Here is a 144,179-nt window from a genome sequence, read left to right as displayed (position 1 = left end):
AAAAGAGCATGAGAACTTAGACCGAGGGCTCGCAGTACACAAACGGCTTGAACAGCTAAGAATGAATGCCAGAGTAGAAATTAAATTTCCAAAAACCTTGTGAACGTACTACCACAACAGAGGACCATAATAAAGTGTTGCCAGTATTTTCACTGATACTAACTTTGCATCTCTGTGTATTAAAAGGATAGGAGAAATAGCACTTCCAGATAAATAAGTCAGTAATAGGGTATGCAAGAAAACCACTGAAAATCTGTTAATGAACTGTTTATTCCTTGCAGTGTTAGAGAATCTTTTCTCTCTCTCAAAAGACCAAAAGAATAAAAGTGAAATTAAAGGTTCATTAACATGACTAATTAATTTTATCTTTTATTCTTCATTTCACAATTTTAACCTATCAACATTCATAATTAGGTTGAGGGTGCTTCACTTTTTAATGGAATGGAAAAATATGAGGAAGAACTCATTCTGATCAGACATAACCATTATTTCTACTATGCAATATATCAACTTTTCAGCTAATTATACTATGGGAATTATCCTGCTTCTTGCTATTGAAATTAAGAAATCATTTGATAACTCATCTTTTCATAGGTTATTGAGGTTTCAGGACATTTGTTTCTCTTAATTAGGCTATTTAAGTACTGGATAAGATTTGCTAGCTGAATACAAAAATCCTTTTGGCTCTAAAAGAATTAATTGTACTTTAATTATTATTTTAGCTTTTCAACAGTCTTAGGGTCTAAAGACACATATACCAATTATATGCCAATTATTCCCTTCATGTGATGTGCCTTAAGGATACTTTATTTTAACCATTATCTCTTCTCAAATCTTATTACCATAGCTAAAATTCTGCTCTAGTTAATAGTGGGGTTTAAGTAGTTCTTTTCTTAATCTATGAACTTTGATTGTATGGTTACATTCTCCATTTCTAAATTATTCTGTGAATAAAGCCAAGGATTGTGACATCAGAACCAGATGAGGTCAGAACAAGTTTCTGTAGTTCCAGCATGAAGCATGAACTGAAATTTCTAATCAGAATCCATCTTTGACAGGAGAGCTTTCTAAGCCCCGCTATATAATTGTGTCTGCCACTTTTGAGAGCAAGCGCACTGACAGCTGAATTCTTCCATGGCAAGACAGAAGCTTTTGTTATCAGTAGTGAACAGTCATTGTAAAGGTAAATTACCTGGGACTTGTGAAGTATAATCCTTAGAGCTGATATAAACTAAATTAGACAAAGGAGGAGTCAGATCCTTCTGAGTGCTAAATTGCATCCCAGCTTGTAAGACTCTCTTGCCACTATTGAGTAAGGATTTGCATAGGCAGAGCACAACTAAATTAGTAAATATTTCTTGAATGAAATCAATATACAATGCTGTTATATGGCATAATCATTCTCACAACCTTTTTCAAACTACACTGTTATACTGACAATGGTTAAAAAAAAAGTGATCATTAATCAAATCCTTGTTTTCAGTTCCATATCTTTATCTGAGATGAAGGAGATGAAGGGCTTTGCTAAAAATATGTAGTAAAATTAATTTATGTCTGAATATTGGTGGCATAACAATAAAATTTTCAGATGCCTTTTTGATCCAGCATAACCTTCAGAAATTTACCACTCAGGATTACAATGGCCTATCATTACCCTTTCTCAACTATTTTTCTTGAAGTTATTTCCATCTCTGCACTTGGAAGTGACCAGAAATTAGTGCTTCCCAATTTCCACTTTCATTTATCATCTTTTTTATCCAAGGTATATGTATTCTTTTCAAAATTCTACATGATTCCGGATGACTGAATTAATCTAAATTTTTCTGTAAATTTGGATCACAGAGAAATGTTCCCCTGCATCCCATTTTTATTAATAAAACAAATATACTTGCATTTCATCTGTTCAAGACCATGTTTCTAACTCATTTTTTTACTGAGTGCACTATTCAGTGCCTTGCCACAGTGACCACAGGAAAAAAGCATAGTAACATCACTGTATCCAAAATTAAGGAAAAGGAATCTACCTGTGAAAATGGCAGGGGCAGGAAGGGTTCTAGGGTACTTGTAAGGGAGGTACAAAGGGGCAAAAGGAGTCTTCAGTATTTTCTCAAATGGGTAGATTTAACTTCTGAACATATGCACTCTTGCTATGCTACATTACACAGGAAGAAACAATGGAAAAACACAAGAGCTCGAAATGATCTGCAGAGCTGGCATCTTCATGAAAAACTCTGCAGGAGTTTTATGACCTCAGAGATAGATATAACTACAGATAGATAAAGATACAGACAATACAAATAGATATATATGAGGGTGAATTATTACTCCCCGTTTAGCAAACAAGTTCAGCACTTCAGGAAAAGAATTCACAGCTACAGAGTGGATAGCCTACATTCACGGAGATGTATATCGGTACATACAGTTGCTACTGTATGATAACAGAGGAGCCACACCAGTTCCAAAAGAATGTTTCCAGTTCGAGAAACCTTCCTGATGTAAGACTGTTTAAGTCAAGCTTAGCACATGTTCCTGTCAGTACTTCCCTAATGTTTGCCATAAGGGGGTTCTTTATATGATGCCAGAGTTTCCACTTTCCAGAATAAGAAAGGTTTAATTTTAAGACTTGTGCGATGAAGCCTTGAACCTCAAATCTCCAGGACTGCCCCTAAATAACCTGGTTTATTTAGATCTGCAAAATGCGTGTTCGTTGCCGTCTGCAAATAAATCAAGAGGGTAAAAGCAAACAGGAAGAGAAAACTGCTATTTATGTTAAAGGACAATGAATATGCCCACAGTCACAACGCACAGCTCCTGAGCTCCCTTGCTATTTTCAAATATGTTAAACCATGACTGACCATGTAGTTATTGCACAGTAAGTCTTTGCAATGATTTTTTCCAATGATTTTTTCCAATGAGTTTTAAATGGGTTTTCTCATGCTAACAATAATTGATACATGCAATCCCATGTTCCAGAATTAGCCCCACTTATCAGTGCTATCTATGCTGAGACAGGAAAAAAGTATCAATTGTAGTTAAAACTTGTCAGTTTTCCTAACCACTTCTGGCACTCAATATCAAAGACCTTTGGAGTGAATTTACATCAGATGTATTCTCATGTCCTACCGTTGCTCACATGGATTGGATTTTTGTAATTGAAATTTTGGAGATCATTGATATCATAAAGGTGTTTACATCTACTCCAGGAAATCTATGAGGGCAAGAAGCTCCCTATGACACTTCCTTTCCCAAGCACCACTTATTGTGCAGTCTTATTCTGTGTCAATTCAATCTCCATTGTACACCTTGAATACTTAAACATAAATGTAGCATAGCTGTAGCTAGCCAGGAGGATATTTCTTTGGTGGAGGGAAATCAGTATACAGTTCATAAAGCCAAATTGTTTTGAAAGCATTCCCAGCATTAGTGTAGGAGGACATGTTGAAATGGTGTATAGAAGAAATGAAGTTCTTTGACAGCAACCCACACTGCAGTAGATTTTAAAAGCATATCACAGACTACTATAAAAATTAAAGTATTCTAAATTATTTCAAAGTCAGGATAGTTTAAGAACTGGCTTCCATCCTATACAACTTCTTTGTTGATGCAAGACACCTCAATTCAGTTTTCTTAAAACGTGGTTGTGTTACAGTTGGATAAGTCTGTAATAAAGTTGTAAACTTCAATAAATACTAAAAGAGGTGTAAGTAATTTCTCAGTAATTTTTCAGATCTTATCTATTATAATACTTTTAGGTTCCTAGAATACAATTGAATTTAGATTCACCAAAATACAATTATAACATTAGAATTTCTTTAGATATGGACTTAAGTCAGAATCTACTATTCCAAGTCATCTATTTGAGACTTTGAGTTAAATGTTCAGCAAAGAATTTGAAAACACTCTTTCTGCCATGATCCTGAATTAGTCTATTGCAAAGGAATTTTATTTTTTATTTTCTCATTTCATATTTGATATGCAGCTTATTATGCAATGAGATACAACAAAATTAAGATTCTCAGAATGCAAAGGACAAACCTCAGATCCATACAAAACCAATTTTAGATGAGGTTCCCATTCTTGTTTGACATAAATGCCTTTCTAAAGAAATCTATTCTGTTTCACAGAAGTCATTAAAGAAATATTAGACATTAGTGGTTTAATTTGCGTAGTCCAATTGGATGTCATCCTTCTATTAAAAAAATAAGAATGAATCAGTATGAGCAAAGAGAAAAACATATTTGGCAGGCAAAAGTACTTTATTCCTTTGCTCCTCTAAAATACTTTGATTAAAATTAAAACTTTCTTTTAATATCAGCAAAAACAACAGTAAGGCTTCTAATTAAAATGATCTTTTAGTCACAGTCAGTCACTGTGCTCTTTATGCTCTTTTGAGACACAAGCCTTGTGAGATGTATAGTTAAACCAGGGCTATATTTTAAGTTTAAATAAAGTATAAGGCCATAGAGTCACATACCAGAAAATATTTTAGCATACCAAAATAAAATTATGTGTTACAAGTTGGGATGAACATCTAACCAACATATGTACAATATGCAGCTCTCTGTTTACCCCAGTGTTGATTAATATTTTTATACTGTTGGTACATTTTCGTACATTTTCATACATTTTCAGGGCTTGATTCTCATGTGACATTAGTTGATGTAGTTCCATTGCTTTCACTGAAGTCACACCAAGTTACACCAGAAGAGTTACAATAGTAGTCTAACCAAATTTATCAGGAATGATGAAATACTCAGCTACCTTCTTCATCATACAACTTCCTGTACTTCAGTCAGGAGATAAATCGATTCAAAAACTTTTGACACTCCAGAGGCCACATTTCTTATTAAAAACAATAATATGTGGATACACAATGTTGAAGGTCAAGAAGAAATCTCAACAAATGCTTCAACAGGTGCTTGGAAAGTTTTGCCATTATATTTATATCTTATGGACTTAGTGACTTCAAAATTAAAAGGTAAAAATTCAAATTATTCAGCTAAGTCCTTAATGAAACACTAAGCATAGGAGAGACAAAGCAGATTAGAGAGTAGGAAGTATGTTCTAGGGGAGAAAATGGAGCAGAGAAAAAAGGTGTTTTTTTCCATCAAATCAGAAAACAATTAAATCCCCAAACAAATTTAAAAGCTATACTTGTTACAGACATGTATTTCAGCATTGCTTCTTATTAAACATAACAAAATTGTCCTGACCACAATTCTATTTTCTGTTGTTCATAACAAAATAACAGTTCTGTCACAAAGTAAAATTTTACATGCAGGGTCATTTCCTTAGGCTCAGTTTATTTAAAAAATCAGTCAAAACTTGTTTGTTATGAAAAGTACAATAAAATGTACTGTTATGCCCATGTGAAAAACTTGCGGCAACCTTTTCTCTGAAGCAGTATAACACTTCAATTTTTTTAATAGAGGAAAGAAAGGATGGGGTGCATGAAGTGCCATGCGCAAGTGTTTCAGCTGAACACAAGTGATAAACAGAATGGCAGTAGTGCCAGACTGATTTACAAGGGGAAAAAGCACGGTGAGCAAATGATCCATTGAGGACTCAAGATCTGATCACACCTTATGTTCACTCACCCCAATGTGGCATGCCAATGCCTCGTTCTTGAACACCAGCTCAACTTTCTCAGAGGACCAAGCACTAGACTCAAATTTCACAAGGGGCAAAGATTTTTTATATAGTTTGGGGCATGATAGACCTAACCTTTCTCTGATTGTTCCCAGCTGCTTGAGAGCAGAGTATGGAAAGATACTGGAAGATATGGGAAATGGAAATTCTTGTATGTGCTCACTGGCACCTGGTGGCCTCCAAGATTTTTAAGAGGAAGCTGTTTGATTTGAACATTAAGAAGAGAAAACTTGGACATAGGCAGGAAAGATCCAGAGTTTAACAAAAACAACAAGTACTCTGGAGCAGAGAAGCAAGAGCAATATAAGGAAATAGTGAATGGACTGGAAAACTGAGAGACAGAGCTTGGTGCTGCAAGAATGAAAGAGGGAAAGGGAGCCAGGATTTTTAGAAAAGCAAGTCTTGGTGGGCGTGCTTGGAAATGAAGCAGGAGAGCATAAGGAAGGACAGTTATGGCTGTATGTCATTTAAAGGGAAGAAGCAATCTGTTGCCAGCATTTCATTTACTGCAGTTGTGCTATGAATAGAATGCTTGCAGAACTCCAGGGGCAAGATTCAGTTGCATGATTTTTGTAAAACTTTTCTAAACTTAGTTATCTTTTAATGCTGTTGTAGATGGTTTTGTTGTAGATGATTTTGTTTGCGCATGTAATTCATGATCCAAGTTCAATTGAATGGATGGTCCAAAGTACCAAGGAATTTTTTTAAATAGGACACTCAGAAGGATTTCTGTATTTGCTTGTTCACAACACAACCAGTTTTATTGACTTTTGTGCAAATAGAAACATTGAAAACCCTGACTCAGAAGACAGCAGCATGCAAACTGCTTGGTGCTTCAGAAAGAGAAATCTCCATGCCTTCCCCTGCAGGGGCACCAGTTAAAACCATAGCACAGTCAGTTTTACTCTGTCTTGAACTTCACCATAACTAAGGGTCTTTTCAGAGGACTTGAAGGAAGAAAAGCAGGAGTAGGAAAGCATAATGGTGTAGAAGTCCCAGAAGCAGCAACAAAGCATTTCAATAGAAGAGGACAGAAGCTGAGAAAGCAGATTTGGCAGAGACAAGAAAGGACAAAACAGAAAGTTACACAAAGTTACAAAACAAAGAAGAAAAGAGTACTACTGTGAAGGAAGAAATGTTTTGAAAGGAGAAACGAACAACAGCTGTGCCTGACTCCCTCCCAGGTGAGGCCTGTTAGCAATTACTAGATCAGCTATTTTTCAGCCAGGCCCTGTTGCTCACCTGCAGAGAATGAGATGATAGAGGTTGAAAAGGAAATAGACACTAAGGTACTTCTGAGTAAGTATAGTGTCTAATTTTAAACCTATACTGAATTTCTATTTTAAGTTCCTATGGGGCTGGGCAGTACAGGGGGGTAGGCAAGCTGTGTTGTCAGCAAAACTAAGGTGTAAGTCCTGATGTAGGCAGGACACTAGTCATCTTGATCTTGCCTCAGTCAATGCCACTTCCTAATCAGGCAATGTGTTCCTACCATCTCAAATATGAAAATTTAGGTCTTGTACTTCATTTTCCTCTCCTTTTAAAAATGCAAGACAAAGTGATTTCCTTCCTTTCTCACATTTTTCTTGTATAATCTATAGTCCATAGTTTTAGTTTTATTTCTTTTTGGTCTTTTGCTATCTCCCACTTTCTTTTTTTACAGCTAGCTTACTCTTTTTGTGTTATACATTTCCAATTGTCAGCATAGCTACAGACCTCAGTAGCTCTCAGCTACAACTATATATGCACCACATAAAATGAGGGGGTGTTTTCTCTATTCCACTCAACACTAAAATTTGACCTAATAGCAGTAAAAAAGAGCACAGTTGGATAAATAGTTTTATGTATAAAACCAGGTTTATCTGTGGTCTCAACTGGCTTAACAGTTCAAAGCTGTACCTCATACATCACTGTAAGCATGTGCTTGTCATGAAAACCTCATAATTCTTAGCTGTTAAATAAATCTGCTAGTGCTGAGAGGCTGAGGTGAAATTTGAAGAGCTTTTAAGGGATGATTATTCAAGATATGTGTTTTATATGTATCCTACATTGCCTTACAGCTGAAGCCAGTCTGAAATAATTGCACTTATTATAAATTACAAAAATGGTACAGTATGTTCTTTCTTTATGGACTTGTCATCCTAGCGCTACTTCTCCCTCCCGTATGTTCTTTGACACTTGTGTGAGCAGCAACATATGCTGGTGCTGGATAAGCCAACTTCTGTGGTAACTTGCCAGTGCCAAGCATAGCCAGGATTTACTGACATGAGACTATAAGGTTATTTTAAGCACTAAGGTTAGTTTCCAGTTCTCCATCTCCCCACAATGATTCCTCCTCAAAAGCACTCTTCTGTAGAGAGAGAACCTTTTCTGTGGGGTAGACTAACATTTGTCACATACAAATTTATTTGCTGTGTCCATAAAAAAAGGAAATCTCCTTGCTTCCTTCTTAAATTACTGAGGAAGACAAGAGACTCTATATCCATATGGTTTTCTTTTCTTTTCTTTTTTTATTTCAGCAATGAGTCTAATAAAAGATACTAGCTCTACCTACAAAACTTGATTTTTCTTAAGCAACCAAAGTAATATTAAGCTACCAAAACAGTTGAAATAGATTATACATAAGGTGAGCCGCTAATTTCATCTTTAAAATTCTAGTAATTTTCTTATACTGGGTGGATTTTCAGCTCCTGAACTCTGGGGCTGACTTGCAGGCGCTGCAGCTGGGCTAGCGCAGTGTGACGCGCTCTTGCGTGGTTTCTTGTTGAGCAGCGTCGCCCTGTGGCTCGTTCCCATATGACTCTCACTAGGAACAAACACCGGATGCGACCGGCTTTGTACTGGAGCAGGTTCCAGAGTAAACATATTCTGAGTTCAAAACAGTTATCAAACTGGGAATTTGTTAACAGTTTTGTAAACTTACCTAGCCCAAACTAAATAAGTTGCAGTGAATCGACAATTAATCCTAAAAAGAACATATTAACTTGGTCTCCAGTGTCAACATTTAATAAATAAGATTCATTAAAAAATTCATAAGGTACTGAAAAAATAGAGAGAATAAACATTATAAATCAATGGAAATAATGAACTTGCATTCTCTAATTTTAATTAACTATTACTGCACATAAGAACTACAGCTAAGCTGATAGAAATTATAAATTGATAGGATATAAGAATGGATAGAAATTATAGTTGTGCTTTGTGTTTCAGTTTTGCATTTCTAATGACCCACTATAAGAAATTAAGAGAAATTTTACTGGAACAGATCACAATGCTATCCTGTCTGGTATCCCATCTTTGACAAAAATCAACAATAAATGCATCCAAAAGGGTAAAAAACAAGGTAAGCCTAGAGTGAACACACTTCTCTACAACATACTTCTTGAGCAATTAGCAGCTCAGGAACTTTCTGAGCTTGTGTTTAACTAAGCTAGAGTGACTTTTCCATTATGAATTTTTCCAATTACTTTTTTAACCAAAGCAGAATTTTAACATCCACAACGTGTTGCAACAAGGAGTTTCACAGCTTACCTTCATGATATGAAGTAGCCTCTCCTTTCTCTTTTTCTCTGTGCATATGAGTATGTATACATAGAGAATGATATACACATATGTGCTATGTGCATTTATATGTAATCAAATTACTAACTCTGTGCTGAACATAAGGCTTGTCTGCTTTTTTTTTTTTTGCTTTTTTTTTTTGCTTTTTTTTTTTTCTTTTTTTTTACTCTTTTGGGACTTGCCACCTTATCTGACACTTCCTAGTTTTGACTTGTAAGAAACGGTAAATAATGGCTATCTGCCTTTTCTATGCCATTCAGATTACAGGATAGAAAAGGAGGAAGGAACATAAAATAAATCTATCTGTCATTTCTTTTCCAGACTGAGAAGTCTGACCTTACATAGTTCTTGATATAGAAATTATTCCTCACTTTTGGTCAGAGGCACCCTGTTGCCTTTCTCTGCACATTTTTTACTTCTATTACATTTTTTAAAATATAACACAGGAATAAGAATCACACATTGCAGCATTTACGTGTATCCACTTTCTTCCTTATGTCTCTGGTATCTTTTATGATTTTTAAGTCTCTCTATAAAAGTCAGCTATGCTAAGGTTCAACTATCTACTTCGAGATATAACCTGCAGGCCTAGATATCTTTAAGACAAGCAACTCCTCTGCATTTTTCTTTGGCAGGAAAACGACTTTGGTCACATCTTCTTGACATTCTAGAGACTATTGCTACAATGGGTATAATTTCTCTACCATCCTTTGCCTTCTCTTTTCAATGGCTGTACTTTCAAGTTACCTACAACATCTCTACAAAGAACTCCTGGTTTAACTTCCTGAAAGATGTCCAAGTATCAAAAATGTTATAAAATAGGAATGTTATGAATTGTGAAACTGTACTATCATAATGAATGGAACGCCAAAACCAGTTAGTATTTCTAACACAAACAAACAAAGAAGGCTGAAACCTAAATGGTGAGGAGAAAGTCTCACAGAAAATAGGAATATTTGTTCATCTTTAGCACAATAGCTTATAAAATAAATGCAGGATATGTTATTTTGGAATATAGGAAAGAAATACCACATAAGACACACAAGACAAGACCTTATCTTTCAAATAGTTCCTAGTATTTCTAGAGTGAGTTTTTTCAGCAATGATCTTCATTTCCCATTAATTCCAGTACCCTTTAAAAATAGAGCAGTATGTCAGGCCTAAATTCACGATCCAGTTGAGATCAATGTGGCTTTATACTTCTTTTTTCCCCAAGTAAATTATTAATTATTTTTTTTTAGTCAGAAGCTGGTTCTTCTCTCAGACAGAAACCACCTTTGTAAGTGACCTCTGTCTGTGATTTCATCGATGAAAGAGCTGCAAACAAAATTGGATTATTTTTCATTTCTATTTTCAGTTATTTTGTGACACTAGAAAATAATTTCCATCAGAAAGCTCAGTTTTCGGGAAGGCTGTGATTCATAAAGACCAGGGTCCCCAGGAGTTGGTGTAGAGTGTTTTGAGATGCAAACTTCATGAAAACAAAAGGAAAAGAAGTAGAGAGTAGGCCCTCTATCCTCAAGTTGAAATGAAGACAGGCCACCAGGCCTTTTTCCTATTCCTTCTGCTTGAAAACAAAAAGTAAGAAGATCATGAGAAGGGTGTAAGGGAAGCTGTGTGAGAGACAGGAGGACATATAAGTGAGTTTTGCTTTCAGATTCATTTTCAGAGAGATTTTTCCCAATTCATATCTAATCTTTTTAACTTGAAACGTCCATTTCCCCAGGTCGTTGGATGACAATGGGATGATCTGAAGGACAAGACTGGTTTTTTTTGGTTTTTTTTTTTCAGTCATATACATTGATCCTTTTCTGACTAGTTTATAGAACTTCTTATTTTGTAACTGTTAGTGAATGGTTAGGGAGCACACAGTTTTAAGAGCTGAAAGAGTTTGTCTATATCCAAAGTGAGAATTTTGCCACAATGACGTGAATGGAACTAAAGAAATACCTTCATCTATTTCAGTGTCAAACGTATTTTAATATAGAACGCTTTTTGGATTGAGAGTAAGTCAATTATTTTTTGATGATTTCACTTCAATTTTTGTCTACTGAACAGCTACGCTGTGGGTTTTTTTGACAAGTATGAAAAGTAATCATGGCAAAAATAAAATGCAATCAAAGCTGCTGAGACATAAAATTATGATGTAGAAAATACAGAAGATTGTTTGCTTAAGAACTGTAGGTAAATGTTTGGACATCTCTAAAGTGTGAAAACACTTTAAAATCAAGTTGCTGAAAATATACAAGTTCAGCTCAGAATATATACAGTGTTCTTTCAAATAAAAACAAGCTTATTTCTTGCTTTTTTTTTTTTTTTTTTTTTTTTTTTTTTTTTTCATATGGGTATATCTACTTGTCTCTGTTGTATAAGTTTTCCAAGTCGATACAACTTGAATATACATCTTCTGTGTCCTGGTCAATTTTGAGAACTGTGTCTTTTTCCTTTTCCTTTATGCATGTATATGCAATCAAATTACCAACTCCATGTTGAACTTAAGGCTTGTCTACTTTCTCTGTTGTCTTTTTGCTCTGTTTTGGACATGAATACAAAGGATCATGACACAGACCAATAATAAAGAGCTACAAATCTTCTACACAGATGATACCTGCTTTTACATGCTGTAGATTAAGAGTTGACTGCGTAGGAAAACCAGTGTAACCATTTTGGCTGATAAGTCTAGAGTTACCTAACTAAGCAATTTGAACATTTTAATAGAAAAGATCTTTCCCCTGACATTTGAAAAAGAAAGAACTACCAGATGCTCTCGGGGGGGGGGGGGGGGAAATCCTAAGAGATTTGTGTTCTAAAGGAGAAGCGGGGGCAGGAGAAAAAGCAAAGGATCCTAGTGCATATACGAGCTTGAACATTCTAAACCAGAGGAAGAAAAAAAAAAAGGCAGGGGATAATTATACATGCTTAATTTAGGTCTGAACTGCTGCTTACTCACTCTTGAGCTCCTCAATCTTCAGATGTCACCACCTCCAACACTCCTTCTCAGAGATGCTGCATTTCACTTCCTCCAGCATGGGGATGTCAGAGCCAGCTGTAATTAGGGTTGAACAATTTCAACCCTCCTACAGCTGTGTCTTGACAACAATCTGAGAAGCACCAGTCTGAACCATTTTGCCTGTGTGGTAGACTAGACTGTCTACAAGGCTGCAGTTCTAGGAAAGGATGCACTTAAGCAATTGGGATGTTTGCGTGGGATCAGCATTTCACCTGGAGTGCCTCATTCAGCTGAGCCCTGAAATTGCATTTCTGTGAAGCCCTGAAAGCCAGAGTCTGTGCTCATGAAGCAGCTAGAGTGCACTTTCAAGTGAAACTTAGGAACCCAGGAGTCCACTGTGGCAAAGTGACTATCCAGCAGGGGAAGATCTGGAGGAGCTGTGGCATCAGCAACAACCTGGGCAGCATCTGAGGTTTCTGCACTAGATCATAAATTTTTCTTTCTCTGCTTCTTCAAGGTAGAAAAAAGAAATTTAGCAGAAACAAGTCTGTGTCTGTGTTTAGGAGAAGTAATTTATTGTGGGAAGGCTAAATTGGAGAAATGAGCTTTGCAAATAACTTTGGCTGCAGTGAGGTTAGTGATGATTCTAACAATGGCTGCTGTAGCAGACTGCACACCTGCATGTGTTCTGTTTTCTGCCCTCCATTACATACTACAAAACTTGCTCCAGTGGACTACATCTGCCTCAGGACAGCATGAACAGGAAGGAAGTCATGAAATCTTAGGTGTGGAGACAAGTTTAAGACTTCTGACACAGACACTGGATTGCTTTTTCATGAAAAAAACAACCACGTACTGACATGTAGCTTTACTTTTCATTCTGCCCCAGGACCTGTGCTAGATCCCTTCTTTTATATCATGTAACCCCTGCTAATTGCCAAAGCAAGCAGAGCAGTAAAGCACAATACAAATAAATAAAACCATTTGTCTTCTCATCAGAAGCAAAAAAGAGAGGATAGACATCCCTATTTTTCTCAGAATCACTAAGATGTTCACCAGCAAAGTAAGTCTTTTTTCCTTTACTCTTCCCATCAATACTTTAATTCCTAGTAGATTTGATGAAAAAGGAAGAATCTTCTGGTTAAGAAAATAAGTAAAGCCTCATTCTGCAAATGAAACAGTTTGGATAATTTTCATACAAGCCTCAGTAACTGAATGTGAGCCTGTGACAAAACCTTTAGATGTTTTCACAGTTAACTCGTACTTGTCATTCCTGGCCTTTGCTGAATTCAACATGAATAACTGACTCAGACACAAACTGAACCCCTTGTAGAAGTTAACTGTTTCATCTAAAAATAGCATAAGTAATCTGTACTTCAGCAGTATCTTTATTTTAAATCGCCGAAGAAGCATTCTGGGTGCTATTTAAAGCTCTTTTTCTTGCCTCTCATAGATGAGAATTTCCATGGTGCAAGAGAGTTATTCTGGGGTTTATGGCGGTGAGTAATTCATACAAGAAAAGAAAATATAGGACCTTCTTTATTGTTATGTCTTATTTAGATAAATACTTAGCTTCTAATTCAATTCATTGCAAGGAATTTCTCAATTTAGTCTTTTACCATTTTAAAAGCCACCAACTGATAATTCAACAAAAAGAGCAAGGCTCTTTCCTAACTCCCAAAATGGGCTTCAGCTCTTGAAGACATGAGATACAATTCAGAACAGTGAGTGACAGTTGGATGACACTTGACAAGGACAGAAGCCGAATCAGCAGAAGAAAGTTTCTATTCTCTATGGGATTACATGCAAATAATGAGGTTCATTTTTTTTACTCTACAGATATGGAATGGTTTCCCTTGCAAATATATGTAGACATCTCTATACAGAAGCTTTTCATTTTCAAACCATATTTGTTTCTTCATGATGGAATATTTTAAACCCCCTTACTTCCAACTTTTTAAATTTTGAGTCTTTTTTCTTTCTTTTCCTTTATTTAGAAAAAAAAACAGAGAAAAACCAAAGGTAATAGATGGGGAAACAGACTAAGAATTTTAATAGTTTACTTTTTGATGATGCTTATTTATTTGTGGTAATTTAAGTAGGTGTTTAGTTATATTTCTTTGAAGCATCCAAGACATTGTGCAATAAAAAAGCTCCTAGATAGCTGTATCTCCTAGTGCCTTTATTTTTGAGAGTCTTTATAAGTTAAATCTTCCTCTGCTCTCCCTTTCTTTCAGCCTTTCTAGATAAATGAAGACAATATTTTTCTTTGTACCAGTGGGAAAAAATTTGGGTAGTTTAAATGTATCAGATAAAAAAACACATTTAAAGACTTTTAAAGCCCTGAACTATTTAATTTGAAAAATTCAATTGCCTTGCTTTACTGTTATACTAAGTCATGAGTACAGTTTCAGGTTTTATCAGGTTTGCATAGAAACCCAATAAAAAAACTTCCCTATTTCCAAACCAAAAGACATAGCTGAATATAGAGTTGTACTCCTTGAGCTAACTATAGTTATGAGTAAGCTCTCTAACTGAATTCCGTCTCTCAGTTTCTGTTTTTCAGTCAAGTTCAATGTTGGTTAGACAATAAGGTTAGACAATAGTTTCTTTTAAAACTGCATCTCACTTTGACAAACAATATTTTTAAGATCTGACCTTGTACTGAACCACTATCCAGCTGATCAGTATCTTAGTAGACGTAGAGGAAACTTCCCTATCACAGTTCTTCCAAAATATTGCTGTGTATGGCTCAAAAGATGTTATGGATCTTATCCATTTTTAGCAAATAAATAGGGAACTTTTAGACTGACATTCAAACCATAGGACTGTCAGTTTCCATCCAGGTAAAGACTGATTTTTAAAAAACTGAATTGCATGTGTTGTTGTCTTCTGTTGTTTGCCATTTCAGTGTGACTAGCTTTCATTTTTTTCTGCAAGTGCAAACTTTGGAGAAGCTGGTGAAACTATATTCATTGTTAATTAATCTCAGGTTAAAATTATAATTATACTGAAGTCAGTAGGAGTCCCTCTAGAATTGTTTGAAGTGATTTACTCATTACTGAATGTGAATAAAATGCTACTAAATCAAACCCCTATATATGCATTAGAATTGACCCTAAGAAATTACAGCAGAGCTGGTAAGGAATGATACTTTTCAATTTTAGGAAAAAATGACCTCTAATATTTTATTTAAAATTTTTTGGCTTCTTTTAGATGCTCCTATTTTTGAGGATCAGTGTAAAAAGGTATAAATAACTATCATCTTTCCAAAATAAAATTAGATTTTAAGCTCATCAATCACTATTGCTTTCTCTATTTTTCTTTCCGAGGTCTAGAAAACATTTAAAAGAGAAAACAGGAGGCAGTATTATATGCTTGGTCCTTAAATTTTAAACAATCCAAAGTGATTTGCATTTTGGAAAATTATATTTCACAATTGTGAAAGAAAGATGATATACTATCCTGGAGGCCTCTTCCCCCCCCCCCCAATTTTCATCTTTGCCATCTGAGATTCTCCCACTTTGGCTCTGTTTCTCTGGAGTTATGTTCTTGTCCCTGATTTTTTAGATTTGATTTACAAAATATATCAGAGATATTCTTGTAGCTCAGTCTACACATATTCCTGAAAATCCTCTTTTTCTCTATGGAGATAAAATGGGATTTAACTAATCTAATGGCATACTACTGGTCCCATTAGAATATACCTTAAAGATTGGTCAAACTGAGTTAAAGTAAGAGCCAATATTTCTTATAGCCTAACACCAAACAGCTCAGTCATGGGTCTCTTTTGATTACCTGGACAGTGGACATAGTTGCAGCGTTCACTTACAAGATGCTTAAATGCTTCTTACGAGATATTGTGCTACTAAGGGAAATGACACAGATTAAGCAGTGTAGGAGAGTATTTGTAATGGGTTGTTCTTTCTGCTGTTGCAGCTGCTGGTGCTGGCACTCACTCTTCAGTTCAGCTGTTTCCTACTAATTCAACAACATAGTTAACAAAAAAAAAAAAAAAAAAAAAAAAAAAAAAAGAGGGTTGCAATGCATACAAGGACTGATAATTATTCACCCAGACTAAGGGTGAGGAATTTAGTGAGATACTGCTTTTAAGACTTGGGGAGAAATGGACTGTAGAACCAAAATGAGATTGAAAAAGTTTTGGGGGTGAGAGAATTTGGAAAACAATTGGGCCAGAACTACCCTGGTATCTGGCCACAGAAGAATGCCATTCCTCAGTACAGCATATGATATGGCCCTAATTCTGAAGTAAACTTGATAATCCTGAGGGTTCTTTTATTTATAATATTTGGCCCTGTCTCCTTTCTTCCTTGTCAGACTCTTTTCACTCAGCTGAATCAATCAGCTTTGAATATCCTTTCTGATATGAAATTCTGTTTAAGAAAAAGTATTTCAAATCTAGATTTCTGAATAGAGTAGGATATTTTCAGCACTAGTTAACCATCCAATAACCAACCAACTGGTTATACCAGTTGCAATGTTGTTCTTTAGAAACAATTACAAATGTAGCTACAAGGTCAGCCACAACTAGAGCAAGAACTGACACCCAGATTGATGAGATTCAGTAAACCTCAGCTTGTACCTACTGCTCTACTTGTACAAAATAATGGAAAACTACAAATAGAAATAAATTTCCCTGAATCTCCATCTCTTACTGGGTAATTTCACAGCAACTATGAAGTCAGCAACTGCCACATTTATTCAGAGTTCACTATTTGTCAGATGGTGGGATAAAGGGATTTGCTTAAAATTATTTCTAGGTAAAATGCTACTGAAACTGTCAGTTGTTTATCTCCATTTTCTTCCTTCAGAGGAATTTATGTGATGTTTCTCAAAGAACATGAATTCCAACCTGGGTTTGAAGGCACTTTTTTTTTTGGTTTCTAGATCACTGTATTACACATGCATAAGCATCCCCACAAAGGCGTTTGCTGGCCCTGAAATCCAGTAGCATAGCACAGTTCATATCCGTATGGCTGAGCTTTCTTCTCCCCCCTTCCAAAAGGTGGCCACATTCATACCGCCTATAGGGAACAGTACCAGGTCTGTACTTGTCCCAGAACGGTCCCAGGCATTATCCAGGGGAATGCTAGTTGGTGTGGTCCAGAATTCTGTCACAGAGTGAATTAATAGTATATCCATGTTCATCTGTTACCCTGTACCTGGGTTTGTTTACCCATAGAGATTTAGCCACAGAAAATGCAACCCTGCGCACTAGAGTGCAGAGAACACAGCTGCCAGGAAAAATCTCAGTGGTCATTTGAAGATCCCTCCCCCATCTAAAGTAGCTGCAAGAAGATGAAGCCATCCCTGAGGAAGTGACTCAGGAAAGCCAGTGACTTTATCTAGAGGAAGAAACAGGGGGCTCTCAGTCTAAGTCTCTATCAGGGAGCAGCAAGGGTCAGCTGCTTCCAAAGGGGATATCTAACTCTAAGTTATCTAACGCTGTCATTCAATTTTATCAGGATGGTGAGTGTATCATTGTGTAGCCTTGCAGCGCATTAATTCCTAGTTCTCTTTTGTATGTGTTAGCCAGTAAATAATTGCCTTATACTTTCAAACTGCACATATATCTTGCTTGCAAAATCTCTTTGCATACAGCTAAAGGTATTTGAACAAAATAACCCAAGGAGGAAGCATTAAATATAGTATTAGGTTTTTGAACACGTAATACAAATCTCCAGAAGAAATGAACTCAAACCTTTAAGGTTGCAAGAAAGATGATATTTCAATGAGTCAAAAGATTCGGACAAGATAAATCAACAGATGTGGATAACAGAGAAATGTTAGATGTTTATCATCTAGTTTGTCAGGAATCATAAGACAGGAACAGTAAGCATACAAATAGTAAAAACATCATCTCTCGGGATAGGTCCGGTAACTGGATAAGCAGGGAGAAGTGTATTTCCAAGTAGTTTGCAGAGCCTTAAATACTAGGATTTGCATCCCTTCCCTTTTCTTCAGCTAAAAGAGATATTACCAGACAGGCTTCCTTTCCTTTCTAAGTTTCATCCATTAGCCTTAGTTATACATCTGTACAGAAGACCAGATCCTTAATTGCAACCCAGTCCATGTCAACTGTTTCTACCTTTCATCTGATAACTGTCATTATGTTTCTCAGCAGTCTGCCAACTTTGCTAAGCTTAACTCTTACTCTTTCCTCTTAAGTCTGCCTTTACATTTTTATTGTTTATTTCTAATAATGTAATCAGCACTGAGCAGAAGGTTCCAAACATGATCAAGAAGCAGGCTCTTAAAAAAAATTGGGGAGGGGGGATTTTTTTCCAAATATTAATCTTTTAACCACAGAACTCATCACCACTGGATGTTTTGAATGCCAGTAGTATTAAATGGTTGAAACAGTTATTAGACAAATTAATGGAAGAAAGGTTCAGGAAAATTATCAACCCAGATGATGTGCATGTAACCCCATCACCCCTAGTGCCCAACTTCTGGAAGTCTCTAAACAGCAAATTGACAAATGCTGGAAGGCTACACAACAGAAGAGATGAAACATACCCCTCTGTGTTTTGTTTTGTACTTGTCTTTCCTAAGTATTGCTAGATGAACTGTTTGTCTCACTTGGTACAAACATTCTTATGGTCTTGTATAGTAAGTTATCAATTTGTTTTACTTTGTGGATACAATGACCACAGAATTGTACTGACTGTTCTTACTGATACAACTATTTTGCCAAGCCTTAAGGCAAACCAGTAACTTGTATGCATGTGACTTCATTAACAATGAATTGTGCCTCTGTTCCACAGTAGTTCTGCCAGTATTACAGCAATGCTGAACCTCATATTTTGAAGCCTCACTCTCCAAAGCCTGAGATGCCAAGTGATTGTGGTTACAAGTATTAGGAAATTTTTGGAAATAGAGGAAAAAAATTCTGAAAATTCATGTCTCTGCCTATTAATTGAAGTTATGTTTCTCAGCTTCACTTCTTCCTAGCTTCTTCTTTCTCGCATGATGTTTCAAGGCTCTTCTTAAAAATGTAGTATTTTTCATTTGTTCAAGTTAAAACCACTGGTATTTCTTCTGAGGTTTCCATTCCTTGCAGGTTCCTTTGTGGTATATCTCTTTTTTTAACAGCTCACAACTCCTTTTGGCTTAGCATAATCTGCGCGTTTCCTTAATGTGTTGCTTGTTCCCTTTTCCAGAACACTAATGGAGTCATTAAATAAGGTCATACTTTTTGCCAGTGTCTGATCTTGTACAGTTTGACTGCAGAAGTTAGTGTGCTGTAAGCTAAGATGTGAATTAACATCATGATAGTTATTTTGCAACCTTTCCTAGATGGGTGCTCTTAATGCACAATAAGTATACATCTTGCTGATTTCTAAGTCACGGCTTGGGTGTTATTCTGAACCAACCTCAACTATCCTTTCTAGCTACACCATAGCTTGTAGCTCACCACAATTTCTGCAACTTGTTTTTTCCAAGATATTTTCAAATGTAACTCAGGATCTCTGATAGAGGCTTTCCAGTAACTTGTCAGTCTCTTTGCCCTTGCAAATACTTAGAAGGAGCAAAAGTGGATTGCAAAAGGGCCAGAAGAAACAACAGAGAATTACAGAATTACTTCTGGACAAAACCTTAAGTTTGAGGCCTACAGCTACCAGTATGTCTGAAACATAATGGAGAGAAGAGGGGGTTAAAGGTTAAGACCTCAGAGGTGGTGGAGTTAACCTCAAGCCTGAAGTTTTGTGGCATTTATGGATCCGGTTGAAGTGCTAGAGGGAGTCAACATTTCAGGTGGGATTTACTGTAGATATTATTAATGGATTTCAAGCCTAATTGCTTAGAAAAAAAGGGAGACTAAATATGAGACAGTTCATTCTACTTTCAAACTGATACCGGTCTCTGCAAAAATAATGAAACCAAACTGGGAGGTGATTAAGATGGGTGGAGGCAAGAGAACAGAAGACAAATTAGTGAAAATGGAAAGAAAAAAAAAACAATAGGGAAGATTGTGATGTGGGGGATTTGTGAGAACTGAGGGATGTGTAAGATTTGAGAGACTGATCAGATTTCCCTTCTGCTAGCCAATGTTAAGGTTTCACCTTGTTTTAGTTGCTTTTATCCTAACAGCTAATTCAGAAAATAGCATGAGAAGACACAGGAGCTGGGAACATCAGAAGGAAGGAAAATTTAGTCCCAAGACTATGAATGAAGGAAAGCATCTAAAACTGAATTGTGCAAAACCATTCTCCTACTACTGATGAAAGTTTCAGTGAGCAGCTTCACTATTTTCTGCTAAAATGCAGCTAAATGAGCAAGATAGGAGTCACACAGTGAAAGAAAACTGCTGAATTAAACAGATCTGACAGTTGCTAAAATATATGCACCAACTGGTCTTGCAGACTACTCAGGGGAAATAGAGGAATATTCCCCTCTTTTATGGGTAACTGAACCAGATGATTGTGCATAAAAAGACTGGTTAATCATTTGTTACCTGTATCAAGAGCAGATTATAAAACTGAAATTGTGTTTTTTTCTTTTCCACTTTCCACTGAATTGCATCACAATCATGCAAAGTCTTTTTTTCATGTTCACACTAAGACAAGCTCCAGCAAATCAGATGTGGTATAATAAATATAATGAATCAACATGGTGCTCACCACTCTTTTAACCATCAAATTCCTAGCAATATTTTTGAGCCATGGAATGAGCTGCTGTGTCAGAGAAATCCAGAGCTGAGTAAAACAGGATCCTGGGCTTTAGATGTCTTTTTAAATAATGTCTTTAAGGATTAATCCTTGCTTCCCATGTAGTTCAGTTCCATCGATTTAACTGTAAATTTTGGCATTCTTAAACAGGTTATGTAGAATGTTTTTTAGTTGCTCACTTGCATATTATCTCAAGGGACAATAATAAATAAATAAATAAATACAGGCTTTATTGCATAACTTAATGAAATGAATACAGATACCTAAGAAAGGTTACTCTGCATTTGTCTTGCATTAAAATATTTTAACATACAGTGCAACAGGATCTACTTTATTTTTCTCCCTGAAATTTGCAATTAACTGACATATAGAACGGCTCTAATCAAAATAGTTTTGGCAGTAATGGTTTTAAAAGCTTTACCTATCTTTCAACTATTAAATCATTAGATTTCGCAAAAATAAATTTTGCAAAAGACAGTTGAAGTTACATTTGTTCCTTTTTTTCTTAGAGTATGCTATCTTCAGCAAGTGAACACATTATCTTTTCAATGGAGTTCTATAAAATATTTCTGAATAGCTTTGTTGAAATATTAAGGCAGCTTCAGCTGCTATGGAAGGGCTGAGTGGAACTTTAGACATGCTCAGACTTTATCATAAAAATAATACTTCAGTAATTATATAGCAAAAGGGAAAATTTTAAAAAAATGACACAACTTTTTGTCAGCTCCAGCTTGACTAAATATTCACACATCTTGAGCTAGAACAAGTTTGTTTCCGTAAAGGGCTTCTTTAGCATAAATTAAGTGAACTTTGAGTCAAAAGGCAAAAGAGAATTCTATTTTGTCTTGAGGAATTTCATTTTAGGATGGGCAGCAAGTTTTCTGGCAAACTGACATAGGCTATGTCTACATTAGAAAGGAGAATGGCCCAGTAGGAGAAGAACTATTAAGCAGAAACACCCCCTCCTGCATCTTCTCCAAACATACATAGCAATTCTTTCTTTCTTTCCAAACAGCACATGCTAGAACCACACCTTATCCAGGTTTGTAAATACTATCCCTGGATTTAGCACCCTTATCTTTGTTCATAGTACAATCAGTCCACATAGTACATTCAGTAATTATAATATTCCTATAAATGTTATTATTTTGTCTCCAACAAAAAGATTTGAAAGCATATTTGCATGGCAGGCATTATAATTCAGAAAGGGACCATTACATTGTCCTCCTGAACACTGTTGGAAATTAATCTGGAAAGTTTAACTCAGAGTGTGTCAGTGTCAGCTTTAACTTTCATCCAGACAAATGTGTAGTCTTCTGGACAAATCCGTGAGGCTAATCTGAGCCCTCAAAAACCCCAGTCCTAACACTAACCTCAGTGTCACTAACACAGCCAGTTCAATATCTCCATTTTTTATATTCTGATAGACCAAATCTACTGGGTAAGCTACATTTACAACATTTTACTTCTCCCACATCAGTGACAATGGAGCAAGACACATTTCTGTACTACCACTATCCTACTTTACTGCCTGATTTATTTAAAATGCCAAAAATGGGCTTGTATCAACAGATTGGACTAAACGGAAGTACAGATACATGTTTCATTGTGCCTCTTCTGCTATGAAAGAAATACTATTCAGCAGAGGAGTGGAGTAGACAGTCGGACATATTAAAAACCTAACTTCTGCTAGATAAGACGGTCCTTGAGAAAAGGCTGAGGTTGGATTTAGATCTGGAATTTAAGTAGTCTTAATCACAAATAATAAAAGAGTAAATCCATTTATTTGATGTTTTCACTAGACAGAGATATATCAGTCTACTCTATGGGCCCACAGTCAAAATGGAAAAACTACAATTACTAGTGTTTACTAATCAGAATTAAAGTTGAGTTCCCAAGGATCAATCGGTTGGGATTAGTGTTGTCTCTAGATAGGATTGATAAACTAGAATTAGGACTGGCAGTGCCCAAATGCAGCTGGCAAGGTTTGTGTCAAAACTGGCAGGTACTACTGGCCTTAAATTGAGAACTAGGTGGCAAGGTAGCAAGTTTTGATAAGTAAGCAGCTGACTGGGGGCTAGTAGAAATTACCAGAATAATTTTAAGGCCACAGTTGGTATTGGGGTCTTCTGGTAGGTGTCAATAAGTTAGGAACAGCTTTGTTTCAGAAGAAGATGTTTTAGGGTATGTTTAAGATTGGTATTGGTAGGGATCACATAGCACAGATGCAAGTATCTTAGAAACATACTCCAAACCACAAGCTGCCAAACAGCTACCACATTTTATTTACCACATCTCTAAAACTTAAGACTTCAAATTAGACAAATTCACACATTTTCCCTGATATGACTAATGATAACAGTGCTAACAGCTAACCAAGGTATATGACAGGCTCTAGAGTTCAATGAATGGAAAGAAATTGGCTTTAAACATTTATAAAGAAGTTGAAGAAATTCATTATTTAAATTCTGAATTGAAGCCTCTCCAACACTGTCTGAATATATTTTATACTTAAACTGAAGTAAAAAGTAAAAATGTGTCTTAGTAATAAAAGTTTTCCAGAGTGCACTATTGAAGAAATAATGTCCTCCATAATCCATAACAAGGGAAGATAAGCAACATTATGAATTAATTCTATTGTCCTTTGCATCGGTCACATTTATTTAGTTGTATACCACAGTTTAGTATCCAGTGCCATAATAACCTACATTTATTCCATAATTTCCAGAGACAGTGCTAAGATGCTTAACTAAAAAAAAGGCAATCCATCTTCTCCTTTTATCTGTATTTCTTCAAGCAAGTGTTTCTAAGCTTTCAGTGCTGCAGAGTTATTAGAACTGACATGCAATTTCATTCATTCTTGTGTTCTATCATAAAGTGCAAGCATTTGGATAGCCTGAGAGGGGATGCAAGTGTCAAATCACAACAGATTCCTGAAACATACTTTGCATAATCTGACTACTTACCTTGCCGTCTAGATAAATTACATAGTAAATTCGGACTCCTTGCCAAGGTGAACGTGCTTTGCTAAGAAGTTAGAAACATTGCATCATCAGGACTGACTTCCGAACTGCTGTGCGTGGCTCCAATCCTGATTCAAGTAACGTTTGTTGACAATGGCAGAAGTGCTGCTTAACTTCAGCAGTGGAGGACCAGGCTATTGGGTCTCTTGAGATCAGACCCTTCTATGGAGAATGTTTACATCAGTGGTGATTATGGCTCACAGAATTCTTTGTTGTCTAACACTGGCCTCAGCATTGGTCTTTGTACAGTTTGGCTGCTTTCAGAAGAGATTTTTTTTGAAATCTCACATATTGTAACTGCCTTTCCATGTGGTTCTGGGCCAGTCCTTCTGGGCCACGGCTGGGAGAAAGACAGGTTGGGAGACGGCATGGTGTCCTGTCAGGCCCAAGCACAGAGCTTCTTCTAACTTTAGCTACAGTTTAGCTACAGATGCTAAATTTAGGAAACTTGGTCTATACAACTCTGTGCCTAAATTAGTTTGCATAGCTTTTCTGTTCTACTTGTGAAATCCTTTCTCTTGTGCTATTTTGCACAGAGCATTCTGCATAGAAATAGTAATAAAATATTGAGAAAGCATGAGCTTTTTTTCTCAAATAGTTTACTAATAATTTGAGAGGTATTTTTAATAAAAATATTCCTTTTTGTTAAAATCTTGTTCCCTGAAAGTATACAAAACAATACCAAAATTAACATACATGCTCCTAAATTTTTTAAATTTCATTTTTGTGGCTTAGCATCAGAATGAATAACTTGATACATAAAAAGGAAGCTTGTGTTTCATATTTACACAATTTTTTTCCAGGTGTGACACTGTACATAATAAATAGAATTCCCACCATATGTGAGATTTACTTAAAACCAGGGAGGAAGACTGAAAAATAAAAACAATAAAGATTACAATTTTTTGACTTCAGTAATTGAATTTGTTAAATGGAGCACATTCAAATCAACAGAGTAAATTTGATAAAGTTTGGTTTCTCTTTTTTTTGTTTCAGTACAGTCTGGCATGCAATGGTAAAAGCAGAGATAGCTGAAATTAAATGATTTCCAGAAGCTGAAGGAAACTCAATTTAAAAATTAATTTAAGATACTAATGTTCATGTGCAGACATTATAAGGAGGTTAATTTCCTGAAGACCATGGCTCTGTGACAGTGAGACTGTGAGACTGTGACTCTGGTTCTAGTGAGGTAGTTCCTGCATGGGTGAAGTTACGGCAACCTGGATTTGGGACTCACAAAATTAGAGGACATGTAATTTTTGACAGAGTAAATACTTAATGTAGCAATCTTTCTCTGATAAATTTTGAATAATAAAAAAATTAAAAGGTGGTGTTAACAAAATAAATATATGCTGCCTTTATACACAGTTGCACACCAGACTGGTGAATGAAAATAAAAACAAAATATACAGAAAGACTACATGGGCACTAACTACAATTTATGTAGTAGTGCCTACTACACCATATTAGAACAAATCAATCAAGCAGGAAAATAACCAAATATTAGAGAAACTTTTAAACAGAAAACATTTTTTAGGTGAGTGAATCAGGACACTGCTATTCACTGCACAGTGTATTCAGAGAACTGAGGGCACTGAATGTATTGCCTATTTTCACCAGTAGGACAAAGACCAAGAAGTGAAGCAGAGGCAGGACTCTATTTCCAGCAAGAAGGAAATTTTTTGTGTTGTTGCAAAGGAATGCAAAACATAAGGGAATTGTCAAGCAATGCGTAGCAAAAGGGAATGCCTACACACATAGCAGAGAAAGTAACTGTGATTGATAGTTTTTTCATTAACCTAAGGACAGAGATTGGGAAGTTGAGTCTTAATAAGACTCTGAACACAAGCTCTGATGTAGTTACCCTCCATATACCATGTAGACCTACCATCAACCCAACCAGTCCTGCATGCACAACTGCCAGTATCAGACCCACAGAGCTAGGTAAAATGCTTCAAAATTTGAAATATACACCATGAAAATTTGCTCACATTTTGAAAAGTTTCATTGACAATTTGAAAGTTAGTGAAGAAAAAAAGTAAAACATTGCAATAAAATCTTTATGATTTCTCCTGATTAGCTTTAGAGATGGGGTCATATAAAAAAGTAAAACCAGATGGAATCAGACCTCTGGAATAAGCCTGAGCTTGTGGGAGAAGGATGCTGTAAGACCCTTCCAAGCTGACTGTATCTTACTTGTTCTGTAAGCAGAGAGTTCCTAGCCTAAGATATACACAAGGCATTTTTTAGATTTTCCTATTAGTAAAAGTATCTTTAAATAAATTGGTTATTAATATACTAGCTATTGATAAGTATTTGTCTATTTTCATGTGATTCCAGCTCAGAGACATTGTTTTCAGCAAGTGTGGGATTATGATTGGGTCTTCAAAAAAAGAATTGTCTCATCATACAGGAAAGCAATGCGTCTAGCCTAGACAAGTGACACTCATTGATTTCAACACCTCTTTAAGTCTCAAGGTTGTTCCTTCTAGTTGTGACTAAAATTAAATCACTCTGTGGTTTGAGGTTTAGGGGAATTCTGAACAAAGGAAATGTACACTGTGACCAAAGCTACTGAGGAAATTTGATCCAAATTTATGAATAGTTTCCATCAGCCTGAACCTACAAACTATGCAGAGTACAGAAAGAGTAGTAGTGAGGGATCAAGATTTACCAACACGGTTCTCTTGTCAAGCAACAACCCTTCTGAATTAAGAAGATAAGCATCCCATGCTGTTACATGCTGATACTGTTTTCCCAATGTATTAGTAAGAACTGAGGTTGGAGAGTAGGTTTGTCTCTCAAGTTAAATTAAATGTTCAGTAATGAAAGCCTTGGAGATTATACACCAGGAAAGGTCATGACACAATACAATGCACACTTCCACAATGCAGTAGCATAGAACCTTTCACCTAGAAATACACTTCAACAGGAAACACAGAGGATTTTTTACTAATTTTTGTATAGCAATATCACATCAGCAACTTGGAGTATATCAAAGAATTGCCTAAATCACTTCCTTTTTCTGATAACAGAAACGCTATCAAACCTAATGCATAATTTGGATACTAGCAACAACTCTAATTTTTTGCCACTTTTAGGATTTTTTTTCCACTTGAAAAGAAAAGGTAAAATATTAGCAGTAGATGCTTAAGAAACCACAGCAAGCTTGTAAAAAACTATTCTTAAAACCAAATATAAAGTCTTCCGTGGGGGTGGTTCACCACTTCCTCTGGCTGCCCATGCAGGAACTTATTTAGCAGAGAAGATAAAAACAAGAGCTGTGTGCAGAGTAATTAGACACTAGAGATGACTCTGGGTCAGGATTTCTTAACATTGTGTATTGGAGATTGACATTGTCAGTTGTTTGTGATGCATATATAAATGCCCCACATTTGTCCTTAGTCACGGATTATTACCTTTTCTTTTGTATAATTTTGTTTTTATGATGTGTAGTGACATTAATTTAGTTTAATGTGAGACTTGTACAGATTTCAGCAGAAAGATAATATTTTAATAGAAGATCACTCAAAAAGGAATTAGAGAAAAAAGAATGCTCCCATGAATCTTTGTCTCATCTGCAGGAAACACATCAACAATGATTATTTACAACAATGCCCTTTGTAAATATTTGTCCCACACTCAAACAAAATATTAGAACTTAGAATTCTAAAATACTAATGTTTTTAGTACCTTTTCAGTTCTTTTCATATCACCGCATTTCCTCTTCATGCTGGAACTACAATTGAGGACAACAGCTGAAAAGGCATTCAAATGGTGTTGCTTTTCAGGCAAAAGCCGAAACATAATGTTTATCTTGAAGGCAGCCTATGCTTGCGGAGCTTTCATTCCAGACACTCAACCAAAATGAGAATCAGTTCTCCAGTTCCTCTTAAAAACAATATACTCAACTCCTACCAAAGACTATAAAAAAACCCCTGAATAAACAGCATTTAGAAAAAATAGTCTAAACCTTGAGATATGAAAGACTGAAGAAAGCCTTGTGTAAATATAAGGGTCTGAATCCTTTTATAAGGTCAAACCAAAGGCTCCAGTTCAGCAAAGAGCTTATACTCCAAGCCCTGAACACTGTTTCACTGACTTCATTGGAGATAAGGTAGAGCTCAGTGTTTAATGGTAAAGATGGGATTAAGTTTATATGGATCTGGAAGACCAAGTCCTCTGCAGTCAGGGAAAGTGAATTACTGGCTGTTTCTGTTAGGTCATATTTCTGCTGTAAAATTAGGATATTACAGAGTTTGAGCTAGTCATTAACCTGCTCCAATCCAGACTGATCTGTATGCTCTGCAGAAAGATATGACAATAGTGAGTACTGTCCTTGCTAAATTTGGATGACTGGTAAAGGAGCTGGGGCGAATTAATGACTGTACACTATTTGTCAAGTAGAAGCTCACACAGCGAAAGACATTCATCATTTCATAATCATACTGTACAGATGGCCCAGCCTATGGCATTAAATGCAATCCCTTCACAGGGAAGCGATGGAAAAGAAATGAGAAGCTTTTTGAAAGTGGATTTTACTGAAGATGTATTGAACAGATCTATTACCACAAAAAAAAAAAAAAAATCCAAGTCTTGCTGTTACTATTTTGGAACAATTCATCACTTATATGTAAATGAAAAGAAGAAAAAACATCCAAGAAAACATAGCTGCTCACACTATAACATTCATTTTGCTTGGCACTAGCTAGTAATCAGAGTGGCTCACTGCATGTCCAAATTTATTTTAGTAGAAAATGGAAATGTACATATTAGGACATTCAATTTATACTACCAATGGAAGTCAGTATCAGATATCTCACAGGCATAGCAGGAATTTCAAAGGGAGATCCTATGAGATCCCACTCTGAACCCTATGATTTCTAACTACCTTTCAGCAACCATCATTGTAATCATGAGACTGCAAGATAATTATGGTAATTAGTTAATCTAGTCATTCAGTTAATTTTTTGCATTTTGGTTCAATCTCTATCCTGTCTCCAAACACAAATTTAATCTCGGTAGTGATTTCTACCTTGCAGCTACTGCAAATTTGTCAAGATTCTCACAGATTTATCTTCTCAGCATAACTCAGCACTGCCCCCAGCTTCCCCTTGCATGGGTTCTGGAAATAAAATATATGCTAAGAGAGCAGAATGTGCTTTGGTAAAAGTGGATCGGAGAGATGATGAGAGATATTTGGGAAGCACAACAAAAAAGAATTGACTCCATATTCCAAATCATCAGTAACATGATTTTTACAGAAAAGGTTTAGATTTTTAAATAGAAAAAGATTACATTTCTGGAAGTAAGGTCTTTAAAAACCCTCAAAATGGATCATCACCAGCTTGCACTATGCACAGATTTGTCATAATTTCTACTCTACAAGGTCTGAGCTGTTGTAAAAGGTGAGTGAGCATACTTAGTGGGAAAAGGAGCATATTCTCCTTGGATCCTCTAGATTTTTCCAAATAAAATCTAGACTTAGATTAAAAGCTCTGATCTATCAAGGCAGGACTCAAAAGATTTCTACACAAATCAAAGTCAAGACCATAAAAAATGGATTTAAAGTACTCACAAAATAAAAGATAGACACATTTTAAGCGCACACAGAAACCACAGGACCGCCTTTGAAATTACTGAGAAGATGAGGGAAAGTACCTCCTGCCTCTTTTCCCCTCAGCTAATATATGTGCCCCCAGCAGCATCTCTGGCACATAACAGCCAAATAATGCAATGGTGGTTCTCCTCTTTTTCCCTCTGGTTGCAAAGCCAGGTTGCCAGACGTACCTAGAGGCTCCAGTCCACCAACCAGATGTGGTTTGACTTACCAGGCAGAAGGCACAAGAAAATTACAAAAAATAGCCAGTAGAGTGCCCTCTTAAGCATATATATTGTGCCCTTACAAACTCCAGTAAAGTAGAAGGCCACATTTTCCCTATCACAGAGACAGTGTATGCTTCCAGGATGTAACTTCAGGATTTGCACTAGTGTTAGGGTTCTTTAGCATGTGTCACATGGAAGGAAATGAAACAAGTCATTTAGAATAGTGATCCTAATCTGTAATCTTTATCATATCTATACATAATGTATGTGTGTATGTCTGTCCCTGACTCATACAGGAGCAAAGAGGATCACAGGTCTTCATCCATGACCATAGCTTTCTCCAACAGTGAGAATAACTCATCTGCCTATAATATGGACAATATCTGCAGTGGGATGCAGATATCCCATTCCATGTTTTCCTATGTGAATGCGAACTGACACAAAAGCTCAAAAACAATGTTTTCAACTAACTAGAATAAGCAAAATGGTCAGCAGTAATGGCAAATGCCTTGGAGCTGAAGCCTAGGAAAGAAAGGGCAACCCGTTATCATTACCACTACAAAAGTATCCAGGGTAAAGGGGTTTCTCAAAGGATATTAGTGAGTGTGAAGCTGAGAGAACTTTTGCTTCTGTGAGGTAAAATCAACTTTAGTTTAGGGCAGAAACTAAGTGAGAGCATTACTTTGTGTAATCCCCAAGTTTACACTTTGAGAAGACACTTTCAATTGCTTGAAAACACTTTTCCATTCAAGAATTTCCTAAATAGCTTTTTTTTCTGAAATAAGTTATATAACCTGAAAGATGGATATGGAGTTTTGGTTGGTAATGTATAGTCTCTAACCCCTCAATCCCACACAACACTGATGTAAAATTGCTGGCCATTCAAACTTACAAACTATTTTTAATTTAAAGATTATAATTTACCATTCTGTGACCTTCTGTTGCCTTCGTACATGCCTTAAAGCTATCTGGACACCCATTCTTTGGAAAAAAGTTATTATTTCAGGCATGTTTCCAATTACCACAGTCTGCCGATAAACATTGAAGTGCACCCCAAGCCTCCACCACAATCGTCCTAACAAATGAAATGCCCACAGCAAAATGGCTAGCTATGAACCAGAACCAGACTACATTTGACAGTTTCCAAATCTTATTCACTATTCTGATGCAAGAGCAGCCATGCTAATTCCGTATGTAAGTCCAAGATCATCTGCCTCCTCAAATGAAAGTCTGGGAATTACTACTGCCATCTGATGCCTATACACTAGGTGTTCTTCTCCTGGAATACCATTTGTGCAGTAGGAGCAAGACAGTAGGTGGTAGAATGCGTCATGACAGACGCACCAGCTATGTATTGTTCCAAATCCGAACACTGTGAACACAGAAATTCCCAAAGCAACCTCCAACAATCTGTTCTGAAGCATGAGCAACCGAGCCATAAACATGGCAATATGCCTGTCCAGTTTATGCAACACTTAATAGAGCTAAACTTTAGTTTAGTCAGCAACTTTGACTTTTACCCTCAAGACCACATAGGAGGCTGCTCTGTAATCATTTCCAACCTTAGGGTCACTAGAAAGCTGGAAGATGGCTACAGGCTAGTATTAAAATTGCTCCATTCAACATGGTACAAAAAATACACCATAGCTAGCTTGTATGTTCCAAGAAACACAGTATAAGCAAGCTTAGTATATGTTACCAAGGTGGATGGAGGGAGGACAGATCTGGCAACAAAAAATATCATCGCTGGAAGCAAACCTGAGCATTAAGATGTCTGTCATCATAGACATCTCATGAACTGAAGTATAAATCTTTGAAAATTAAGCATAAATAAATTGCCATTTTTCTTTGCTTTTAAAATCACCAAGACAAGCTGTACTCATGTATATACAACTTTCAAGTTTTTGCTTTTCCCCTAAAAATGTGCTTCCAGAATCACTACCACATGGCTCTAAGGATTCTGTTCGATGTATAAATGTTCACAAGCCAGGAATCTTCAGTGCAAATTTCTTGATCAGTAACTTTTAATGATGTAAGCACATGTTACAGACTGATAGAGGTTTCAAAAACAGCAAAAGGGAGAAGGAAGGAATGCATTTCAAAGCTGTGTACAGAAGATAAAACGTTCACATCCCAGTTTTAAAAAATTAGCAGATATGTGCATACATCTTGCAGATTGCTTTGATAAATCAGTACATAGGAGTACTTTTCATCATGTGTGGATTCGTAACCTCGGTTAGTGTTACTGTGTTCACATAACTGAAAATAAGTCCTACTTCACAGCTGAATTATAACACTCAATCTAACAGCATAAACCACATTGTTTCCACCTCTTCCATAAAGAGCTAGACAGAATATACTAATTTTTTTGCATTCTGCAAGGGAATCTGAATTCAAATGTTTCCAGAAAGACTCAGAGTTATCTATATTGACTTTAGATTTCAATTGTTAATCTGTCCTAAAGAGAGCTTTGTAAATTGGATAAAGTCAGCTCTTTCTGCCCACATATTTAAAAATCAACACTTCCATCCCCACCAAAAAAAATGCTTTCTCAATGACTGCAATTTGTTGTAGCAGCACGAAGTGAGGTTATGAATATTTACATATATATGGGAATTTATATAACTTGAAAATTCCATTTTACTTGCAATTTCCTTGCATAGTACGCAGCTATGCTATTAGGGGTATAAACACAGATGTACAAAGATGCAATAATCTTTGTTAGATGATAACTTGGCCAGTCCTCAGAGTAAATAAACAGCAGCTATAACCTCCTTTCTCTGAAAGGCCTTATTGATGAAGTGACTTCATCTCAGTATCAGCAAAATGCAGAGTGACAAAAAGGGGAGGACAGAAAAATCTTTTTTTTTTTTTTTTTCCTGAGACCTTCAAAAAGGTTCCAGGTAGAAATCTCCACAGAGATAATAAAAATCTAGAACATACAACTTCTTCAGACAACAGAATTCATAGCTTCAGATCTGAAAATTGACAGTTTGAATTATGCAGCAATTTGTGCCCACTGTTAACTACGCGTACTCCCCAAGTGACACAAGAAGGTTATATTAACTACTCAGTCTGTGCTAATCCACTGCTTTCTTATGACCTTCATAAAGATTTAGCATCTTGTATCAAGAACTGAACTCAAGTTTAAAAAAAAACTTTTCCTTTCTTTAAAACTAAATAGTATTCACTAAAAAAAGCACTTGATGTGCCCAGGTCATAAGGCAGAAGAAGAATTTTTCATAAGAGTTTTCTAGATGATTTCACAGACTTAGAAGGACTCTCCTAGCCACTTTTCCATGTTTTACCAAACTGAATTAACCATTTGACTATAACAACAACAACAATAATAATAATAATTTTAAAAATAGAAAAATTTGGCCTTTCGTGGGTGTTAGACATGTGTGAGCCTTTGAAAATCTGATCTGGAATGGGTAATTTGCAGCAAATCATTTGCTCCATTAGTATGTCCATTTTTCATTTCTTTGTGTTTGTAGATAATGATTGCCTAAAATGTATTATAAATTAAATGTAGTCGGTGAAAAACTATCTAAGCCAATATCTGCAGTTTAAGCTGCGTTGCACTGTGGTAATTTAGTCAGATCATCCTACATCAGTATTTCCTTTCCCTGACTTGAAAATATGTTCAAAATGAACTCTCATATATACATGGATTTTTCCCATTAATATTCCACACGCTTATTTTTCCTCAAACATTTGTACCAATCGGCAAAGCAAATTAAATTTAGAAACAGATTCTTTCAGAATGTTCTTATGGGATCCAGCTAACTATATTAAATTTGTGCCGGCATATGAAATACCACATAGTGCATAAGGGGTTTGAATTGAGTTTCAGATCATAACCCTACTTTTTATTAATTTTTTTTGCTTTTCTCCCCTTCTCCTTTACTTTCCATCTCCTTCAACCCAATTCTTCATACCTTTCAGTCTCAGCACTCTAATGTGTTTACTTTCTGTGGATTATCCATGTGTCACCCCTGATCATTCACATCAGCTTCTTACAGGCCTCCTATTTAGTATCACAGCTGTTATTTTTGTGTCCACTACATAAAGACTGATGTCTTCATTCCAAACCACCCTTGTAGTCAGCTCCCAGACAGAGTAGATCTTGCACAAGCTGTTTGATAAGCTTGAGCTTCTGTACTTGAACTTCCTGCTGATCTTTCACCATCAGTCTCTACAACTACTAGCTGGAATAAACTTAAACATATATAATACTAATAAATCCAAAGCACATGTGTTTCAACAAAAGCAGACAGTGCTTAATATTTGCAATTACAAATTGTCCCTAGGTCAGCAACCAGGATGTCATTGTTATAATTTCCTCCAACTCTGTTTTCTGCCACATGCTGACCTTGTACAAGATATAAATTTGATTATAGTATAAAATTCTGAGTTAATCTTATATTGAATTAATTAGACCTTAAACTAAACTTTCTCCCTCTTTGCTCTCAATTTCCATAGTGCTTGGGATGTATTTCTATTTAAAGCTGTAAAAGAATACATTGTTTCAAAGTCACCATAAATTTATCTAGTACCAAGAGGATATCTCTTGCAAAATTAAGGAACTTGCTTTGCAATTTCTTTGACTTATCTATCCACTCAAGCAATATTAAGAAAATGACTTCATGTTGGAAGAAGTAGAGATTTGCTAAGAACAACATCTTCCACAAAGAATGATTGGTGGCAGTTCCCCCATACAAATAGGTACTTGCTTGATTGAAATGTTTTGGTTATTACCTGAAACAATGAAATTTTGAAAGTTCACAGGAGGGTATAGGCATGTCCATAAAAATGACATATGGCTCTACATATATTCCCTTAGTAATGCATATTTTTCTCCCCTCATCACAAGTGATTTTTAAATTATTACTGATTTAACACACAAGTGGCTTTAGCCCTCGACATGAACTATTTTCACTAAAAGTAATGGCATATTTCATTTGTGATACTGTAAGGACATGTAGTAGGCCTTGAACGCAGCAACAGATATTCGCATTTTTACTTCAATTCTAAGCAAGACATATTAAAACGTGGGGGTGGGAGGGACTATTCCAATGAAATGCTTCAAACCATTACACTTTGCAACAAGAGATTCCTCCTATGGTGCCTTTGGGTACTTTTCACTAAGCAGTAACAATATGCCTGCTACTATGCAATAAATTATACTGACATATAGCTTAAATAAAGGACTGTGTTGGTTTTCACAATTTTTTTCACTTTCAGATCAAAATTCTGTCTCTTTTTACCAGAAAAGCTGCTGTAAAATGAAGGTCAATAGGTTTTATTTAGGAAAGAATTCTTACTTTGTAAGGTGGCTGTATCTTTAAAAAGACTAATCGCTGCTCACAATGATCAGTTGGTCCTATTGAATCCCTTAAGCAAGTATTTTCTAAAAGAGAAGACTTGGATTTTCACAGTGGAATTACACGCTTTTTAGGCAGAAGACACTACTTACTACTAAAATGTTACAGGAATGCATCAGTAACGTTATCACTTTGATCACAGCATAATGATCTCTAGAAGGTCTAAAGGCTACATCTGCATTTCCCAAGTACATGAGCCACATAGCATGAGTAGCTTGGGTGGCTGCAGAGCATGGCTGTACTTGTTTGTACCTCCCTGTGGAACACCTTAAACTGTAAACATTTACAAACATTGCAATTCTGGAGGACTATATCATGGATCTGGAAAAAAGCTTAAGGGTTAAAATTATTTCAGAAGATTGGAAATCATTGGAAATCACATTATTAGTCAAAATGTTTTCCATTTTAATGTTTTCTCACAATCAGCTTTTACTCTGTGAACTTACCATGAGAGAAAGAGAAGAAAATAACATTCAGAAGGGGAACTAAATGACTGATGGCCATTTTTTTGACTAGGTTACTGAATTTAAGCTCCAAAATCAGACATTGACAAATAAGTAAATTGTTTGATTTCCTGAAATTAGTCATCTCTAACTCTCTTTTCAATAGACAGTTGGATCCACCAATTTATTATTTCACTGTTTTTTTCTTAATATCCTCATGATTATTTTAAGGAACAAATACAAAATGAAGAAAGCTAAAGAAGGAGAGGGCTGTTACTCTGAAAACTGTTAAGGCGTGTGGGTGCACACCCATCCCTCAGCATTATACCTTGTCTGTTGAGAAGAATATCCTCATGTTAGCTGCAAGAACTCATTTTTATCTCATGGCTGTTTGATAGCCTAAGGAATGTTTTCAGTAGCATCCCTAGAGAAGAAGTGTCATATAAGTGAAATCACTATCACAGTCAGATATTATCTGCAGTTAATAAATAAACATTTGAAGCCAAAGCCTCAGAGAAAATGATAGCTGAAGTATCAAGGAAACCAAAGAGCACCTAAAGAAAGAGCACTTAATCTGATAAATACCTGCTAAATAAAATATAATCTCAACAGTGAAGAAGATGCCCAAAAGGTGAGCCACAATCTGATGAATCTGTGGAATTTTTTTCCTACCTGATTATGGCAGATACTTCCAACAGTACTTGTCTTTGAGACAGAAAATACGATATGATAAATCTGTGTCTTGTTTTGGGATAGCTGCACTCAAGCAGAGAATCTAAATGCCAAAATGCTCCTAATTGCCAGTCCTTGAAAACCAGTGGTACTGTAAATCAGTGTCAGGGTATTGCATCTATTCACTCTCTTTTCCATGGAGCTGTCTGCTTTGCTGAACACCATGGAAAAATGAAGACTTACTGTTGAGCTGATAGGAACTAAAGAACATACAGCAATATGGATGTGCATTACATTCCAACTCAAGCCTTCATATATTTGCTTAGAAGACAAAACCTGAATAAATCAAATGTGAGGACCAATGAGAGTTGTGGCTTTCAGTAAAATCCAGAAGCACTGCTATAATGAGCCCAATGGACAATGTCCACCATAGAAACAGGTAATAAAAACTGCTATAAAAACACAGGTTATAACCTAAACCAACTATCAACTACCTCATAGTCCTTATCCAAGCAAATCTCTTACTAAATTCAGAGTTTGTTTGACAAGTGGGTGGTAAATGACTACAAAACTGATTTCACAAGGAAAATAATACCCTGAAGAGAGGAGGAATAAAAGTGTTTTATATTACCAGTCTTCTAATAGAGCTAGTCTAGAAAATATTCCTGGTCCTTCTGCAGAAAAAAAAGGGTTTACAGGACTGGCAACTGGCAGAGTATTATGAGGCAGAAGAGTTATAAACAACACATTCATTAGGCTACTTTCTCTTTCACCCAGACTGAGGGAACAAAAAGGTAAAAGAGTTGAAGGCAATATGTATATATGTTACTACATGCAAGGAACCAAACTCACACACCTAATAAGTATAGAATAAAAAGAAGAGATCACAAATCTGCATTGTAGAAGACACTGAATATGAGAGATGAAAACTAATATTATCAAAAAGCTACCTAAGACTGCATGTCATTCTTCGAACAAATAGAAAGACAAACATTTTTATTTTATTTTTAGAAGACGAAACAAATCTGAAAAAAATGCACTGCACTCCTACGGGGATGCTGACTCCCACTCCTTGTTTTTTGTTTATTTTTAAAATAGAACTATTTCTGCTATCTTTACTGAAACAGATGGGGGAAGGATGACCTGTTTTGCATTTATTACTAGTTTCTTTTCTAAATGTAAAGAGCTGACTGCATTGCACCCAGACAGCTTCTTGGTGACTAACAAAGGCAGATACATGAGTTGATTCACCCTCACCCACAGGAATATTTTCTTATTTGCTGGAATGTGACATTCTAATGTTCAAGCAAGCTCACAATCCCCAAAACACAGTCTCAAAGACAAATGTTCTTATGAAATGAGGCTTTCAGCAACCATGTGTAGAGAGTGCTAGTACCTGACACTGGCAATCAATCTATCTAAGTGTTATGCTCTTTCTCACTAACATCTGAAAGCTTGATCCAAAACCCACTGAAGTCGATGAAAAGCTTTTCAGTAATTTCAACAAGGTCTGCATCAGGTTCTGAATGGCTACAGCTGTATGTGGAGATAACCTATATTGTTTCAACAAACATTTTATTTACACGCTGTGTCAAAAACAGATTTAAATTCAACTACTCAGCATGGATTATCACAGAAAACACGTACCTTGAAGCAATACCTGAAACCCAGTTCATTAAAGGGAAGAAGAATTTAATACTGATGCCACTTTCAGTGTACCAGTTTGCTCCTTAAGTTTCACTTAGACTTGTATCATACTGTTCAGTGCTCTGCATTTTGTTGCAGCTATACAATTCTAATACAAACTTTGTTAAAAAAAAGTTGCTTTCTCTCGTTTTTTTTTTCTTTCATCAAAACATCATGCCAACAGACAGAGCAGTGCCTCTGAAAGAAAAGAAATAAAGTTCATGTCAGATCAAGGGACAGATTTTATTTTAAACATCACTTCCACATGGTCCTTGAGGAATAAAATAGAACACATTTGTCACTATATCAGTGAAAGGCCAGTTCCAATATGTAGCCCTATGTAGCTGAAAATCTGATTTCTAACGGCATGGTGAGTTTGAATGTGTCACAAAATAGCTATGAACTCTTACAAGATCCTGTAAAGCTGCTGCAAATGACATGTCAACTCTAATGTTTCACCATTAGGTACAGGCCCAAAACATTACCAATACAATGAATCAGTCTGAGAAAAAAATAAGTATTTCTTTAAGTTACTGAGAAGTAGCTTGCTTCTCTTGAAAAAAAAAAATCTGTACAAACAACAGAAACCCACTCTCAAGTTCTAAATTCATTTTAACATTAACAGTCATTTTAAGAGGATTTTATTCCTTTGACAAGAACTCTCTTTCCTTTGGTATACCCAGGAGGAGGATTCAGGTTTGGCAATCACTGTGGCCATATCCAGATTTCAGGCAACTTCCTCTTCCTTTTATTACAGAAGCAGGCTACCCCAACCCTCACATGAGGGCGGGCAAATACACAGACATGCTTCCTCCTACTTTCAGCAAAAGCCAAGCACACCTTCCTGTATTTGCCACAGAGTGCTGGGTTGTTACCACATATGTGTGGGTGGCAAGTAAGCTTACTAGCTGTCACCCTCATGACCCACATAGCCAGACTTTATTGCTAACAGCAGCGGAGTAGCAGGTGTTTCTGAGAGAGGCCATCCCCAAGCTTCAACAGCAAGACTGGCTTATCACGATGGATAAATAATCCAAGTAGGACCTCCCAGGATGTTGCTATAAAATGAAAAATATGTTGTGATTCCTGAATGTTTAAACAAGAGAATACAAACTAGGAAGGTTATGGTGACATTAGATTTGTTGCTGGTGGTCCTGGCATCCTGTGTGGTATGAAGGAAAGAAGAGAATATATAGAATCACGTGAATAATTAAAGGCCTGCACTCCATTTAGCTTATCCAAGTGAGACTTTCATCACAGCCTGTAGGTCTGAATCAAAATATAGTAGAAGACAGCTTTTCCACATAGCAAGCAACGGTACAAGATTCAGAGGCTGGAAGCTGAACCAGCGGTTCAACAGATTAACAAACAGTTAAAGACAGAAACAAACAAAAAGCATTATTTTTTGACAGTAAGGACAGCCTATCTAGAATTGCGGGGGACAGTCGGTGGGATACACTTTATCTCATTTCAGCTGGCTAAAAGTTGAATGTTTGCTCCAAATTAGTGTGGGTGCCCTGTATTGCCAATAGATATCCTCCAAAGGGTGATTCGCCCCTTTTTAACATCTGTCTTGTGATGCAATGAACTGCTTGTTGGAGCTGTGTATGTGTCTCCATTGATTGTAAACAGAGTTCACACAACTGTGGTAGACTGGATACCTGTGATAAACAACTAGATAAGATGAATCCTATATATATAGTTGTGTGTGTATATATATATATATATATATATATATGTGTATATATATATATATATATATATATAGAGAGAGAGAGAGAGAGAGAGAGAGAGAGAGAGAGAAATATAAGGCTATATATACACACACATACACCTAAAAATGTATTTATATGTAACTGAGCTCAACCGCATCTGATAGGCCTGAAGGTAGAATTTATTCAGGGAAGTTATTTGGTTTGAAACTCGGGAATCTAAGTTTTAGCAGTTTTCAGCAATGCAGTTCTCCCTATGATAGAGCTTGTGTTTCAGTTTCTTGTAGATATATGGTACCTTCAGCTTAGTAACTCATTTAACTTCTAATTTTCCATATGATTGTACATCACTGAGTTTAGATACTCCAAACAGAAGAATAATCTTTGTCCTCGCCTGTCTTCGAAGGCTTCACTGGGAGACCAGATACGACAACAGACTCTGTAGATTAATGGCATATTTACTGAAAATGCTGTATTCATTTCTTTCTATTGTTTCTTCCCATTCATTATGCCATTAGCACTCATGGAGATTTTCTGTGAATAAGAACAACTAATTGTAATCATGACCATTTAGTCTTCTTAAATGAGCTCACTACAATCTAACTATCTATTTCTTACAAATTAAAACTGATAAACAATTTTTGCATAAACCAGATTGTCTTAGATCAAACTTTTTTTGGAAGAAAATATCTGAAGTCTGAAGCAATATGTGCATGACGTCATACCCCTATTTATGAGCATGAGGTAATTCTTCTAGACCATTCATGATTTCTTCTCTTTAGAACAGAGATCATCCTTTTATAATTCCCAAGTGAGCCAACTTTAGTGGAAAGGTGTCATGTGCAACAGTGCTATGTGACTCCTGCTTTTAAGCCACTATTTAATTCATGACTTTGCTGTTACTCTTGTCTACTTGCATTTCTTCAAAGCAATCCATTTCATTAATAATTAATAGAAAAATCTTTGGCCTTAATATACTTTATTTTTATGCAGCAAAGTTCTCATGGTTGATGTTTCTCTCATGTCCCTTATGCAGCTGTTTCTATTTACATATTTTAAGTCACTGAAGTCCAAGCATACAGTGTATACTGAAAGATTCAAAAGAATATCATCAATTTAGACTGATACTGCAAGAAGACATGAAAAATTATTTGCTCAAGAGTGGCTGGAGTAAGCTTCTTAAGCTACTTGTGGTCAGTGCCCAGGTTTTGTTCATCCCATATGCTGCATCAGAATACCCACCCTTCTCATATGCCTTACTTAAGTAATTTTTTTGACTGCATGCTCTCTGAAGCAAAGATCAAATATTATCATCATGTATATCTAGAAAATGTAGGAATACAGAAAGTAAAATAGCCGGATGAGAGATAAGAAAAGACTGTTACAAAGTGTAAAAGGAGCAGCAGCTGCATAAACAGAGCTCGATGGTACTGTGGTTGCCGTATCTATGCCAGACAGCAGAAGATGCTTGCATAGCAAGTAATTGTCCAAAAGGGTGTTGAATCACCTTCAAATGACTGAGAAAGTGTTATTATTTTTAACTTGCATTGTGAGAGAACTGAGGTCAGTCTGCATTGTATGAGGTATTGTACAAGCACAGCAGGGGGGCAATCCCACCCAGAAGAATCTCAGTCCAAATAATCAATAGATGGAAGGAGAATCAGAAGCTTGAAGAATTCAAAGAGTCCCAATAAGATGAAGCAACTGAGTGAAGGCCACAAAGCAGATAAGCAAGAACACACTTAGGTCTCCTGTCTACAGAGTTAATGACCTTTTGTTAACCACGTGACTTCATTTGACTTCAAGTAACAGTGCTTCATTATACTCCTTTTACAACGACTGCTGTGTATAGAAGACAAGACAAAAAGGAAGGCAATGAAGAAGTACACTTTTAGACACAATGCACTGCAGATGCTGTAACATGAAAAGTTGTGAAAAAGCAAGCAGGCAAACAATATACAGAATATCAGCTCCAATAATACAGGCAAAAATCTTCTTGGTCCTTTTCCTAGTGCAATCTCTTCAAAGCAAACGGTATCTTCAAGGATAGGACTGTCCTAATCTTTACCCTCCTCCAGCCAATATTCTTAGTTATAAGCATCGATTTCTCTCGGATCTACTGTGATCCTTACATAGCATATAAACACTGGGCATTTTTAAGCCATGGATCTAATGGTCTGTGATAAGGCTAATTTATTACCTTAAATTTTAGGCATATATAAGAATGCACACATTTTCTCCACATAGGTGCACTTACTTTTTTTCCTGTATCTTCTCATCCTGAGTGGCTTTCTGAAAAACTAAAAATGAAAATAGAACAAGCAATATTAGTGAGAACAGGGGCCTAGGTCTTTGATGTATTCTAAATAATAACATAATATATCAGCCTTTCTCTCTTATATAAGATCCCTTTAACTCTCAGAAGAGCACTATGTAAATTTGAATACTGTACACTACTGATGCAAAATACCATGTTTCCAAAAGGGAGAATAATAAAAGCACCTGCTATTGTCCTTTTCACACACAGCCTGGGGATATATCTAATTGCTTTATTGTTTTCACCTGTTCTTTGGTTGGAGGAAAGAAATCTTATTTGCTGTGTTAATACCACTTTGTCGACTTTAGACACATGAGCTATTGTGCAGGAGATGCTACTGATTACTTATGTCATGCAATATAAAAGCTTGAAGGTATGAGCTGGTAAAATATGTCAAATCCGAACTAAAGTTCCAAGTGATCTGATATTAGTTGGTAAATAGCTGGAAGGAATCACATGCAATTTCAGATGGCTGTCCAAATCTGACTGGATAGGTGATATAATTTTACTACACACAGTGAGGCATAAACATTTCTCAGGCAGAATATTCATGAACTATAGTCTGTTCTTTGACAGTCCTTAATTTCTCAGGGTTTTGAATGAATGCAGCAAAACTTCTCTCTGTCTGGGACAAAGAGAGAGACACCATCACTGAAGTACTAAAGAATTAAGGGGGTTTCATGCTAAGTTAAGTGATGCTACAGAAAGATCAGCTTCATATCCCTACTCACAACTCTGCCCAACTGTATTTGACTACACGCAAGACATTCTCTCAGTAATAGTCAGATACTCCACAAGTCCATGTTTTTCTATAAAATCCAACATATCTGCTTAAGTGTCCTTTCATTTGGTAAAATATAAAACTAGGCCTTAACTACTTAGTGAGATTAAACACAGTTGTCTATCATTGCAATGAATGGATCTGCATGTCTAGTTATGATCAACAGAAAGATCTAGAAAACAGAAGATATAGTTGAAGGAAAATATTAATTCAGTCAGGCACAGAGCCCTTAAATAACTAAATACAAATATAGTGAAATTTCTGGATTATTTAATACAAAAGAAAAGAGTAAACAATAGCTCTGAACACAAGTGGCAGGAAAAGCTTTATTTTCTTTGTTCTTCCTTTTTCTTTCCTCAGTTCCAAAAAAGCTAATTTAATTGAGATATAGTCCTTCAAGCCTTAAGCTATACCTTGCTAGTTGTAACAAAAACATCTCAGATCAATAACTAATTCAAAAAAAGAAAAATCAAAACAAAAAAAAATATACCCTGGTACATGTTAATTATGTTATAAATCTTGACCTGACAATTGCAAGAAAAGGAACAATTAATCAAGCTTAAGGAAAAACGTCTACCCAGGAATTATTTTGTTTAGGCAGATCAGGTATATTTGGTCTCACTAATGAAGTAGCTTTATAAGGAGGGCTAAATATGGATGTTTTAGTTTATATTGATATAAAATCTCAGATGTCATATTGCACTAATCACATTTTTGCATTTAATAAAATGTAAAAACAATGTTCCTTTGGATCAAAAAAAAAAAAAAAAGTACTCCATTAGTTTCAGGGAGTTATTCCAGTGCTGAATTTTACCCAGTATAATTAAATTCTATGCAAGCTATTGTTTATCTTCTTTCTGAATGCCATGCAGAGAGATTCAAATATGCTTTCATTGTGCAGCAGCTGTATCAGTTCTTTGTCCAAGCTTTTATGGCTTCTTCTGGTCTACTGTTTCTCTGTTTCAGACTTGTAAGTAGAAGCATAAATGAAGAAGAAAACTGAGTTCAATGTTCATAAATGAGTCTCACTCACAAAGAAGCTGCTTTATTTAACTCTGTGGACTGTTCCTCTAATCAGCCCGAGTGGACACAAACATCTCTGAAAATTGCTTCCAATCTTTCAGTAGAGGTATCATCTCATTGTTAAGTAGCTTAATGATCCCTTAAGTGATCCAAGCAGTTTCCGGTTGCAAGAAAATAGCAGCAAGATTAACAGTTGAATAAATTGTACAGTTTAAAAAAAAAGAAGTAGGAAATATTCAGTCTGCATTACTTGTTTGTTTAATTATATTGGGCCTCTATAAAAAGAGACAGCTAAAACACTAAAAACACTAAAAGAGAAGGGAGCGAAGGGACATGGGAAGAAGTGAAAAGAACTGTCCTTCCTGTTATCGCCAGTTCCTATTAGTATTTCTGCTACCATAGTGCTAGCTAAATATATTTTTGTCAGTAATTACTCTATTTGATTTACTTAACAGGTTTCTTGGTTTTCTTATTTAATTTTACTTTATTATTGGTATAGACAACAGATTCCCCCCTGTCAAGTCATCGGATAGAAAGTGCCAATTTCATCTCCTGTAAGTCAGATAATAAAACTGAATGAAATGAACAAAAATCTATAACAGCTCATGAAATATGACACTTTGCTTCAAAATTTTATCTTTTTTTCCTCTAGAGATGGCAAGGACATGAATGTGAAACAGGCAGAGAAAGAGACTAATGTAGATAACTCACATGGTAAGCAAACCACAGAAACAGTAACATGATGGAAATCACATTCTGAGACAGACCCTTAATGACTCAGATATTCTGAATTACTTTTCAAAAGGAAGTGGTTATTTCTGTATGGCGGAAAGGCTATCAACTGCCACATGATGCCTCTTGACTATATTTACACACAGGGCCTTACTGAAGTCACTTAGTATTGTCAAAAATGCATGAAGTAGATTTCTCAAAATTGCCATCATAGGTGTGGGAGAAGAACAGAACCGTACACTCATGTCAGACTGGCAGAATCTGTTTTTCACTTATTCATTTCAGCAGTGGGACTTGCTACAGCACTTAAGGATCAGAATGGAAGTGACATGTACAGTGCCAACAGACATGAAATGTCGTATTCAACCTAGAGTTAAGACACACTGATAACTAGTTTGGTTGTCCAGTATTTAGTGTCTTTGATGCAACTGCTGAGAATTAACAAACAGGAATCAGACATAACTGAGGATGTGAACTTTTCCCTCATCCATGCGTTCATCTTGCTGCTTCCTTCCCAAATCCTCCTAACTCTACCCCTTAACCCTAATCTTAGTCCTCCAGGAAATAGGTACATATTCCCTTTCTTACCTGGCATTAGCACTTAAAGTAAAGATGACAAAGCTCCAACTTCAGAGGAAGTGCTAGGCTCTGATGATGACAAACAATGCCTACTCCAAACAAATATGGATTTATTTCAATAGAAGCAGGATCAATTGAAATGGATCACAGTTTACTTTCTTTGGTGGGGCATCCAAAATCTTGTGGTTTTCAGGGTTACAAAGGTCCTAGAGTTCACATTGCATAGCTTACATATGGACCAGAGACTTGTCTTTCTTGTACAGAGTTTTGGAGAATGAAAGTCATGCATTCATTCCCCATAATTTAGAGACGAACTGGACTCTGAAGGAAGACCATAATACACTAATGTATTATTACATGACTTTGTAAGATAGAAAAGCCTTGCTTTAACCTCAAAGTCAAATATCAAAGCAGCTATTTGTTACTAGGCCTGTGAGAATGCATTTTTCTGTACTGACTTCTCTCAAGAACAGGGTTAATTCAGCGCTTGTACACTCTCAAGTCACATGAATGCATGTGATAAAGGAGTCTAACACTGGATATGCTAATATTGCACATTTTGTACACTGCTGTAGATAAAAAAATTGATGCACTGCCATTCATCTCTTCATATTGCACATGAAAAATACAGCAAGAGGACAATAAGGTCGTTAAACTAAGTGCTCAAGAATCAGAAAACATAAGAATTAAGGTTCCTGCTCCAAATATATTTTTTAATGCATATGTATTATGAGGCAATCTTTAACATAAATGACATCATACTGACCTCCTCTCCCACCCAGCTCTTGACTTCTTTCCATGAATAGGATGGACCGTGCTGACTATAAGCAGCTGTTGATAATATTTCCCCCACATACTATTTTCTACGTTGCTTACTATATTACTTACCATTTACACCCTGCTGTAAAGGCTGTTCTGATATCTCTGGGAGGTTTTCAATGCTACTAGCACTGTAAGAACTGAGTACTTCCCACACATTAACTAACTGTTTCTTACAATTATGCCACGAGACAAGGAAATGGTATTATTTCCATTTTACTTATGGGGAGCTGAGGTATTCAGATGGAGGTCACAACTGTCCATGCATACCACATCTTCAGTTTGAAATGCCTACACATGGCTTTCCAAAGTACTCAGCAACATATATACAGATTTTTACAGGTGAAACTGTACTGCTGTCTTCAATTGCACTTGCAAGCGTTCACCACATCTGCAATTCAAGCCTAGGTCCTATTTTGTATATCACAAGCCATGATACATGTATTTGAGATGTAGATGTCTGAAGTCCAATGCTACAGTCTTTATGACAAAGACAGAAACCTTTTTTAGGAAAGCTTTCAGCTGTCTTCACTATGAAATTCTCCTTTCTGTTCTTCCTGTCTCTTGCATCATTCACTACATCTTTCTCAGCATTGCAAAGTATAAACCAGGATCTTACACATACCAAATGATGTCACTACAGTTTGGTTCACTCCCAGAGTACTGTCTACCCTGCATACCACCAGATAGGTAAGCAATTTTTTTCATTCCTAATAACACACTTTCTATTGGAATCCCTTTCTCATTATGCCTGACCTTTCTTATCCACCTTCTTTACAGCTCAAGAAAAACAGAAACTTGCCTAATCATAATTAATGCCATGGCATACTGAGAGATCAGGCAGATTTATACTTATTGATAACAAATCAGATAGCATCATGTACTGATTTCACCGCAGACTGCATTTTATATTGTGACTAATCTAGATGAGTATCACTTAGATGATTATCTATCAGAATCTTTTTTCTTCCCTTAATTGTTCTTGTGCTTTACTATTTTTAATTTATTTTACAGAGAGGGAAATATTCTGACAGGCCAGCTGCCAGCACAGTGATCTTTTGAGAGCATAAAGTATTTTGCATCACTTGACATATGGATCTCATGGTCATATAGTTCACGGAAATGCAGTTATGGGATGCTCACTAAATCTCTCTACTGTAAAACAGACGAGAAACATCAAAAAAAAATCTTTTCATCCTCAAGAATTTAGATAAATAAATTGTAGTATGCAATGAAAACAACACTTTTCCTAGTGCTGATATGTGTTTCTTTAAAGTTTATTTTTGGTAAATATGCATATGTAAAAATACACGCATACCTGGCTTAAATTGTAATCACATAGTCATAACTATGAAATAGAGTGTACCCAAGAACAATTTAATACAGGATTTTAAAGGGCTTAAGGATCTTAGCAGTTGTTAGAAAAATTAAAAACTGTTTGGCACACTATTTGAGTCCTCAGTGAGTTGTCAAATATGCTAGTTTGCTAACAGATGAATGCATGCTACTGGGATATGAGGAAGTTGAAATTAGCACTAGCACCTCTTTCCCCCTGTAAGTACTCTAATCAATGAGATAATAAGAAAGAACAGAAATTATTCAGTTTGACTTATTGTCACAAAAAATCTTGCATATAACTTCATATTCCTGACTTGTCAGCAACTGATACCATGGCACACAGCTAACAGAATTCACAGAATAAGTATTTGTTAATTATTTTCTTTCACACAGGACTGCTGTATTGCTTATACTTACTTATCTATGTATAAAGTTCTAAATACTTTATCTTGATGCCTAAGTCTATTTGCAACTATTTGCAACTACTTATTTGCAATGCACACAAAAACCCAAATGAAATGGGAAATTGAAGTTCAAACAATTATGACATCCTGATGTCTGCAAGTATAGGAACCCCTGTTTGATTAGCTCACAGGTCCTCCCACACACAACGTGGAACATACAGAGAAGGAAAGAATTATTTGAAAGAGACCCAAGATTTCTCAGTTTTCTCTTATCTCACAGGACTATGGCTCTCACAGAGGCTACATGATAATCTACACATGCATCAATACTTAGAAGCTATCACTCACCTTACCACCCAGGACATTTCTTTTGCCATATCTTGCAATACCATGAAGAGAGTGTGAGTGTGTATTATATATTAGAAAATAAACAAAATATATATCATAGATAACAGATTAACAAAGAAAGCACACTGATTAAAATTACATTGGAGTATTTTGCTCCATCTTGTGAAATCTGCTAGTAAAATTTGGAACAAAGAAACATTTTCAGTGAACAATTATGCATATACAGTGAAGAGCAAAAGAACTTGTAGGCCTGGTCTTGTAAACAGAAAAAACGTAACCTTTTGAAATGCTGTTACAGTGGTTTGTTTTTCCATCACCTTGTCAGTCTTCCCTTTGGGCTTCACCTCCCAAAATGGCTAGAGAAGAAGGAGGTTCTCTTCATTTTCCACTAGAAGTACTAGGTCTTGTCTTGCTGTGGTTAAAAGCTAGGCACATTTTATTCTCTCAATGGCTAGATTTCCTCTCTTGTGAAGGAACTAATATTTCAATTTGATATTGTAAAGTAAAACCCAAAGTTAAAACACATGCTTAGGAAAAAAAAAAAAAAAAAAGTTTTCCACATCATAAAGAGCTGAAAGAGGGAAGAGGGGAAACTTTTCCCCCTCCCTTTTCTTTCAAGGGCAACAAGATAGCCCAACCCAAACCCATTAAACACAAAGAGTGGAAAGAAAAATCATCATCTTGTTTGATTAGCAATCAAACTGTTACTTTAAGAAGGATGTGTATGAATGAACGTTTCCCTTTTTTATAGTACACACTTTTATAGGACACTATCAAAAATAATCACAATGATCCAGTCTTATAGTAACAAAAAACATGTGAAGTATAGACAAATGAAAGTGTACGAGCTACAGTCAATAGAAAACACCTTTAAAATTGCGTGAATAACACATTTGGACATACAGGACAGGGAGAAAAAAAACTTTTAGCATGGCATGAATACAAAGAACACAATCTCATCAGCTAGGGCACAGTGGCATTCTGAAGAAAGATAAACATAAAGATAAAAAAATTAGTGAGGTTTTCAATGAAAAATAATGCTTTGTTCAATGGTATAATAGTTGATAAATGAAGGCCACATATAACATTACCAAGACACTGAGTTTTTACCGAAAATTATCAGGTTGATTTAAGAGGATTCCCAAATAAATGGATGAGCTAATATACTAACTTCAAGGACAGCTTCCTCTAAAACTACAGATGGATCTTGTGGGATAATGTTCTGTCAGACAAGTATCAAAATGCCAACAGAAAAAAAAAATCTCAAAACAAATACCATTATACAGGCCTCTAACATTTTTCAGTATCAGTCAACTTATCATGTTTTGTGTGCCTCACCTGTTCTATACCTATATACATACTTGGACATAGGAAGGATTCTTCTGGATTGGAATGTTGAGCAGCATCATAAAGAACTCCTTTTTTAATAAATAATGTATTCTACTTCAAAATATTGTAATTATCTGTGGCAAGTGCACTTGCTTTATTTATTTATATCTTAGAGTCTGATTCTCCAAGATTATGGGTGTTGCTTTCCCCAGCAACAAGAGACTTCGAGACATAGCATTATGCACAAGTACTCCCCCAATTAAAGTTACATACACATTAAAGTCCTTTTCTAAATCAGAGTTCACAGAAATCCCCGTTGTTATTGACAATAAATGTATGGCTACACATGGAAATGCACTCAATGAGGTGAACTTAAATCAAAAGCAATATAGTTATATGAGCATGATGTTCCATCTGAGCTAAGTAGCTACGAAAATTTGAGCTTGCATCTTCACACAGCGATAGCTATACCACACAGACATAAACAGATTGTTCAGAGCTAACTCAGCTGTCTCTATATAGCATTTCTACTTCACATGGGAGCTAGTTTCCTCAGTAAAGTTTTATCTGTACTAAAATTTCAAATACTCTGCAGCCAAGAAAGGGGGCAGCTATATTGACAGCTATCCCTAGTACAGGCAAGATGTAAAGAGAGAAAGGATATAGAAAGTTCCTCCTCATTGCTTTGGTGTAGCCAGATTTCTCTGAGAGAGCATGCTTAAACATACATTTCAGATGTCTGCTTTAATGTATATTAAATAATTTCAGCAACAAGAATAAGTCATTAAAAAGTGTTCCCACTTTCTGTACTAAACTTGAAATATTGTTTTTTTATAAAAACAGTTAATTTTTTAAACGCCAAAACCAGAAAGTTATTTTTAAGTTAATTATGCAAAAAACTATAAAATCGAGTTTGTGCTACTAGAAGTATACAGATTAAAAGTAGTTATGTGGTCTCCTCCTCAGTTTTCTCCTTTTTACGTAGTTTTTCCTCTTCTGTGTTTAAAATGTACTCATTGCTTATTCTGTCCAGTTGTCTCTCAGCTAATTTGGAAACCCAAAATGCTGAATAATTCATTTTTGTAGATTACTTATAGAATTCCTGGCACCATTATATAAAATATCTGATGAATGGGTGCTTAATTCCATTCTTCTGAACTGGACAGCAAGCCTCAAAAGGAGTTGAGTATTCTTCAAAGCAATTTCTGACAAACTACAGGACCCATGGGTTTCCTTCCTTTTCTGATAGTTAAACTCTGCACTTCTTGTTGAATGAATTACTCACCCAGGCCAACAAATTTTAGGTCAAGCCCTTTGGGGCTTTTTGTAGTTCAGATACACCTCTATGCAGTAAATGAAGGACATAGTATCAGGATAGAACAGTTAGTAGTGTCAGGACAAAAAAGAGGAGTGCAAAATGAGGGCAAACATGCATAGGCTTCACTGGCTTTTCTTGCTGCTCCTTTGGAGCAGAGGGCAACATATCCTCTGTGTCTTAATAAGCAGAAGTCTCCTCTGGTGGCGAATGGAAGAACTCCAACAGCAGGGAGAAACACCCAAGCAATACAGGACGTCCCAGCCATCAGAAGTGTTTGATTAAAGCCAGACAGTTCTTCCTTATGTTCCAAGAACATTGTCAGATTAAGTTAATTAGTTCACATAATGTATGCATTATTATCTGACAGTCTGGACACCAAAATTCAGTATATTCCAAGTCATTCCTTCTGAAATGTAACAATCATAATGGACATACGATATGCTAATACCTCAATTATGGTACACTATACACATATAGGTGCCTGCTCGCACAGAAACTAATTTTTAGAAGGAAAGACTGTGATACAGTAGTTCACACTGAGCATTTGTTTGTATTCTTTTTTGTTTAGAAAGTATTCCAGGCTGTTCCTCACAACCTCACTCTTCTCACAACCCTCTCTTCTTTTGTTTCTATAGAAGTTTAACGTAATATGACATGCGTGCAGAAATATTCATGGCATATTACGACACAGTTTGTATTCTTTGAATGAGATGCACTGATCATCCTCTAAAAAAAAAAAAATCTATACAATTATATATGCAGAGGATGTGAACAATTGGGTGACATCCATTCACTGTAACTGAGACAAATTACACGTGGAATTCACTGAAGCTGACAGCAAAACATAGTGGACACTGTATTCAGTTTTATGCAAAAATTTTACCTCATTTGAGTATACATTTTTGTGACCAGTTTACTTAAGGGTGGGACTGTGACACCTATTTCCCAAAATATAGAGAGGTTTTGACATTTTGCTTCACTCTGAATCATAATGAAAACCTGGCTTTCTCTAATTCGCCAAGAAAGAAAATTCAAGAATGAGTTTGGGATTGATCAGAACATTTCATTCCAACACAGTATTTCATTAAGCATTTTAACATACTATATGCTGCTATGCAATACAAAAATCAAAACAAAAGCAATTATTTCAAATGAATATATACATTTCTTTCCAAAAGAATCTGAATTTTCTGCAGTCAAATCCAGTATGAGTCAGTATCTATCCTAGGTTACAGAGTATAAATATGTTAAAGTGCTCCTGAAAGCTTTTTGAGTGGTTCAATATTGACAGTTTTGCTTAATTCTGATGTTCCATTGAAATGACTCTCTTAAATTAAATCGGTATGTACTAGAACACTGAAAGCAGACTTTGTTCCATATCTTTTTGCTTAAATAGGTGTTAAGGATCTACCTTCAGATTTCTAGCCTCTCAAAATCTAAGGTGAGACAGTCATCCTAACCTTCCATTTCTACGAGCACAGTGAAATATACAGTTCTACAAATAGATTCTAAACTAGAAAGATTCTAAAAAGACTGCCTAAAGTAGGTTAAGAAAACTGCATATTGCAAGTGCTTAGACAGTGTAGACACATGTTTAAAAGGAAACTTCTACAGGCAAATTCCATATCAAGGATATGATTTGTATGAGCTGTTTTCCTGTAGCAGATTTGGTATTATCCTATATGAGTCTCTTAGCCATGTGACCATGAGTCTAATCTTTTATTTTTGATACTGAATGGTGTATATGCGAAACATGATGACGTTCCAAACCGACAGAAGTGGATAGGGCGATATTGTATATTTTTCACTGTTTTGTCTCTGTGTAAATAAGCTATTGGTTCTATCAGTGAAAAAAAAAATAAACAGTACTTAAAAAAATAAAACTTGAGAATTCCAAATAACTTTTATAAGTGATTATTATGCTGCTGTTAATTTTGTATTATTTTATGTTTAAATGTGTTAAATTCCAGGTTGCTGTGTATTAACATCTGAGAAATACTATGCATAGGATAAGAATCATCTTATTTTTGATTATTAACTCATTTACACAACAAATTCTAAATTAGAGGGACTAAATGATCCTTCTATAATAAACGTAAGTCTAAGAATGCATTATAGTTCTTTTTCAGCATCTTTAGTCAGTGATTGTTTTTCCTGTCCTTGGAGGAGTTATGTGGAATTACAAGTGGCATGAGAAGAGACTGTCTTCTGTACACATGCTTCTAAGTACCTGGAGATGTTTAAGCTGGTACTGTGTGCATTATTTGAGGCAATTCCATCATACCCAGAAAGAGCTTTACTGAATGCATTTTGTGTAAACCTGAAGCGTTGCATTGATTTTTAAATAACTGGGTGAATTCTGCCTACATATTCAGCACTGTACCAGATACTGTAGGGGGATGAAATCTTAAAACTCTATCCAAGTGTATTACAGGCCAAGTGATATTACTCTAATCATCTATTTTTTAATCTGACAGCGATTACAGATATGCCAGACATGTCATTATAATTTGAACCAAAAATCTTTCTAGGATTTCTGCCCATCGTTTCTTCAACTGATGGTCTATCTATACTTGAGGGAGTATTTAAAAAATGTGATTCTTCTATACAAGCACTTAATCCTAGTCGGTCCAGTCCAAGTAAACAGCTGGTGTTTATAAAGAGTCATAGCTACCACATGGAGGGGATTTCCTCTGAAGTGCACATAAACGTCATGAGTGGGTATCTCATAATGATTGACTCTACAGCATATGGAGGAGTATCTAGCAGAATCTAGCGAATGATTGTTTTGTTCTATAACTTCAAGTCCAATTCCAAAAACATTATAGAAAGTGTTTCTCGCAGACTTGCACAAAATTTAACCCAGATACGATGAGACAACGAGCCAATACAAGTGCCTCATTGATTCAAAACTACTATCACATACTAGCACTTTGTCCTTGATTGCTGCTGCTAAGAGGTGCTAACCAATTTGATATAGACAGATCTACTTCTGGGACTGTTGCAGTAGAGCTGTAGGCAGCTAGTAAAGCTGTTGTAAGGCTTTCAACAACTTCTCAACTTGTCAATAGGAATCTGCAAATATAGAGTCCTCCAACTGCATTTATGCAATTAATAAAACCCACGCTCTCTTTATTTATAACACATACAAGGCCTTGGAGTTCACAGGAACTGAGGTGTATTTCTTCAATGCAGTGTAGAGTCTGTGTTATCACTATAATAAGACTTATTAGCATTATTGCAAGTTTGCCTAAAAACCCCATGATTTGGTAATTTTCATAAATTCTGACCTATTCTTTCCAACGGAAAAATACTGACTTGTTAGAGAAAGTTATGCTTTGGAAATGAACAGCATTAGCATCCCTCTTCTATTCCAGGAGACTTGGCCTTTCCTCTAGCAGTATGGCTGATAAAACTTTTCATCAGACTAGAAAAGAAATAACCATCACAAAAGCTGATGCAGGATGATAGAGTACACTCTTGGGAAACTGAAGGGTAAATGGTGACTATAGTCAGGAGGCTGCCTTGAATTATAAGTGCATGCTGACTCCTGCATGACAGCTGAAAAGCAAAGGAGAAAATTCTGCAGAGCTGAGAAAATGCTTTATTTAGCTCTCTTAGCCTACCAGAAGTACGTCTGAACACCTATTTTGAAAAACGAGCATGATGTTTCATATACGCACAGAGTTACACCACAATAGGCATTTACAACATTTGCTTTCTATGATGTTTTTTGTTACAATTAACATACACATATATATGTAACTGCTCTAGCCTTGAAAAAGCAGTCTACTGTGACTGTAGCAGGATTGCAGCAAGGAAAATGGTGGAAGGTGAACAGATGGACTATATGCTCCAAGAACAGTATTTACCTGCTCAGCATCTCCACTAACTGCCTCCTTGTCTGGTCTTCTTGGCTACCAGGCTCCATTTTGCTGCTTTAAGTCATTTCTCTACCAGCATCGTGGCTACTGCGGTGTTTTCCTTCATGGTCTTTTTGTCCTTTCCTTTCTCCTTTTACTCTCTTCCATCTCTTACTTCAGAAAGACATTGAATTAGTGAGCCACCTTCCTACATTCTTACAGTTTTTCAGTAATTCTATTAGCATTTCCTCTTATGCTGTTGCTTTTTTCAAAACAAAATAAAATATTGAACAATGGTTAACATCACTGCTTTCCAGGATCCAGCCACTAAGGTAGTAATCTACAATACTACACTTCCACAGCAATAAAGACTTAAGAAAATCCTACAATAATTCCCATCTTCTGCAGAACCCCTCCCCCTTTTCTTTTTTTTTTTTCTTTCTTTCTTTTTCTTTTTTTCTTTTTTTTTTTAAGGCTGGACATACAGTGCTTTCTATCTCTCTTCCCATATGCTTTAAAACTGTGCTGTGGAACCTCCCTACCTCAGACAGATTATCATTAGCAGGTGACTGCCTGATTGTTTGCAATACAGGATACAATTGATTACAGATGTGCTGTTCTTCATTTCAAATTAGGAAAATGCAAGGCTGTCATAGGTCATGGGGGCTATATTTGAATTAAAAAATAATTAAGATGTGGCATAGAATTAAAATTAGTTTTCCTTTTGAGGCTGGTTTAATTCACCATTTACAGAATTCTTAATATTGAAGGATTAGCCATGCAGTGAAACAGTAAAAGAAAAAAGTATCTCTCCAGGAAGACTAAGGGAGATATGGCAAGAAATATTAGCAAAGACTGAACAGGGGGATTAGGAGGATTATAGTTCCCTTCACCCTTTTTCTCCCTCTGTTGGCCCTGACCAATGTGCTACTGCATATTATGACACAACTGAGAAAACCCTCCTTCTAGGACTGGGTCTGTGTTTGCCAAGAGCGTGCATTACTATCACGCAACACAATGCTGATGTTCTGGATTGCTGGAAGGCATAGCCACGTGTTTAGGAAAGGGAGATAGAGGTAAGCAGTTCCTACAGCTCTAATAGAATGCTTTTTGCATCTAAAATATATTATTTCATGCACCTTGTGGCAGCCTTTTGGTTTGTAGTACCATTACTGCTGTTTTTCAATGAGTTTTAGCACCTTAGGAACTGATAATATTGGTAACTTGTAAATTTCTCCATGTGATGTGTCACCAATATGAAGTTTTCATGCTGCTGAAATTTTTTTAGTACACTGAAGAAACACAGATGGAGTTCCTGTTGATAAAAATAGCCTTTCTAAATTTTATGTTAATAAAAATGTACCTTGCTAAGATTTAACTGATTCAGAAGAATTTTTTAAATAAGTTAAAGCAATTAACTGAACTAATTTCCAAAATAATTAAAAACAAGCATGCACCAGACATGAACCACAGTATCTATAGCACTTGATAAACACATTGCTATGCTAAGGCAGTCTTTTTTTAGCCCTGCTTGCTAAGAAAATGAGATCCATGCAACCATGCTCTGTGCACGTGCGTGTATGTGTGTAAATGTCTATCCTCCCCAATAACCTTTGAAGCCATTGGCCAAATGTTGACCCAGTTTTTACCAGGGCTCAGAAGTAACTAATTTTCTTTAAGTTTTAGGAAAATTAGGGTAAGGTGTAAAGACTTCCCTAAACAACTTATGCCCCCCAGAGAGAAAGGCCTCAGGGTGAGCTCTTTGGTTTGCCACTAGTCTGCATGTGGCTTTCAACCAAACAGTCCTCACATAGCTCAGAAACAACTGTATCTTTCTCAGGTAGTATTTAGGTAAGAAAAGAGGTTCTGATAATGTGGGAAGATGCAGGAGGTAGGGATGCATAGGAAGGTATGACACAAATTCCAAAGAAACTGCTGCTTATGGAAATGCTTGGTTGCTTTTAAGTTTCTTGCAGGCACCTTACTTTTGCTATGGCACTGCACAGTAACCCAACTGAGACCTTGCTTCTCTGCTGCCAAGGTACTGTTCTCAAATATGCCATATTTTCTTTATCTGATGGCTAGGATTTGTTTCCCCTTCTTCCTGGACTCTGATAAGACCTATGATCTTAGCTCAGGTGAGGAAGTATGGCACAGGTCTAGCTAAAGTAATATGTTTGCTAGCTATGCTGATATCAGAAGCGTCAGATAGAGAAAGGCAAAATGTGGCCAACCCCTAGCATTCGAACAGGAAGCTCATGTCAGGCTTTGGTGATGTCCATGTGCCCTATTCCCTACAGGTCATACCAATAAGTAGATTGGATGCTTAGGACAGTAAAGTGGTTGGAAGGGTGAGAAAGAAAGACAGGAAGGCAAATGCAGAATTGCTAGAAAATTTGGAGCACAGCTGCAACCAAACTTATGTTTTGCAAATTACATGCAATTTACTCTTCATTCCCACAAGAATAAATTCTCCACAGGAATTTCTAGTTATAGCAATGTAAGTTGAACTTCAGTTGTAGAATGGAGCATTATCATGTGCATCTCATATATACAAGCCCGTAACTTTCTAAATTAGCATCTGCTTTAACTTGAGGCATGAAATTGCTATGCAAGCCAATTAAGGGTACAAGGTGATAGTAGGAAGTGATGTGACAGTGCACAATTCCCCTACTCAGAAGCAAAAACTTGGAAGCATGAATGTTAAGAAGCACCCTTTGTTAGGGAAATGGGACAACTCCATTTTCTTGTGCAGATCTGACATGACCTAATCTCTCAATAGTTCTGTGCATTTTGAATGCAGCAGCAATAGTAGGCTCAAAAGCCTAGATAAGTATGCACCAGTGAAGACCCATCCTCACTGCCAGCTCCAATTCCAATAAAAAGTGATGCTTAAGCCTTGTCTGAAACTTGCCAACCTGACTTTATTCACTTTGGAATTGCTGACTATCATACTGCATGAATTTAGCCACAAGCCAGGTCCTTTTGTTCATAAAGAGAAAACAGCTTCTGATTTACTGCAGCTCTGTTTAAAATAAGCTAGAGCTTGTCTCACCAGCCCCAGAGGAAAACCTCCTTCAGTATTAGAGAGAGACTGAATGTCCACTGAGAGCTTCATTGACTCTCCTCTAACCACCAAATGCAGAGTTACCTTTAGCTCATAATACTCTTTCAGATGCAAGCTCCTTTTCTCAGAAAGCAAAGCCTCTCAGAATATCAACTGGACTATATCTAGATCACCTGCTTCCTCTTCTTCTTGTGTTATTATTAAAATGTTTTCTTAGTGTTACATAAAGTAGCACATTTCATCATGTAGCCTCTATACCCTCTTGAATGAGAGACTGTGGATATGCTTATTCCTTGTGCGTATAAAGGAGGAGACTCTAGAAGCCTCCTCCTCCACCATGTGAACCACACCCCAGCAAATTGTCCTAAATTTGCAGAGCCACAAAAGACTACCACAACCATCTAATCTAAGTCATGTGTGACATGAGCCATAAAACTACCCTAACTTAATTTCTAATTGAATGACAGCATGCACTTTAGAAAAAGCAGACTTAAAAAAAAAAAAAGAATGTTAACAGAGAATCCTCTGTCCTCTTCACCCACTGTTATCCACCCAGAAAGATTTGATCCTTGGCGTACAAATTCATTCTAACTTGGTACACTGAAACTTCTCGTTAGCTGGAATAAAAGGGTTTTAGTACTTAACCTCCTCTATTTTCCATTTGCTGTGCTACTGCTGACTAGACCTTGCCCCTGTAACAAATTCTATGCAGGTACCGCTATTCATAGGGAAAAAAATAGAGGCTGTAGCTTTGTGCATTCCTGTTATATACTCTGCGATGAAAATATTTCTCTAAATAGTTGCACATTTCACGATTATATGTATATACACACATATATCAAAATCCATGTGTAATCACTGATTATGAGGAAATTAGTATCACTGCAAATTACACTATGTCAATGAAAGTTGCAAAGACACTTATGGAAGCTGAAAGCAGCAAATAAACCATATACCAGCATATCTTGGCAAAATCTTAGATTAAATATAAATTGTACGTAGAAGTTATAATTTAAATGTCAAGTGTAATTAATTTTATTTATAACTAACTGTTAGCTGCTGCTAAAATAACTGTCTACATTTAGCAGATGCCATACATCAGATGCTATTTGAATATCCTATCTTCCCAACCATGAAGAATGTTGTGTTGAAGCATATATAGCAGACTTCTGTCCCTTTTAAAGTAATTTTCTGTCCCTTTTAAAGTAATTAGGTTCAGCAGTGATTTCACTACTGCCATTAGTTCTTCAGGTATCTCTCATTTAAACTCAAAGAGAACAGTGGAATGACAGCTAGTGATCTCCTGTTTAATACCACTTAGCATTTGATCCAAAATCAGTTAAAATCCAGTAAAGTAACTGCTGGGTCATATTTAATTTACTCTGGAATGAGTTACACCACACAGTAAGTAAGTAAGAGTATGGTCTACTCATGTGTCTAGTCTTTAGTTTATGACTGTGGAACTGATTTCAAAGTCAGTCAAGGAAATGCAACCAGCTTAAAAGAATTTCTTTCATACAAGCAAATACTATCATAAGCAGGAAATAGAATAATAATTGGAACAGTAATAAATAGCAAATTTGAGCAGTACATTCAGAGTAACAGATTATAAAAGGTCATAAAAGGTATGAGTCTGAGCAAATATACAACATAGGCCACAGAATTTCACCTAATAATTTCCACAGTTTGATTAATACATAGTGTCTTAATCCTGTAACAAAAATAGCTAAAAATGGGGTTTAGCACACTGAATTTTAACATTTTGTTTCATCCTTCTAATTTAAAACATTTATTAACTGAAAAACTTATCCTAGGATGGAGGCCACATAGGAATTACCTTGTAGGTAGAAGAACAGGACACCTAAGCTCGCAGTGTAATACTTGAAGGAACTTGTTTCATGGGAGTATATACATACCCATACGGAAATAGGAATCTTCATAAACTGAATGGATACTTTACATGTGTAAATATGACCTTAGACACAGTTACCAATTTGCAAATATATTGTATATGCCTAACATGCAAATACTGGTTTCTTACCTTCAGCAGGTGTATACAGTTTTTATGACACCATATGAGTAGTCATCTTCCAAAACTACTGGAAAGCTCTACACAGATTTGATGTCCATGAGAGTAGGTCTAGCTACACGATGTACATGAAATTAGATCCAGCCACATTATGTCCAAATTCATGACTGTATTTCCTTTCCTGGTTTTTCATCTCCAGTGACACTGTTGATGAAGACTTTCACTGAAAAATGTCAGGTCAAAAGAGTTGATTACAATTTTTTGGTAACTGGAAACTTAAGTGAAATTCCAAAATTAAAAAATAAATAATTTCCATTGTTATTTTATCAGCTCTACTAAACAAGTATTCTTTGAAAAGACCAATATATAGGTTTTTGTTACTTATATTACAGCTATATCTAGAAATAGATACCCTATTTGGATTTTACACTCAGATTGTTCTATGAAGCATGAATATCAATTTCTACAATTAATGCAGAATATGAGCCTGCTAAACAATATTCATATTACAGTTATTTTGTTGATTTTTAGAGGACATGTATATCATTTAATTTACGTGGACACCTGTTAGCTATGACACAAATATCCTTTATTTAAATACAAGATTTACTTGGGAGGGTTATATTAAGTCATTGCAACTAATAACTACCAAGTGAGAAATCAGGTTACTGAAATGAATGTAAGTGATATATACCTATAATCCCAACAGTGTGATCAGCTGTTTGTTTAACAGTGTCAGGGTAGCATGAAAAATTGCTCTAGCCTGAAGTGAAAGACAGTCTTCCAAGCATTCAAGGCTGGGATCATCCCACACAGATTACATAATGGGTCTCAGAGGAAGTTCTGTAGGTAGTATGAGTGTATTCACATTTTCCTGTTTGTTCATTCTTATAAAACTTTTCTCCTTTCTCCAGCTCCCATAAAAGCCTCTCTACAAACATCCAAAGGATACCTAAACAGCTGCAAAACTACAAAGATGTTCATCTCTGTGCAAATTTTTGTCCATCAACAAAGTCAGTTACATGAAGCACAAACCTAAGGGCATTCATTAATGAGAATCTTTTTGGAAGTGGCCTGTAATTAACTAAGCAGAGAAAATTATTATGTGTGAAATACTGTCAAATTCCCAAAGGGAAAATGTTTGTCCTTCCTAAATCATTTTTTGTCTTTTATTATGGAAAATATGTAATAAATCCCAGATCAGCTTCTGAAAAAGAGGATTTTTTAACGTCACTTAAAAAATAATACAATTGCTCAAAAGGTCTATAAATGGAGTCTCTCAATACATATAGGCTCAGGAGAGAATCCACACTGGCTTTATGTGCATATTTCAATAAATAAATTATAAGTATAGACAAGCATAAATAGACAGGTCTCTCTCATATTTAAATATATGCAAAAATATAGAATGGAAATTAAAGAACTGTGAATTAAGACTGACAATCTCTAGACTAGTTCATGAATTTTTAGATTTGCCAGTTAATTAAAACATAATACTGACATCTTCAAGTTAGTACTGACCCAAGCCTGTATACATGCCATACGGCACAGCACAGTGCTTTGAGGAAAAAGCAGCACAGCTTTTGGGCAGTGTAGCTGCATTTGACAGTGCTATGTCTGAACTAATAAGCTTGATCTCACAACTGTATTGCTTTTGTTAATATATTTTTGCCAGATACAAGGTGACAGTTATTAAAGGAGTAACAAATTACAGCACACTTCTTTCCACCTCCCCAGCTCTAAATACCTCCCCAGTTCTAAATACACAAACCAGTGAAGTTTTCATTATCTATGTCTATTTTTAAAACACCTACTGCAGGGGGTTCATGTGAAGTGCTAGAACATCAGTCTAAATCTAGCATGTACAACGGGTCTAAGAGTCTAACCACAGTGGCTGTTAAAAGGCAAAATCCTGCCAAGTGGTAAAAAGCTGTTGCATGGCAGTCAATGAATATGTATTTTCTCAGACACATATAGAAATTATAGCAAAGTATTTGGCCACAGGAAAACTTGATGAAATCTGATACACAATTTCATTGTTTTTATCGTACACAACTTCATTTTTGTACTCTCTTATGCCATGTATACTCTTACTGGTATTAGCCTTTACAGATGCACTTTCTCAGCTCTTAGAATTCAAGGGAAAAAAATATTGTCTGCTTTGTTGCCATAACTGTATTTTTAGAAGGTCTGAAAGAACAAAAAGTCAGATAGAGATTTACCAGGCAAAGAGCAGCAGCAAGCAAAGCTTCTGACTCTGTTAGCAAGGCCCAACGTGCAGCCACGAGACTGTGCAATGCCTCCAAACAGACTGCTACTGAATGTTGTTGTTCTTACTTAAAATAGATGTTTTAGAATAATTCATTTCCTGATATACTATATTTTATATCATCCAAGATGAACATTCATTCAGACGAGTATCATATGTTTCCACAGACATGTCAAAAACAACCATTCTAGACCTCAGGAGATAGAAAATAGTCTAAAACTAGAAATATAACAAATAGCCAGTATTTTAAAAATTCAGTGGTAATGTGGAAATAACTAAGGATAAGAACATACACACTGACACAAGTGTATTACACTCAAATGAAAGAATTGAATTTAAAAAAGAAAACAGTAAAATAATTACTCTTTGTTTAAACCAGTAAGCTCTTTACAACATTTAAATTGTATGCCACAGAAATTTTATGTTTTCCAAAGCCAATTCTCAAGAAAACTGTGGCACAAACAGGTTAGAACAAATCTGCCAAGATGTACAAATAAGAAAGGAAAAAAAAATTCACCAATGTTCAAGACTGGGATAGACTGCATAAAGTATGGCCACACTCAGATCAGTGAGTAACAGGATTTGTTGAGAAGGAAAGATTTTGAGCCTCAATGTTCTAACTAATGTAAGATTTCAGACTCAAAGAAATGTTGTGATGAGGCTGAGCATCAAACTGTAATATCAGTTTGTTCCCAAGACAGAAAAAATTTGCTATGTGCACAAAGGGCTCAAAAAAAAAGAGAGAAGGAAAGTACCACACTTTTAACTTACACCATGCAAAGTCAGAGGAAAAGATTTTTTTTCCAGACGCAGGCTGAAGTCAAGTGAGACAAGGGAAAATCTATGCCTCTGTATAATGGTGCTGTTCTACAATTAAAAAGAGAAAGTGAAAAATGAGAAACAACTATAGAAAACCTTTCTAAGCCATTTTACAAGACAGCCAAAAGAAACTAAAAAGAAAGGTATCACGTCCCAATAATTACGTTAATGACAATCCCTATTAATTAGTTCATTAGTTTGTGTGTATATATAAAAATATATATATGTATTTTTTATATATATATTTTTGCATTTTGGATAAAAGACAAGAATAAAGGTACTGACCAAGTAGTATTTTCTTTATGAATTTGAATGCCTCTAAATACATATATTATGACTAAAGATAGAATACTATTTCTATTACAATGAGGATTACATTTTTTTATTTGGGTTTAATTCACCTGAACTGCAGTTTTTATTTTGTAAACACTTATTTGAGAGGACATCATACCATAGGTGAAAAAATTAGTAGTGACAAAGGGCTATGGCAGAGTTTGGAGTTCGACAGAGATCATTTCTCATGTGACAAAGATGTTCTTGAAAACTAATAATAATCTGCAAGTCATTTAACAAAAATACCACTTGAAAACTGTCGAGCTTGTAAAATGGAGGAATTTAAAAACAGGATCACCACTAATCATCCATTCAGAGATTCAATACAAACAAAACTTTCAATGCAAACAAAAGTTCCTAATCCGTACCATGAAAACGGAAGAATCAACAGCAGAGACCTAAAATTAAATATGCAGGCAGCAATTATGGCTGTTCGGTGATTACCTTATGATAACTGTTCTGGGGATGAAGTCAGATTTATCTGATATGAAAGAAAAGAAAATATAAACATGAGGGATGTAAAGAGTTTAAGTTACAAGAAATAAAAATATCAGTATTGAAGTTCTTGCCCTGATTCTGCCCTCCTTTCCACCTCCCCAGCAACACATTTGGCCTGTGATGGAGTTACAGAAGCTACTTAGATAGGAGGAATTAGCCCTGACTCTGTAACTGTCTATTATATAGCTGTGGGAGTACAATGAGAGGAAGAGCTCAAATAGTTGGAGCATTCTGGGTTCCACGTTATGGTGAGCCTATTTTCTTGTCATTCCATCCTGCAACAGAAAGACTGAAAATCCTCCTGTTGCTATTTATTTCTGAAAGTGGATAACACCTTTGGAAAAGTGGAAATAATCTATGCTCAGGTAGAGGACAGAAGCAGAATGCTTCTGAAATAAGGAGTAAAGGTGAAGTTTACATGGTGTTTATATCCGTGATCCACGTAACATCTTCTTTATAAATAACATGACTGAAATACTGGGTTGTTCACTTCATGTGTTTTTTCATACTAATAAGCATTAATGCTAAACAGTTTCAAAATGCTGTAAAAAACCTAATTAATCCTGTGACACATCTGTGAAATAGCTTGCTCTTACTTTACTGATGGAGAAAAGGTAACCTTGTACAAATGACTTGCCCAAGGCTATGCAAATCAGGGACAAATCCAGCCTGAAAACTCATGAGTTCTTAATCATGTATTCAGTCCCTTGGCATATGTCACCACTCTTGTGGTACATATCATATCAGTCCCAAATGCATATGAGTGACGCATACTGTACAAGTAGCCTGTATAAACCAGGGTCTCTGAATAGGGAACACAGTTCAAAGGAGGTCCTCCGTGCCACTGGAATTCACCCAGCATTACATTGCAGGATATGGCTTTGGATCCCACAGTCTTTGCAGTCAGAACTGCATCTATCAAGGACTTCAAGCACCTGTCACTATAAATAAAGTGGCAGTAAACTATGGCTATATCTACACTACTAAGTGCGCCCACAAACATTCCGGTGCTCCAAAGCCAACTGGCATAGAATGACATGCAGCTCCGCAAGGAAACTCTCTTGGGCTCCAAAATCAAGAAGCTGCATACAAACTACCTACTGGGAACAGTCCCCACTGCTGAACAGCTTCTGAAAATTGTCTGGTTGATTGTTTGTAGGTACAGGAGGAAAGGGTCCTATGGACTGGGCTATACGAGATTTAACTGTGTAGACAGCCATACTCCAGCGCTGGGAACGTTCTGTTTCATTTACTAGTACAGACATAGATTGTTTAAGTCCTCCACAGGCAGTATCATGTGATCAGATTTTTTTCCCCATAAATTAAAACAATAAACGAAGAGAGTTTTAAGAGGACATTAACAAATGTGCAACAACGTATTTTTATTAGATACAGAGTCAGTCTGGACCTTTCTACAGATGGGTCAAAGCAACCAAAATACGTTTAAGTTAGAACAACAGAAAATTTGTAAACTATCTGTGCAGTGATATTTCAATATTAGACCAAGGTTAAGGGATACCAGACCCAATAGGCAGCACAGAAATAATCCCGTACACCTTAATTCACAGACTAGCCATCCTGCAAATTATCTCTAGGGCATACACAAATACATTTTTCAGATAATCTAATTTGACATCATCCACAGCAGCTGTAAGCTGTAATGAATGAGTAACTATCCCAGCATCATTTATAGCAGGGTATTCAAAATAAAGATGCATTTGTAAACACACAAGAAGTATTAAGGAAGTGTAGGTTCACTTGTTCGTTCATCTGAATACATTAATGTAAATTAAGCCCCATGAAAGCTTGTGTAATGGAAACCAACCTGTAGGCCTTAACAGAGGAAAGTCTGTTAAGAGGAAACGCAGGTGTGCTTATGTTACCCGGAACGCCGAGTGATGCTGGGACAGACAGCTTTGCCTGCAAAGTGAAAAGAAACTGTGTCAGGGACAGAGATGCAACAATTTAGCTGATCTTACAAGAAGCTAGTTCTCTGTTGGAATCCTTGTTGAATTTAAAGCTTCTTTTCCTAAAACAAATCTCATGAAGGATGGCTGCAGTTTCATTACCCTCTCTTGCAGGGAATTCTTAGCACAGCTGTCCTTCTAGTCCCCACATACCCACACACATGCTGTTGCCCTTCAAGGCACTTAAAAAAGATGGCCTCATAAAGGGAATCTTATAAATATTTACACTGCATTTCTATATTTAGGAGTATCACTTCTTCAAAAGCAACAAGATTGTGCTAAAATAATTTTATTTGAAAATCTGTGAGGAAAAGTAAACAGCAGTAAATAGAAGCCCACAGAGTCAGCTACAAGATTATCTGAAATTACATATATAATACTGAAACATGGTAATGCGGAAATCAAAGTTGTTTGAGACCGCCACTGAAGCTGCAATTTCTTAAACTGAAAAACAGCAGGGTGTAAATGTGTTATAATCCTGTAAACTAAGGACTAGAGCCAGACTCTGCTTTTCATTGACGCTGGCACAAATCCAGCATAATTCCACTGATATTAGTGGTGTAACTAGAAGCAAATTTTGCCTTCAGAAGGCAAGATACGCAATTTCATTTCAGCAGATAAAAAGATGCCGGCTGGAGAGCTGTGAAAGTGGAAGTATTAGTTTTGTTTTAGTGGCCTCAGGAGAAATTCACTTAATAGTTTTGGGCAATGCAAAGCTTTGAAAACCTGAATGTTTAGATGCCTTCTGAGAACTCTTGAGAGACATGCAAGTGTCAACGTGCTACTATTTGTCAGCTCTTTTAATACTGAAAAAAAATCAAAAGATACCTACATGTTATTTTGCCTGGTAACATGTTTGTCACACAATGGAGGTACTTACACATGTAAGAACTGTGTATGGAGGATCACAGAGGTACTTATATATGATGTGAACCTACTGCATTCAAATAAACCCACTGAAGTTAGTACAATTATTAATGACAAGGATAGGCTTGGGTGTGAGAGTTTGTGGGCTTGGTTAATAATAAGAAAAAAAAAGGAGTAAAATTTCAGGAAAGTGCACACTAAATACATTTCCGTAACTATGGAACTGCAACTCTTACAAGGGTATCTTGTAGACTCTAGTATGCATTTTTTATTCCTACTGCTAGAATACCATGTAGTTGTAAGTGTTTGTAATAATTTCCAAGAAATGATCCTTCTTAAAAAAAAAAAAAAAGAAGAAGAAGAAAAAAAAGAGTGGATTTCTCTAAGAAAACCAAACTCAGGGAGCAGCATCGTCATCCTGTGTGAAGACAGTCAGGCCCAGGGGTGTGAATTAACGCTACATCTGTCCGAACCCTTCCGGCTTTTGCAGCTCACCTCCCAGGCAGTGCTGCCAAGCCGCTGGGCGAGTACGGCGACTTCCAGCGCGCTGAGAAACCCTGCACCGCCGCGCCCGGGCACTGCCAGCAGCCCCCCGACCGATCCCGTCAGGGCAACACCGACGAGTTTCGCCTAGAAAGGGGCCCCGCGGCGCACCGCACAGTGAATAAACACCGCGGTAATGCCGGCGGAGGGGCACCCCGGCGCGGCGCACACGACGGCCGCGCAGCGGCACCGGCACCGGCACCGGCACCCGTTCCCTCGCGCCCCCCTGCCCCACCCGCAACGGCCAGTCGCGCGGCCCCGCCCCCCCCGCCGGAGCGCCCGCCCCGCCCCGCGGCGGCGCCCGCCCCGCCCCGCCGCCCCAGAGCGGGGCTCCCGGCCGCCGCCGAGGGCGGCACCTGTCGCCGCCCCGCTCCCGCGGTGCCTGCCCGGCCCTGTCCTCCCCGCAGGCAGTAGCGCGGCACCGAGCAAATCCCCTTTTCCTTTTTTTGTTCCGTTCTGTTCTGTTCTGCCAGCGCCGGGAAGGCCCGCGCCGCGCCCTGCCGTCCCTACGGGCCCGCGTGCGAGCTCGCTGCTCCACGCCCCGGTGCCGCCAGCGGCCCGCGCGGCTGTTCCCGACCTCGACGCCGTAACTCGGGGGAGGAGGGAGGTCCGGCCCGGCCCGGGGAGACCCACCTTGTCCCGCTTTTGCCGGGGCGCTACGCTGCCCTTTTTCGGGGCCGGTGTGTGTGTGTGTGTCTCGGGGGGGGGGGCACCGCTCCCCGCTGCCCTCCCGGCTCCACCCGCCCCGGTACGGAGGGGACAGAGAAGCCCCAGCCCTCGCTCCCGGCCACCTCGTGCCCTGGGAGCGGGGGCCGGGCGCGCGCACGCGCCGCGCGCGCGGGTAGGGGTGGGCGGCGCGCGCAGGCGCGGTGCAGAGCCGCGGGCCCGCCCGCCCGCTCCTTTCTCTGCGCTCGCCCGCTCGCTCACTCCCTCCCGCCCCCGCCCCGGCCCGTTCCCGGCCCGCAGCCGCGCTCGCTCTCGCTCGCTGGCTGGGCGGGGGGCGGGGTGAGAGCGTGGGGCCGCGTCCCCGCGGGAGCCGCTCCCCTCGCGGCCGCAGCGCGATGAGGCAGCCGCGCCGGGGCCCTGCGGAGCTGCCCTGAGCGCCCAGCCCCCGCCCAGCCGGGTATTGTTCGGCGCCCGTCGCCGCCGGGGAAGTTCTCCGCGCGTCCCGGCTCCGCTCCCGCCGGGGCGGGGCGCGTTGCGGCGCGGCCGGCGGGGGGGGGTCCCGGCCTCTTCGTCGCCTCCTCCCCGACGTGTGGCGGCCGCGGGGGGAGGAGGGGGCGAGGCTCAACATGATGGCGGCCGAGCCTGGGGGTGAGGAGAGCGGCTCGGCCGCCTCCGGCGGGACGGCGGGAGCCGGCGGCGGCAGAGCGGAGCCGGGGCACTACTCCGCCCTGTGCCGCGGCAGGGCGCCGGCGCCGCAGGGCTGCTTCCCGGCGGGCTCCGGCGGCGGCAGCCCGGGCGCCGGCCCCCCGGGCGGCCCGGCTTTGTGCTCGGCGCTGGGGCTCCTGGCGCTCGGCTCGGGCCCTGCCCCGCCGGCGTGCGGCGGCGGCGCCCTGGCCGCAGCCGGCCCGGGCCAGGGGCCGGAGGCGGCCCGGGGGGCGCCGCCGCCAGAGCCCGGCTCCACCGTCTTCCCCCCGCTGCCGCCGCCGCCGCAGCCGCCCCCCGTGGCCGGGGGGCTGGGGACCGTGGACGAAGGCGACTCGCTGGACGGGCCGGAGTACGAGGAGGAGGAGGTGGCCATCCCGCTCAACGCGCCCCCCACGAACCAGTGAGTAGCAGCGCGCCGCCACGCCCGGCCCGGCCCGGCCGCCGGGGCCCGCCGGGAGGAGCGCGGGGTCCGCGCCCCGCTGCCGCCGGGGGCCGGGGCGGCGGTGACAGGAGGCGGGGTGCTTGGAGGGGGGTGCTCTGACCCCAGCGAGGGTCGGCTCCTGGCTTAGGGGGAAAAAAAATTAAAAACGGCCCTGCGATGTAGCTGAGTTAGCTTTTGCAAGTTTCGATGCTAACAACACTGCGAACTGCCAGAAAGAGTGAGGTTTTCCTGACTACGACTGAACTACCTGTTGGGGAGACTCTCTCAGTTTCTAGTAGCACAGTAATCTTTCTCGGAAGAGTAGTAAACATTCATTTTAAAACCTAAACCAAATAAAGGGTTATCCATTGCTTTTTTAAAAAACCCTATACTGAGTAGTTTTTATATTGCTTTTTTATTAAGAAAAACGAACCATGTTTAGCTTTCCCACTTCAGATACAAACATAAGTAATATAACATGCATTTTTTTATTCAAGCAGTCTTGAGACATGAATGTAAAGTGGACATAACTATTTCTATATGTTAAAGTATTAGTGGAGAGGCTTTTCTTCTAAATAATGCCTAACTTTTGCTGCTTTGCTGCTCAATTGGCTTTAAAGAAAGTTATTTTTAATTAGGCTATGTTTGGAGAGAAGAGGTAGTTGGGAAAAAAAAAGAACTGTAAATCTTCAGTAAGATTTTATACTTATCCTTCTATTCGACTAATCGGGATTCCTCCAGTGCTGGTAATACCTCGCACTAGAGGCAGAGCAATTCTGTGTTTATATTTTGTGAAATATAAGATCAGATAATGTTATATGGAGTTCATGTAATTAGTGAGTACTCTAAACACAACCTTTGGATTTAACAATGAACTAACTGTAGGAAGTCTGCAGGTTTACATGAAGCAGTTGCAAGGATTGTATTAGAACAGAAAATAGCCCTCAAGCAGGTACCTTATTCTCCCCAAACTGAAATTGTTTCAAAGACTTAAGTTGCTTATGTTGGTATCTACAAATGTATTATTCCTGAAGTTATAGTAAGCATAGTGGATAACTTAGGGTTTCAAGATTCAGGATTGCAGATGTATCCAAGGCATAAGGTCAGAAAGTTCATCTGAAAACCGCTCTGAATTTGGGTTCATTTTTACGTGTTCTCATACCTGAAATAATGCAAACATTAACTCTGATGTCTGATTTGTTTCCAGTAATTCAGGGGCCACTGCAGTTGTATGGAGTTGTATGTATAAACTGTAATATTCTTTTTTTAATTAATCTCTCTCACCTTGACAGACTTTCTAGAAATCATTTCCTCGTTTAATTTCTTGACTTTTTATGGAAGTTTGTAAAGATTGAGACCTTGTTTTGTGAAGACAGCGTTTGAATAGTCTTGAACTTCTACGTTTCCCTGAGGAGCTAGAAATATAATTAGGCAGTTTAGACAAAGGATGAGGAGGGACATAGAAGCACAGAAAAGTGAAGTTACTTCTTCAATATTGCTTATCAAGTGAGACACAGAATTCTGGTCTTCTGGTTTTCTCTCTGGAAGTTCAGACTGCTCTTTCTGTTAGAACTGGTTATGATGTTTCTCCAAGGGTAAGTAATTTTTTTTTCCTGAAAATATTTTTAGAAAGTGGGGTAGTTATTTGGAGTAATTATTTATGAACAATTACATATTTGATAGCAAATAAGCTTTACCACTTCTACAAATCTAAGCAGATTTTTCTGTCAAAATATTGTAACTCATATCCTAACGTGATTTTTAATTTTCACAAGAGAGGATATAAAAGTTCTGACAAAAAGTACATCATCAGGGGAAGACTTCAAAGGTCCTGATTTCTTTGTATTGGTCAGTAAGGTTACTCACATTATTAAAAGGGATGTTGAAGTCCTTGCAGGACCAGGGCATAACTGTGTAGTTGAGAATCTTGAAGATTCTTTATATAAAAACATCCAAGTAATCAAATTTATTAGAAAAATTGGTTTAGCAACTTATACCTCTGTCTACTTCAAAGTGTTTTCTTCTTTGTAAATTTTTCCTTTTTTCGTGACTGTTCCACAGAAATGGTAGGCTGACCGATTTAAAAATAATCAGAAAGCTTTTTTGTCTTTCATGTGTCTGTTTTATACAAAATCAGTTTTTACCGTTCTTGGTTAAGTGATTTAAATTGGCCATATGTTGATAGTAAATTGTATCCTTTCAGTCCTGCTGTTTTATTTTGGAAGGGTCCTTTCTTTATAGTCATACCATCTGCTCTTGTGGCATTGAACTGTTGATTTATTACCAAAACAAAGAGCAATATTATCTATCATCTTAAAATTATAAGGAAAAGTCCAGTGTGAGTCTCTAAGAACAGTTATTGAATTTGTAATTTAAACCTAGCTTAAATTTCTCTGGTTGAATGTAATTACAAAACTGCTATTCCATTTGTTTAAATATGACTGGCAGCTCCACCCTTTCCCACTTCCTCCTAATTCATTCAGTTTTTATAGGAAGCACACATGGTGTGCTTGATGGATAATTCTACGGTTCTGTCAAATGGTTCTTTCTTTGTCTTACTTGTTTATCATGTACGGCTCTTCGCTCCTGGCTCTGCTTTATGTGATAAAGACATATGGATAAAAATGAAAAGACATTATTTCTTATATAACTACTCACTAGGGCTTTTTTGCCTTCCCTTGGACAAGAATCACATTTCAAGACTTACTGAATTTGTGGTTACTGACTCCAAACAAAACTATCTGATAAAAGATGCTGAACTATCTGATAAAAGATGCTGTTAGTGTTTTCTAGTTCATATTCTTTATCACTTTTCCATTTCCTAACTCACACTTTGCAAATATTAAAAAAAGAGAAAATGAAGTCTAAAACCTGAGTGAATTCCTAGGTTGCAAGCTGTAGGCAATAAATTCTCATAGACCAAGCTTTTTGTATAAATGAGTTTTTAAATACCGTATAGCTGGCATAATAATTTTCCCAGTAACTAACCTGAAGACATGGGAAGTGAAGCAGATGCAAGTTCTGCACTTCCCATCAGGATGCTGTAAATATAGTTTGTTCAGAGTCAGGATGTGTTGGTCTTCGTTAGCAACCACCTAATATACTTAATTTCCTCTTCTCTTTTCCAAGTACCTAAGGAAGAGGAGAATGTATCTTCTCTTAGTATGTTTTCTTTAATTTTCTATGAGTGGGAGGAGATTGTCAGTATTTAACAGATTCCCTTTAGTCAAAAAAATCAAAATCCCGAAGTAGGATTGATTTCTGTCTTCCCTGATTCTGTGTGAAACTGTCTTAAGGCTTGTCTCTTGTGTGTGGTGTTTTTGGTGTTTTTTTTTTTTTTTCCAGGAGTGTATAACTAGCATGTTTATGCTGTAGCTTAATGTTGTGTGGGAGGCATAGGATGTTAGGGGATGGAGTGGGCAATTCTGTGTTTGTTTTGGTCTTTTTTTCCTCTTCTGACCATTCTGCCCCACCTGCAAAGCTCACTGAAAAGGGCTGATGGCAGTCCAAAACGGTATTATGGAAATGTCTTCAACATTAGTGAATGAATGCTACTTAATTTAGTAGTAAACCAATGATGTGTGGAATAGCATAGCTATTTATGTACTTAACTAAAAATCTTAAACTGACAAGGTTATTGCAGATCTTAGTCTTGCAATAAGATGGCAGAAGCTGTTCTGGTACATTACAATGAAATTCACATTTTTCATATAGTGTTCTTTAAGCAGTGATTATCAGTTTGAAATGGTAATCAGTCAAAATTGAAAGCTATCAACCTTACAGAATGAAACAGGTTGTCAAAATACTGTCTTGTTAAAACAAAATCTTACCCAAAGCAGGTGTATTCGTACTGCCACTCATGGTATCTGTTGAGGCAACATACTAGTGAGAAAAAGAGCTGAAGATGGAGAGCAGGGTAGAGAAACATTAAATAAAGGTGGCTTGAGTGAATGTGGAATACTCTTTCTCTCTGAATGCAGTGTGAAGTTCTTGTTTCTTCAGATGCATTTGTCAGAGATAGCAAGTCTGGAGTTCAACAGCAGCTGTTTCTTTCAGAAGCCAGAATGAAAAGGATTTTTTTTTCCTGGAAGTGTGTATTTTTACAGTAATTGTTGAAGCTTGTACTCAGTACTGATGAATAAATGTGTTGCACTGAATATTGAGGATTGCCATGTTTTTCTGGATTCTGTATAAGCAATAATAACAAAATGTGATGTAATATGGTTTTTAGTGTGAAGTTCTCTTCTGTTTGGCAGTTAATGTGGTTAGCAGGTAAACTTTTTAGATAATTTCTTTGCCAGTGGCTTGTTTAAGTGTGGAGGGAAGATGAAGGGAAGCACCTTATTTTTTTGAAGGTGATGGTTGGTGTATTGATTTGTCTGGATTTTATAATTTGTGTACTTACAAAATAGTTGTTTATAAATCTATTCTTGGTTCTTGTGGTTAGGAGCAGCAGAACAAAATTGTATGTGACACTATATAGGAAGTGAAGGAGTAAGTAGACCGAACATGCTAGGTACATGTATTAATGGAACTTTCAGATTAAGAAAAACAAAAGTAGAACAGCATTTGATGCTGGGATAAGTTTGAAGAGGAATTTACAATGTTTTAGTCAGTACTTCTAATTAACAGAGGCTCTTGACCTCTACTTTATCAAGTTTTTATTTCATATTGTATCTTATCTCCCAGAACGTTCATCTGGGGCTTAGGCACTTCATCGATTGGCCCGTTCTATTGAGAAGCATAATATCATGCTGTATTTATTCATGTTTTGTTTGATGGCTGGAGTGTGGGGAGGAACACTAGTTTTCCCATTAGGTGGCATGGGTGTCTTCAGTGTAGGAGCCCATCTGTTCATTCAGCCATGAATTCTTATGATTCCTGCAGTAGTTTTCCAGTTTCCCCTGTTTCTTCGTTTCTTCTTTAAAAAAGATATCTTGATAGCTATCTCACTGGTGGGCACAACAAGAGGAAGGAGAAGGTATCTTGTCTTAACGTTGCCATTGTGTTGTCTGGAAGCATTGCAACAGAACAGAATCCTGTATTTTTCTGTGTTCCTCTAGAATGTGGTCAGCACCAATAAAATGTTACCAGTGCTTGACAGGTTCCCTCTACTGTTCTGTGTATTTGCAGGCAGTCTTAACAAATCTTTCCTATTTTTATGCAAAACATCTGCTCTATCAGTCTGGAACAGAAGAACGTTTCTGTTCTTGCTTGTATCTGTCTATAAATTCTGTTTTGTATATTTATAAATATACTGTTTATAGTTGAGAATCATTATTAGGGAGCCTATTTACTGAAACATATCACTTGAAGTAGTCTGGAGCAGTAGCTAATAGCAAGGGCTTTAAAAGGAAGTGCAAGAAACTCTGGGGTAGGTAAATAGAGTATTTAATTTTTTTCCCTTCCAAATTTTCTGCTATAAAGGCTCAAGAATTTGCCTTTTTTCTTTCTAAGGTAGCTAACAGTGCTACTTAAATATTTCATCATTTTGTAATGTGTACTGTGGGGTTTTTTTTAGCATTATCTTTCTATTAGAATTATTAATGTATACAAACTGATGTTTCTAAATAAGCCTGTAAGCTTCTGGTAGCATCTGAGGGAAGGAGTGTCTAGATTTCCAGGACACTTGGTGTGCTCAGTTCTGATAGGTAAGGAGTTTGTTTTTTGTGGTGATCAGGTTCTAAGAAATTCATTCTCATCTTAATCTTAAATTTTCAATGTTTTCAGCAGCTTCTGGTGAGCTTTCTCACATAGAATCAAATCTTTTGGTTATGGGTTCTTTCTTTCTTTTATCTCAGTATAAAGTTTCCCCATGTTGGAGTGTCTTTATTAATACCGAGATCTTCTAGCTATATGTAATTGTGTTTAAAGAAACTGAGGATGCAACCACATGCATACTTAACGTCTTAGTTCGCTGTTAAGGAATCCTGTCACTGTCTCACCAGGGGTGGGTATATGATTTTCTCTTGTTCGTAGCTGCTTACAGACACTTGGACAAGGGCTTCTTTTATGAACTTGCCATTGCAGAGTACATTGCTTTCTTTTCTGGAGTAGTTTGCAGAAGCCATGAGGTTAATGGTGCATCTAGATTTAGCCAACATTTGGTAATCAGCTCAGGAGTCATATGGTGATTTTGTGTAGATTTGTGTAAGCGTTTTTTCTGAAAAGTTTGGTCTCTAGTTTTGTGGGTGGTTATTTTAAGTCCACCTATTTTCTGTAAATAATGCGTATTTATATAAATGTTCACCCTCTGCATTACACACACAAAAGGATATTCTGTCTGTAGCTTACTCAGGATTTGTAAGGTTGTTTCATAGATGAGTTTTATATATAGAAAAATTTGGTAAAATTTAAGAGGAACAATAAATCAATTCTTTTTCCATCTCTCCATCAGTTAGTAAATAACATTGGAGATTTGCAAGATGCAAGCTTGAATATGGGCATAGTCTACAAGGTTAAGGAATGGATTGTGTTATTTTGTTCAAACCATAGCCAAATTCAAATTTCTACATCTTTTTGTTTGTTTTCTTTCTCTTACAAAGATATATGTATTTTTGGAGCATTTGTGGAAAATTTTTTGTTGTTTTTTCTACTCCTTGGCAATCTCAAGAAATGTCTTTATTATAGAGGTTTTGTTTGATACATTCTGGTTCTGACGGATAATCACCTGCTTCCGTATTCAAGTTTAGAAATAGTTCTTATATATATACAATTAATAGAATTGTTAGGTTGCAAGTGGTTCAAAGCAAGCATTATGAGTTGGATAGGTTACAGGTTTCTTTTACTCAGTGTGTATAATGCATTGTACTCCATGGGTCTCCCCCCTCACCCCCCGCCCCCCATGGATTCTATTGTCTGTGGGAAGCATTGGGCATCTATCAATTTAGGCATTATTGCTGTCTTTGATTTTAGTGTTTAAATCTCAAGCTTCCCAGGTTTTCTCATTAGAGCAGCTCTACTCCACTGTTGAGAAGCACTTCACTAGTGAGGCACTCCGGTGTGAAAGGTGAGGTGAGAGTGGAGCACATGATAAAAACCTGTGCATGATTAGTTTGAGCTCTAATCCAGAGCTGTGCTGCTGATGGGGAGGTAAAAGCAGAGATTGATATGGAGTGAGGTTCAGTCCTGGAGAGGCAGAGACTTCCTATTTCAGATTTCAGTCCCTTGAATGAGCATGTTGGTTCTGATGAGCAAAGCTGACCTAGTGGGTAAAACAGTAAAAGGATAAGGAGAGAGTCCAAGAAGGCTGGAAGTAGGAGAGGATGAGGTACAAAGAGGAAGAAGAAAGTTATGGAGCCACTGGTACTTCTAATGAAATTAATGGCAGACAAGGTGAATAACATTTTAGAAATTCCTTAACTATTGCCAAAGAAAATCTGCTGATTTGCACAACAGTATTAACATTGTTTCCTTAGGAGCATTACTCCTAGTTTAAACAGATAAAGGCATATCTTTGACCTGAGGACACAAGAATGAAACATGTAAGAATGGGATGCTTCTTGATGAAAACTTTAATGAGTTCCAGAATTCATTTCCTAAGCTGAGCTTTCAGTAAGAAAATGTGAGCTGTTTTGAGAGCTATTTTTCAGCCTATTTAGCTCTACTTTGTCTATTTATTGATGTTTTTTAAAAAATGAGGAGATAGCAATCAGTGTTCTTTTTTTTAGCAAATATATATCACATAGGATTGGAAGAAATCTTCTGAGTCACTAAGTTTGGTATTGTCCTGTGGCACACCTCTACATCTGCTTTAATGCTTATTATGCTGTTTGTCCTTAGAACTGTTGAAGCTCTTAGAATCTTGCTTTCTTTAATAAAAATTGTTTAAGTGTATTGCCTTTTGAATGTACACTAATCTCACCTTTCCATCCTTGTTTGGTCCTTTTATTAAGATTTATTTTTTTGGTTGTTCAAGTTCACAGCTGGTGTATGTTCTGCTGGCAATGTTTTAATGGCTTCTTTTGGTAGTGCATGCAGCTCCCACAGTTAATGGCTTGGCATAGCTGGGATACCAAGGAATGCCTATATGAATGACTTTCCATTTTAGTTGGCTCATTCCTAATTTGTTTTTCTTCATACTGTTTCTATTGTATTTAAAACGGGTAACTGAGAAAAGCAGGCTTATTCTTCATTAGGCTTACATTTGCTGTGTATGCTTACTTAGATGCTTAGGGTTCCAAAAAAATTAAGAAAAAAAAATCCCAAGAGAGTATGAAACACTTAATTTCATGCTTACCACACAAAGGATGCTTACTCGGCCTTTTTGGTCCCTTTCCCCCTCTTTAGTTTTGAGTTAGTCTGAACTCTCTTGCTTCATTATCTTATACATGCATCCAGTGTAGAAGTTAGAATGTGTTTGCAGAGCTTTTTCTGGCAGGAGTTTCTTTGTGATGTGGAGAACTGCAAATACCTGGTCAACTGATAACTACTGAATGGTGACTAACAAGATGGAGGAAGGCAATGAATTCAGTTAAGCCCAAGTGAAACTTACTTTAATTTATTTCTTACAAATAATATGCATAAAGGAAGTAGTGCCATCTTACACAGTATCTGCATAAATCTAATAAGATGGGGAACAAGGTGTTAAAAGGCATAATTTGGATAAGACTTGGTAAAAACTAAGAATGTAGTTAACATTTTAGGTTGAGAGAAACTAGAAAGGCTAAAATGAAACTTGAAGAGTGATATGAGCATCAAGTCTTTTGCCGTTTATCAGAAAGTGAAGTCTTGAGAGGAGATTGTGGGTGTTAAGAGTAAAAAGAAATGAAGATACAGGATTTTTTTTCTCCCCTGTCTTCATGAAGCTGTACTTGAGATTTCTGCATGTCATTTGGAATTTAAAGCTTTCCTAGTTTAAGGTAATTATATCTTTGTTCCCTTTTGCTTCTAATGGGAGTAGAGCTCACGTAGCCTCAAGAAATATTAATAATCTGTACTGTGTGAAAGGTGTAAAAGTGGTAATTGAATTGCTAGGTAGGGCGCTCTGACCATGTCTCCTGGAAGCTCTCCATTCTTCTGTTGAGTTTCACTGAAGCAGCCACACATGGCTAAGGAGAAGAGCTTTGAGTGAAATGAATATGGCATTTGATGATGGATTTTTTTTTTTCTGTGCACTATAATTTATTTCTGGGAACGGGGAGGTCTGCAAACTGTTATCAACATTTCTAAGTTGCTGGAAAACATTTTTCTTCCCCTCCTTTGCCTTTTCTTTCATCTTTCCTCCCTGGCCTATCGTATTCCTAAGTTAAAACTGCAGCATACTGTAAAAAGCAAAATCCTTTAGTGGAACAATGAATCTTCCTAGTATTTGCTTTTCCGATGTGTAAAAAGGAAATATGTAAATAAAAATTTGGTTGAACCACTTGATATGACACACAGTCGCTGCTGCCTCCTTCCAGATGGTAAATCCAGTATTTGCTACCTCTTTGGGAACAGCCTGTGCATCTCATGAACCTCCTGGTGCTTCCAGGTTGGGACCAAGTGTCCTGTATTCATACCATGAGCTTGCTTGCAGTGTAATTGCATTCCTGCTCACAGTAGAAAGTGTGCTGACTGGGCCTACTGAGGCTGGCGCAACTGGTTCTCTGGTACCCACCTTCAGTGGAGCAGTGGAAAACTAAGGAGCTCTTGTTTGCAGGCTAGAGATAACAGCTTGAACTGCTGTGCAGCTCCTTTCACAAGGTTTGTGACCTGGCTTATGGCTTTCAGCCACAGAAGTGGCTGAAGTGTCAGGAAGGTTCTCCTGTGCAGCTGTGTGTTGCTGGTGTATATATCGCAATACACAGAGTCAGAATTGTTTATGATGTTGTAGTTGTGTCTGCATTCTGTTTGTTTACTGCAATTAAGGTTGTGATACATAGGGTTGGAGTTTTGAATATACTGCTTTTGATTTAAACCGAGAGATGGAAGTATTTTCTTGCAGAGCATTGGATTGGCTTGTGAAGCATGGAAGTCTATTGTTGATATTCTCTTAGAATTAAAGTGCAATGTCGGTTACTAATTAGTTACAACAATGGTTAAACAGACGGTCATGAAAACAGCTACCTAAATTATGATCTGTAATTATAAGATATTTTATAGGTGGATTGCTTCTGTTGGAAGAGTACCTGCGTTTTCTCTTTCAATGCATCTGATAATGACTTTTAATGTTAGAGTACTAGCTGTGTGATTCACAGTATTATTTAGTTATGCTTGCTCAAAACACTGAAAATAGTGGATTATCATCACTTAAATTTGCAAAGTTAATGTTGGAAATACAAAAGTGTTCCTAACTAGGACTATGCAAGAAAACACAGGTAACTAACTAGAAATGGTAGGGATCTTGTTTCTGGCAATCATGAAGGGTATAAATCCAAGTGGTAGTGTGTTACTCTATTTTGAATGCATACAGTTCATAAGAGTCACAGCAAGAGAGGCAACTTTATATTTAAGAATGGCCAGGCAGGTTTTTTTTATTTGGTATCTTCCTGGGGAAACCTTAATTCTTTTCATAAGACTAGTACTGTAGGTAGGACTGCATTTTACATCTCTTCAGAAACTATTTGATGCAAGTCAAGAGGTCTCATTAAGCATTATTGCTAACTGAATGCATTAAAATTAGAGCTGTTCTGTCTGCCCAAGAGTAAAGTTGTTGATCTATAAAATTCTAAATAAGGTAGAGCCTTCCAAGAGGGGGAGAAATGTGGTTTGCTGTTATGGATTTTTGCAGAAACACCTGAACTTGTTGAACACCTGAACTACTTGGTTGGAAGTTAATCGGAACATCTGGAATTTACACTCTCTCAAAACTTCTGATAGCCTGGCCTTTAGAGTGTTCTTCACTTTTTATTGTCTTGATGTGGAAATTATGGTGAGTAGGGATGGCTCTGGAGACTGCTCTGTAGTTCAGTCATTTCCAGTTTACTTTCTTTGGATAGCATGGAGTATTTGATGGATTTTTCTTCATAACTGATAATACAGGATAGGCGGTCTTAAAATCTTTCAGTTATATGAATTTGCTCACTATATTAGTTGGTATTCAAAGAAAAAATCATTTATGGATGTATTTCAAAGCCAAGGAAAACCCCTTTTGTTAAAGAACTACTACTTAATGGAATTATTTTTAAAAGAGTAGATAATGCCAGTTCTTAATTGATCACTTGATATCCTTAAAGCAGATTGAGAGCTGTAATTTTGTAAAATATTCTTTACTATTTACAATCAAACTACTTGAAGATAATGATGGAAATTAGCTCAGTGCATTGTTATATGATACTGAAAACAGGTAATAGCTGGATGATACAGAAGATGTGCAGTTTTAAAAATAGAATCTTTCAATGCTGTTGTCCTGTATATTGCTTGAATAGAGCAATTCTGTCTAGTGATGAGACTACTCTGTGGAAAAATGCAGTTATTTCCCGAAAAGTATTTTGCTTACTCTAATGATATTTTAAAGGCTTGTACTTCAGTGTGTATCCTGTTTTCTAAAGATGTGTGCTATCTACAGAGGCTTCCTGAGGATATCACTTGAGCTGTTTTCTGTTCTCAATGCTGAATACTGACTCTGCTCCACTGTCATTTTTATCTTAGTTTCCTATCAGTTGGTAGTTAAATTCAATGTTAACACTTATTTTTGTAGCTAGTGGGATAGAGTATCTTATGTATTACAGTAATACATTGTATTTTAGTTTGCTATGTATTTTCTAGCAGTTGTTAGTATTTGAAATACGTGCTCAGTGACATTGAATTTTATTGGTCTTATAAGCTAACTAGATATTTTTATTTCAGAAAACAAACTTTTCCTGAAATAAAGGGACAAATGTATTTTTTAAGCCTACTTTACTGAGCAATAAAAATCTTCTCTTATGCTTGATATAAAGCTATTAAGTGGGAGAAAATAAATACAGCCTGCTCAGCATTAGAGGAAGTAATCTACAATATGTGGGATATCCCTCCCTGCCAGTAACAGGCATACTGGTATTTTTTTTTTTGTTTAGAAGAACTTCTTGTCTTCAAACTTGAGCACCGAAGTGTGCGGTATATTGCTGACCATTGTCCTAAGAAATACTGGTCCCTTACAGAAAAACTGAAGGTTTTATTTGCAAGTAATCCTGCCTTTTTGTTTTCCTAGTATAATTTTTTCAGTTATTTGCATCCTTATTAACATTCCCACCATGCCCATTTTGAAAGCATGCCTTTCAGTTTGGCATTGTAACCTAGTGTGTGTCTCAATAGAGTTAAGATTATTTTTCTCAAGTGGGTGATGATTGGAACAGCTAAAAGCTTGGTGATACTATTGTTTAAAATAGGCTTCGTGTAATGTTGGTGTCAAAGAATTTCTTGATCAAGAAATTCTCAAGTCTAGGGGGATTTGGTTAGTTTGTGAAAGTCAGTCTATCCAGAATAGCAAATAACCCAGTTACGACACTTACTTCAAATGAACAAACCCTGGTTGTAAGCCATACTGTGTCTACACATTCATCCCAGATACTTTAGAACAGATAGGTTCTTGATTTTTGTTGCTTTTTTTGTTTGTTTGTTTCATTTCCCATAGGACTCTCCTGACAAGGGTAGTGTGATCCACTTTTTTGGAGAACATATTTAAACTACAGGTTTCTGTCAGCAAAGCTCTATCCTGGAATGTGATGAGACATTTTTAATATTGCTTTCTCTGCAAGAGCCTCAAGTACTGTATAGTTGTGCAGACAAAACAGCACTTTTACTAATTTAACTTGTTAGATCAGGATGAGGAGGAGAAGCAAAAGAGAGCTACACTAGCAAGAGGTACCACTTTGCTATTGTAAAAAACTTATACGTAGATGCTACTTCTGCTGGTGTATGTGATCTGGTGTATGTGATGTATATCTGTATAATCTCTCTGATTTTCATTCTGATAGAATCGTTCAAAACAAACTTTCACTTCCATTTCATAGAGAAAAGAATGGTTTTTGGCATGATTTTATCAACAGCCCAGCCGTTCAGTTTTTGAACTGCGATCTTTGTAATTTTTTTAGTTTTCTTGGTTAGATTTATCTAAAAGGTCACTTTCTCTTCGAAAATGCATATTTGACTCTTGCAAGACATACATGAACTAGTAGAATAAATTAATTAATAATCTGAAATAGTCAGTGATTTCTGTAGCATGAAACAGTGGCTGTATGAAAGTTGGTATTTTCCAGAGTGTGGAAATAAAAGGTTGAATGTGCATCTAAACATAATAGATGGGTGCAAGGATGATGAATTATTACAGCATGCAGCTCCAGAGTTTGCTGTGGCTTTGTGAAGGGTGTATCTGTTTTCCCCTTTAACAGGTGGTGAGAACAACAGTTGGCTTTGTATTTCTATTGCTCCCTCCACTGCTGTTTTTTCTTTTAAACCTCGTATTTGACAGTTTGGGGTAGAAAGAGATCTGACTAAGGCCTTGTAAATAAAAGAAAACAGATACGGGTGAGGAATGGTTGAATGATGCTCTCATCATTCATTGTTTAAGCTTTCCCTTTCAGACTGAAGCATTCTTTTGTCATATTTTGCAGTCAGTGATTTGCCATGCGTCTGTGCTTGGTTTTAATTGAGAGGCTATGCATTGTGATTGGGAAAGACTGTTTTGGGGCTGGACTGTGGTCTGGGGGCTGCTGTCATCTTGATTAGATGCAGGCTTTCTACTGTGATATCTGTGTTTGTCAGTTGAGAAACAGGTTATTACAATTCACTTCACAATTCATGCTTTAGGAAAATCCAGCCTGAACTGAAGATTGAATAGGCTTAAAACAGTCTTTGAGTTAGATCAGTCACCTCTGGTTGTGTTAAATAAGTGAATTGGGGAGGAGAGAAAAGCTGGTCGTGTAGAGCCTTTCCGCCTTGCGATGGTTCAAAGGGCTTTCGTCTACTGTGAATTATTTGGGGAAGCGGGTTATCTGAAAACCTGTGCACTCCTAAGTGCTGTTCATTGGAAAAAAGTAACTTGAGAGAGGTTGCACATGCAAATATATGAAAATTTTATTTGAAATGTTTTGAATACATCAGTTTTAACTGAAAGCTTTCGTTAGTTTCACAGCTTGTTCACCTATTTTATGTATAAATTTTTATTTTTTCAGGTGGTATCATGGAAAACTTGATAGAACAATTGCAGAAGAACGTCTTCGGCAAGCAGGAAAACCTGGTAGTTACCTTATTCGAGAGAGTGATCGGAGACCAGGTTCATTTGTGCTTTCGTTCCTTAGTAAAGCAAATGTCAATCATTTTAGGTGAGAATTAAATGTTTTCTTTTAAACTATTGTAATCTGTTTATGGTTTTAGAACTCAGTATACCACAGAAAATCATTAAAATTGAGTATTTTTGACCATTTTTTGTTCATGTATGGTGTAGCTCTTGGGTTTAATTGTTTTTAAAGCATGCTACTTAAAAATCACTTTATATGCTAAAGAACAAAAATGTGAGGAAACCAACAACATCAGAATAGAGAAGCTTGTCTTCAGCTGTTGTGAACAGAATTACAGTAACATGTAGGTTTCTTATTAGTCATCTGAGGAGATTGTTTTGAGTCTTTCCCTCAGTCACTGCAGCCCGCAGGACACACTTGAATGGCACAGTTCTAACAAATCTGGGTGCTCTCCTTTACTTCAAGAAAGAAATAACAAGGAGAAACAAAGAGGTTATGTATTTAATAATCCGAGGGTTTGCTGGAAACAGCTTTTGGTATGTGTTAGAATTAGTTGCTCTAAATACAAATAGCCCTTTATCCAAAATTGTAACTAGGATTACTTTACCATTAGCAACTTAAATATATTGATAAATTTATTTATTGCCTTTAGCATAAGTAGGATGTATTCTGGAAAGAGCTTGAATGTTAGTCAGCAAGTAATGTGCTACAGTGTAATGCTGATCTTCACAAAATAGGAAGACCAGTGCCTCTTCAGCTGTAGAAAAAAAACCTTTGTCAGGTATCTAGATAGCAAGAAACTAATGCAAATTTGTCACCTTCTGAAAGTGTAATTAACCAGGATACCAGTGTCTGTACCAGATGTGCACTGAAATGGTTTCGTTTGCATTATAAATGTTGTAGGGAGTTCTTGAATGCCTATGCCATTTAATGCATTGTGGTTCAGAGATCCTGATTTTGCATTGACATGAGCTTGTAGTTCTCAGTGCAGACAAAGTGGTACAGAAAAAGTATACTCATGCTTGCAGCATACTGTGTTTGAGCTAATAATCCTAGCTTCTCAGCCCTGCTGATTCTTGTTTGGGATCTGGTTACTGCGTAGCAAGCAGCTTTTAACTGTTTTTTACAGTCTGATTATGAATTCTGCTGATTGTGACCAACAGCACGAGCTTGAATATTGGTTCATGCCCACCATAGTATAGTTTTTATCTCAGATAGGATGTAGTCTAATAATTTCCTGTTCCTCAAGGAAAGGAGTCCATACTAGATTTTTGAATCTTAAAGAATCTTTCATTCTTAGATCCATAAAGTACATGCAGCGGTAACTGTATCCAAAGGAAATTAACTTATTGGTTGATACTGTTCTTCAGAGATGAGACATGCCTGTGATTTCATTTATTGACTGCAGAGCCCAAGGGTTTTTTCTTTGTTATTAGAAAGGTAAGTGCTACATTCAAGAACACTGTCAACCTCAAGAGTGGCAATTTTAAAATTATTTCAAGCAAATACAGGGATGGACAACTGTATCCTACAGAGTGGAAGTGCCACTTCCACCAAAACTTGATCTTTGACAATTGCAGCCTTCCAGAAATGGGTGAAACTTCCTTTGCTAAACAATCTCCCTGATACTTTGTTTCCTAAAAGTGATATTTCTCAGATCAAACTTCCTTTACTGTATTTCTGTGCAGCTAAAATCCCAGCATTTGAGGTGAAAGTCTATAATTTTGTTAAATGTAGATGTTCTGCTTTAAAAACTCAACGTTATCCTAACTTTCTTTAAAAAAGAAAAAAGAAAAAAATCATAGCAAAACCTTTTCCTCTGTCAATTTTTTTTCTTAATCAGGATTATTGCCATGTGTGGAGACTATTACATTGGTGGACGTCGCTTTGCTTCGCTCTCAGACCTAATTGGTTATTACAGTCATGTGTCTTGTTTGCTGAAGGGGGAAAAATTACTCTTTCCAGTAGCTCCTCCAGAGGCAAGTACTAAATTTTTAAGTGTTGTCTACTTAAATGTCATTAATCTTGTGTGCAATATTCAGTTTTCTATGGAGAAAACATTGTAGAAAGTTTATTCTAGTTTTAGAGCTGTCCCAGTATAAGGAATACATAAGTGCATTCTTACTGATACAAAGTAATTATTAAAAATGCTTTTTAATGAAAGTATATAATTAGAAAATTAGATATCAGGTATTGCAGTTATCTCCAAATGTATGGTTTTACACTTGACTTAGTATTTTAAAACAATAAAATATTTTTGTTTTCTGATATTCTATATATCTAGCAGAGATTTTAAAACATGCATTCTGGAAATAACCGAAGTTTTTGGAAACTGGGCTGCTTTCAAGTGTCCATCCTTAAGACAATGTCAGTAATTAAAACACAAAAACAAAAACCCTACGAGTCATGCCCTGCTTCTGCCTGAACAAAACCCGAAGTTTGAATAAAGATGTGAATCTTAAACTGAATATTAAGTGTTAAACTTGTGTAAACTTGTGTAAGTGTTAAGCTTGTGTAAACGTCTACTTTAAAAGAAAGAAAGTTTAAAAGTAATCTTTCACTGGAATTACTTAATTTGTAATTTTTTTCAAAGATGATAACATACATTATCTGGCATGCTACAAGGCTAGAAACAAAACAAGAGCTTTCTTAGCTAACTGCATGGATTATGCATTTCTGGCTCTTACTAATTTTAAACTTTGAAAATTCAAAACAAGCAAGGGGATATGAATGACTATTACCAGTCCTTTTATCCAGAACAGCATAATCTTGGGAGGAAGAATTCTACTGTAGAAAGGGGAAAGTAACATCTTTGTTTTCTTACCTTTAATTGTAGCCTGTGGAGGACAGAAGGAGAGTTCGAGCAATTCTACCTTACACCAAAGTGCCAGAAACTGATGAAATAAGGTATATTTATTTTTAATAATGAGTAGAAGCAGTTATGAAATTATCAAAGTATTTAGAAATAGTAATGATTTCAGTATGTATTCACTATGCAGATATTTTCCAATTGCATCTTAGATGTAACACTTGTGAGGTTAAAACATGTTTTTTTGGGGTTTTTTTGGGTTTTTTTTGGTGGTAGGTATAGCAACAATGCTTTTATTCTAGGTAAGCTGCTTGTATTTTAAGGAATGTTTTATTAATAACTTCTGAAGTAAATTTTATAAAGGCTTATGTTTTTTCTCAAAGAAGGTGAGTTTGCATGCAAAGGTACTCCATGCAAAAAGGTTTCAAGTAAGTGTGTTTGGAATAAAGGCTCTAATTCAGGCTTTTTCCCTGAATTTGTCTGCAGAAGTAACTTAATGGATAAATAGTTCATGTCAAACCATTCCTGACCACTAGAAAGAGAATATGAGCATTGACTATGTGATAAATGTAAGAATAGTATTTTTAGTGCCTTCTGTGAAATAAGAAAAAAGATGCATCAAAAAACTTCATTTAACGTTCTAGCACTCATTTTGTTGCCTGTGTTTAAGAATCTGGTGACTTTTTTTCAAAGTTCTCTTTACTTCTCTATCCTTAGAACAGAGCAAGAATTATTCTCCCTTCCCCTCTTTTCAGAAGAGTCTGTGTTGAATGAATGATACTTTAAAATGTGTAATCTGCAGTAGTCTGTCTGTCTTCAATCATGTAAAAGGTGATTGAATTGCCAGCCTGTGTGTCTCATACTTTTTTTGTGAACTGTTTCTCATTTCCTTTCAAACATTGATCTCAAATTCTCAGGGATTGTCTGTGTTCCTCACTCTTGCATTTTCATGATATGCTATGTGGAAAGAACACAAGACCAACAGTCCAATATCCAATAGAAGAGCATATGCTAATTACCCAGAATTGATACCGCTTTCCTGCTGTGTCAGGAATTTGTTTTCCAACTGAAAAAAATAGGAGAATTTGGAAGAGGTGTGTAGTGATCTGTCATCAGTCTGACGAGACCATCTTGGTTTCACAAGTTATTTTAACATGACAGCTGAATCGGGAATTGGGTTGGTTTTAGGAATAGTTGGCCCAAAGTATAGGGGAAAGGTATATGAGAGTTACAGCTTTATATCCTTACTGGTTTGGAAGTTTACCCCAAGGCTGGCTGTCCAATCCAATCTGACTCCTTTAAGGAACACTGAGGGTACTCCTCTTTGAGAAGACCTTTTTCTAAGCAAATAAGAAGAACGGGTAAGACAGGAGGGAACTCTCTAATTGTATATTGGAAGTAGGGCTTTCTATGATGTACAAAAATAGAAAGATCTATGAAGTCCAGTAAATGCCTTACTGTCCCTACCAATTTAAGGAGAAAAAGCATTTCATTACTCTGCTGTGGTCATAAGAATTATAAAAAATTGTACCTTTTCTCTCTCTTAGGATATTGCTAATACAAAGTTTTTACTTTACTTTAACATGTGAAGTTCTGTGTGTCTGGCTAGGCTTTTGAGATCTGCATGGTAAAATAATTCTCTTCGCAGCATAGCTGGGACCAAGTTCTTGGTTTGTTCCAGGTCAAATTAAGGTACTCCTGAAGATACTATGTATTTCAGTGAATCTTGACTTTCAATTTAAAGTAGAATTAATTAGGACTAATATTTAGAATAGGGTAAATTCCAGGGTAAATTTCTGATAGTTTTCCATGCAGTAACTTATTGTGTCATTCTTTGTAATAGAACTGATGTAGAGCGATCTTTGTCTGATGCCCATTCTTAGGATTTAGATTCATTAGTAGCTGAATCAATCAAAACAAAATATAAAATTCCCTCTAGTGGTTTTCGTTAGACTCTTTTTATTTTTGCTGTTTGTTTTGTGCTCAAGTTAATGCTTTTTCTGTTAGCCTATCATAAATGAAAGAAGTTACGTAGATAATTTCTATCCAGTTTTGAGTTGGATTACTATTTGTTGAGCTTCAGTACCTCACAGCTATTGCCAGTACCGCTGATGCATCATCTCACTTGATTCAGAATTTTTGCTGTGCTCTAGTGAAATGTTTTCATATCACCTGATTTTGGGATGACACTGAAGGAATAACTTAGACTAACCTTTCAGTAATGAAGCTCCCTTGGACATGTTAATGCTTCTTATTTGTACTTTTCTTGTAACTAATTGCATGACTTCTCTAGTAACTATTCTGTACCCTCTTTTTAGCACTCTTCATATGCAAGGGCCTAAATGTTAGATACTTTTGCAGACTTCTATTATACAAAGTTAAATTTTGATAAAAGAAGCATTATTTTATTATAGACTATTATGGAAATCTTGAATTTGTTTTTACTTTTGTTTAGTATTTGATCCTGCTTGATAGGAGAACAATATTACTGTCCTTTAATATGGTTGTGATGTTATTTTTCTTTCATGCATCCTTAACACATTTTAAAAGTGACTGAATTCAAGTATGTATTAGATTCTAAATATAAATCAAAGTAGTATAAATATTCATATGTGATAGCTACTTAAACTGTGAGGAAAAATACACGTGATGTGCTTGGGACACTAATTAGTGTGTCTTCCATGATCAGATTTCCTCAAATGTTTTGCTGAAATTATGCTCAAGAATTCATTGTTCTCATCAAACTTTACATGTTGATTGTACTTAAATCTCACTGTAACCCTCTTCAGTTTCCTTAAAGGAGACATGTTTATTGTCCACAATGAGTTGGAAGATGGCTGGATGTGGGTTACAAACCTACGGACAGATGAACAAGGTCTTATTGTAGAAGATCTGGTAGAAGAAGTGGTAAGTAATTCTATATTCAAACCAGTTACAAAACTGAGGTTTTGGATGAGCGTAGGGATGTGTTAAAAATAACATTGAAATAAAACCAGCAACATTTAGTTGCCTGACTTCCACTTCCAGTTATATGCTTTTCTGGATTTTTTTTTTTTTTTTTTTTTTTTTTTTTAAGTTGGAGCTACCAGTTTTAAAGTAGTATAACAAACCTTCAAGCCTAATTAAGTGTTGGAAAGAAGCAGTGTTAAGCACTTACTCACATGTTGTCCAAACAAATTCATGTGCAGGTGAATGATATTGTGACTTTACTAGGCAGTTACCTAAACTCAGCTGCTAGTCATTTAATTACAATCTTTTTCCTTTTTTAATCCATAATATTTGCCATGAACAGGGGCGGGGGGGGGGGGGGACCAAGGTCTGGGTTAAAAAGTATATTGATGAGTTAAATATACTGGCTTATATATATTGCTTATGCTAAGTCAGGAAGCTAACCAGGTGACCTGAAGATAGTTGAATTATTGCAGGGGAAGAGATGGTTTAATGGACGGGGTGCAGGAATTGAAGCTCAACCGTTGCTTTGGAGTCCCAATAAAGTTTTCCTGCGCAGCATATATATTTTGCCAATAAGTTAACCTGCTTCAGAGATCTGTATCAGGATGTGAATGGCTAAATTGAAATGTATTTCAGTACAAGAGAATCTACTGTAGACTTCTACATCAGCGGTTGAACTCAGCCTTAGAAAAATTGAAATTAAAAAGTTGTTGCTTGTGAAGAAGGATTTAAAGCATGACAGGAACAAAAATCCTCTGAAATAATGTTTTGGTTGAATTTCCACTTAGTGAATAAAATGAAAAACCTCTTTGAGTTCAAAAATGATTCAGACTTATTAGTGTTGTTTATTTCTATAGAAGGTTTTAACCTGTGAAATTTATTTTCTAAACTCAGGTGTACTGTTGTGATGTACTTAATATGTTAATTTTCTCATTAGGGAAGAGAAGAAGATCCACATGAAGGCAAAATGTAAGGACTTGTTTTGTTACTAGAAGCAAATTGTAAGATAACTGTTTGTAAACTTCAGCTATGAAGTTGCCTGACTTTTGGGAAGGTGAACCAATTCTTTTTTTCATCTTAAGACCTTTCTATATTCGCTGCTGAAGATACATGGATAACTAATACAAGATTCTTATGTCATTTATGCCTAAAGTTAATGTGTTTTGCAGTGGTGAAATCTTAGATGAGTACCTTAATGATCACTTCCTCAAAATATGCACAGTGGAATTTTTCTTTTAATATGGGACTTGTCTTAGAGGTGACTTTTTTCAGATCTGCCTAACCCTAAGTGCTGAAGACAGAACAAGATACAATTAGATGAATGAAAAAGTGTAACAGTAACTCCTTCTCTAGCTTCATTAATAACACTTAAACTTTTTAAAGAGAAAATCGGAGGCGTATAAAATAATTGATTCTGGTTGCTGTGAATTCCAGCTTGTTAAATAACTGTGTTTTTTAAGAATTAATACAATTTAAAATTAATGATGCATTGATATTATGGCAAACTGTTTATTGTTATATTATTTTCAGTAGTAAAGATGAGTGGCAAATGAAAGTTACAGAAAAATTCTAGTAGCCTGATCATTTCATCTCCTGCTGTTCATCTTGTATGATTGCCGTAATTACAGCTGCTGATTTCTACGTCTGTATTGCCCAGTTTGCAGTCTCCAAAGAACTGATAACTGAAGAAGGCATTTTGTTTTATCTTAATGGGGAAATAAAATAATTGTCTTCAGCCTACTGCTCGCTAATGTTCTGCTAGCCAGTTTGGCAGAGCGGCACAACAATCATAGGGATGCCTTCAAGTACAGGAACTGTTCTTTTTACAAAGTAGTCTGTAGCAGGTGCTTGGAGCTTTGGCACTGTTGGTCCACAGATCTTCCTGTTGCCCAGAAGATTGTAGGGGGAACAGGAATTCCTTCAAATATTCCAGGAGCCAGAGGTTGTCCTCTAAAGGTAGTATAGCAAGAAAGTTAAAACTAGAGCAATTTTTTGATGTAGGATGTAGCGTGTGATGTGCCAGAAGTAAGCTGAATAGCCATGCAATGTCAAGCTACTCTGTATAGTCATAAGCGTCAGGCTGAGACTGGACAGAGACTGCTGAAATTTTATTTGGACAGTGCCCTTGACACAGGCTCTCTGCAGAAGATACAGGGTGTGAGATTAAAACAGTGTTCATTCGTCTAACAGAGCTAGGGTCGTCTACTTCAGCTTCTAGCAAAATTCAGTTTCTTGGTTATTCTGTACAGTGTTTAACCTTTATACTCATCTCGTTAGGGCTTTGCATTTCATGATTCAAATTGCCATATGAGATTGACCTCAAATAATGCCTATCAAATTATCTATTATTTAAACAATAAACACACTTAGATTTGAACGTCATCAAAATTAATTTATTTATATAGCTGTTAATGTTTGTTTTCATTTCGTTGGTGGTAAAACAGAATCACTGAGTAACACAGTGGTTGATTATTCAATCTATGCATGTTAGGTCTTTTTTAATAAAGATTAATTCATAGGTGCCAGAGCCTTGGGGGTCACCACAACCAAATAAGAGAGCTGATAGTCTTGCTTTCTAATTTTTCCTCTTCATCTTTGTTAAGATGGTTCCATGGGAAGATCTCCAAACAAGAGGCTTACAATTTGCTGATGACAGGTACTTGTATTTCAGATGGAAATACTATGGTAATGGAATGGCACAAAGTAATCCTATGAATATCAAACTGTGGAAAAAACTGGTTTTGTGAATAAACATATGAGCATCTAATTCTGAACTGACGTGTGGTTGCTACCACAGTAAAATGCTACCCTGAAAAAATCTTTTAGGGCTATCAGTATTGAGTTTTTTTATTCTCTCAAATACAGTTAGTTTCATCATTTTAATTAAAATAGTTGAATTTTTTTGACTTTATATATAATAATTTCATGTTTGATAATAATTTCATGTTTGTCTTCATCAAAATGCTGAGTAGCAAGTACCAAAAATACAGTTTCCTCCTTACAGCAGGAGAATGTATTTAAATGCCTGGTCCCCCTCCGCCTGACATAGAAGAAATATTTCTTTAAATGGAAACATCAAGATTGCTAACCCATACCTTAAATACAAGGACAAAAGTCTTTGATTTTTTGAAGATACTTTGTCAGACACTTTTCTTCTCAACTTTTGTAAAGAGATGGCAGAATTGTAGGCAGGCTATCAGCTACAGCTAAACCATTTTGCGTCAACTTTGGCAGTTTTGTACTACTTCATCTCATTTGGGTAAAGAGGAGGGGGATCACTGTTGGAACTTACGTCACAGACTTTATATTTGTCCTTTAAGTGTGCAATTCATGCTAATTTATATGGAAAGAGATTTGATAAGAGCTTATAAGGGACACTGTAAGATAAGCAATGGTGAGTAACAGTGTATTATGATGTCTTTTCAGTTGGTCAAGTGTGCAGTTTTCTTGTGAGGCCTTCAGATAATACACCTGGTGATTATTCACTTTATTTTCGGACTAGTGAAAATATTCAGCGTTTTAAAATATGTCCAACATCAAACAATCAGTTTATGATGGGAGGCAGATATTATAATAGGTAAGTTTTAATGGTTAAGGGAATTATGTGTATGTTGTACCTGTGTAAAGAATTTGTATAACTTGTCCCTGATGATTATATGTTGGTGTGATTATAAGATTTTAGTATTTTTTCAATAGTATACTAAGAGTTTTACCTAACTTGCTTAGTAGTTGCTTGTAACTAAGCAAGTTCTAAAAGCCTTCAGAAGCCTAAGTGTAATTTGTTTCTTCTGAAGTATTTTTCTTCAGCCAAACTTTCTCTTTCAAGCAGTTTATTTACACTGTAAATTGTGGATCATGACATGTAATCAAGAGAATGCTGTGTTGTCTTGGAAGCTACTATTTATAATGAGGTTTCTTGTGTATATGAAAAGGGAAAATAAAACTAACTTTTTTATCTGAGACATTCGATAGGGATGCCAAAGTATAAATAATAGAAATAGGTATTTACAAGAAAGGGAAAATGATCTTCGTTACTGAAAAAAGTCAATAAACTACATTAAAACACGTGAATGATGCTTTAGTCAGAAGTGCAGATCATTTAGAGTGAGGAAACTTGGGATGGGTTTGTTTTGCCATTGATATAAAAAAAATGTGGTAATTGGTACAAAAAGAAAAGGGAATCACAAGACGTGCATCTCCCTTTTCATGGGAGAAGCTATTGGTACAGTTCCATCCTTAATGATCCTATTTTTAGTGTGTCATAGATTTGAGACTTCTCTATAGTGAAAACTCGTCTTTTAGTGGAGGCTGTTGCCTGTCACAGAAAATCAGAACTTTCCAGATTTTTTCATCTAGAACCAGGGTGTTCTTCATGGCAGTAGAGAGTTTGTCTAACTTTCAGCTTGACTTCTGAGTAGGTAGAGATCCAGAAGCTGGTGTGTCTGAGAAAATATCAAGGTGTCCTAGCTAAGAAGTTCAGTGGATGGTCATACGTCTTCAAGTGGACCATGGTGTGAGCCTAAATAACTGGCACCTCATGAACTTATGCCTGCCCCACACATAGGCCACTTGAATACCTTCCGCATTAATCAGTCTGGCCTCCAGCCATCCTCCTTGAAAATCAAGCTAGCTGCAGTGTCAACCTTTCATGAAAGTAAATGCTTATTTGCCCGTTCTCTAGTTACTTAGGAGGATGGTAGGCTAAAAGCACCCCCTCAGATGATGTCAAACTAATTAGCAGATCTAGTGGAAGTCTTAGTCCCCAATGGTTTTGCAACATTAGATAGCATACCTTCAGAAAGTTACTGCATTGAGTTAGCTACTGCTTTCAGAAACTAATTCTTTTCAGTGCTGGATACCCTTGAAGTGTGTATATAAAGTACATTTATCTGAAGATGCTTTCTTTGAAGTTGAATGGAAAACAAGATTATAAAGTTAAGCAACACTGAGTTATGATGAAATGCTTACAGTGGTTTTTTTTGAATATTTTGGTACCTAAGTTGCAAAGATTTGGTAAGAGCTTATAAATGACATTGTAAGATAAGCAGTGGTGAATAACACAGTATTGTGATATCTTTTCAGTTGGTCAGGTGTGCAGTTTTCTTGTGAGGCTTGGTTTATTTTTTGTATGTCCGTATATTAAAAAATATATATATTTATATTAAAAAATACACCTGGTTTATTCTCTTTCACCTCAGCAAAGGAGAATCTACTTAGTTTTGAAAGATTTCTAGTTTTATTCATATGTTTCAGGAAATTACTGGTATACTCCTAGGCTTAAATTCTGTCTAAGTTAGTATTTTCTGGAAGTTGATAAAGCTTTTAGAAGTTTAAAGAGTATACAATGCAAGATAATAAGGATGCAAAATGAAGGTAGTAACTGCCCCAGATTCCTAAATGTAAAATCTGCTGCAGAGGGCAATAAATAAGGAGCATCAAAGAAGGAATAACTTTCTGTGGGCCTTTTAATTCTTGTACCAATTCATTTCTTGTGGACATTGGAAGAAGGAAGTCTTCAAATATGATGACTAATGTGGATTATCGTATGGAACATTTGGAAGTGGCTGAAAAAGATCAAATGGGGCATTGCATCCAGAACAGAGACATAGGAAGTATGAATTTATGCAAGATAATAAAATGATTTATGAGTATTTATTAAGGCAGAGAGAATGTCTGTGTTTCTTTATGGCTTATCTAAAAAGGTAGAATTTATCTTCCTGGTGAAAAACTTCAGAATGAAGAAGTGCTGCTGCTTGTTTAAATGCGTCTGTTTGACAGTGTCCATTAACAGAACTCTGAACTTTTTTTATGATAAGCTGCTTCAATAAACGCTCTGAAGGTATCCCCTTTAATACCTGTTACTAATATTAGAATAGATCTTCAAAAAACATCCTTCTCTGAAGGTATCCCCTTTAATACCTGTTACTAATATTAGAATAGATCTTCAAAAAACATCCTTGGTAGTGCTGTGTTTTTCTTCTCTTGCAGTTTTGGTATCGTAATTGGTGTAAAAATAGTTTAAAAAGCCAGTCTGTTCTTTGATTGCAAAGTATGGATTATGGTTATAGTTGCAATAAATTATAGACCAAGATTTTCCATACAAAAGTAAGAAGCTGAAGAATAGTAAGGAAACCTAAAATGAAATATGCTGGTTTCATTTCTCAGGAATTTGAATATCAGGTGACTTGAAAGTTTCATAACCTATATAAGTAGTAGTATGTTTCTGCCTATCTTCCAAAAGCAAGCCAAAGTTATACTGGCTGATTGTGAGGAAAAAATTCCTGGTTCCTGTGTACATCTTAAGAATCTGGTGATGCATGGGAATTCCATGAAGCATAGGAAGACTACTTTCTCCACTAATCTTTTCCCTTTGCATGTCCTCTCACCACCCTCTATACAAATTGCACAAAACTTTGTTGATCAATATAGCGAACAGACTGCACTTAAATTCCCTCATACAAGGTCTACTTTCATTATTTCATACTCTTATATCAGCTCTGCAAAATAGCCCACCTGTAGTCTTCTAGCTGTCCACTCAAAGGTCTCAATGTACAGCATACATATTGGGGGAATTATTTTGATCCTACAGTGAAATAATATTTTCCCATGAACTTCACTAAAGCATGTAGCTTATGTGAGCTTTTTGTGTATTCCATAGATAACATAGAAATGTGACTACTGAAGTAATTTCTACATTTTAATGGGGAAAAATGGCAAGTCAGTTCTTGGTGGTGATTTTACCAATTGCGTATCATGAAAACTCAAACAGAAAATCTACAATTACCTATTGCAGTTACCCCTGGCTACACCATTCTGAACATGCCTGATCTCATCTAATCTTAGAAGCTTAGAAGAATCAGGGTTGGTCCCAGTTAGTGCTTGGATGGGAGACAGCTTGGGTATACTTGGTCTGGGAGCTGTAGGCTTACAGCAAAGGGCTGTGAAGATAATTAAGGGACTGGAGCATTTCTCATATGAGGAGAGGCTGAGAGAGCTGGGACTCTTCAGCCTGGAGAAGAGAAGGAGCAGAGGGGATCTTACCAGTGTGTGTGCATATCTGAAGGGAGGAAGCAAAGAAGATGCTTAGTGGTGCCTAGTGACAGGACAAGAGTTGATGGGCACAGATTGAAATACAGGAAATTTGATTTGAAAATAAGAAAAAAAACTTCTACTGATGGAACACTGGAACAGGTTGCCCAGAGGGGCTGTGGAGTCTCCATCCTTGGAGACATTCAAAACTTGACTGGACACGGTCCTGGGCAACCTGCTGTAGCTGACCCTGCTTGGAGCAGGGGAATTGGACTAGATGATATCCAGAGGTCCCTTCCAACCTCAGCTGTTCCCTGATTCCATGAATAACTTCCATATTTATTGTGCACTTTTTTTTTTTTAGTGTAATATAACATTAATAAATGTTTCAATTCTGTTTTTAAAAAGTGTAGTCAGAAAAGCATACCAGGCTGTTTCTTCAGCCCCTTTCTCCTCTCCATCTTTTCTTTCCAAAATCCAGTCTACATAAGTTTTCCAAATTCCTGTAAAATTCAGTTGATAGGAGTTTTCTTGTTTGGTTGTGTTTTTTTGTCATTGTTTTCAATCCGATGATTCCAGGTGAAAGGAGAGGATGAGAATGTCAAAAAAAGAGAAATGTTGACCCAACAGTTCATACAGTGAACAAGCTTTCAAGTTATCTTTAATTTGGCAGACAAGACAATTTGAGACTTGAGTAGATAACTGGCATTGATGGAATTCATTTTTTCAACTGATTGATCTATGTTTTGATAGGCTGAACCTTATGGGTCTTAACATGTTAATTCTTTTCTTTATAATTTAACAACATATAAAATGTTGTTGTTTAGTTCTGTGTTTTGGATTCTTCACTGTTTGAAATGTCAGCTTTTGAAATAACCTCCTAATTCACCCACTAAGTTTTAAAGGGCTAATACAGCTCATGATGGTGAGATAATTTTAAAAGTATATCTGGGTAGCCAAGACTTGGGGAGCCCAATAAGCCCTGTGCTAAACATCTTACAATTACTGAAGTAACTGTAATATAGTATTGAGATTCATCTTTATTTCTGTAAATCAAACTAAGCTTAACTTTTTTCTTTTTTTTTTTTTTAATTTATACTTGTATATACCTTCCTGGATGCATTTGGTGTAAGTTGAATTTTTTTGTTGTTGTTGCTGTCAGACACTAAAAACAGTAATGATCCTTCTTTCCTGTCCCTTTAGATTCTTTCTGTGGTCATTCTAATTTCATGTTTTACATTTTATATGTTAGGCAACTTTTATTACTTGTAAATTCATGTTCTCCAGTGTATTTTTCTGAAAATATCTTGTATCTTTGTGCTTGCAATGTCTGGTTTGTTGAGCCATTTGGGCTGCTTCAGTGGCAAGGCAAATATACCATGACCCTCTGAGTTGAGTTCACTTTGGGGAGAAGAGGGCTAAAGAACCAAGCCATAGAACTATAACTCGGTTTATTCTTTAGCTCATTTTATGAAATTGGAAGAAATTAGGCAATTGTCTCTTATGTTGGGGAACCCCTCCTGGTATTTATGTTTAACCAAGAAAGGAGAGGAGACACTGACATTCAAGGTATTCTTGATTTGATGAACTTGAAAAATCATATAAATCATATAAGTTGTTGGCAATAGCTGTTAAACACAAAATACAATGACTGAGTCGTCATCTTATGCAGTGTGATAAGGTGTAAATTCTCATGCAAAAAGTCTTGCACATATTGTATCTCAATAAAACTGAAATAAATGATTTGATTTTAGTAATAGTGAAGGAGAAGTTCAAGTCATTTTTAAGAACTTGAAATTTTTTTTGTGGGAAAATCCACTGATTTACCAAGCATACACTAGTTCATAGCTTTAGAAGAATAAGATTGAGAAAAGCTAACAAAGATGGCTTCTATTGCTTTACTTGTCTTCATTATCATTCTACAGTATTTGTGTGTATTTCCTGTGTTGGACACAGTTGTGTTGAATTGCAACAGGCCAAAGATCTCATTGCCTGTCTTGTTGATTACATTTACACATACAGCTAACAGTATATTTGCAATGGGAAAACACATTGAGTATATTTTTGTTTTCTACTTAATTATTTGGTTCTTTATTTTCAGGTTGATATTTTGTACATAAATGATTCATCTAAATTGATGTTGATGTTGCTCTTCTTTATTACATGTAGCTTTCAATAACTGCAAAAATAAGTTAGAGCAACTCAAAGATATGTTGAATTTTAGTTTTCATCTATCACTGCTTCTCTCCTGATCCCTCAAAATGCAATTTCTATCTGATTCTCGTAATTAGAATGCAGGCTTCCTTGCTTCCAGGAGTTGTATTGATAGAGAATTTAATTCCAAATCACTGGGCTATCATGTTAATGTGCATAATCTGTGTTACATACTTTTCTATTTCCCACTTCTGTACTCCTAGAAAAATATTGCTGTGCACAGTGAAGTGTCTCACATTCCCCTTCCCTAGTTTCTCTAGGACTTGGAAAATGATTGCCGCTAAAATAGCAATTTTCAGCCTGGTTGGAGAGCTGGGAATGCATGTGTGCTACTTGAACAAGGAAAATGGAGTGTCCTTATCTGGCATTTTAAGCAACTAGTTAAAATATTCTGCAGAGTTCAGAATAAATGTGTTATGAGTACAGTTCTGTAAACGTTCTTGACGTCAGTGTATTAGTAAGATCTCATTGCTACAAATAAATTTATGAAATTTGATATTTGTTAGGAACATGTGAGGAAACTGTTTGCATGGAAAAGCAAATTCCTCAGTTGAGGCAAAATTAGCCAATTTAAATTTAAAATGTTTTTTTTTCTTACTTAAACAGTATTGCTGACATCATTGAACACTATAGAAAAGAACAGATTGTTGAAGGATATTACCTTAAAGATCCTGTTCCAATGCAGGTAAGACTATTTTTGAAGACATTGACCTAACTGTCATCAGATGTATTTATAATTTAAAAATTGAATTGCAGCAGAGATATCAATTACAGTTAAACAGCATTCATCCCATCTCCAATTTTTTTCAGTTCATGTGTTTCTCTCGTTTTATCCCCATGTGCATTCACTTATCAAAGGTTGGCTTGTAGTCAATAGAAAATGTGGTAAGCTCTGTCTGTGCTTTGACGTATAGAGGCTGTGCCCTGTGCCACCGGGTATGGTCCATGATTGCACCATGCTGTGCTCTTAATTCCATGCTGTGTTAGGGCAGCCTTGTTTTTCCCCTTCGTTCTCCTGTGTTTGTGGGCGGTGTTGCCCTTGCCAAAGGAAACCTGTGTGCACAGGAAAGCTGCTGGGGTGATTGGGGGGGCTGGAGTTGCAGGGCATGTTCTGGAATACTGTTGCACCAATAGCATAGGTTGATCTTAAGAGACCCCCAATAATAAGCTAGCCACATCATCTAGCTTTTCATAAACTTTCAGCTTGTTCTAAAATATCTGTGTACTTTCTTCCCTCTCTATTCCCAAGCACTCCTATTTGATGGTTAGAACCTTGGTTTTGGTTTCCAACCTGAATAATTGTTGTCAACTCATACTCTTTTTTACGGTTGGAAAGATACCTTTTGGCTTTCTCTTCTGCTGTACTAATACAAAGGCACTTGTATTCTCCCTTAGTCAGCTCAGTAAGCTGAGCATACCAAGCTGTTTTTTTCTGTTCATAATGTTCTTGTATCTGTGCTCCTACCACTAATTCCAGTACAAGTTCATGTTTCTTGAATGCGATGGATCAGAACAGCTGGTGTACCATGTCACTAGTAATTCCCTTTTTCTGTGGGAAATACTTGCTAGATATATTCTGGAAAATCATCTGTGTCATTACCATAGCCACATTATATTCATAACTCAGTCATCCTGTGAATGACCTAGCCATTCACATTTCTCATCCTCTGTTTTGTACTGGTAAGTATCAGCAGGTGTAACTTCTGCGTTGCTAGACTTGTGCCTGATTTTTCAGTTCTTTCCTGTATTGCCGATTGTCCTGTGTGTTATCAGTGCTTCCCAGTTGCCTGCTTCTCTTAACTTACCCTCTGTGGTTGAGAGAAAAGGCAAATATGAATCCCAAGACTAATAGCTGAAAAGCTTCACTAGTAACCTTCCTCATGATCCATAATTCCTCTTGCATCATGACAATCATAATATTCATTTTGGCTTTTTGCATATCCACTTACGGTTCCTGTATTAATAATTTTCTCTTTGATGAATTTTCTGTGTGTGACTGTGTCTGCATCAAATTCTTTTAAGTTACTCACTTATGTTCTTGACGTTTTCATTTGTTTAAGAAGTTAGTGGTGTAGTTTGGTTGCATTTTTATCTCCCTCCTACATGCTGCCATGGTCTGTGTTTTTGGAGAAAAAAATAATTAAGAAGTCTTGTGTACTATTAGGGTCAGTCTAATGGCTTTACTGCTCCCCATTTAACTTTAATGTCAGTGCACATGTTGCCATTACTCCATACGTTACTGTATCTAATTTGAAATTTATTTTAAAAACTGTTGTCACTAGATCTGTTGTGTTGTATGCTGTTTCTCTCAAAGTTAGGTTATGAAGATCATCTCTAGTTCATTTAAAAAAAAAAAAAAAAGTGTGTGTGTATATATATTGCTTCCGGTGTGGGTGCTGTAATTCTTGTTACCAAAGTGTTTTTCATCTTGTCTTTGTCATTATGTGGGGAGGGAATGAGGGGAGGGAAGAAAAATAAAATATTTAGTAGGAGCCTGTGCATATATCACTTTTCATCTCAATACTGTTCTCACTGCTTGACAGTCCTGCTTTTTCATGTTTTCTTATGGCTAAAGAACTTTTGCTGATCAGCGTACTCTATAAGGTCAAACTTGGCTTGACTTTTGGTCGTTCTCAGTTAATATTTACATTTCCAAATCTTAGTTTTCTGTGTGAGTTTATCCACCTTTTCCTGTTTCTGTGTTTTCCTGTTATCTGTTGTTAGAATGCTACTCATTTAGGACAAACGAGTGCTAATGCGATTAGTGAGGGCCTTTGCAGCTTTGTGTGTGAATTGATCAGTTTTAACTGTGACATGCACCATTCTTGTTACTTCAGAGTTTATCTCTAATTAGTCAGTCCCAAAAGCTTTGGAACTGTTAGGAACTAGAGAACCTTCAAAGACTTGTGTAAATTTTACTAAAAAAACTGAAACATTCTTTCTATTTATTGTATTAAAAAAAAAAAAAGACACAGATGCTACTTTGTAAAGGTTGGTCTGTATTTAAAACTTATTTTTCTTCCCAAATTGTAATTCTGATCTAATCATTCCACAAGAAATTGTTACATTTCTAGCAAAGGTGTTGTATTAAAAATTATATTATTTTATTAAAACACATGAGAGAACAGTAGTGGAGAGTTGGTAGTATTCAATAAGATCATTTTGGTTGCAGCTTTGTAGTGTGCAAATGTTTCACAGCAATTTCTGAGCTTAAAAGATGTTGATTTCTTCCTTGTTTACCAGCATCAAGAACAAGTGCTTAATGATACAGTGGATGGAAAAGAAATCTACAATACAATTCGTCGCAAAACAAAGGACGCTTTTTATAAAAATATTGTCAAAAAAGGTTATCTTCTAAAGAAAAGTGAGTTCTATTTAGTACTATGAAATGTTTCTCCAAAAATATGCAGTGGGCTTAATATAGTACTGGCATGAGAAAGGACGAAATTGTAGTTAAAATTGAAAAGATTATAGAAAGCTTGTAAAAAGGGTGTGAAATGTTCTTCTTCCTTAAGTACATTAGTAGAAAGACATAATACATAAAATTATACGCAATGTTAAAATTGTTGATTGGCAGTTCTTGTGGAAAAAATCAGAGCAGCCCAAAAAGTAGGCACCTTTGTTAGAGGTGATATTCAGACTCATTAAGTGGAGGGTGTTTTCGTGAAACATTCATATTTAATATGGAGCTCATTAAATTTTAGCTGATAGAGAATGTGTTAGAGAGCTAGAATAATGTAAATTAGTACATTCATTGGAGATCAAAGCTTATTTAATTTTGTTATTCCAAGTTAGCCAATGTGTTTAATTTTAAATGTATATTATGGTCTACAAGATTCATAGACAAAACCTTAAAAAATTCACTAGCACTGTCACAGTCAACGTAACATACAATAAATGGATTAAAAACTGACTGCTTAACACATCTCAATGTATCCCTTGAGAATTATTATTGAGCAAGTCTTTGAATTACTGAGGAAGCTAGCTCATGTATCACTTGTTTTTGCTTGGTTCGTTTTTAATCAACTTTAATGGAAACAGGAAAAACTAATGAAGTTTTTGCTGATGACAACTACCATAACCGAGAGGACAGGTTACAGATAGTGATCTGGATAGCGAGTAAAAGTGAGGAGGAAGGGTTAGCATTTAAATATAGCCAAATATAAAAGGCACATTGAAAGGAAATAAAAACTGTAGAATCTCTGAATAGCGCAAGGAAAGCATCTCTTCCATTGGGAGTGCTAATTCTAGGAGAAAATGTGGAGGGATATGGTAGATTAAGGAATCAGCTGAGAACTTCAAGCCTTCAGCTGGAATGGATAATGACGTACTTTAAACGTACAAACAGGAGCACTGAGTAGGTGTAGAGGGGCATGTGTTACCTGCATACAGAACAGAAATTTAATAAAATCACTCTTCCATTTAGTAGATTGAGTATGTTAACAGCATGTTAAAGCTTTCTTTTCAAAACAGTGAGTAATAGTGCATGTGTATTGAGGGCTGTGGTAGATTTGTGATTGCCAAAGTTTAAAATTAAGGCTGAATGTTTTTCTAAAAGGTAGTGTGGTTTAAGTACGAATTAGTTACAGAAAGTTCCATATCTGTTTAATTCAGAGGACCTTAAACGATGAGTGATTTATTTTTGGTTTAGTCGATAGCTAAATCCACATTTTACATATAATGTGTCTTCCAGCAAAGCTTGAAGTTAAATCCCCAGTAATTAAAGTGCCACTTTTCACGTTTTTGTCTGAAGCATGTGGAATTAGCCGCATTCTTAGATATAGGTGAATTTGGGGCATGGTGTTCTGATCCAAGATTGCATATAATGTGTTCCCATTTCTGTTCTTCAGTTGTATTGTTTTAAGATATTGTGATGCAGTCTGTTATGTGCTGGTCAGCTGATAAGAGTTTAGGAATATTTTCACATGTCAGGAGTCTAATTCTTAACTAAAATGGGTGCCATAAGTTGGATCGCTTAGTACCAATTTGCAAACTGTATAGGCACTTTTCCCATGGATGTGAACTGACCTGTCCAGGCAGCCAATATGCATTTGCTTAATCCTGTTGGAATTAGTGAAAATGTTTATAGAACTGTCTGCAACTGTACCTGAATCTGTGAAGAGGGTCTAGTTTTAGCTACTTGTGTAAAATTGAGTACATATACTAATGTTATAACTTGAGTGTAATTAACTGTACATTGTTCTTCTGTTTGTAATTTGACAAAAGCCTTACTGCCTTCTTTCGTTTTCTTCATTTACACAATGTGCAATTTTTTAAAAACAGTATCGTAACCTTTTACTTACTTTTTCTACAGGTAAAGGAAAGAGATGGAAAAATTTGTACTTTATATTAGAGGGAAATGATGCCCAGCTTATTTATTTTGAAAGTGAAAAACGAGCCACAAAACCCAAAGGATTAATAGACCTTAGTGTGTGTTCTGTGTATGGAGTACATGACAGCTTGTTTGGCAGGTAGGACAGTGACTTTTAATTTTCATGCATGCAGCAGGACAGTTAACTGCTATTTTGAGGTGTTTACAAGATTTGGACAACATAACTAGTGAACAAGTTGCCCTAGCTTGACAAGTCTGCTTGTTGACACCTGAGCAGTGGTAGCTGTCCACATTTGGTTTTTAGTGTCTGATAGTTGTAAATGGAAGCATTGTGACTCTCGGTTCATATTCTGTTTTATTCTGCAGTTGGGGTAGATTGCAAGGGCATATGTAAACAGATATAGCTGATTCATAGTAACTTGTTAAGCCATGGCAACTTCCTTGCTAGTGACTGTTCATAAACAACTTCTAGTCAGAAATTTTAGAACTTGTATTAAGATTTTTTTTGTGTGTAATAAAATGCAATATTTTGGGTGCTTTTGCACTGTCATTTTTCAACACCGAGTATATTGTTCCATGTTTTGCTTTGTGGACATTAAGGAGATCATGAACTACCTCTGAGGGTTTTAATCCTGTTAAACCAATATAACAGTAAGATAAGATAACAACTTTGTCAATTCCAAAACATCTGCATTCATTTTGATAGGTTTTTGAAAGCTAAATTGGTTAGATAACTTATAAGTGCTTTTCTATTTATCAGAAACCTTATCAGATTAGACCGACCTTAAAGGTGTAAGTAAGCTAGGTCATATAAGCAAACAGTTTTACAAATTATTTTTGCAAAATTAGATTCAGCGATCATTTTCACATCAAGTCTCATTTACTGTGTTACTTTTGATATTCAAAATATGCCAACTGCAAGTGATGTGATTATCAGCAAAGAAGTTGGAATCAGGAGACTTTTGGATATCACTGGTAAATAACAAAGAGGTGACATCATCTGTTCGTTGGTAATTAAAAAAATTCAGCTTCCTTTATTGTAATGGGATATAGAAGAAATAGACACATTTACTCCTATGAATGTTACTCTTTTCCCTACAAGTGTGTCCCTTTTCTCATAATATAGATAGAAAAGCATATTAAATAGAAATTGTGGTCATTTCATGTATCTTAACTAAATATCATTTTAAAATATTAACTTCACATTATCTCTGTGAAATGAGTTGAAAATGCTTAAAGTTAGTGGCATTTCTTAAGCTGCAAAATTCTGGTTCCGCTCCATCTGTTTTTTTCTACTCTTCAGCATTAAAAAAAAAAAAAAAACCTATAAAACTATTGGAAGAGGAGTATATAAATAGAGAAGAGTACCAGAATAACTAAAAAAAAAAAAAAAATACTGCAATGTTCCTCATGTAAGGTGTTGATTACACAGGAAGCCTTGGTGCCAATGGTAAACAAGGAACATTTTGGTTAATGGTGACTGTCCCTTAAGCAGTTTCTGAAAAGCACTCTGCTGCGAGTTAAAATTTAGTTGACAAGTGGTACTGAGAGTGTGGGTAGGAGATGGTGCATGTTTGCACAGCTTTGGGAAGTTGTTGATGAACTGCAGTTGAGACAAAATTCCTCCTATAAAAACTGCCTTTTCACTTTTCCTGGAAGTACAGTGGAGGCTGTAGCTTTGCATGTGTTTGGCAGTGATTTAAGTAGCCTCGAATCTGGCTACTTCCTGCTTTCCTCCCATGCTCCTCTGGCATGGCTACAAAATGCCATGCCAGCGTCTCCCTCAGCAGTGAAATGCATGGGGGGAGATGAAGACTGAAACATCTCTTCCAGAAGAAGTAAGATCCTTCATGTAAACCTGTATATGGGAGATCTGAATTTTTTTTGAATGTAATGTGGAAGGCCATGAATCAAGTATGTGCTTTAAATATTTTGTATTGTTAAGTTACAAGCTCTTTTCAGTAGACTTTTTAACAAATGACTGCAGGTACACAAAATGGCAAAATACACTCTAATTGCATATGAGGCTCTAGAAGTTTGTATCACATACATTTGATGATTAGTATGTGATCTGGTACACATTAGTGGTGAGAGCTGTGAAATAGATCTAGATAAGATTTCTTATGTTAATACAGTTTCATTAACTCCTAAAAGAACAAGTTCAGGATGTATGATTAATTGGTTGTGAACTAATGCTGAACCTGTGTGCCTTTAAAATGTGTATAGGAATAGTCCTTGTTAACAGCTCTTTCTTATGAGACGATTTTTTTTGCCTTGATTCTGTCAGTGATACGTGCGTATTCAGTACAGACTGTTTGAGAAGTTTAAGGATTCTGAAACATAGTTATACTGAAGTGCAGCATATTTTTTATTTTATTTTTATTTTTTGAAATTACATAATTTATTCAAACCAAAATGCACTTCTGAAACACCTAGCAATTTTTCCTGTTTCCCTGTATGATGATGTTACACTTGGGGAGTGGGGGAAGTTACGCTTTGTTCAGTGTTTCTTACAGTCAAACAGCAGGAGTGTACTAGTTCAGCTTGAACTTTGTTTTGGCAGAGATCAACAAGTGAAGATGTTTGTCAATATTATGAGGAGTACTAAAACTTATGTTTTTTGTCCTATTTATTTTCAAGGCCAAACTGTTTTCAGATAGTAGTTCAGCACTTTAGTGAAGAGCATTACATCTTCTACTTTGCAGGAGAAACTCCAGAACAAGCACAGGTGAGAGCTTTTGTTGGTATACAACTTCAAAAGTAACTTTTTTCTCTTGTAGCATTTAATGCTATTACCTTCTGCAACAGGAAGCAAGTGTACCACAAATAAATAGTGGCTGTGTCTACATTAGCAAATATTACCATGCAATAGTAACAGATTTGTAAAGAAAACAAGGTGGCGCTGAGAAACCAACACTTACGCTCCCCGCACCTTAGGGGTATACTTTAGACAAGTTCTAGTCTGGTCCCATGCACCGAAGTTCTGTTAGGTTCCCTAGATGTCTCTCCAAAAGACAGCATCTTTTGGAGTAGTTTAATCCAAAAAAATTATTTGTTCTCCAAGACTTTTCCATGATATAAACCAGAGCATGGTAAGTGTGAGTGATTGGGAGTTTTGCCTCAAGAGCACATTCCTGGTATGAACTAAAATGTTAATACAGGTATGTCCAGTGATCAAAGCATACTGAGCAACTGGCTTTTACAATTATTTGTCCTGTCCATAAAGCATTATTCTTTATAGTCTTTGGCCCTGATCTTGCACAAAAAGTAGGGTTTTCTGTTTTTAAATTGGTATCATTTAGTTGTTAGCTGTCTAGCAGTTATGTTTGACTAAAAATATAGCATTGGAGCTTAATTCTCCAGAAGTCTCTTGTCAGCAGGAGAGTGTATGCTGGATATGACAGTGTTGCTAGTCATCAAATTGTTTTGGCGGTCCACAGTCTGAAACGCACCCATTGCATCAGAAACTAAACTTTGCATTTGATTTTCTTTAAATGTAATTAAAGCTGTCAAGAGCACTCATACACTGCTATTCAAATGAACATGTATAAATTTAATGTCCTCCTGTTAAATCGATACAAATTTACAAAAGTCACTGAAATAACATCAGAACAATGCAGTGGCGTTTGTCACACAACTCAGCGTACTGTCTTTGAGAAGCAACATGCAGTATAGTAATCAATAATAATATATATTAATATCCACAACCATGAACGTAGGCTTCATGTGCAATGTCATGTGTTCTGAAATTGAGAAAACCTTAAAAAATAATTTAATGTCTAATAGGTAGAATATCCTGTCTTGTTTCCTGAACATTTGGCATAATCTACTTTTGTTTTAGATCTGCATAATATTTAAGCTGTTCAATGCATTTTTACAGAATAGTGGGATATTTTTTATAAAATGGTTTTGGCCCGGGCAAATCAGATGCTTTACAGATATTTCTGTTTTGAGAAGTTTCAGCTTTCTATACCTTGTCTTTATTTCTTGGAAGAATAGTTTTATTTGTATATTAAGAAAATTTGATGGATTTCATATAACATGGTATAACCAAAGCAGCTGTCCAATTGATTGCATGTTGTCTTTGAGGTTTGTACAAAGCATTACTGAACATAATAATGTCAAGTGTAGCCTTATGCTAGTATTACTGTGCTTACCATAGTACACTGTTCATTAAAACTTCGTGTTGCATAGTCTAAAGTTCTTCCTTTTATGGAAGGTTTTGAAAGCTAAAAGCTTCCACAAAGTGGATTACTTGAGACTGTGTGCATTTTAGGATGTGCCTGTGCTAATGCAGATGGTAGTGTAAAGGGTGTAAGATTGAAACTTTTTTTTTTTAATGACATTGTTCAATTGTTCTTTGGCAGTAGGTAGCAGAACTTTGATATACAGCCTCATGAAGACTGACTGTCTACATGTGAGCGATACTAAACTTGAGGGTGGGCCAAAAACATGAGAATGAGGCTACAATGTATCTTGCACCTTCCAAAGTTAGGGGCTCATACAAAGTTCTTCTGTCCACAGCATTTTCAGGCTGCAGTGACTTTTCAGAGGTGGTCATGCCAGCTGGCAATGCCTCTTAGCAGCCTATCTGAAGAAAAAACATGGACAAAGACTTACACTCAGCTTGGTGTTAGACCTGTTTATTTTCCTGTTCAAAATGAAATTCATCCACTTCGCTTTATGTATTTGTAAGCAGACAGAATAGGGGGTCAGGATACACTTTTCAATGTTTATCTGTTAAAGCTGTGTGGGTTTTTTGTTTGTTTGAAGAATATGCAGTAAAATTTGGCTGTAATACAGAAATGCTGGAGAGAATGAGCAGAACAGTTTGGCTTATTAACTGTTATTTTCTCAGCAGCGACCAAGTTTTGCTTCATTTTATCTACCATATGTAATTTAATGCAATGTTAGTAGACTGGAAAATTGGTAAAGGTCACACTGTATATCCATTATTAATGCTTGATATTTCTAAAAGAAAATCCTTCATATTTGCAAATCCTTTATTTGGTTTTACTGAAGGAAGATATGAATTTTGCTTTAATACTCAAATCTGCATACTTTTGAATTACATAAAACTTAGTGGTATTTTTCCCCTCAAACTGAAGGAGCAACTTCAGATACTTTAATGTATTTTTTCTTTTTTTTTAGGCATGTCTGTTCCACTGCAGGAAGCTGTGTTGGACTTTATTTTGATACTATTTCGTGTGCTTCTCTCTTAGGACTGGATGAAAGCTCTGCAGATGTTTTGCAGTTTAAGAAAAACCAGTCCAGGGACTTCAAATAAGCGTCTACGTCAGGTGAAGCTGTATAGATATTGTGGATTTGGGGCAGAGGGGAAGACTGTTTTGTCTCCTTGTTGCAAAATGATACTGATAAATCTCAGAGCTTTCTGTTCAACACTAGTAAATCCTGCATGTACTACTTTTTTTTTTTTTTTTTTTTTTTTTTTTTTTTTTTTTTGGAATGATGAGGTACCCTTGTTAAACCAACTGGAATAACTTCCAGTTTGTTGTCATATCCATGTGTACACAAAGAACAAAATGTTCTTTGCAATCTGCAGGTGCTTTTCTAGGTATTTTTGACAACACTTCAGTAAAAATGTCAAGAAGTTAGTATTTTTATCGTCTTATCTTTTACAATTCACCACATATGGGAAACTTAAAACGTTTGACAGACTTATGTTACGTGCAACCAAGACACTATTATAACTGTTTATTTTCAGTGACAAGTGTGTGTTGAACCATGCTTGTGGCTTAATTTATTTTGGGCTCCTGAGAGTGCTGTTGTGGCCAGAAGAGTTTGTCGGAGATGCAGACAGATAGTCATAAACGGCAAAGTCTGTGATGATTGGAGAATAACAGGAAAATACTTCAGGAATCCCTGGTATCTTTGAATGCTAGGAACATTGAAAGTAGCTTTTTTAATTAGACAGAATAAACAATAGCATGTAACTTTTTTCAGGAAATGTAGAATTATTCTGTGGTCAGAATATATTAAAGATTTAAAATATTGAAGATGTTTGAATACTTCTGAAGAACCAAACTAAGGTGAATAGACAGATGAACTAGCAGATGAAACTGCAGACTGGCAATCTAAACTAATTCTGTACTTTAAAAAGGAAAGAAAATGTGAGCCTACATGAAGGAATAGAATGGAAGATATGATACTATTTTATATCTTTGGTATTCTCATTCAAAATACAGTGGTTAGTTTTAATCACCTTATCAATATATATAAAGGAAATATGAGAAAAGGGTTTTCATTGTAGGTTATAATGAGTGAAAGAATTTCTGAAGTAAATAAGCGTGGAAAGTATGGAAATGTTTAGTGAGGTGAAAAGCAGAAAAAAGTGTGAATGATTAAAAAATAGGTAGAAGTGTGTAAAGATCAAAAATCAAACACTTCCATTTCTATCTTGCACAGTTTTTTTCAGGGAGACTTGGCTTACATTTAAGAGCAGAAAAAGTAGTAGATGCTACTATCAGTTAGTTTGTGTTTGCATGTTCTGCACATTACAGTGGAAGAAAAAAAACTAATCAGTGTTTTCTGAACAGTGCCTTTATGGCATAAGCTGTCTTCTAGGGGAATTTAAAGAAACTTTACTATGAATTTTTATGTAAAGATATGTTTCGGGGCTTCTGGAACTGTCCTTTGTAACTTATGGCCCTGAATCTTTGAATTTAAATGGAATATTGACTTGACCAAGTATATTTCCTGTACTTATTGTCTAACTTGATTTTAGTTGGTATCAGTAGATGTTGGATTGAGCTATGAATTACATGCGATTTAGAAATTTGTACAGTAGTAGATTTTTTAAAACATTCATTCTTACTGTAAAAGATTTCACAGAGTTCACTTTTCATTTTCTGGAAATTTTGGATTGCCAAGTGCTATAATTTTGAGAATCTGTAGTATAGAATGTTTTCCTTATAGTGGGAAAATGGGTTGTAGTGTGCTGAACAAGGGAATCTCATAAAGTCTGCTAGGGAAGCACCAAATAGTCCATTGTGCTTGGAGTAGTCCATTGCTTTTATTTAAGATGTCTGTGGCTTAATTTAAGTTATATAACTTAAGTTATATAACTATAACTTATTTAAGTTGTCTATGGCACAGACATCTAAGTCTGATGTCTATGACTTCAGTAGAATTTTCTATAAATAGGAAAGTTAATGCTTGCATTTCCTAATGTCTCATAGAGATAGTTTTAAAGGATAAAAATAAGTGTTAAAAACATGGTGCTGGAGACTTGTTTTCAGTAGTTATATTTGAGTTACTTTTAATTTGCCATTGGTGCCTCTTAAAATGTTGTTTGATTACTCTTGTTCCTGTTCCTCGTGTTAGGAAGTTGTAGTTTGTATTTGGTATTTATACATTAACATTAAGCCTCACAAGGGGAAAAAGTCCATTTTGGGGTTTTTTGTTTTGTTTTTCTTCTTTAGCAAAAAGAAATAAATTTTGTGTATTTTCTTTAGGTCAGCAGTCTTATTTTGCATGTAGAAGAAGCTCATACGCTCCCTGTAAAGCATTTTACTAATCCGTATTGTAACATCTACCTGAACAGTGTCCAGGTAGCAAAAACACATATCAGGGAAGGGCAGAACCCTGTATGGTCAGAAGAATTTGTCTTTGAGTAAGTCTTAATCTTCTTGAATTATTGAATTTCACTTGAAAGTTGAATTGCATTTAAAAATCTTAACACTGTGTACTACATTTTGCATATTCTTTTTAAAAATACTGTATATGTGGTTATACAGCTAGCTGCCTTTTGGCCACAAATGCTTGGGCAGAATGTTCTGTAGGCACCTAAGTATCTCTGTTAATCTAAGTGTCTTTGGCTGATGGTGAGAATTCAGGTTTGAAATAACTTTAGAATAACTTTAAATGCCAGTCAAGTATAGTATTAATTGAGGCTTTCTGTCTTTTCTCCTAGTGATCTTTCATCTGATATTAATAGATTTGAGATAAGTCTTAGTAACAAAACAAAGAAAAGTAAAGATCCAGATATATGTAAGTATGTTTCTGTAAAAAAAAATACATATATATTGCAACAATGGATACTTTGTGCAATTGTCATTACTCTTGTCGAACACTGTCACAGGAGAACTAAGAATACTGTGTTTTTATGGCTTCCATACTACTGTGTTAGTATGTTTTGGGTGTCTGTTTCTGACTCTGCATTAATGTTTTTACAATGAGAACTTGCATGATTTGTAGTAATAAAAAGCACCGTAATCCAACCCTTATGGCTTTCTTAGCTCTATTCTGTAATAGCCATTATGTTATACTGTGACCACGCTTGGCAAAAAGCAGGAAGAGAGAGAGGCTGCTCTATAAAATGTGAAGTTTTGCTAAGTTAACTCCTTTCAGTTGCTTTAAGCCTGACTGCGTGGAATTTCTTTTGTCCTTTTCTTTTTTTTGTTGCTTCCCAGTGAGAGAGAGAGAAAGGGAGGAAAGGTAGTGCTTTCACTATTTAAAAAAAAATCACACCAAAAAAGTATGAAAAACCTTGTCAGTTTCGAGAGCAAAATTTTCCCAGTTTTTTTTTTCATGTTTTCTCTCATCTGTGTACCTTCCTTGTACCATTTTTGGACTTACAGCTGATTTTACCTCAATATTACTTTGGAAAAGGATCTTGCTTCCTTCTGCCTTTTATAGAAGTTCCCAGGAATTTACTTTCCTTTTCCCCTCTAGACAGCTTCTTCAATTGCTGGTTTGTTTCTATTCCAGCAAACTAATATCAAGATGGATAGCTAAGAAGATAATAGCAAGGTATAAAGCTGTCAGCTTTCTGGAAGAGAAAGGGCTTGGTTTGAGGAACTTGGATTCTAAGCTTTTAGACATCAGAAGTTTTTTTTTCTGTTTTAGTTCTCTTCCCAAACAATGTGTCTTTAGGCTTTTTCTTTTATTCAAGATATTTTGTTTCCAGTGGTATTTGGTCTGCAGCCCGTTACCTCCTCTTTGCCTGCAGCACAGTCCCTTCTAAGATTTGTTACAAGTATTTTTCTTTTCTATTGTGTTCATACTCATCTGTTCCAAAGTCTGGCACAGTACTTACCTATTGCTATTGTTTTCAGTTTGCGTATATGGTGTTATTAGCCTGTTACGTTTGCCTCAATGTTAACTTCTCAATTTTTTTTCAGAGAAGAGATTTGTAGGGAAACCTTGACCAAAGTAGAAGAATTACTACTCAGATTGAATGCTCTTGCAGAACCTAATTCAGTTTCAAAACTCTTGCCCCTTCTCTAACTACAGAATTTTGTGCATACCAGGAGGAAAAAGATACAGACAAAAAGATACAGACTTCTTGTCTGACGGACTAAAGGACTCTCCAGTTGTAATTGTGACCTTGTTCTTGCACTTGTTCTTGTATTCTTTTGAGCTAGAAAATTCTTTATCTAGGCCAAAGCCCTGGTTAGTAAGAGAACCTTTTAAAGGATAATTCATGAATGAAATACTGAAGTAACTTCTTTCAAAGTGTTCTTGTAGTTTCCTTCTCTGTCCACATTAAGGAGATTGTGTTGGCTTTGGGTGTATCCAACTGGTGGAAGGTGATGGAGCATTTCCCTTATCTAGGTCAGGATGCTTGGCAGTGTTTCTGGATTGCAATTAGGTAGACTCTTAAAGAACAACCCAACAGTCCTTTCCTTTTGGGATAAGGAATAGACTAAATTGACTCAGATTAACGAGCTTCTCTGCCTACATCCCTTGCTGTATTAAAAATTTGAAGTATATGGGAAAAATCTGAGCTAAAGCAGACCTTATCCAACTTGCCTGTGTGTGGTGTTGCCTTAAACAGCCCCTCCAAAAGCAAGAGAATTGGTTTCTAAACATTATCCTTCTCAGCTGCAGTTGTCAAACGTAGATTGCTCTGAAGTGGGTTAAGTAAGCTTTCCTGCTTGCTTTTCCTGCTGTATAAAGCAGATTTGAGAACTCAAAAATCTGGTATTGGTTTTACTGCTTTATTTCTCTCATTATCATGCACAAAAGTAAATACCAAAAGTGATATATGATCATGAGGGCTAACTTTTTGCAAGTCTTCAGCTTTGAAGTTTACCTATTAAGTATTCATTCTGTAATTATTTTAGTATTTTTGCTTTTAAGAGGTCACTTTAGATATTCAGAAATAATGACACTAAACAATATAGCATCAATTTCATTTTTTTTTGTTTTACTAACAGTACTTTTGTATATGAATTTATTCAAATATATATAAATATGGCTTGAAAAAATAAAGTCCTAGAAGATCAAGAATGTATTAGTAGACTTATCTGCTACTATTAGAAACTGTTATGCTCAGGTTTTGTCAGACAGTGGAACCGGTAAACCTCTCAGAGCAGTTCCATGTAGGGTTCAGTTGGGATGGAATTTCTGGTTTGGTTTTGCACCAGGATGGTTGGTTAACTTCAAATTCATTCATGCTGAAGAACAAAACACTTTGTATAGAGGCAGTCACCTCGTGCAGGCAAGTCCATAGAGCAAAATGTTAGCCTTTGTCTTTTAACAAAAAATTGTTACTGTGCTGCGCATTTGTTAAAGGTACTGGAAAATAAGCCTACTGTGGCAGGCTTAAGATTTAGTTTCTTCCCTCCCATGTTCTCTGGCAAATATGCACTAAACACATTTGGGGTAAAGTAGGTAACACTCAGACATGTGTGGACTTTAGACAGTTGGTAACAACTCAGACTGGAGCCTGTGAGGCACTTATTAATGGTAGTAACAACATACGTGTCCACTGCTACAAGAGAACAAAAGCAAGGTGTCCACAGTCCCTCCTTTGAAGAGCAAACTGAGTATAAAAAGGTTACAGCCCTTAACAGCTCCTTGTCAGCTTGTAGAATGGGTTGTGCTAACCTGTCAGTTGTGTGTGGGAAAGCCAGGATTTAGTATGTCCATCTGTTGAACAATTTCTTCTCTTGTCAATGGTTAGATGGGCTTTTTTTCTGAATCAGTAATAGTAAATGTCTTTTGAGGGGTTGGGTGGTTCTGGTTGGGTTCAACAAAGGCTCCACTGTAAATTTGGTTTTGTTTCCAGTTTAAGGAAAACATAACTTTGAACCATTTTTCAGTTTGATTCCCAGGTCAGAATTACTAACCATCAAAATACAAACTTATTTCTAGTTATCCCTACGTATGTGCCTTATATATGCAAGCAAGACAAGAAACGCTTTGAGTTACGGATGCTTGAGAGCTTTGATTCTGGGAAGAAGTATTCTAGGAAAGTTAATTGCTTATCCGTCCTGAAGTGATAGCCCCATCCACACTTGTGATAAATAGCAGATGATGATGATGAATTGGTTTACCTGCTACTTGACTGACCTGTGTGTTACCTTTTATCAAATGATCAACTCCAAAGAATATGAAATATTCACCCAGAAGGTCTTTAAGTGTGCATTATAAATGTGGTAGTGTTTGGTTCCACGGTCTGATTAGGCAAATGATGCCCCGACATATATTCCAAAATTGGGTCAGTAGAGAGTCTACTAAGCAGTTTTTAATTTCTGAAAGGCGATGTTGTCTATAGGCTTTGCAGAAAAGTGGAAAAAAATAGATGAGACTATTTTTTTTTTACTGTGAGTGACTTAGTTGAACATAGATCTTGATGGGATGAACAGAAAAAGGGTGTTTCCTTGGAAGGTCCAGACAGTCTGATATGCTAGATGTGAAACTCAGAGGGGATTGTATATCCCCTCGTAGGAAGTTGTGGATATTTTATAAGTAGAATGTTCTCTGAAAGTGTCTGGGCCCTTTACGTGAGAAACAGCTCTGTTCAGGAGAGGGTGGGCTTGGTTGGGAATGGTCAGTGAGTTGTTTGCTGCAGCTTGCTTGTCAACTGTTAGACCAGACTTTCAGTTGTGGTCAAATGGGCGAGCTTGGAGGTCTTAAGGTGCCAACACCACTAAAAGGTGAATTCATTATTTTGCCACTCTTGAGATGATTTTTTTTTTTTTTAATCATTACCTAGGCAGTAAGCTGTCCAGGAATGCTTTTTTTATATAAAACTTTCAGAAGCTATTACAACCTCAACCTGGGGCATTCCTAAGTATTAAAGAAATACATATGGCAATGTTTGGTAAAGCTGTAGTAAGACTAATAATAAATAACAAAAGTAGTGGTAACAAAATAGTTCAAGAGGTGACAGGATGGAGGTATGAGTGCAAGAGTGAAAAGAGGACAGTATATTCTAATCACTTTATCTGTTCTAATTTTCTGATTGCTACCTAAGTTTGAACAAATCCATTCACAATTTTACTTTTTTTGCTACTTTACTGTGTCCAGTTCTGGGCTCAGCAGTACAAGGGAGATACGGAGCTATTGGAGCAGATCCAGTGAAGGGCTGCTAAGATTATTAAGAGACTTAGAGCATCTCTTGTGAGAAAACGCTGAGTGAGCTGGGACTCTTCAGCCTGGAGAAGAGAAGGCTCAAGGGGGATCTTATCAATGCATATAGATATCTGAAGGGAGGATGTAAAGAGGATCGGGCCACACTCTCTTCAGTGGTACCCAGTGATAGGACAAGAGGCAACAGGCACAAACTGAAACGGAGGAAGCTCCATCTGAACGTAAGGAGAAATGTCTTTACTGTGAGGGTAACAGAGCACTGGAACAAGTTGCCCAGAGAGATTGTAGAGTCTCCATCATTGGAGATATTCAAAAGTCATCTGGACACAATCCTGGGCAATGTGCTCTAGGTGACCCTGCTTGAGCAGGGGCGTTGGGCTAGATGATCTCCAGAGGTTCCTTCCAACTTCAACTGTTCTGTGATTTTGTGATACTTGGGTGTTACAAAGAAAACTATGTTAATATCTGTGTGGTGTTTTCAAATGTGTATGTATACTTTATTTACAAAATGCTTTATACTTCAGATTGAGTTTATGGGAGTCTGTTAAACCATTGAAGCAATTATCTGTTAATATATTGATGGCATAAATCTTGGGGTTTTTGCGTGTTTGTTTTTTTATTAATACTCTTACTGAAACAAGATGACACGCACCAAAAATAAAATGCTTTTATTCAATACTAGCACTGTTTTGCTGGAAATAACTTATGTGAACAATGCTTTTTTCCTTAAGTGTTTATGCGTTGCCAATTAAGCCGATTACAGAAAGGACATGCAACAGATGAGTGGTTTCAGCTCAGTTCCCACGTACCATTAAAGGGTATTGAGCCAGGATCTTTGCGTGTTAGAGCACGATATTCTATGGAGAGGATCATGCCAGAAGAGGAGTACAGTGAGTTTAAAGAGGTATAAAGTTGTTTAACTTTCCTTAGTTTATCTGTCGGAACAATTCATTTTGTCTGTTGTTTGAGACAGACTTCCACAACACTGGTTAACCTCTTTAAGCACTGCTTGTAGTGACATACAGGTGTCACTGTCGTTGTATGTTATCAGTTTTTCCAAAGCTATGATATAGTAGGAGAAATTTCTGAACATCATAAAGTTCTGTTTTTCTTTCAGCTTATACTCCAAAAGGAGCTGCATGTAGTCTATGCCTTATCACATGTTTGTGGACAGGACAGAACACTGTTGGCAGGCATTTTATTGAAGATTTTTCTTCATGAAAAGCTTGAGTCGTTGTTGTTACGAACACTAAATGACAGGGAAATAAGCATGGAAGGTACTGTACTAATTACCCTAACCTTGACTTCTTTTTACTGAAACTGGGGAGGGGGCATGCTCTGGTGTTGTCTTTTTATTCTCTTCTATCCCCTCAATTACATCATATACGAAATTGTAAGCACAGCATTTTTTTACTCTGCTTTTTGTTGTCTTATTTTCCCAACTTTTCACTTTACCCTCTCTTTTCTCAGATGAAGCTACTACCTTGTTTCGTGCCACCACTTTAGCAAGTACGCTTATGGAGCAGTATATGAAAGCCACAGCAACACGTTTTGTTCACCATGCACTGAAAGACTCTATATTAAAGATAATGGAGAGCAAGCAGTCCTGTGAGGTGATACTTTAAACCATGCTTTTAAACACTTTGATTTGTCGAAACAGTTAGTGGTTATGTTTTATGTTTGCGTTAAATACTAGCTTTAGAGGCACTTAATCTTTTAGAACTAAACTTTCTTTATGTGAGAAATACAGGAACTGGACTCATTAGGATATTTTTTTCTAGATGTTGGCTTGAACAATGTAGCACTTTTCATGGTAGCACTTTTAAAAAATTTTTTTAACTTGCACTTCTTTAAATTGTGTGTTTATTTTGTAGCAGTTCTACACTGTTCTTTAGCATGTACTGAATGGCCTAACCTTAACAGCTTCCAGTAAACTCCAGATGTAGTAGAAATCACTGTCTGAACTTAACATCATGGAGCTATAAATTAAAGTTATTAACTGCTTGTTGTTGATCCTATATCCTTTTCTAAACCAACCCTCTTAACTTCTATGTTTCACTCTTACTTAATTGCAGAAAGGATGGGGATTCTCAGAAGATTGGATTAAAAGATATGAAAAGGTTATGTAGATAGATAGTGTTAAATGTCTGTGCTACTAAAAGCTATGCATAGTATACTAAACCTTAAAAACATTGCTTGTTCTTATCAATTTCCTGGCTAGCCATTGAAGCAGATGTTTAAATTCTCTACAAGTCTGAGACTTGTACAGCAGCAGAATACTAATTTAGTTTGAAATAGTATTCAGTGTGTCATATTATCAAGTTCAGATGTAGTTCTATTTAGGAAAAGAAACTTAGTTGTCTACTTTTTCCTTTGGTTTTAGTTAAATCCCTCAAAGTTGGAAAAAAATGAAGATGTAAACACTAATTTGGCACATCTTCTCTGTATACTGTCAGAATTGGTGGAGAAAATATTCATGGCTGCAGAGATACTGCCTCCGTAAGTATGCACTCTTCTGTTCAAACTTGTATCTGAAAATTTCTGTTTGTGTGATTTACATTGCACCTTAATGGTGTTCTTACTGGTTCATCTTTTACTGATTAGTTCTAAGGCTAAGTTTTTCAGGGTTGTTATATGCACAGAGGAAAAAAATATATACATATATTTTCAAGAATTAATTCTGCTTTTTGTACAAAAGCTTCTGGCTAGCACATACCTGTGCTTTTGTTTGACAGAAAAGCTGCTAGATTCAAGGAATAAGGGAAATAAGAAAAAAAAACAATATATTATTTCCACAAAGAGCTAGAAGACAGTACTAGTTAGCAGACAGTTGTAAATATTTTAAGTTGATTACAAATTCTTTCCTGTCCTCCTCCTCTTCCTGGGTAGGAAAAAGGGATGCATTATTAACAATGTATTAAAAATATGAATGTGTGGTAGTAGAATGACAGTGTGTGTGTGTGTTGTTTTTTTTTAATTCTAAAATCTATGCTCATGGTTTGGATTTGAACCATTTAATAAAGTGCATAGTACTAACTGTTTTCTTTCACTGTATCGTTCGCTTTTAATGTAAACAAGATCCTGAATTTTGGAATGGTAGGGTAGCACAGAAATCTCTTTTGTGTTGGTGATGTCAAGGTTAGCAAGAAGTTACCTTTCTTTGTAGTAGATGATGCAGGTCTCAATGTTTTTGGAGATACACCACAGTACTCCCACTTTTTGATGGGATAGTACTATTGTTCTAATTGCTTATCTACTTTTAAACACTACCCCTTATTTATGTAAAGAAAAATCGTTATTCAGTTAAAAAGGGCAAAATTAAAAAATAAGACCAAATCATCCTGTCCTTTCTTAAAATGAAACACTATTTGAGAAATAGGAAACAAATGGTTATAAAACATTTAATGCACATCTGAGTAATCATCAGATCTTCTCTGCACAAATAGAAGTGTGTATTGAGGGAAGACTTTTTTCGACATTTGTAAATGGACTGTCATGGCAGTTCTTTTAAAGTTAATTTAAAATTTACGTCTAAATTATAAACCTAGTGTTGGTAATGCATCCTCATCAAGCAAGAGGTTGGACTAGATCGTTTCTGACTAGCTTTTTTTTAATTCTGTGAAGTTTAATGGAAAGACTAATTAGCTATAATTTTTACAGAACACTGAGGTATATTTATGGATGCTTGCAGAAGTCTGTTCAAAACAAGTGGCCAGCTAACACCACCATGAGAACCAGAGTTGTTAGGTAAGTTACTTGTTTTATTCTATGCTGAAAATAATCTTTTAAAGTCTTATTAAGACATACTTCAACTGTTTTTCTTTCAGTGCTGAAACTCTATAGTACTTGTATAGGTTGCAACAATATTAAAGATCTTTATGATACTGAGGCATGATATCCCAATTAAGGATTGAGAGCTTGCTAGATTCTTAGTCATGCAGGTAGAGCCTTGCCAGAATAAGATGGTATAGTACAGAGGTCAGTATAGCTTTACTTAATCGTTTTAACTTCGAATTTACTTGTATTTTTGTTAAGTTTTACAAACTGATCTACAGTGTTTTCCTTTTTGATGTTTGGAAATAAAAACTTCTCTCAAAGAGAGAGCTCACCTTTCTGATATTTGTAGAGAACAGTGACCTCTGAAGATCATGTTCCTGTCATGCCATCTGGGGGGACCATGCCTTATCCAGGGACTCTTATGTAGTGTGTGTTCATTGCTGGAGAAGTCTTACCAGTGTAAGACATGACAGGATAAGGAAATAAATACCTTCTCAGAAAGATGATTGGACTGTCACTTGATTTCACTGAGGTACTGTCTGCATTAGAATAGTTTTCTGCATCAGTTAAGCCTCTCAGTGCTGATAATGCACTCTATGTTGATTTCTGAAAATAAGTCTGTACTGTCCCACTTTTGTTTCTTTTCTCTGCTCCAGCCCAATCATGCTGAAACACTCCAGAACCCCTGTAAAAATCTTGCAAGCTACTGAACCTGGCTTCTCTGAACTGGCGTTGAGTACAAAAGCTACAGTCCTCATTCATCAAATTGAATACATAGATTTTTCCCTTGACTCCATCTTTTGCCAGCGTAGGTCAAACAAAAATCTTTAACATAAGCTGAGGTCTTGGCACAGTTTTTGGAAATGATACTGGTGGTTTAAGAGTATCACAGCCACATCTTTCCTTCACTTGCTTTACCTTTTTTGCAGGCCTGACTTGTTGGTAGACAAGTGTAGTATCTGGCACTGATATGATTTGCTAAGGTTAATATCCCATTGGAGGGAGTCTTCCAGACAACTTGTCTTTGGCTCTGGTTTATCATTTTGACACTAGAAGTCTTGGCCTATGTCACTTAGCACCTACTGCAGCCTTTTGCCTTCAAATCGAGACTGCTATTACACGAGGTGAGGAGGCTCGCCTGTTGTAGGGGTGTAGAACTTAGAAGCAAGTACAGTATCTCTCCCTCTTCCTCCCCACCTTCAGAGAACCCTGTGGCTTGCCCTAAGTGGATGCATTCAGCACTTTGCTTGGTTTCCAGTATTTACAGCATTTAGAATTTATGCTGGATGGTATAAACATTGGCTCCTTCTCTCATCCTCTTAGTCTCCACAAGCACATATTTGTGACTCCTCCCTGGAGTAGAGTTTTTCAGCCTTCAGTGAAGAATACTATCTTTTATTGCACTGGCTTTGGTCCATGATTGAGTATGATCAAGTATTCAGAGATGAGTGGGCAGTTTTTAAGTGTCTGAGTAGCTACCCTGATAGATCATTTGGAAGGTGCTGCCCTTTCTGTCTGGTTGTACACCCCACACTTAAGTATTGACTCATTCTTAATTTAAGCAGCTTAACCAGTGTAAGAAGCACCAAATCTCCCAGATCTGCAAGGTCCATCCAGTTTCATACCTTAGTTGCCTTCAATTTCAGACTGCCTAAAAGAGAAACTATTTTATGTGCCATGACTTCCAAACTGCTTCCTTATAGCTTTAAGTTGATTGCATAGAAAATATTCTTCACAGTGGGCCAGAACTGTTGCCTCATCAGCCCAGAATTCATGGTTCCTGAAGAAATAAGAAACTTACAACAGCATACTAGAATTCAGATGCTTTGGACATATGGAAGGTGTTAAGCTCACTGCTCCATGTATCATTTCCAAGTAGTAATGGACAATACCGTTGCTGATACTTTTCAACAAGCAAGGTAGCGTAAGGTCCCCTACCCTTCTTTTCTAAGTGGTCAGGCTTTGGTATTGCTGCAGTGAAAAAACGGTCTGCTAGTACTATCCAAGCACTCTGAACAAAATGAGAGATGTTCAGATTGCTTCTGTTAGTTCATATGTCACTTCATCATATGGCAATCTTCCAGAATTATGGTTAACCTGAGGTGGATATATTTTACTTCAGCTATTAACAAAGTTAGATTTTTCACATGCTAACCTGAAGACTATTTTAGGTTTCTATTGGATGAGTTCCTAGTTCTGCAGTCAAACAGAGCCCTTTTCCTCAGCTTTCTAGGTTGTGTAGGTGGCAGCAATTACTTCTGTAAGGAAGGTATCTGATTCAGAATTATTCTTCTAGAATAGCATACTGTCATCAGGATATGGATTTGCTTAAGCTGAATGAAGGCTGTGTTGCTGCCAAAAGAATGGTTGCTGCCATTCTGACTGTGCACTTGTGCTTTCCGTATGTCCACTTTGGAGAGCAGGTGGCTACAGGATGAATTACTTGCTGTAGCAGACATGGGAACACTTACTTGTGGGAGGTGGGAGGCTAGGTGCTCCTCCTTTTTGAAACCAGTGTGGACTTAGATTGGTTTCAGTGTGGCTTTACAGTGCAAGTTTCTTTCCAAGGTGGTTTCAAGGTTCACCTTAATTGGGAAATCATTTTGCCCATTTTTCAATATTTATCCCAGTTGAAAGCACATGAAGACTTTCTCAATTAACAAACCTATTCAGAGTGTAGGCTGGTTGTTTGTTATTTATATCAAAAAGATTTCCATACTGACTTGAATCCTTAACAACTACAGAATTTTACATTCATTCTCTGACTATTACTGAACAAAATACAATTTTCTTCCCATTTCAGTGGCTTTGTTTTTCTTCGACTGATTTGTCCTGCTATCCTGAACCCAAGGATGTTTAATATCATCTCAGGTGACTATATGCTTCAGACTGAATTCATACTTTATACAGTAATAGGCATGAGTTTACTTTAGCATCTAATCTAGCAAAATATGTTGTTTTTTGAAGCGTGTCCAAAATCATGTTGTCCACATCACTTGATTAACTTTCTCCCTACAGCAGCCAAAGGCTACCTCAAAGGTTAGACAGTGTTTATCCCCAGTGTCTTGTTTTAAAGTCCAGAAAACATGCTTTGTGGTATTTAAATGATATGATGTTGAACTCTGAGTTACAGTCTAGCAGTGTAATGTATTCTAGCAGTGTGTAAAAAATTAAGTGTGTGCTGGTTTTCAGATCTTATTTCAAACACAATGCAATGCCAAAGTTTATAGCTGAAATTCAGTTTTATCTTTTAAATGTAAAAGATCTATAGAGTGGAAAATATCTGCAGAGCCTGGAATATGCTTGTGTACCTAGAAAATTATGCTTGAATAATTTTCCTGAAGTTGCTGTTTAGATAACTTCTAGACATCACAGAAGTCTTCACTTTGACTCATTAGTATGGCCAGTCTCAAAAAAGGAATCTTAAAGATGGGAGTGAGAGGGGTAGCATTCAGAAAGGCTGGGATGTGCAGATATGAGATGGTAGTCTTGTTTGACTAAAGGCCATAGAGAATTCCTATTGGCTTGCCAGTGTGTGTTCTTACAGCATAAAGAAAGCATCACCCTATTTTTTGGTGCTTACTATGTAGAGTGTGTATATAGTAATAAATAAAACAGTGACAGGGAACACTGCTGTTTGCTAGAACGAGACTGCAGAACTGCTGTATTGGTTAGTGGCCCTGTTCCAGCTGACACTAGATAGTGTTCTCCCAAACAGTTCTTGGGTATGATTTGGGTGTTGACATGCATCAGGGACCACATCTGACAGTTTGTGTGGGTCTTTCCTGCTGCGAAGCTTTAATGGTGAAGGCATGGGTTATTCCATGGCAGTTGGCTTAAGCACCTAAAAATATTTCTGGGCGTTTTTAAGCTACAGGTGTAGTTGAGGTCTTACACAAGCACCAGCTATTACATTTGTTACTGTTGTTCTAGACATAAGGCTGTGTTGAAAGGATTTGGGGGCGGAAGTTTTGCTATATTCATGTGGGAGGAAAAAAGGAAAGGCATAAACTACTGGTGGGAAAACTGTACTATTAAAATAGTGGGACATCCAAGTTCCTTAGTTTTAAAAAGTTTGCCTATAGCTTTTTTTTCTTTGGCAAAGGTCTTCCCAACCTAGAGGGCACTTTCTCAGTTTTACCAGTAAAATGCTGGTTGAAAAATGGGAAGAACTTAGGGTAATTGTGTCAGAAACCCTTTAGGAAAAAGTGCTGGGGGGGGGGTGGGGGGCAGTTTTCCAGAAAACATGTTTTCTGTGCTCTCTCTTTAAGCTATACCAAATGAGAAGGCTGGTATCAACCCAAAAGTTCCTTTCTCTCACCCTGTGATTTTCATACATGGTTTAGGGAAGGCATTAAAGAGAATATGGCCTTGTACACAGTGTTCAGTCTTCCAGTATTTTATTCAGATAGTTTTCAAGTTAGTTACTTCCTGACTTGGGAACTGCATTGAGTCCACTGTGTCTATAGCTGTAAATAGAGTTATTATACATGAATTTGCATAAATCCCTTTTAAGCTTGTCCATAAATATTTAAGTTCTGTTCAGAAGTCCAGCTAATCTTGATTATTGCCAAATAAATTTAAGAGTCTTTATAAAGCTTCTGGAGCTGTTTAAAAAAGGGTAGGGGTCTTTTACTTTTGGGACAAAGCTTCCAACATGTATTTTTTCTGTAATGGGAGAAAAAAATCTGAAGTCTGCGTGTATAGATACACTTTAATTTTCAGCAGCAATGTGTCTATCCTATTGCCTCAACTGTTCACAAAAATCTGTTTCAAAAGCAAGTCCTGTGTTTCAACCTTCTTAAATGATTTTTTTTAAAAACTTCTTTTAGATCAGTCCTCCTAATCTGAAGTTCCAAATTCTAAGGCTAGTAATGTTTTCCACCAGTGCTTCTTCAAAGGGATGGAGGGTACCAAGCATTAGATACTATGAACTACTGAGATTAGTTGTATGATTAGTGCCTCAGTCTAAGCTCCAGTTATGCATAAAAAGCTAGATATTATTTTTCAATAGATTTCAGTGCTGGAGGGGGAGGGCAGGGAGGAAGACAGGAGATCAAATGATGCACATAGACAATGAACAGTATATAGCATTCTTAGGAAGAACTGAAAAAAATAGAGTTTATATAATGATCATGACAATTTTGACACCTTTAAATGGCCTGTAAGTGGAAAGCTAGGTTTGACCATAACTGTAGAAAATATTTTGCAAAAAACTCCTGGTACTATCACTTGTTGGGGGTGTGGGGGAGAGGCTAACATTTAATGCTTGCATCTGCTTTGTACAGCAAGTAGTTATATCTTCCTGGAAATGCATGCCACAACTGCGTGTAATGTTTAGTCTATCTTCCTGGTGCTAGTAATTTAAAATATAATTTGCATAACATTGTAGAACCCACTTATGTGGGCTTACACATGTAAGGAAAAAGATAAAACTCAATTTTTTTATTCTAACAACAAATAATCCTCCTTTTAGCAGAACTGTTTCATTTTTGTGAAAAGGCTTTTCACTTAATTGACAGAGCTTTTTTAAATGTAGGGTTCTGAGGAACAATATTTTGCATACTTGTGTAAAAAAAAAAAAATCAGTACAGAAAATCAAATGTGCATATTAATTTGCTTTTTGTTTTAGTAACTAAGTCTGCAAAAGTTTTACTTCAAATGATATTTTCCACATGGAGTTATAACATGCAAAGTATTAAATTCAGTGATAAAACGGAATTGGAGAAGAGCTTAAGTTTCACGTGACTGCTAGTAGTTTTAAATTAAATGGCTAGTAACTCTCTACTTTGTATTCCTCTCAGATTCTCCTTCCCCTACTGCTGCAAGAACACTGACGCTGGTCGCCAAGTCTGTGCAGAATTTAGCAAATCTGGTTGAATTTGGAGCCAAGGTGAATATAACTTTATACACTGAGAACAGCATAGAACTATGCTTCCAATACATTTCATTGTTCATCTTGAATACAGGCATAAAATATGGTCCCATTTTCTTGTGCAAAGCCTGGTATGTGGCTTGAGTGTTCTCATCAGCCAGGAGGCTTTTTTTCTGCAGTTTCTTTTATCTTCTCCAGCTGGAGCTAACCAAGGTTTTGATCTGAACTACAGCAGTAGCAAAAAGTGGCTGAACGGGGAAGAGAAGCCATAATCATTTGAGTATGAGTGATCTAGAAACTTGGTACATCCCGTATAGATTTTGAACCTGGTAGCAGGAACAGCAGAAATGGTCTGTTAAAATAATTGATGAACCAGTGACCATACCAGCAGGTATTACAGAGTAATGCAGCCATGCTTTGATGCTATGAGGGCATAGGTAAACTCAGTCATTTGTTCCAAAAGAAGGGGGGGGGGGGGGGGGAGTGGAAGTATGTTGACTTTTTTTTCTGTCTGCGACTGAAAGGGTCATACTCCAGTATTTTCTGCATGGGATTTCAAGAAGTGGGAAAGAAAAGGCAGGCAGGCAGCCAGCCAGCCATCCATGAAGAAAATGAGTATGTATGTGATGGTAAAATGGTTGAATTTTCTTCAGGAATATCCATATCAAAAAGACAGATGAGAACTGCTAGAGCAGGAATCTGTGACTCGAAGGAGTAAGTTCAAGAAGGGAATATTATCTGTCCGAAGTAGATGATGGAAATTTTTTTTCATTTTCATTGATTATTTGAGGCCAGAAAGGGGAAACATCTTTCAGTAATACTAGCATCCCTCTGTATAGAACCTTGAAATACATTCCATGCCTTTTTTTTTATATATACTATATATAACAATTTGCTTGCAAATTCAGACCAGGTAGCAAGTCAAATTGAAACCAGTCATGACTTAACTCCCAGCTGTGTATACAGTATTTAATTCTGAAACAAATGAACAACTGTCAACTTGACTCTTTTTTCCTCTACCTTTCACTCTGCGTTTGCTCAGCTTATTCCTTATAGTGGTGGTTTCTGTTCTACAGCATGTTGAAACACCCTTCTATTTGTATTCATTTTCATAGTTTGACATAACGTTGTAGATCAGCTTTACAAGTTGCACTAGAAAGCCTCGGCTTTTAATAAAGTTTCTATTGTATCACCAAGAGAATGGACCAACAACAACTGGTCTGTTTTGGTTCCCAAGCTGCAATGTGTGCGAACAATAAATCTGTTGACTTAAGCATAATGAAAGCAAATGACCTCAGGCTGCCATTACAAAGCTAGTTGTGTGACACAACTTAATGTAAGCATGAATGAAAGAACAAGGAGGACACTTATGTCCTGATGTTATCTTTGAAAGTATGGCATTTTTTATTGCAGTTATGTACTGGAGGGACATTCATCTTAAATATTTCAGAAATGTAAAATTTTATGTCTGTATGCATATATAAGCAAACAATTTCTGAATTAATCTGGAATACAAAAAGTACAATCTTCTGACTGGTTGCATACCAGTCCGTAAAAATTCACCTGAAAAAGTAAAATCCTTCCAGATGATGCACTTGTTTTGCAATGTCATTTGTCTCTGACTGCAGCATGTTCATTTCAGGTGTGACTATTAAATTGGTATTGCTTTGTCCTAATAAATATTTCTAAAAATTACTAGGAACCGTATATGGAGGGTGTAAATCCATTCATCAAGAGTAACAAACATCGCATGATCATGTTCTTAGATGAGCTTGGGGTAAGTGGTTTTAAAAAAAAAAATTTATTGGAAGCTACATAGCAAGACTGTAAATGAAATTTCTTTACAGTTCTTAACTAGCTCAAAAATGGATCATTTTCACACAATTTTGAATGCTTGTTACTGAATAAATTTCTCTTATGTTTGTATAGAAGCTGCAGATTGCTGGCCTGTGATGCATAGTTAAGCATGAAATGTTCTATTAGACTTCACTTGTATAGCACTGCTGTGGACATGAATAGCTCAAATAGATCTTATCGCCACTGGATTTTTGGCCAAAAATACCAGTCTTTTAAAATATATTTAAAACACAAATTGTGTAATTTGTCCTATGGTCTCAATCAGAGATTGCAAATTTTGATGTTTTAAAAAATACTATGTTAAATTTCTTTTATGCATCACAAAATGTCTCACTGCATGCATTCCAGATGTTGTAGTTTGAAAGAAAGTGGTAAGTGCAGTTATCTTTGAAAATATTTTGTGTCTGATAGCTATATCATTCTCAAAGTATAGTATCTGGGAGTTCAGGTATGTATGCTTTTAAACCAAGAATCTGTTTTAAAACTGAAGATGAAAGAAATGTGGCTAGCTTCCTAAATTGATTCCTTAAGAGACCTAGATCTCAAATATTTTGATAATCTATAAAAATGAGTGTTTTAAGGCAAACATTCAGGTAGGCTGCCATATATCACCTTTTTCTGGTTAAATGGCAAATTCTGCATATTATGATGTATCAATTTTTCTTATTTTAAATGACTGATTATGCATGAAGATTCTGAAAACTGTTGGTTTTAGTCTACTGTCAAATTAATCTACTGGTTTAATTACAACATTTTTTTATGAGTGGTTTTACTGACTTTCTAGATCTTGCTGTATTTTTGCTGCTGCTATTGTCTGATTTACATTGGAAAAAAAAACACTTGATGGATCCTCCCTCGTTTGCAGGGAGGATAGAAGATGAATCTCTGTCCTCAGCCTTCTGGTCAGCTCAGAGGTAGCATAGCAACATCAGACCTTTTAGTAGAATCCTTTTAGTAGGAATAGACACTGTTACATCTTCAGTAATTACTTCATATGAAACATACATGCAACCATAACTAAAATATCTTCATAAAATGGATCTTGTGAAGATGAGGAAATATACAATTTGTATTAGATAACATGGACAGAAGACTTAACTGTGAAGAATGACACTGCAATACTTGCTTGCAGTATCAGAACAAGTGCGTTGGCTGGTCTACAGAGCTGTAATTTAATTTCCTTTATGGCTGGGTACTCACCATTCTAAGTCTGCTCTTATCACTTTTGTTCAAGAATGTTCCTGAGCTTCCAGACACTACAGAGCACTCTAGAACTGACTTATCTCGTGATCTGGCAGCCTTGCATGAGATATGTGTGGCACACTCGGATGAACTTCGAACACTCAGTAATGAGCGAGGTGTAATGCAGGTAAGCTACAACAGTTAACAAAAAAAAAAAAAAAAAATCACAGGTGCAGATAGTATGTCTTGAGTTACTGCATATCATGACTTTTTTTGAAATACTTTTGGGTAGCAGTATGAGTGATAGATATATTATTTACATTTCATGAAGAGGTAGTTGTAGCTCTAAAGGTGACAAACAGTCAATAGCTTTGAGCTTCTTTATACAATGAAACGAAACAGGTTGTAAAGCTGTGGGTGTTTTCAAGTTTCCAGAGGAAGCTTTTAGTTTCCAGAAGCCTAAACCAAAGAAATGACTGTCTCCTGATAGGCTATCTGGGTCACTAGTTTTAGGATCTTGTGTTTTTGTGCCTTTTTTTAATTAAGAACTAAACATACTTGCCTGAGTTTTCTATTGCTACATCGTTTCTGCTTCCTGATTTATTACACTTGTAAACAAACATGCCAAGCTTTTCTAGCAAAAACACTATAAGCATTCTGTTCCAACTATTAAACTGGTACACAACTTTCATGAAAATTTGAATTTTTTTCCTCTTAGAAATGAAGTTACTTCATGCATTGCCTCCAAAATACTACAAAAGTAATACTTGTCTACAGTCTACTAATTATGAACTTCTAGCAGACAAATTTAATATCTGCTTAAACTATCACTACATGTGCAATACAAATCAAAAGGGTCTCTTAGTCTTTCAACACAAAGGATTTCTGGGTTTGTGGGGGGTTTTTTGTTTTTCTGAATGACTCACTTTCAAAGAAGTCAAGTTTGGGGATAGTTCTTAATCTTACTGTCTCCAAACATTATCTTGTAAATCAGATTTCTTCTCCTCATGGTTTAAAGACTGGACTACTTGTATCCTGACTCTTTCAAAGCCTTTGTTTAAACATATGTAGACCATAATCAAAGTGGTTTTTGTTTGTTGGGTTTTTTCTCCTGGCACCAGATGACCCAGTATCATGTCATTTGAGTAATACATATTTCAGCAGTAAACCTTTTTCAAACCAGGAGGGTTACTGGGAACTTCTGTGTGACTTTTGCAAAATGCAAAAATATATTTGTATTTAACCCTATTACTTTGGCAGAAGAAAGCTCAAGGAATTGAAAATGAAATGATGTCCATTATTACAGCAGTTCAAATCTTATCCAGTTCAGTAACTAGAATTGATGTCTTTAGTGGCACATGAGGAAAAAAAATCAATCGTGGTCAAGTTCCTAATTCACTCAAAACTAGTGATCATCTTGAGAAACAAGGCAGAAAAGATGGCTAGACTGGCATAGCAGGATAGTAGATGCTCTCAGCACTAAATATATGTGATGTTGATGGATAAGGGCTATCACTTTTTTCAGAAGGCCTGTCCTTGGATAGTATGTATAAGTAGGATTAAAAAAAAAAAAGGGCAGATCTTGAGAAAAATCTGAAGTATTTCACTGATTTGAGATACAATATTGTTTCCTCAATATGTTTATACCTCTACTTCAGAGGATAAATTTTTCCTCAGGGGTTTCCATAAAGAAAATTCTCTCAAAAGTTGTTTTTCTGTTTTTATTCTGCCAATAATAGCAATGCCTTAATGGTTCAGGATCACCCTGATATAGTTAAACATAGTTCTACTACAATGAAAAAATGAGTGGGCTCCCAAAATTGTGTTACGAGTATACTTTCCCAGCCTACCTATGTTATGTGAATGTCCAGTTGCATCTGGCTGACTTCAATGACTAAGTTTTCAGAAGGAATTAATAAGTATAGTTTTGGATGTATGGAAAAGTGAATTGTATTATCACCTTTTTTTCCTTGTCACAAGGTTTATTTTTTCATTTTCTTGGCCCAGTTATGCTCTAACACATGAAGGAAAATAACTGAGAATAAGAATCTGTTTTTTACAGCTAGGAGAACTTGGTTTCATTTTGAAACTCACAGGTTAAGTTGACAAGATGATGTGTTCGTTCTTTTTAAAAACAGCCAAACAAAAAGATCCATAAATGCAGGGACAGATTTCATCATGATGTTTTACAGTTGCCTTTCAAAATAATATCTTGCAACTAGGGAATCAGAGCTATTTCCTTTTTATATGGATTTATAATATAAAAATATATGAAATATTGTAGAAAATACATATTTTTTAAACTGATAGCAAGTCTGGTAAGCTAATGTTGAAAGTGCTTCTCAAGTGAGAAGAGACTTGTTTTTTCTAATTGCTAATGTATGGCTGTACTGCCTTTTTTTCTACAGCATGTTCTTAAGAAGCTGTTGGCTATTACAGAACTGCTTCAACAAAAACAAAATCAGTATTCAGTGTCTAACAACATTAGGTAGCAGCCCTCTACCTGAATTCTGCATGGATCCAGCATGCCCAACATGGCAACTCACACCAGTATCACTTTCTTCTTGCTCTTGCCAAAAATAGCACACCCTGTCACATTCCCAGTGATGTGTGAACTATGCAAAAAGAAAACAAAGATTCTGTTGGTGAATGATTGTACCAGCAGCTTTTTAAGCTATCTGTGCAGGACACTTGCACTTTTTTCCACTTGGAACAAATTTTCACAACCTCTGAGCCTTGGTGTACAGTTCACCTTCTGCAAAGAAAATGCTGTGACTGTGTCTTGAACTTTGAAAATTATTTTCAGCACCTCCAATTGCCAAAGTTTTGCTGTCTTGTTGGAAAAGAATTATAAACTGACAAGGAAAGAAATGCATTGTTTTGACAGCTGCATATAACTGGATAACACTTTTTACTGTAATTTCTGACTGTTTCCAATTATTATGACTTTGACTGTTTTGACCACTTTAACTTGTATTTACAGTTTCCAGAGTTTGATGTTATGGTAGGAACAATCTTTGCAGTACACTTTTTATACCATGCTGTTTCTCTTGCTGGAATCATGTTGAAAGAGAATATGCAGAATGGGTCTTGACAGCTTTATTTTTTAATGTGCCACTGATTCAGTCTGAATAATTCTTCCATCAAGGACTGTATATCCAGATAAATCACAATGCTTTTGTAAAATGTTTACAACAGTAAATAATTTGAATTCAGTAAATTTATTGATCATTGTATCAGATGTGCATGCATTCATTAAACCATTTTATAAAATATGTATTGGTTGGTCTTTTGTGTAATGTAAGTCTACCATAAATCTTATTTTTATAACTGAAATATCAGTTTTTAAAATAAATCAAGTTGTAGAGAGCCTGTTTATGAAAACCGGTAATTTTGGCTGCTGTGAAAATTTTTTATGGTGTCTACACACATGATCTATTTTGAAATGTTCATATAGTGTCACATGTATGGTTTTTAGTAGGAATCTTCCAAGCACCAGCTTCTTTGTTATACCATATTACAGACCAAAACTAAAAGTTTGAATAAATAACAAGGAGAGGGGAAAAAAACCCTTAATTTGTGCAAATCTCACATGGGGCAAGAGAACAAATCTGTTAAAGCTATAAAAAATTGAAAGAGGATGTTTCAGCATTCCCATTCATGACTCTTCTTTTCTTGGGACTGATATGGTAATGGATAAAAGGATGTTAAGATTCACTGACAAGACTAATGAGAAATTGCATTATAAATAACTTGTAATACATGAACACAACTGTTATAGTTGTCCTAGTGGTCTAACATCTGACTAGGAAGAAAAAATGGATGAGGAAGGGAAGGTGGAGATGTAATTGTTTTGACTATTGTGTTACTACTCTAAGGCTCATGTATCCCACTTGTAGTAGGATAGAATTATTTGCAGGATGGTCAATAGGACAAAAGTTTGAAGATAAGTAATAGTAGAAAAACAGAGAGGTGCTGACCTTAAAGCCAAACTTGGTGGAGTATTAAAATAAATCATACTATGAAAAGGTTTCAAATTTTGAAAATGCTGCTGCTTTCTGTATTTGAAATCTCAATGCCCTCACTCATCCTCATCTTTAGACATCACTTAAATATTACTAAACTTGTACTAATCATTTACCTAACCTCTTCCTAAGCTTGCACAACTGGAACTCCTAAAATTTCTCTAGACAATCCATCTCACACTTTGTTTTTCCCTACTATAAAAACATTCCTCTATTTCATATATCCTGTCTATGAAAAAAAGGACAAACTACTTTTTGCAGTCAGTTTTACACTAATTGGTATAGTCTTTATCTTTGGGTCTTTGCTGTAATGTTAGTGCATGTTTTCTCAGCTTGCAATTGCTCTTGCTGTGCTGCCTTGGACTCTTCAGTTGAGCCATATCATTACTGAAGATGGGTGTCCAATATTGGATCTTCTGCTGTAACCAAGAGCTCCAAGTGTCAATAAGGAGTATGCCATTAAGTATATTTAATAGGTAGACATGACACTATTACTGAGTTCCTCTGTAGATCCTCTCCTATAAAGCTACTGCTTGACCAGTTCCTGTCAAACCTGTATTAAATTACATCTTAGAGGAAAAGGTAATCAACAATTTCATTTTCAGCACTTCTTACAGGTTCTCTCCCCCTACTTTTAATTAGGGAATACATTATGTCACTAATGGAAATATGCAAGGCACAGCCCTCATTCATAACTTGTATGAACTGTTGCTGAATACTCTGCTTATAGCTTCCAACCAGTCTAGAAACTAATATGCTAGTCCTAACAGTTTCAATTAGGTCAAATTTTCTTCATTTGCTTTTTAAGGTGTTACATAAATGTTGTCAGGCCTTCTGAAGTGAAGATGTGATACCTCCTTTTCTTCCCTGACTGCTTGGCCTACTACCTTGATGTAGAATGACTGTTTTGTCAAAAACAAAGTATGGCAGTTTGTAAACAAAGTTGGTTGCATTTTTTTAATGTAATAGATAAATAGCCAATGATGAAAATGAATCTAGATAGGTTTCAAAGTTGCTTTAAGGTGTGCATATTCTAGAGGAACTAACACCACTGCTTATTTTCTAAAACAATGTGTGAAAGTGAAATACTTTGACCTAGATTTGGAGGGTATGTAACTATTTAAAGCTTTTTTTAAACTCTCAGTTGGCCCTGGTATGTTGGTCACAGCAGTTTGAGATCATAGTTATAGGAACAGCAGCTGCAGTAACAAATTAAGTCACAGCATTTACAACATGGAAAGTAATAACCATAGCCTGTATCTGCTGCAGTATATTTGAGAAGAGCTTCAAGAATGTTGAAAGTGTTACAGGCACAGTTGTATTCTTACCTATTTCAAGGACAAATTTGGGAAGAAGGCAGCACAGCTTGTCTAAAGCATTTAAGTATCTACACCAGATGTCTCCTGCTTTTATTTATCTACTTTGCTAAATGCAAAGTGTGATTAAGTCTAGTTACTGCTGTGCTGTACTTCTAAAGTCAAATCACAAACTGTTCCAAAGCCAGAACTCTTCCCTGAGTGACAGATGTCTGTAAATACATATTTCACATTAGTGTTTGACTAAGAAAAGTCATACACTTTATTGTAAAGACATTAAAACTGAGAGAACAAATACCTCCCAAAACTGAGTAAGAAACCTCTGCTAACACCAGCCACTGAATAGCAGGTAGCCCAAGCAGGTCCTGGCACCCAGAACAGTGGTAGAATGCCATCTTCCTTCAGGGTTTATAGTGTATCTGCAAGATCATCATCAGTCCATTCTTCCTAAGGGAAGAAAAGGAAAAAGCCATGCTCTAAGCAGCATATGCAGTCAGTATGTCTTACAGTTAGGTGGGCCAGACAACAAATAGCTACAGGTGCATGCTACTGCTGCACACTATGTCAAGGTAACAACTTCTACACATGCCCATTGAAAAGAATTTAATCAATACAACTCTTTCTTCCTATTGATCTCTTTCAACCATATCTACTATTAATAAACATTAAATAGTAAATTTAAACTGCTTTTAACCATACTGCAAAACTGGTTTGTTATGTCCAGATTACCTGATACTCACATACATCTGCAGGGAGACTTCTGGAGGAAAAAGTAAAGACTAGGGACCATGTTGCATTACACATACCATTCTACTTCTGATAATGAGGAAACAACATTGACAATCTTAACTTACAGCTCATCTTACTGTAAGTGGAAATGAAAACTAGTACATACTCAACTCCTAATGAATGAGATGAAATGCACATTCATTAAGCACATCATGACAATCTGACTTAAGATCCCATGGACAACAGTTGCTTGACAACTTAGAGGACATTCTCTTTACTTCCTTGATCATAAGATCTGTGCTCTGACTTCCTCCCACTTCTAAATGTGAGCACAGCATAAGGATTTTTAGGCTTTCCCTAGCTAGTTGTGGGACTCCAATTAAGTTCTTCTTCCTGGGATCATTAAGGATATATCTTGCCCTCTCAGAAGTATTAGCCATTGTGCTCAATATCCTTTGCAGGGGAGAGAGAGAGAGAGAGAGAGAGAGACAGAGAGACAGAGAGACAGAGAGACAGAGAGACAGAGAGACAGAGAGACAGAGAGACAGAGAGACAGAGAGACAGAGAGACAGAGAGACAGAGAGACAGAGAGACAGAGAGACAGAGAGACAGAGAGACAGAGAGACAGAGAGACAGAGAGACAGAGAGACAGAGAGACAGAGAGACAGAGAGACAGAGAGACAGAGAGACAGAGAGACAGAGAGACAGAGAGACAGAGAGACAGAGAGACAGAGAGACAGAGAGACAGAGAGACAGAGAGACAGAGAGACAGAGAGACAGAGAGACAGAGAGACAGAGAGACAGAGAGACAGAGAGACAGAGAGACAGAGAGACAATTCAGTCAAGTAAATGCATCAGAGGGAAGATTTCATTTTCAGCTAATAGTGGCTAATCCCAGAACACAGGATTGAAAGCCTCCTGGAATGAGTCTAACTTCTTGTTCCTACAAACATGTCCATGGGGTTTTTTTGGTAAGGAAATTAAAAGTCTCAACCTTGTGTTCCTTATGCCCAGGATTTAACACTCCCTAGTTGAAGAAGCAGGCTACAGCCTAAAAAAAGGCATTTAAACTAGTGGTGACTAAGCTCTTTATTACCATTAAATAAAGCAGTTTATCCACATATACTCTAAAAGCCAGTCTCAGTCATTTTAGCAGTCCTTTTGAACACCTGTTTGAGGTTTATCTCATCCTTCTGCATTACTGGGGACCATGCACAGAATTCCAAACAGCTCAGATTGGGGCCTTTTACTAGTATCCTGCCCTTTTTATGGCTTCATTACTTTGGCAGCTGTCATCTATGGCCAGTCAGTACCTTGTAGAGTCCTAGCATTTCAAATTCATGAGCTCTCCACCCCCATTATGCCCTTTGTATTGGTATTAACTTCAGTGATAAACTGGTAGATCCAAAAAGAATTGTTATAAGTAGATTTGAACTGATTGTGCACTTGCATATATTACACCCTAATTACAGCTATAAACACCATCAGTATCAGCTGTCTACAGGATTGGTGAAGCCTCAAAGTGTGAACTATACAGACACTATAAGCTTCCAAAAAAGTTAAGCCTACTTTTTCATGTGTTTATGATTGGCAAGCCCAAATCTGATCCTGCACTGATTATTACTCAGAAATGAAAACACACAAGCATAAACCCACAGCAGTTCAGATACACAGTTATGAAGAAACAGCTCTTGAAATTTAAGAGTTTTTACAATATGAATGTAACAACTGATAATGAAATGCTGTAGATTATATTAGTTCATCTAGTTCCTTTGGACAAAAGAATTGTAAAAAGAAAAAAAAAGTCAGTTTGCAAGAGAACCACAGATCTAAAACTCCTAAATAAGACCTCTTCAAATTAAGCTAGAGGAAAAAATGAGTGTCATCTTAGGCTTAGTTTGGAGTTATTTTCTAAATCATTTTATGAGGAAGTAAAAAAAAGTTGCCAATTTCCATAGTAGTAGAAACTCACATGGCAAGGATTTGAACAGAATGTGTTTTAGTTTTCATTCACTTTTTAGATTGGCATTTAGAGCAAACTTTAGTCAAACTTTTTTACAGTATTAAATATTTTTTATTAGATATGCTTGAGATTCTGCATTTCATTAGAGCGTATCTTCAAGAGTCTTGTAACTGCATAAATTTCAGCTTAGCTCCATAGAAATGATTTTTCAGTTTGGTGCTATAATGTGTAACTAAAATTGACCATGGTAACGATAATTTACACAATTCAAGCAGCCTTGCAAAACAAACAAAAAACAAAAACAAAAAACACACCCCCACACAAAAACACCCCCTATAAAAGCACATACAACACATCCTGCATTTTAAGGTTAAAATTTTAACTGACAACTCTATTCAGCAGTTCACAAGTTTTCATAAGTAAGTGCCATATTTCAGATGTCTTAGACCACAAGGCTGCAGAATGTCTTCTGCTCTTCAGTATCAAGAGATGTCCATTAAAAAAAGGGGTTTTTTTGAAAAAACTATTCCTCCGTTAGAATGTAGTAGTAGTCTGTACAATTTTCAGTCAATTTTTCAAATGAGAAGCGTGGAAGATGTTTCAAATTACACCTGAAGCAGTACCTTAATTATGTTTTAAGGCACCCTCCAAAATCTCTACCTCATTTATATTCAGTCTTCTAATTTGCAGCACAAGCTACCCCTCAGTGTAATTTGTGAAAGCCTTGGTAACACATAGCCTGAGGTAGAAATTTAATCTGGAAGCTGAGTCTCTGCCCTGCACAAGAAGCCAAAGAAAGTAAATGAAAACAGAACAGAAACACTGGCCAGCAGAAAGACCCCCAAATACAACTTCTAAGAAAAAAAGCCTGTCTGATATAGTTTTTCCAAGATATCCTCATTTGTTTCATCCACAACCTGAGAAGTTTTCACTGTCATCACCTAAGTTAGGATTTCTCCTCAAGCATTCAGTTCCTGGCTTCCCAAAAAGTTTTCATCGCAGTCTCCAGAATCTCAGTTTTACAACTGTTACTTCAGTGGCATAGGGGGGTTTCACATGCTGCATTTACAGGTAATTAGCTTTATGCTGCTTTATGGTTGCAGTTATACAAGACTTTTGAATCACAGAAAACAGCAGGAAGGATGCCTTGCCCTGACTCCCCCTCTCCACAAAAGACCAGGGTGTTTAAGAATGCTCCAGGTACAGGCTAGTAAGAGCTCTGGCTTATTTTATAAGAACAGGTTGAAAGATTTCTGAGCAGCATGTAAATTAATATTAACAGAGTTAAAAAAACAGTCTCATTAGTTGTGTCATTTTTGTCTTGGCAGTAATTAAGAGGGTGGAAAAGCAATACTTGTACAGTAGATTTACTGACCTCATCCATTCTAGATTTCTTTGTTATATATTCATCATCTTCATAACCTTTCCTCTTCTTCCTAGACCCCAACCAGAAAAAAGTGAAATGCATATGCATTTTTAGAGCCAGGTAATCTCCTTATTTTGCCACAGCATTTAAAATTAGATTACGTACCTATTTGCCACAGACAAAGTTACCAAGGTCTAAACTAATAGCTTTGCTAGAAGCTTGTAGTTCTGAGTACTAAAGTGAAAAGGGCATAATACTCTCCAGAAAAGAGAAATCAAGAGCTTAAGTTTCACAGTCCACTGTAAGCCTTAAGAAAACATTAACCCTTTACACAATTTTTCCATTAATCAAGTGATTTGAAGCTCTCAGTTCTCATTACACATGATAAAGAGGCCAGGCCTTAAAAGCCATCCTGAGCTCCAGATCCATGTTACAAATAAACAAATATTACTGGTGCTTGCAGTGCAAATCAGCACAAAGAAGGTATTTATGCATTACTGAAAGCACTACTAGAAGCAAAGAATCAAGACTTAAACTAGAAGAAACTCACACAGCAAACAGACATCCTTGTTTAGATGTTTTAGTTTTCATTCACTTACAGAGATCAGAAAAAATTAAAGTTTCTATAACAGTAAAAAAGCCAGAAAGTTCAAACATAAAGGAGGAAGTGTTAAGTATCTACTTACGGGTTTATATTAAGTGAAAGCTCCAAGCTGTGACACTTCTCTAATTTCTGTTTTAGAGCAGCAACCTCTTCAGGCCTTGGTAGTTCATATTTCTTTATAAGATTTTTCATGCCTACAGTGGCAACAACACAGCCTTAAGCAAATTAAATAATTTCTGCTCCACTCCATGAATTACACAAGGTACTATCAATCAGTACTATGGCTACTGTTACCATGCATCTTACACTTAAACTTGGACCACTAGTTAACACTTCCTTCCCTCTTTATAATAATGAGAACAGTATAAATTTTTGAGCAGCTTCTACTAAAAAGATTTCACTAAAATCAGGAAAACATACAGGGAAAAACAATTTAAAAAGTCTTAAGTGAACTCCGCATCTCTTATGTTTTGAAAGCATTGCATCCAGTTTTTAAACAGACTTCAGGAAGCTACAAGGCAACATGCAAAATACTACAAAACAGCTGTAATCAGACAGATAGCTTACCAAATAAAAATCTGGTATTTGTCAAAATATGCATTAGATGTTCAGGAAGTATTGACTACTTTCCTGCCTCAAACTGCTTCATAAGCAAATCTCAGCTCAGAAAATATCCCACTCTATATAATGCTCAAGCTTCAGAGAATCCAAAATTACACATGTAAGACTTAACTGTCATCTTACATTAGAGAATTAATTCTAAACATCAGGATACAGCAAAAGCTCAGTACAGAGAACTACACTAAAACAAGTTGTTAACATCACAATTCTGGATTTCCTCAAGGCAAGTGAGTTGATGCAGAGTTCACATTGCTGTGCTAACAAACATCAGGGTACACAAATACTCTTTGCATTCAGCATTGTACCTCAGTCTTTAAAAAGAGATTGGTTTTAGTCTTGTTAAAAGGACAAATTAAATTTGCAACTATCCCACAAGAAGCAAGGCACTGATTTTCACTACCATCAGTTCTCTGTACATCTACTCATTTAAGACCTCCCTCCGGTCATCATATGCTTATAGAAGAGTTGCCTTTGGGCAAAGGCTATATTCTACAATGTTGCAAGTAAAGACAAAGTGAGCCCAGTTTTCCCTTTTCTTCTTACTAATGGAAGCAGGAAGACTAGACTGGTTAGTAGGAAGAGAAAGGGAAGAGTATCTTATGTTTACAAATCCAATTTAGATTTAAGTGTAGTTACCTGTGACTAGTGTGGTATATTCACTACTAAAGTCAACTTAGTTGAAAGACTTTAGGTTTTTAATGCTCCCTTTCTTCCATTTTATATGCATGCATTCACTCAGACATTACAGAACTGACTACTTACTGAAAATTTCATAACTCAGCCTTTTTATTTAATTAAACTTAATAATCATAGACTGTACTACAATCTCTATCATTCCAGCAAAATCATGTTAGCATTTTGATATTGCTAGTATTAAAAACATACAGCAAAACTTAAACCTCTTTCAAACCATCCTTATAGTCTGCAAAATATAAGTAAGAGATAAAACCTGGCAGGTCACTTAACATTACTAATTTTAGAAAAGGTACCCTCTGGTGGCAGAAGTAGTTATGTGCAGGCTTTTGCTAGAAGCTGCACTTCAAGTCAAAGTGACTGAAAGGAAGTATTTCATCCTAAGGCTTAAACAATAGAAGTATCTAGCACCCAAAACAGACTTTGGGCTTCTGAATACAAGTTACTCACTAGCATTTAACCGACTACAATTCATCAGGCCCTTTTTGTTTTAATTTCATTTGTTTATGTCAAAGCTAAGTTTGTATTTTCTCCCTCTGCTTCCTGCCAACTGCTTCATTTTATTGCTCATGATTTACTTAATTAATGCTAGCCCTGACGTGAATAAAATTGTTTAAAGAACATTTTTCTGCTCAAAGTTTTTGTTGTTGGGAGGGAAAAGAAGTTCTCCTTTACAGATATAGTTTATCATATTTTTCCAATGTTTACTTACATTTCATACCATCTAGTAGCTTGGCTAAGGATGTTCGGTTTTCTTTCAGCATAAGACTTTCTGATAAATAACTAAAGAAACATGAAAGAGTAAGTCTGAAGTTCTTAAAATGTGTCATAGTTATTTGTGGCAGCTACTACTAGTTAATAAAAAAACCTTACTACTTATCATTTACATATGCTAAAGCTTTATAATTGGACTTAATAAAAACACTTTTGTTACATAAATGCTATAAACTGATAAAAAAAGTCTCTTGTTGCTTCTCCATTATTCTTCTGTAACAATTTTACAAAAGCCTTTATTTAGACATGCAAAGAACCAAGTTCCTATGTTGCAAAATTAAACATTTGTAAATAAGTCTTGTTAAGTCAGCTTAGGTTTCAGATTCTGTGAAACGTCACACCAAGATCACACTGTTGCACAGTATGACTGCTGGAAAAGCAAATCCTACAAAAGGATAGCTTTCAGACAGACGAATGGACAAGAAAGTTTGTGAGACGGGACTGCTTCTTTTGGCAGCTGCACAGCCGTGACTCTACTGAAAGCAAATGTAAGATGTTTTCTTTTAAGGTCTGTAGAGCTCTTCCTCTTCCCTCAAAGATTCAAGCTTCCTTTTAACGTGGACATTAAAAGAACGGGGTAACACCATTATTTAGGTATTTTATTTAACGCATGCTAGTGTTAAAAAAAAAAAAAAGGAATTTCATTGCAAGTAACGACACCATGGTACATGACCTCATTGGAGTAAAAACATGACAAAGAAACAGATTACACTTTTAGCTTTAGTACTCACCTCATTTAAGCTTCCAAATCTTAAAAAACAAATGAATACACCAGCCCCCTAAACACAGGGTAAACCACAACCAACACAAGCAACAGTCCTCACCAAGTTCCATAATAAGCAAATAGTTTTTCCTTTTCTTGGGAAAGTGCATACTTATGGATAGATTACAAAAATCCAAGACTCCCAAGTCTTCCAATGCACATTACCTTAAACTTTGGTTAATATATAGGCATAAAGAGATGTATCAGTTGCAGCTTCCAGTCTCAAGCAAATGGCCACCAAGAAAATAATTACTATAAGCTGATAGCTGCTCTGTAGGTATCACTGCTATTGTAGAACTCAGTTTGAAGCAAAAATATTATTTAACCTTCTCCTCATACCATAATGAAAGACTGATTTGGAACCATCTATTCTCTAGAGCTCTAGTGCCAAGAGTGGCACTTGTTCTTCCTGCAACTGTAATTCTTCTCAGACTATCATACACATCATTCACACTGTATGAGCAACAGACTTGCAAAGTGTCCAGGTCCCATTCACCCTGTTGCACCTCCACACACATGCACACACCCACCAGCCCGTAAGATCTGAACTGCAGCATTAGTTTCCATCACATCCAGCAGCTCACAAGCTCACCTGCAATAACGAGTGACCAGATTACAGCAGTTGCATGGGGCAGACAAGTGACAAAGATTTAGCTTTTCATGAACATGCAAACAAAGTTCACATACTTTGATTCAAACACTGTTTACAAATGATCCAAAGTTCTTTTCATAAGCATGCTTTTCTGAATCATGGCATAAATACTAAAAACTAGAAATTCAGGAATTAAATCAACAACTTTAAAGTTAAGGACCTGAGTATTTTTACGCTGTTCTGAGGGGACAGTGAACACAGCACAGGGTATTGCCCACACCAACTCATTCTTTTAAGAAAGCCACCTTTTATTCATTCCTAACAAAAAGGAGATTCATTTACAGCAGATAGAGGGAAACTTTCTCGAAAGAGCACAGCTTGCGCCTACTATCAGCCTTTTTACCTACAGCAGTTACACTCCAGATGCAACACACTCACATGGAACATCATGTGATGAGCAAAACACTCAAGACACAGCTAGATGTAGCTCAGAGCAGCCACATTAGTTACAGTTCTGGAAGGAAAAAAAAAAGTAACCTTTAGTCCTTGGGAAGGGGGAGGAACCAGGGAAAGGCAAACCAACACATTTTAGCACTGATATCAAAGTGCTTGATGATGCCTTTGCAAATACCAATAAATAAGACCATAGAAAGGAAAGCAGATACTGATCTAAAATAGCACCTTTTCATCAGTCCCTTCTCATGGAAATCACACTGTTGGAGTGGCCAAATACAGCAGTTAACAGTTGCTGCACACCTAGCTGTCAGTTAAAAAGAAATTCTCTTTGACTCTGAAATCTTAAATATCTTACTGATTAAAAAGTACCTAAGTTTTTAAGGTGTTTTGTATACTGAGCTCCCATTGTTTCAGTTTTCTTCACTCACTCGTCAAGATCAGTCTGAAAATCTTGTTCTGTTCTAACCAGGGCAAAGTCAGTGGGAAGAAGCAAAAAAAGAAGAAAAAAGAGACAGACAGCTCATCATATATCTCCTACTTTGGGAATCTGAAAAAAAGATAGCAACACTTCAGTTTTGAAAACTTAATTAAAGAATGCAGCAGATGTGTTAATGATCAGTAAATATATACTTACACTTGCTACTTAAGAATGCCTAAAACAAAATAATACATTATTTACAATGTATTGGTACAATACAGGAAGCAAAGTGTTTAAAGCATACCTATAAAGAAAAAAAAGCCTACCTTTCCATATTAATTCCTGCTCTTGAAGCACTAGATAATATAGCAGTAAGAGCTATTTGTGAGGGAGTAAAGAGCAGATATGCATCTGTCAGAGCTACTCTATTGAGAAAGTCATCAGCTGTTTTCCTCAAAACTTCAGGATTCTCCAGCATTGGATAACGAGTCTAAAAAAATAAGTAAGTATTTATGAAAGTAGGCAGCTGTTTCAGATCTTCTGGTTCACAAGTTTAGAACACACAATTCAACAGTGCTGTATGAAGAAAAAAGTAGCAGGTCATCTTATTCTGAAAGATGGCCTAAAATCCTTAAAGATCATAACATAACAGACTTCCTTTCAGATACTTGCCCATCTACCACTTCAGAATCTAGATCTTTCCAAGCAGAGAGACAAAAGTAACTTAGCTTTTTTAATACAATCCCGGAGATGTTTGCATTGCATCAGTGTATGAAATATGCAGCATATAAAACAGTATTACCTTCAAATCAATTAGAAATCCCTCAAATGGTCTGTATGGATTGTGCACGATAAGATGAAAGTTCAGCTGCTGAATAAGTAGTAGTTCATATTCCAGTATTTGTTCTAGGGCTTTTTCCTGCCCAAGAGGGCTTTCTCGAAGGTTACCAACAAACTGTGCACTGGACACATTAAATTCATCTACTTTACATGCCAAAAATGCACATGTTAGCCTTGAGAAGGGAGGAAAAAAAAAGTGAACGACTGACATCTGCAAGCACCCATCTCGTTATCAAAAACTCATTCAAAAAATTTAAATCTTCAAAACAGTGTTCAGAAAATGGAAACAGAAAGTGACTACTTTTTGTCTCTACTTGTATTTAAGCTCTTTGACATCCTTTCTCATTTCTTCAATCTTTTACAAGTATAAACATTATGCTTCTAATCATTCTGCTGAATACAGTAACTCAAGATGTGTTGACAACTCACATTATTATCCGAGGATGATACTCCATCACTGAATTATTGAGGTAAAAGCGTTTGAAATACATACAAGCTGTTCCCTAAATTAAAAAAAAGGGAGGGGGGAATAAGTAAGTACAGAAGCAAAACTAGATTAAAAAAACATAAATCAGAATGAGTAATTTTGAATATACACTAAAGACAAAGAATACACAACGGCTACAAGTACAAGCACATGCTGCCATGTCAGTAAGTACCTCATAGTCCAATATTATTCCTGTAAGAACCTTACAAAGTGGTAGTTCAGTTATTTTTTCCTCCAGATCAGAGATTCAGATTCAGACTTTCCTCCAACTAGATTTCCAAGTTGATTTGAACCCCATCAATATGAAACCAGGTGTTCAACAACATTACTCAGGGGGTCCGATCTAGCATGCATACTCTAAGGGGGCTGCTTCTCAAATATAAGG

The 144,179-nt window shown here is 36.5% G+C and overlaps 2 protein-coding genes and 1 long non-coding RNA gene across 11 annotated transcripts in view; 1 reads left to right on the top strand and 2 right to left on the bottom strand.

The window, feature by feature from the left end:
- Positions 1 to 24,485: 24,485 nt before the first annotated feature.
- LOC135324393 (uncharacterized) lies at positions 24,486 to 67,717 on the bottom strand. 6 transcript variants are annotated; one of them, XR_010385745.1, is made up of 9 exons: positions 67,479 to 67,716; positions 65,294 to 65,388; positions 63,415 to 63,451; positions 62,590 to 62,685; positions 59,562 to 59,772; positions 54,463 to 54,627; positions 41,860 to 41,902; positions 37,852 to 38,088; positions 24,486 to 35,956 (listed from the first exon to the last, which is right to left on the bottom strand). It is a non-coding gene; the product is annotated as an uncharacterized LOC135324393 (long non-coding RNA). The 6 variants fall into 6 exon arrangements; XR_010385748.1 differs by having other exon boundaries at positions 26,801 to 38,088; positions 54,463 to 54,715; positions 67,479 to 67,717; XR_010385747.1 differs by having other exon boundaries at positions 26,801 to 38,088; positions 54,463 to 54,623.
- Positions 67,718 to 67,822: 105 nt separating this feature from the next.
- LOC112992043 (ras GTPase-activating protein 1) lies at positions 67,823 to 131,422 on the top strand. Of its 2 annotated transcripts, none has more exons than XM_064500486.1 (25): positions 67,823 to 68,616; positions 82,713 to 82,862; positions 84,622 to 84,757; positions 85,615 to 85,685; positions 88,377 to 88,494; positions 89,477 to 89,508; positions 91,059 to 91,195; positions 91,966 to 92,116; positions 98,389 to 98,467; positions 101,026 to 101,146; positions 103,097 to 103,253; positions 105,755 to 105,842; positions 108,337 to 108,414; positions 110,590 to 110,747; positions 111,048 to 111,124; positions 116,188 to 116,360; positions 116,574 to 116,733; positions 116,927 to 117,069; positions 117,840 to 117,955; positions 119,117 to 119,203; positions 122,037 to 122,104; positions 125,038 to 125,126; positions 126,808 to 126,885; positions 128,200 to 128,334; positions 130,556 to 131,422. In XM_064500486.1, exons 1-25 carry the CDS (start codon positions 68,138 to 68,140, stop codon positions 130,637 to 130,639), a joined length of 3,165 nt encoding a protein of 1,054 aa, XP_064356556.1. In that variant the 5' UTR covers positions 67,823 to 68,137; the 3' UTR covers positions 130,640 to 131,422. The 2 variants fall into 2 exon arrangements, with proteins under 2 accessions (XP_064356556.1, XP_064356557.1); XM_064500487.1 differs by having other exon boundaries at positions 67,824 to 68,616; positions 91,143 to 91,195.
- A 2,304-nt stretch (positions 131,423 to 133,726) lies between these two features.
- Positions 133,727 to 144,179, bottom strand: part of LOC112991880 (cyclin-H) — an 11,867-nt gene continuing 1,414 nt past the window's right edge. For 2 of the 3 annotated variants that reach the window (XM_064500488.1, XM_026114699.2), the window contains 7 exons: positions 143,737 to 143,810; positions 143,270 to 143,480; positions 142,794 to 142,957; positions 140,177 to 140,247; positions 138,233 to 138,344; positions 137,556 to 137,616; positions 136,269 to 136,957 (listed from right to left, as the gene is read on the bottom strand). In XM_064500488.1, coding sequence (XP_064356558.1) covers positions 136,877 to 136,957; positions 137,556 to 137,616; positions 138,233 to 138,344; positions 140,177 to 140,247; positions 142,794 to 142,957; positions 143,270 to 143,480; positions 143,737 to 143,810 — 774 coding nt within the window. In that variant the 3' untranslated portion in view covers positions 136,269 to 136,876. Of the gene's footprint in view, positions 133,936 to 136,268; positions 136,958 to 137,555; positions 137,617 to 138,232; positions 138,345 to 140,176; positions 140,248 to 142,793; positions 142,958 to 143,269; positions 143,481 to 143,736; positions 143,811 to 144,179 lie in introns of those variants that run through there. The other variant, XM_026114706.2, reaches the window with a different exon arrangement.

Source organism: Dromaius novaehollandiae, chromosome W (genome assembly GCF_036370855.1).
Source record: "Dromaius novaehollandiae isolate bDroNov1 chromosome W, bDroNov1.hap1, whole genome shotgun sequence".
In the NCBI taxonomy this organism is placed as follows: domain Eukaryota; kingdom Metazoa; phylum Chordata; class Aves; order Casuariiformes; family Dromaiidae; genus Dromaius; species Dromaius novaehollandiae.
Note: the sequence above shows the minus strand (reverse complement) of the source record. Positions and strands in the feature narration are given on the sequence as shown.

Excerpts from the sequence above, each read along its gene's own strand:
- LOC112992043 (XM_064500486.1), top strand. The coding sequence starts at position 68,138 with ATGATGGCGGCCGAGCCTGGGGGTGAGGAGAGCGGCTCGGCCGCCTCC. Across the intron at positions 117,070-117,839 it reads AGAGCAAGCAGTCCTGTGAG|TTAAATCCCTCAAAGTTGGA; the intron begins GTGATACTTTAA and ends CTTTGGTTTTAG. Across the intron at positions 125,127-126,807 it reads TGGTTGAATTTGGAGCCAAG|GAACCGTATATGGAGGGTGT; the intron begins GTGAATATAACT and ends AAAAATTACTAG.